General features: G+C 43.8%; 2 protein-coding genes and 1 long non-coding RNA gene across 9 annotated transcripts; 1 reads left to right on the forward strand and 2 right to left on the reverse strand.

The window, feature by feature from the left end:
- Positions 1 to 228: 228 nt before the first annotated feature.
- Positions 229 to 27,649, reverse strand: Lins1 (lines homolog 1). 3 transcript variants are annotated; one of them, XM_029480183.2, is made up of 8 exons: positions 27,526 to 27,649; positions 21,065 to 21,194; positions 7,577 to 8,090; positions 7,402 to 7,491; positions 6,739 to 6,880; positions 5,416 to 6,003; positions 4,131 to 4,302; positions 229 to 2,380 (listed from the first exon to the last, which is right to left on the reverse strand). In XM_029480183.2, the coding sequence occupies exons 3-8, from the start codon at positions 8,009 to 8,011 to the stop codon at positions 1,516 to 1,518; spliced, it is 2,292 nt and encodes a 763-aa protein (XP_029336043.1). In that variant the 5' UTR covers positions 8,012 to 8,090; positions 21,065 to 21,194; positions 27,526 to 27,649; the 3' UTR covers positions 229 to 1,515. The 3 variants fall into 3 exon arrangements, with proteins under 3 accessions (XP_029336043.1, XP_029336044.1, XP_029336045.1); XM_029480184.2 differs by lacking the exon at positions 7,402 to 7,491; XM_029480185.2 differs by lacking the exons at positions 7,402 to 7,491; positions 7,577 to 8,090; positions 21,065 to 21,194; positions 27,526 to 27,649 and having other exon boundaries at positions 5,416 to 5,932; positions 6,739 to 6,871.
- A 282-nt stretch (positions 27,650 to 27,931) lies between these two features.
- Positions 27,932 to 73,705, forward strand: Asb7 (ankyrin repeat and SOCS box containing 7). Of its 5 annotated transcripts, XM_029479628.2 has the most exons (7): positions 27,932 to 28,443; positions 28,631 to 28,726; positions 29,590 to 29,664; positions 35,705 to 35,822; positions 38,298 to 38,559; positions 57,890 to 58,495; positions 70,297 to 73,705. In XM_029479628.2, exons 5-7 carry the CDS (start codon positions 38,349 to 38,351, stop codon positions 70,434 to 70,436), a joined length of 957 nt encoding a protein of 318 aa, XP_029335488.1. In that variant the 5' UTR covers positions 27,932 to 28,443; positions 28,631 to 28,726; positions 29,590 to 29,664; positions 35,705 to 35,822; positions 38,298 to 38,348; the 3' UTR covers positions 70,437 to 73,705. The 5 variants fall into 5 exon arrangements, with proteins under 5 accessions (XP_029335488.1, XP_021024551.1, XP_021024553.1 ...); XM_021168892.3 differs by lacking the exon at positions 29,590 to 29,664; XM_021168894.3 differs by lacking the exons at positions 29,590 to 29,664; positions 70,297 to 73,705 and adding an exon at positions 63,128 to 63,248.
- Positions 63,287 to 73,984, reverse strand: LOC110299244 (uncharacterized). Its single transcript, XR_002378441.2, has 3 exons — positions 73,921 to 73,984; positions 67,962 to 68,058; positions 63,287 to 63,346 (listed from the first exon to the last, which is right to left on the reverse strand). It is a non-coding gene; the product is annotated as an uncharacterized LOC110299244 (long non-coding RNA).
- Positions 73,985 to 144,179: the final 70,195 nt, after the last annotated feature.

The raw sequence follows: 144,179 nt of genomic DNA on the forward strand, positions 1-144,179 counted from the left end.
CATTCTGGTGAGGATGTGGAGCAAGGGAAACACTTCCCTATTGCTGGTGAGAGTGCAAACTTGTACAACCACTTTGGAAATCACTTGGCGCTTTCTTTCTTTCTTTTTTTTTTTTTTTTAGAATTATTATTTTTTTTTTAGGTATTTTCCTCATTTACATTTCCGATGCTATCCAAAAAGTCCCCAATACACTCCCCCCCACCAATCCCCTACCCACCCACTCCCACTTTTTGGCCCTGGCGTTCCCCTGTACAGTGCAACCAGAACTTATCTTGTGTGAGTGTAAGTGAATCTAGGTGGATGTATGTAGGCTGTATGAAGACCGCATGCTGTTTTATAAAGAGACTGTCAATGGATTTTGGTTTCATGGTAGGGGTAGCGATGGGTCCTGGAAGCCATGCCTTTGGATACCAAAAGGTAATCACATGTATAAGTACACGAGGATGTAAATGTCTCTGCTCCTGCCCAATACTTTTCTTAAACAAATGGAAGCCCAGTATTTTCTTTTCGGTTTTGGGTGGAGAAGTTTCATATCCACAGCATGGACACAATGCATTCTTCTTTACAGGTCTGTAATAGTCCAGTGAAATGTCTAGTCTTGTCTTTTACAACGTACACTCCTTGTTTTACATTTTTATTTATTTCTATCTCAGTACATTGGTGTTTTACCTGCATGAATATCTGTAAAGGTGTCAACTCCCCAGAGGCATTACAGATAGTAGTGAGCTGCCAAGGGGAAGCTGAGGCAAGAGGGCTGCACACAGGAGTTTGAGAACAAGCCAACGGAAAAGAGAAAGGAAGCAGGAACGGCTACCAAGCCCTGCAGTCCAAAGCTTTCCTCGACATTGCAAGGCCTGTGACTAAGACAAATCAAGTTTAAAAATTCAAGTACACACTGCGAACACACAGCCTCACCAACATGTCTCCCTAACCGTTTTGACATCCACACTTCTATTTGACTAGGCTTTTCTGCCTTAAGACAGGGTTTCTTCCTCAACTTGAAACTGGATCTTTGGACAAGGATGAGTCTCAGGTGTCTCCGATCAGGGCAGGGCAAATCAAAGCTACAACGAGACAATGTTACTCCAGCTGGAAAGCTATGCTCAAAACAAAAGAGAAAATAACCATGGTAGCAAACGATGCATCATGGAGAGATGGAGATGCATCATGGATAAGATGTGCAGTGTCCCAGGACATTACACTGCACATCTTGATTTTAAGCTTCTGGCCTCTTGAGCTCAGAAGATAAATCTTACTTAGTTTGGGCTACAGACTATGCAGTCATTTGTCATGGCGAATTCCGTGTAGTTTGAGCTAGCATAAGCTCTCGGCTGTAGCAAGCTGGGCCAGTTGACCTGCCCCGGGACAGTCCTTTCTCAAACAGTACTCTGCTCCGTAAGGCAAAGATGCAGACACCCATGTCTGCAGTTCCTGCTTGTTTTTATTTATCTTAGATACATGCCTTCTATCAAGGAGAACAAAGCCGCGGACAGATGCTGCTGTGCTACCCAGGGCTCACATGTTAACACACTTGGCCTCCACACCTTTCAACAACTTCAGAAGTGCCGCTGGGTTATATGGAAAGAGATTTTTCTCCTGCAAACGGTAAATTGCTCCGTGTAGCTCCTCAAGGCATTTCACTGTACGAAGAAACAATCCCACTTCCCAGACAGTCCCGTCTGGAGCAACTCCACCCTTGGCAGAGAAGGGAGAACTGGACTCTGCAGAGAGCAAAGGCCTCGACTGAGGCTCCAGGCTATGTTCCTTTTGCTCCCTCCATGTCCTAGGCAGGCCCTGGATCTCCTCAGACCTTTCTTGACATAAAGATGTCTGCTTGCTGTTTGCTAAATGCTCACTTGTGGTTTCCTCCTCAGAAGCTTCAGAGCTGTCATAATCTACCAGACTCTGTGGTGTCCGGGAAGGTGGGCCATTAGCTGGCCCTGGGTGAGTTTCCTTGGGCATCATGACCTGGCTCTGGGATTCGGAGGAGGCATCAGAAGCCCAGGGGAGCCAGGGGCAAGTGTTCTCTCCAATTGGAGAAGCTGGAGCATGAGGCACTGTGTGGCTGGTGCTTCTGCCACGGGCAGGTGAGGGGACAGGATCATGAACAAGCACTCCACATTGTGATTCCACTGCAGCAAAGAACTTGCAGATGGACAGAAAGTGGTCCCAGTCTTTCTGTAGCAGTTTTAAATATTTAACAAAATATTCAAGGAAACAGGTTTCTGAGGATATCAAGAAGTCGAGAAGAACGGTAGAATCGAACGCTACATTTTTTAAGAAGAATAAGAAAACACAGTGAGGGTTACAGCCGTGTCCATGTGTGGAGCGGATCCACGCTTCCTTTTCTTGGGTCAGACTTGCAGAAGCATCCCACTCTCTGAAAATGCAGACAAGGGAGGGCTCAGGCTTACAGGTCTTTACAAACATGTTTGCACACTTATTTGCATATCGCTTTAAAAGGAAACAAATCAAAGCTGAATCTGCTCACCACTGACCAGTTTTAGTTTCTGTCTGCACAAAAGCCTTCTGTCCTTTCTTCTACATCAGAAGCCCCTCTCCAGGACGACTTAGTCCATGTTTAAAATGCAACACCAAACTATCTCATCAGGGGTAGACATGTGACCCTAGAGTGACCAATCAGAGCATGGCCTCGAGATCCACAGTTAATCAGATCCTCCCAGAGATATCTTTGCAGCTAAGAAACATGACAACTCTAAGACTGATAAAAAGGAAGCCTGAAGCTGCCGGTGGCCAGGCCCGAGGAGTAGTCAGGCTGTGAGATCATAATCGGGAAAAATAATGGCTAGCATGATTTCTCTCTCTCTCTCTCTCTCTCTCTCACACACACACACACACACACACACACACACACACACAGCCACACATATATAGACACCCAACCACATACAGAGAGACACAGACAGACACAAGAGACAGACAGATGTGCACACACACATGCGGACACACATACATACACAGTTTTACCTGATGCCAATTTGATGCCCTTAGAGCTCTCAACCAGGCCTCAAAAAAAAAAAATTCTATTTTTGTTTAAAACAATTTGAATTGGTCTCTGTCATTTACAAACAAGAAAACCTTAGCATGGTGACATTTTTCATACCCAAGGCATGGAAATCTCCCTCTCTCCACACTGTGAACAGAAGCGAAAGCAGTGAGACTCACATAAACCAGAGGAGGAGTAAAAGGGCAGTGCCGAGTGCAATCAAGATCCACTCTTGAACTTTCCATCAGGACTTCTGTTTCTTGAGTAGAACCTTTGAAACACTTTGAGCATTGCACTTGAGTGACACCTTTGAAACTGGCCCCAAACACTCACAGATGGAAAGCAGTATTGCTGCCCTCAGCAAATTAATCATACACACACACACACACACACACACACTCTACACCCACACATACAAACACTCACCACACACACACACACACTACACACACACACACACACACACACTACACACACATATATACTACACACATACACACACACACAGACAAAGACAGGACACACAGAGAGAGAAAGAAATAGAGAGCCATTGCCAGCTGGTTCTAATGTAGCAAGAGCAGGCTGCATTGCCAATCATTAGTGTGAAAGCCCTCTCCCAGGCCAAGGGAGAGGGAAATGAAGCAGGGCTGAAATAATGGAAAGGATCAGCACTGTCAGCTTCAGAAGCAATTCTCACACTGCTGCAAGGATAGAGCAGAAACACAATTGGGTGGCAGTGTCCCAGCAATGTGCCTCCAGGGGGAACAGCCCAGGTGTCAGTGTATGAAATGGCAGTTTGGAAAAGCTCCTTTGATTCTTTATATTTGCAGTCACTTTGACAAGGCAAAACACAGCAGGTAGAAGCTTAACTCAGACAAGTAGTCTTGGAGGTTTAAAAACAATGTTAACCACCAGCTGAGGTTCAGAGCTGGTACTGGCTTCCCCTGATCACACAGGCAATGCCAGAGTATAATGCAAATCGCATCCATTTTCATGCAAGGCAGAGCTGAAGCAGGAGGAAATCACAAGAGAGTCTACCCCAGTAGGGAAAAGAAGAATGCATCAGAAAGAAACCCACTTTCTGATGTGTGTTTCTAGCCCAAGTTACTAGAAATACACAAACCTGGTCAGCTGGAGGTAGATGCTCAGGGAGGCTTTGGCAGCCTCCAGCATGTCATCGTCCTGCTCTATGAAGACCCTGGACAGCCACTCGCATGGGTTGTGTGGCTGCAGAGAGGGCTGGAGGTGAGGCTTTAAGAAGTCCAGTAGCTCGGACATGAACGTCTGCAAGGCAACTTCAAATGACAGAAATTTTGAAGTTCAGGGAATGCTTATAAACACACAAATACCATCTTGTCCATATGCAAATTTGTGTATGCATTACTGTAATCCACACTCTCAGAAAGCCCCAGACGAGGTATTATCTGATTCACAAACGAAGAACTAAGGACAGCAAAGGTGACTTATGGAAGGACACAAGTTTAAAAGGTATGGTCTGGGCATCTACCTGCCAAAATCTAGTCACTGTCTAAGAGATAACTATGTGATCTCACGATGACAGCAGGTTATAAAACTGAGTGGGCAAAGGCCTCTTCCTTGGTGACCACAGCTTTCTGCTAACTATAGACTGCTAAGTCATAAAAAGAAATAGCTTCAAAATGACAGAAAAATCTTCCTTCCTTTTGTTTGTTTAAGAACCAAAGGAAAGTACAAGTATGGCAAAAATCTAGACTTCTGGGAGTTTAACTGCAACTCAAACCTCTGAATTATGTAACAGATGCCACCTAGTGTTATAAACTGTAATCGTGCTAATTAAAACATCCTAGGATCCCTAGATCATCCTGAGAGGTCACCAGAGCTGAAGAATGACATGCTCTCCTAGTAACCGCAGGCAGCCTGCCTGGAGACCTGCACTGTTCATTTTCCCGGTGCCATGGAAGACAGGTCCTCTTCAACACCACACTGAAAATTACTCTTCCCGGCACTCTCAACCCGGACTGTCACTTTCAAGTAATGTGCGACAATTCCTTTATCAACAGAACTTCCCAATAGTGTCAACATAACTTCTGATTATCAGTAATCAATATGAAGAGTCTGAGTGCTTTTATGAATAATGTAATTAAATATGAGCTGACTTCCATTTGCTTAGTAGTGATTCAAATAGCAACTATTTTTGTACTCATTATCCAAGGCATATTAATTGTATAAAAAAGCTCACATGCTTCTTGAAATTCCAGTCCCTTACAACACCCTTTACCTTTAAAAAAGTATTGCCTAAGTTTAGCCAGGAAAACACAGCTAAATCACTGAGATGACACTAGCCTTAGTACTCAATAGTCATGAGTCCCTCTTCGTAAGTGAAAACTGAATTGTATAGAATTTTGAATAAAAAGGAGCCTAGAGAATACCTTTCATCTCAGCTGCTGAGGTACAATTCTGGGACTTGATTTCTAAGGACTTCACTGTAATTAAGCTTGCTGCTCTCAGGGTCACGTGATCAGGACCAGTCCTGAGTCTGCATCCAGGTTGAACTTCATCCCCTCCAAAGCAGGAAGGCTTTCCAGAAACAGCCAGTGCCTTCCACAATCCCACATGTATAGCGTGCAGAAGTGCGTCAGCTAAAGTGAGCATGTCACTGTCCAGAAGATGATCTGGTGACATCAGGGAGGGTGCAGGTTCCCGGCAGAGGTCTTCGCCCACTTTACAGAGAAGGCACTTTTTGATGAGTATAACCAACTTCCTTTTTATAAAAGCTGGAATAGGGCAGGCAAGAATATCTAGAGCATGGGGTTTCAAAAATAGCATCCTCTGGCTCCTGAAGTGCAGTTTCAGGTGGATTCTGGAGGCTACGAGAAGCTCAAGCAGCTCCAGAAAGCACATCAGGCTGCTGGCTATGTTAGAGGGGCTCTGGAAGTCTCCAAAATGCTGAGAAAATAAGGAATTGTAGAACACTTCAAAAGTAATGTCAAAAGGAGTCAAGAGCTGCTTTAGACTTTCTGTAATTATAAAACAGGAGTTATAAGCAACAGGAGAAACAACAGCTTTCTTAAAACAAAAGTTTACAATTTAACTTGTGTGTATGTGTGTGTAAATAACTTTGTAAGATTAAAAAAATAGGTTTAAGAATAGTTGCCTCTAATAAGACCAACGGAGAATACACAGATTAACAGCTAATTAGTAAAACTTAATGCATGCTTTATGAATATGGGCAGACTTTACAAGAGATGGCTGATGATTAAGTTTTCATTTCTTTTTTAAAAGGTTACCTCCAGTGCTCGAGAGATAGTTCATCTGGTAAAGTGTTTGCTGCATCAGCCTGAAGTACTGAGTTAGGATGGCTAGCAGCCATGGCAAAGCCAGATACGGTGGCACACAACTGTAACACTCGCGCTGGGAGGTAGTGCTGGAGCTCACTGGCAGCCATCCTGGCTCAGCGAATGAGCTCTGGGCTCACTGAGAGATCTTAGCTCAATAAATATATGGGAAAAACATCGAGGAAGACACCCAAGATTGACTTCTAGCCTCTACAAGCACACACATATCCATATGCATATGTTCATACACCCAATACATACACCACACACCACTCCAAGGTTATATTCAATAAAAAAATCAGGGGCAAGAGTGTAGATTTTTCATACTTCAAGAGAGATGAATATAACATGAGTTTTACTCTTCATTATAAATGCCCAGTCCCTGAGGTGGTGATCCTGTGTGGACAGGCTCTCTACCTGCTCTCTGTGAATGTGTGTCTTTAAGGATCTCCTTTATCACAGCTGTAAGGATCCAGAGGCAACGCACTGCTTCGCCACTCTCAGAGGACTCGGAGAGATGCTTCTGGCAGAAAGTGACCCAGGAATTATTTAACATTTTCTACATATGAGGGAAAAAAAGGGTAGTTATTATTTTGTTTGTAATAAGAAACTATCACACAACATACAAAATGTTGTTTACTTGTTTGCTTGAAAAAAGTATGCTTTGACAAAACAAAGAAGGAAAATATTCTAATACTCTTTATGGCAGGAAAGGCAACACAGGATAGAAGTGAAGGATAAAAAGAACTATGAAAATATTCACATGTCATTTAGTAATGATACACAATGTCTTTCTTTTCTTTATTCTTCATTCTACTATCTAAATATTCTACCATAAACATCTTGCATATTCAAAGTGTTATTTTAAGAAAGAAGCAATTAGAGCAGGAAGACAATAGATGCTGGATCTGCCTCAGGTGGCCTCTGCAAGCAGTTTCTTCTTTATTCTTGGGGGTAGAATCTTATTTCATTCCTACATTTTTGGATTTGCACGTTACTGTGCGTGAAAGTATCTTATTAACTCAAATATGTGAACTTTAAAACACTAAGAGAAATAACAAACGTGCTGGCTTCTCTGACCTTCTCTCTCAGCTGGAAATACAGTAGTGAGGCGAGGCACTTCGCAGCCATGTGGGACAACAACTTGTCAGAATTCTGGAGCATGCACATCTACAGCAAAACAAACACCGTTTGCCACACTGCTGAAGCCTTAACAACTTTACTTAGTATCTTAGTCTTTTTAAAAATGGCTCACCAATTTGGAATCAAGTTCAACAGACTGCAAAAGGACTTCAGTTATCTCTCTGTACCCCTCCTTTGCATGGGTCTCCGTTTCATCAGACAGTGCCCGGCTCAGCATCATGTCAATCACTGTTAACTGAAGGAGCTTCACCTCCCAGGCCCCGTCCATCTGAAGCTGTGTCTTAGGACACTCCTGTGCTCCAGAAAGGATGGCCACCTCATGGGAGGATGGCCCATGCTGGCCTGCCATGCCATCCAGCACACCACTGGCATTAGACTGAGCTACAGGGAAGGTTGGACAGCCATCTTGTTCTGAGAGATCTGGGTTGAGATAGAAGACGTAACCATGGACGTCATCTTCAAGAGTGGTTCCAAGAAGTACTTTCCTGTATAATTGATCCAAAATTTCTTGAACCACTTCCATTTTGATATCCAAAATGTATCTCATAAGAGAGTCAACAGCCACAGGAGTAAATATTGAAGACTTAGAATTACAATGGATCTCTAAGATGTTTCCTCAGTGAAGCCTGAAACAGAAAAGGTAATTTATAATCATGGGTGTTAAAGCTGTATTACAAGTGAAACAAGACCATGTTCACTTCGGAAGTCTCAAGTTAGAGATAACAGTAGTTGTTGGACTCCTCAAATGAAATTATTCTAACACTTTAAAATCACAATGACGAAATGCACCCTTTACATGTAAATATCAGAACATAAAACTCTTTATAGTGTTGTTTCAATTTTGTTTGGGTATGTGTGTGCAAAAGGGTGTGAGTACATTTGTGCTTGTGCATGAGTGTGCTTATGCATGCTAGGCTTCTGAGCTTCATCCCTAGACTTGTCTTTTAATTTTTGTTTGGAGGTGGGAACTCTGTAAGCTGCCTGCAGTAGTAGGCAGGCCTTGATCTTACTCTGTAGCTCAGGAAGCCTTGAACTTATGATCCTCTTGCATCAGACACCCAGGTATCTGAGATCATGGGCTGGTATCACCAGGCCCAGGTGAAAAACACCAGCTTTCCTGTAACACTTCATGATGGCTGCCTCATTCTCGATCTCGGTACTGTTGAAAGGGGAGCCAGACTCCTTTATACGGGGAGCTGCAAGCACACTCCAGACTGGTAAGCAACCCCTGCCCTCACCCAATCTTTCTCAAACCTCTGCCATCTCCCAGCCAAAACACCACAGCATCAGGCACCAGATTCCGGCGACTAGAAATGTCTGCAGACATTGTTAGATGCCCCAGTTTAAATCCACTGGGGTAAATCAAAATTTTTACCTAGGATAGCAAAAACTATTCTCAACAATAAATGAACCTATGATGGAATCATCATCCCTGACCTCAAGCTATACAATTGTGAGCAATTGTGATAAAAACTGCATGGTACTGGTACCGTGACAGACAGGTAGATCAATGGAATAGAATTGAAGACCCAGAAATGAACCCACACACCTATGGTCAACTTGATCTTTCATGAAGGAGCTAAAACCATCCAGTGGAAAAAAAGAGCATTTTCAACAAATGGTGCTGGCTCAACTGGTGGTTAGCATGTAGAAGAATGTGAATTGATCCATTCTTATCTCCTTGTACAAAGCTCAAGTCTAAGTGGATCAAGGAACTCCACATAAAACCAAAGACACTGAAACTTATAGAGGAGAAAGTGGGGAAGAGCCTCGAAGATAAAGGCACAGGGGAAAAATTTCTGAACAGAACACCAATGGCTTGTGCTGTAAGATCAAGAATTAACAAATGGGACCTCATAAAATTGCAAACCTTCTGTAAGGCAAAGGACACAGTCAATAAGACAAAACAGCAACCCTGCACATGTTTAATTCCCCTTCTTGGAGGAAAGGTTATGAGGCTAGCACTCACACTGGGCCACCCTTCTACAGTGTAGCTCATTTATGGGTCCTGACTTTGTCAATCTCTTTAAAATTTATGTGAATGGGTGTTTTGCTTTCATGTATGCTTGTGGACCATAAGCATACCTTTCTTACTCTCTTGTTAGTTTGATTGTTTTTGTTTTGTTTTTTAGTTTGCTTGATCCATTGTTCTGCAGCAGAGTCCCACTATGTAGACCAGCTGGTCTCAAACTCACAGAGACATACCTCCACTTCCAATTTATATATTAAAACCTGAAGTTACATATTTTTCCAGTTACATGTCAGAAATTGGCCTTCATATTATATTTCAAAGTCCAAATCCCTTTTCATAATTCTTTTTTTCTTAGTAGTACTGATACTTAGAATATTTTAGACTTTAACTATTATCATATGCTCATCTCTTAAGATTAAAAACTTCAACAACAAATGCACTTTCATTTCAATGTCATATATAGCAATAGAAATACTTTCAACACTTTTGCTATTAGCTCACACTTGACTAAGTGAGAATGAAATCTCTCCTTGTTCCTTGGTCATTCTTCACAACCATCCTCTCGGCGAGCAGGCGAGCAGGTTAAAGTCATTACCAATGACTATCAGAACGGGGACGGGGTAAGGCAGCCAATTGTCTTCTCACGGTACGACCCAGCCTCTGTAGTAGGAATGATTCTAAGAAGTCAGACTAAGTTTGTGCAGTTTAAATGAAGCATTTAAGCATCTGTTAGAATGGTGGGCACACTCATTCAAAGCACTGTTGTCATTTGTCACAGTTGTCTACTGCTAAGCCTCATGGTAGAATTCAGTTCCTGGGTCCTCCAGGTAGAAAGAGAGAACGGACACCCACAAGATGTTCTCTAATATCCATATGTAGTATGAATGTACATGAACACATACAAACACATACAGACAACAACAATACACATTTGGTTGGAAAATGGAGCTCAGGAGTGAAACATTTACTCTATATGAATGAAGGCTTCCTATTACAGACAGAAAATAGAAAAACAAAAGGAAGAGAGAACAAGTACCCAGGGCCCAGCAGAAAAGAACGGACTGAGGGACAGTGAGTGCTGGGGTGCTTCTGCTGGGGCCTCGCATAAAACTTCAATTGCACCTCAGACATGATTCATTGTGATCAAAACAAACAAATGAACAAAAATTACAGCATTGAAATTGAAAACTACTGAAGGAAAAATGCTTGTCTTGCCCCAGAAAAAGTGCTGCATTAAAGGAAAAGAAAACCTAAAAAAGCAGACTACGGAATCAACTAGCCACACTGTGTCACTTCAGTGGTTGCCCGTGGGTTGCAAACTGAAATGCTACGCAGCTCTGGAGAGAGATGCCCATGCCAAAGGCACGCCGGTCAAAACGTGGTCAAAGCTAGCTGTCTGGTATGGGAACCTCTGTATGTGAGGCTGTAAAACAACACCTCTATGGAGCACACAAGGGAGGACACCCACTCTGGAAAAAGAATATTGGAGATGTCTAATTAGGACATGGACATAAAATCTGAAATTAATCCTTACATGATGTGCACTGACTCTGTTACATTTTTCTGATGTAAAAAATTATCCTTTTAGAAAAAAAAAAAGCAATACAAAGCCTTGACCTCTTGTCAAAGAATACACAGTACACAAAACATCTTTCAACAACCTCTTCCAGAAACATGGTACATAAAGCAGATTTTGAAGCGCTAGACTCAAACAAAATTAAAATATTTGCTTTCTAAAAAATCCTATGAAGCTGAGACTATTGCTCAGTGGTTGAGTCCATGATCAATATGTGTAAGGTTCTAGATTCAATCCCTGGTAGAGGGAGAAAGAAAGAAAGAAAATAAGCAAAGGTACTTGTCTTAGTTAGAGTTTCATTGCTGTGAAGAGACACCATGACCAAGGCAACTCTTATACGGGACATCTATTTTGGGGCTGGCTTACAAATTCAAAGATTCAGTCCATTATCATCATGGTGGGAAGCATGGCAGCATCCAGGCAGGCATGGTGCTGGAGGACCCTTATGTTCTACATCTTGATCTGTGGGCAGCCAGAAGAAGACTGACTTCCAGGCAGCTAAAAGGAGAGGCTCAAAGCCTACCCCTACAGTGACACACTTCCTGAAACAAGGTCACACCTCCTAATAGTGTCACTCCCTGAGCCAAGCATATTCAAGCACAGGTACAAAGAGTTAGTACCGTAAAAACACAAAAATCAGAACTGATTCTAATTCTATAATACTGTACTTGGAATGTCCATTCTTCTAATGCAACCACATGGCTCTGTTGAGCCAAGAACTGACTTTCTGAAGTCAGTTCATAACTAACAGTCCTCAAAGAAACTGCCATTGGGTGTTACCAGTTATTCAGAAACAGAAGGGGTCCCTAGCAGCCTTACCTCCCCCCAGCAAATGGGAATCAGAAATTTGATGGAGCTCACCTATCTTGGAATCTGCAGAGGCCAGAGGGATAAGTCAGTTTAGATTCAGAGGGATAAGTCAGTTTAGATTCAGCCCCGCATGGGGGCTGCTGCCCGTGGTCCCCAAGGTGTCACCTAGTTATGAGTGTAGAGCTGGGAATTGCTGCATGAAGAACACTGTGGACTGCAGTGTCTGTCTGTCTGTCTGCCCTCAGCAGCCACTTGCTTCCTCAATCCCCTCACTTATTCACCAGTGCTGAGCTCTCTCTGAAGAACAGAGGGGAAAAATGCAGTTGTGATGCAGAAGAGAAGAGCCAGGCAGAAGCTGATTTTGAAGCGGAAGACAATCCTGAGGAATCCCATGCATACTGCAAAGAGACTTGTTTTGCACATTTACAAACCGAGGATTATCTCTGAGCAAAAAGCTTCAGGAAGCACTGGAGAAGCCTTCCTGGAGGACCACAGTGCCCACCAACACCTCTTTCTGGGCCAGCATGGCTATCACCCCTGTCAGTATTTTACCTGACCTTTTAACCTGAGTCACTGAAAGTGTTCACTAAAGAGATCATCCACCTGCCCCTAGGTCAGCAATTACAGAAAAATGCCATCCAAGGCGAGAGTATTCCAAAAAAGCCGAGGTCTCTATAACCCAGGGCTATCATTTTAAAGTGTCCTCCGTACTAGCTGCCATTGGCAAGTGACTATTCTCCTACCACAACAGGAAACAAAAATAACTAAAAAGAATACCATTCTTAGAATAGCTGCAATAACAAGAGGCAGCTGATGCTGGCAAAGATGTATAGAAACTAAATCCTGCTATAACAGCTATTCTGTAAATTAATCTGGAAGTTTCTTCAAAAGCTGAACATCTAGTTACCAGATGACCCAGCAACTGGGAAGTTGGCATTCATGCCAGAAAAATAAAGTCATGCACACAAAAGCTTGCACAAGATGCCCTTCACTGGGTGTGTGGAAACAAAGCGGTGGAGCCACACCATGAAATAACTTTTCATCATCAACAAAACCCTATTACTACCTGAGCGGCCTTAGATGGCTCTCACAGGGATTATGTGGGGGAAAGGGGCAATCATAGAAGCTGTGTATTATTTCTATTCCTGAAGAGCAAATGGGCAATGTAATACAGATGGAAGTCAGTCTCCGGCTGAGGGCTCCACCTCCTTAGAGGGTGGGGCTATGAAGGATAACAGGAGGCATGCCAGGGCTAACAAAAATCACACACAGCTAGGCAAACCTTCAAATATATGCGCACAGATAAAGAGGGAAATTGGAGGGAGGCAGGTAGGTTGTATCAATTAAGATTCTGTTGTGTTGAGCAAGATGATGCCCTTGGGAAAAAATCAGGAAAAAGCTACATAGGGTCTTGCTGCATCTTTCTTCAAACTGCTCATGACTCTACAATGACCTCAAAGAAAACGTATATATTAAAAGAAACCAGAAATTTTAGCTGAATAAAACAGCACATGCCTATAATCTCATACTCAGAACAAGGCCTCTCTGGGAAACTTAGGGTGGCCCTGCATCAAAAGCAGGAGGGAGGGAAGACTGGAGATGAAGCGCAATAGTAGAATGCTTGCCTGGTATCAACTTTCAGAACTATAAAAATAATCAAACAAAATACCTTAATTTTGTGAAGGGTTATAGTCACTTTGTAGCCTAGGACAGCCTCGAACTCATGGTTCTCTTGTTAAAGCTCCTGAATGCTGGGGTATAAGATTAAGTTACCATGCCCAATTATACTAAGACCCTGACTCTTAAAGTCTCTACACCAAAAACTGGACAGGACTGTACTAGAAAGTACATTTAAAATATTTCTAGAAACTAGCTGGGCATAGTGGTCCACACTTTTATTCCTAGAATCTGGGAGGCAGAAGCAGGAAGATCTCTTGTGAGTTTGAGACCTGCCTGGTCTGTCCACACAGTGAGTTTCAGACCAGCCAGGGCTACATAGTGAGACCCTCTCTCAAAAACGAATAAATCAATAAGTAAAATAATCAACAATATGAGCACGGTAGTTCATGTATATACCTCAGCTCTTGGGGCCTGGTGGAGGCATAGACGGACATGGGGGTAGAGGAGTCCTAACATCCTTGGGGCCAGTGAGATGGCTCAGCTAATCAAGGCCCAATGACCTGAGTCTGACCCCTGGAGCCCACATGGTGAAAAAGAACCAACGCCTACGAGTTTCCTTCAATTTGCACGTGTGCAAGAGTGTACACACAATCAAATGAATTTGTAAAAAGTGGTTTAAGGTCAGCCTGGGTTTTTTATACAGCCAAACCTTGTCTCTACATAAATATTGTAATAATACTAACAATGACACAAAGATCAACTTTGGTACACTGTGAGTTTGAGGTCAACCTTGGTTATAGACGACTCTGATGCAAAAACCCCAAGTTTCCTAGGACATGATAGAACTCTGAAGCCTTCGTTAGAAAATGTGATCACTAAAGAACTGCCCATGTCTATCTGTATAGCCAATGCTATTAAAAATAAAAGATCGACTTTATACAAATTGGCGGCTAGAGTTTGCCAAGAGATTCAGGAGTGAGCCTCAGCTTAAGTCAACAATGGTTCGACTTTAGTTTCAGCCCAAGCAGTTACATAGCTCAGATGCTGTCTATGATACTCAATGCAGAACCTGAAGCACTCCAAACAAAGGTTGTCCTCCAAGATTCTGGTTCCTAACCCATTGAGACATCATAAGCTGTGGGAAATAAGCAAGGATTAGTGGTTTACCAAATTAGGCAGGCTGAACATCGACCAATCACAACTGCCTTCATTGCATACCACAGTCCACCACCCTGCTGCAGCCAGTTCTGTTCTTGCCCAGCCCACTGCTCCCTTGAAGTGTTTTTCCTCTTTTCTACTCTGATATTAAGTGGTGAATTCTTTTCACCACCAATGAATCTGACTCATATCGCATCTGTCGGCATGGACTCTGGGGTACATCAACTACAGCTTCCATCTCTAGGGACCCTCCGTATGCTAAATATGGAAGAGCTTGGAGACATCTGAAAGCCTCTCCTCGGGACAACTTCCCAGTAGGGCCAGGTTTCCTCCCTTCAGGGCATTCTCACCACTGTCCTTGGGGGTGAGAGGCTACAGTTCCTCTGGGAGTTCTGTCTCTGCCCCAGGGCCTTTGTAGTACTCCACTGAAGAATGAGGACAGCTAAAGATTCCTGGCTGAAACCAGTTCCTTGTGGAACAAAGGCCTCTCTTCTCTCAAACTCCATAGCCCTACGGTAGTGGGGAACCAGAGCTATGTTACACCTCTAAACAGAAGGACTTCCCTAACTAACAGGCACCAACTAAAGACAACTCTGGTGGGATCTGAGGCCTTCTGCTTAGTTTCTAAGGAAGAAAGGACTGTTTCCTGCCTCTCTTCATGCCCAGTTCTTCCCACCATTGTGGTGACTACCTCTCAAGGCCCTGTTGTTTCTCGTTCCATCTTTTCTGACTGCCCTCCCCCTGAGGATGACTGTAGATTCTGGTTCATGTACTCAGTGTCCCTCACTGTAACTGTTGGTTCCAGTGCCAAGATGTCCTTTAAGTAAGTTAAATGTTCTCTCTGACATCTGAACCTCAGGTCTCTTGAGGACACTAAGTGTTTCTGCCTGTATGGAAGTGTATCCTGGGACTCGGAAGCCCAGGAACCATCAGCTCAGAGGGGAGAAGGTGTCCCAGTGAAGGGACTCCCGAGACACAGGAGCCCAGGAACCACATAGCTCTGAGGGAGGCCTCCTCAGCAGAAATGTTACAGCTCCCAGGGGAGTGTGTCCCCAGCTGAGCTGAGGAGCTCAGGGGCCTCAGTTCTACTCCTCCTCTTCTCCTTATCATGTCTCTTCTTGCCTTCTTCCAATGAGTCACCCAGGCAGGAAATCTCATCAAAGTTTTATTGGAAGGTCCAGGATGTGTAGGGATGAATCCAGGGATGGCTACCCCTCTGCTCCCAGGAGCAGACACCAGGGAGTCCAAAGGGGCAGTGCTTATATAGGAATTCTCAGTGGGTGGAGCTTCTCAGGGCAGAGGTTTCTAGAGTATGATTGGTGGGATTTGAAGTCCTGACCTTGGGGAAGCTTAAGGATTGGTGGGGTTTTGTGAGAAGCTGAGAGATTGGTGGGTTTTCCTGCTCAGGGATTGGTGGCTTTTCTTCACCCACTTTTCCCTGCATTGGGCCCATGGGTTAAGGTGGGAAGTCCTTCCTGGCTGCAGCCAGCTTTTGCAGAGGAGCCATCTCTGTGGGGCTGTTGGGGGTAGGGAAAGGAGAAAGATTCTGCAGAGGAGGTGCTGCCACTGTGGACAGCTTCTATGGGACAGCAATGGTGTCTCATGAAAGCTGTAAGCTAAGGCAGGAAAGGTGTGGTAGGTGTTGACACCATGGACAGCCCTTGAGGGGCTGGAAAGGCTGTGCACCACCTTGGACAAGACCTGTGAGGGGTGCAGGCTGAGGAGATTTTGTGGTGCAGCCATTTTTGATAGGAGTCACCATTTTGAACAGCTCTGTAGGACATTTTACTGTGGTAGTCAAAGACTGGGGTGGGAAGGAGGAGCCTTCTGCTGCTTTCATGGCTTTTGTGGTCACCATCTCTCAGCAGGTCCTTTAGTAAGGTACGCTATTCCTTTTGAAAGTTACACATCAAATGCCTTGAACCTAGGGCCCTTTGTCCCCTAGAAAGATGTCTGTTAGAGACTAGGGAATTGATCTCCAGTCTCAATATGAGACAGTCACCTCCTTTCCCTTCAGACTTACCCTTATAGGGGTGGTGGTAGGGTAAGGTTCATTTGAAAAAAGCTGGAGAAAATTTTGATCCCTAGACTCTGAAAACATCTGTGTTCTTTTGTCTCATGGCTTGGTCCTGAGATGGAGAGGCAAACAAAGCCTCTAACCAGAACCATCAACTGCAGCACTGTTCTCTATTTGCCCTGCTCTCTCACAGCCTACGGAGATGATTTCATGTCCCCATGTCCAGCTCCCCCTCTCCAACTGCAAATATGGCCAGGTTTTGGGGTCCTCAGAAGACCAGGAGATGTCCTACCTAACCCTACTGATCACTCTCCAAACCCACCTTCCCAAGAGACTCTCCCTATAGCCTTAGTCACCCCCACCCACACACACACATCTCCCAGGAATACCTTTAGGAAATCAATCTCTCCCACTGGACAGAGAAGGCCTAGATCCTTTCTGCAAGGTAGCCAACATAGAACTGAGAACCATCAGAGTCCATGGTCCCTTTCCCATGCCTGACCTTACCCACATAGAAAGTGAACAGCTCATTTAATCAAGACCTCCCTACTTCACTAAAGAATTCCAGATAATCGATAAACTGCCTTCTATACATGAGGAATTTGCTCATGGCCAAGAAATGGGTCAGTGAGGCACATGCCTATAACCCTTGCACTAGTTAGATTTTCTGCCAACTCAGCATAGGCTAGAGTCATGGGGGAAAAGGGAGTTTCAATTAAGAAACTACTTCTATAGGGATGGCCTGCAGGCAAGTCTGTGGAGTGCTATCCTGATTGACTGATGGAGGAGAGAGCTCAGAATGGGCGAGGCCACCATGGGCAGGTGGTCCTGGAGTGTAAAAGAAAGCAGGTTGGCCGGGCAGTGGTGGCACATGCCTGTAATTTCAGCACTTGGGAGGCAAGAGACAGGTAGATCTCTGAGTTTGAGGTCAGCCTGGTCTACAGAGTGAGTTCTAGGACAGCCAGGTCTGCACAGAGAAACCCTATTTCCCCCCCCCCCCCCAAAAAAAAGCAAGTTGAGCTACCCATGGAAAGCAAGGCAGGAAGCAGCATTCCTTTGTGGTCTCTGCTTTAATTCCTACCTGACTTCCCGTCATGATAGACTGTCATGATAAGAGTGAAAGAAACCCTTTCCTCCCCAAGTTGCTTTTGGTCACGGTGCTTATCACAGCAATAGAAACCAAACTAAGACACTATGGAAGCCATTCCCAGGGAAGATGCAGTGTCCAAACAGACCCTAATTGAACTTATCAAGATAAGGATCTAGACAGAGGAGTCATAATTACCTGTGTCCATGCTTAATAGAAGGTATGAAAAGGCTGGCCGCAAGAAGGCCTACTAATTACACCAAGTTGAAAGAAGCAAAACAGGCCCACTGAGAACTCGGCCTTGCTTCATTCCAGATTGGCCATGAGTACCTTGGATGGAGGGAGTCTCAAAGGCTTTGCCATTCTCAAAGTCCATTTTGCCAGCCAAGCTTCCCTGAATATATGACAAAGACTCCTCTTGTCTCACCTTACTAGGTACAGGCTTTCCTTTAAGATATTTATAGTTAGGATGAGGCCTCAGGGACCAAGGAAGAAACGATGTGACAAACAGGCCCAGGCCATGAGAGCAATCATAGACCATGCCTATGTCAGGGTGGCCCCAGGACCCTCCTGTCACAGTCAGATCCTGCATGCTAAAGCCTATATTCATTACACCGGGCTGTTACAACTGCTGCCGAATAGAACACATCATTCAAAACTGTCAAAATCCATGTGCCAACCACACTGCCTATAATGGGATGCTGAAAATGGAACTACTGCTCTCTGGCTCAAGAAGAGGCGGGGTCATCTCAACAACAGAAGTCTGGGCTGTAGAGATGGCTCAGTGGGTAAGAGCACTGACTGTTCTTCTGAAGGTCCTGAAGTTCAAATGCCAGCAACCACATGGTGGCTCCCAACCATCTGTAACGAGATGTGACACCCTCTTCTGGTGTGTCTATAGACAGCTGCAGTGGACTTACATATAATAATAAATAAATCTTAAAAACAACAACAACAACAACAAAACCCCAACAGAAGTCCATAGGTAGTACGGTCAGGGGGCCACTGTGGAAAGGAGCCATCTCGAGCTGGACTGACAGGACCAGGAGGCTATACTGACTCCCAGTCAGTCCCTATGAAAGAGCCCTGAATGGCAGTTTGGTTGTCAGGAGCTGGAGTCAGGAGGCCTGCAGCATTTACTACAGATGTGAACTTTCCAGGATAGCTGCTGTTAGACCGCTCCAAAGCCAAACTTTTCTTATGCACCACACAGATTTAGAATGGGCATTAGAACAGGTTTTGAACTAGAATATAGCTCAGAGGTAGAGGATTTGTCTGGCACATGTGAGATCCTGAGTTGTAACCCCATGTGAGGTCCTGGGTTCCAGCCCCAGGACCACCCCTCATTTTAGTACCAGAAGAATCTTGAATATGATCTAGACAATGTTCTCAGATTCCAGCATCAGAATTCCCTGGAAGGCTTGCTAGAATGTGGGCAACATGCTCACTCCTCCTCCCCAGATTCTGATTCTGTGCATCTGGGAAGAGCTAAGAATTGGATCAAAGATGACACTAAAACTTTCTGCACAATCTATTTGATTTTACTGGTGAGAAAGCTGAGTTCTCTGGCTTCATATCACATTGAGCTAAGCATTTTCTAGAAGTGGAACATTTTATAAATATTAAAAGTGTCAGTCTTCTACTCTTAATTGCTGAAGTGATTAAGCAGTCCTTCAGGAATCAAGCTTAATGGGAAAGATTCATTGCTCTTTAACACCACATGTCCTGTGAGTGTCCCTTACCTCAGCATCCTGTTCGCTGGGCCAGTGAGACCAGGATCTACAATGCGGCTTCTCCACTTATCCCTATCCCTCTTTCTGCCGGCTGGACTACAGCTACGAGGGTGTCACTGAGAGCATCTGTGTCTAATGTGGCCCAATTCATCATTCCCAGGTCCCTACACAGTCCTATCCAGAACAGCGCCTTTCATCACCCAGAGCACAAGCTAGTATTTCCTCTACTATCAACTGCTTTAGAGGCCAAGTATGGCTTACAGAGCAGTGGTCATACAGGGAAGACACCACAAATTACTAGGAAAAATTCCCAAGACCTAGATTCTATAGAGACCAACCAAATCATAGTTGCTACGTTTCGGGTTGGAACTTCCTTCCTCCAGTGAGTTATTAAGATTTATTTGTATATTTAGCCATTGAAAACAAACAAACAAAAACCCATGTTGCTTTATAAGACCCATGTTTTAATGAGTAAACCAAACAGTATGCGCACACACACACAGATTTGTGTGTGCACATGCATCTGCCACATGTGTTCACCAGGAGCCTGTAGAGGTCAGAAGAGAATATCAGCTCTCATGGAGTTGACATCAGAGGCAGTTGTGAACCACTTAATGTGAGTGCAAGGGACTCAACTTGGGTCCTTTAAGGAACACTGTGTGTAGTTGAGGAGAAAGCTGGGGTAGGGGCAGGGGTTGGGGTAAGGATGGGGTTGTATATGCTTGTAACCCCAGGGGAAACAAAGATAGGATTTCTGAGGTACACTGGCCAGCCAGCCTAGCCTAACTGGTGAGTTTCAAGCCAATGAAGGATCCTGACTCAAATGAGAATGATGTTGTTTCTGAAACCCAAGGTTGTCCTATGGCCTTCATCCACATGAGCACATGGTATAAACCCACACATGTATAATCACATATACATGTATGTACACACACACACACACACACACCCCAAACTGACTTCTGCAGGCCACCTGACTGAAAGATTACACAAGGATAGTCAAATAAAGCTGTTGGTTCCTGTAGCCACTGTTTCAAAGTCAGAAAGCCAAATTATCATGGTGAGGTTTCTCACGAAGTTTCTCAGGACCAAGAAACAACAGCCCAGGTTTTGTTCAGCAGGAACTGGAGGTCAGTGCAGTGGACTTGTGGCTTATCTGCTGAAGGAAGATTCTGGGGTTGCCTCCCTACTTCAGCTAACAGTCTGCAGGGAGAACAACATGCCTGACTTGGCTGCTGTGTAGACATGCTGTCCCCAGTGAAGTCATCGCTTAAAAACAAATTTTAAAATATGTAATCTTGCCGGGCAGGGGTGGCGTATGCCTTTAATCCCATCACTTGGGAGGCAGAGGCAGGCGGATTTCTGAGTTCGAGGCCAGCCTGGTCTACAGAGTGAATTCCAGGACAATCAGAGCTACACAGAGAAACCCTGTCTTGGGGAGAAAAAAAAAAAAAAAAAAAGACAGCTACAGTGTACTTACATGTAATAATAAATAAATCTTTAAAATATGTAATCTTGTTTAAATTGGCTTTGAATAATAAAAGACAGGTGGTGGTCTGAACAATCACAGAAACAAGATTTTAAAGCAACAACTTCATGGGCTACAGAAACAGGAAAGCCAGCTTACCGGTAACACAGCCAAGGGTTAGGAGCTTCTTCAGCACATCTGCATCAGGAGACACCACCTACTGAAGAGCACTGTGTTCCTCCCACATCCCTGGACTGTCCGGTTCCCAAAAGAAAGTTACTTCTGAAAACTGTGAATGATGGAAAGGAGCAAAAATGAGTCCTCTTACTAACGCCATTTCATAGTCCAGGCTGGAGAAAAGACACAGAGGTTAAGCATGCTTGATGTTCTTGAGAGGAACCTAAATTCAGTACCCATGTGCTGGTTCACAGCACTCTAACTCCAGTTCCCGGGTATCTGGCACCTTCCTCTGGCCTCCTCAGGCACCAGCACAGACATACATGCAGACAAACACTTATTCCCACAAGACAGAAACAGATCTTAGAAGAAAAAATACTATTCTGAAACCCTACCTACTTTCTCCATCAAAGTAAGAAAACATCTCAAAGCACGGCTGGCTTTCACATCAGTGAGATAAAGTGCTCCAGGAAGGCTGTCTGTCTTCGCTGCATGTGGGACCCATTCAGCTATTTAAAAACTGGGCCTAATACGATCCTGTGTAAGAATACTACTTAGACTAAAAAATAAGACAGGGCTTACTTACTATTAGGAACTAGAAAGACCAATTATTACTTATTTTTCAAATAAAACTTAAATATATGCAGCTATTTTATGTTTTAAAAAATCTTGAAAGTTTAAAACACAGTAAATAATCAACATTAAAATATTTTGCCCACAGTATAAAATATAGTGTTGCAATAAGCCAATGTGTGATAATACCACATATAATCTTTTATATTAAAAAGTAAAGTTAAAATGGGCTGGCAAGACAGCTCAGTGGGTAAAGGTCTTTCCTCCAAAGATTAGCTGCCTGAGTTTATCCCTGAGGCCTGCCAGGCGGAGAGACAACCAACTGTCAAAGGTTATCCTCTGACCTCCGTACGCATGAGTACATACACAAAATAAATAAATAAATAAATATTTTTAAAAAGCATTTTTTAAACTAAAAACCAACAATGTGTGTGTGTATGGTAAGATAAAACAATCATGAAATTAAATCAATGTTTTTAAATTTTGAAATTATTTGTAGTCTGATTTTTGGGGTCAGAATCTTTGTATTGCATTTGCACGCAAATACTGCCCTTATTCTCATATATACAAAATGGTTAAAAAAGAAAAAAAAAAAAGGTTATTTGTGTAAATGCTTAACTGAGAATATGCATGGCACTGGCTAATTTAAATTCACTCTTTGTCATAGAGTGCTAATACTTTTCACTCTTGTAACATTTAGCCTTTGGTCATTTGAGCAAAATTTTAAAATATTTCTTAAATAAATAAATAATATTCTTCAGTCCAAGGCTGGGGTGTAGCTCGGTGATGGGTTTGATCCCCAATGCAACAAAAGCAGACCAAAGACAAACAACCTCCAACCACTCCAAAGCCCCACACTCTAAACTGCCTTTCAAGTCAAAGAATTCCAATGTAAGAATTAAAATCTGATAGCCAAAGTCAATAAAGCAAGTCAGGGCTCTCTAGTTAGCACACTCTGTGAAACTCTGGCTATCTGATGTTCCTCCTGTTATCTCTGCATTGCTTGAAAAACTCAGATGTGGAGTTCTAACTGGAAGATGGCTGAGCTGGCCATGCGGAGAGAGCACAGTGGCCCTCACACAGGTGCGGCCAGATCTCCCAGTCTCAGAGGCAGAGGCAGCATCGGGCCAGAGCTGTGTGTGCTCCGAAGCTGTGCTCTCCCTCCAATAGCCACGGAGTCCTTTCTTCCTCTCTCTCCTTCCTTTCCTTCTTAAGATTTTATTTATTTATTTATTTATTCATTATATGTAAGTACACTGTTGCTGTCTTCAGACACTCCAGAAGAGGGAGTCAGATTTCGTTACAGATGGTTGTGAGCCACCATGTGGTTGCTGGGATTTGAACTCTGGACCTTTGGAAGAGCAGTCGGGTGCTCTTACCCACTGAGCCATCTCACCAGCCCCCTTCCTTTCCTTCTTTGTGAACTTTGAAACTGCCTGGTTTTATCCTTAGCAAATGTTCTAAAACTAACTTGTAAATTACATCTGAATGGTTAAAAGAAAAAAACTTTAATGTATGTAAAGATCTAAAATATCTTTTTAACCAATGGCTCATATATTAGGTAACATATCTTTTAATTCTGTTTTCCCTTTTTCTTTTTCCTATAGTGCACAGGATTAAGTTCAATGTGTTGCACATGCTAAGGCAAGTACTCTACCCTTGAGCCAAACTTCAGACATCACATAAAGATATAAAGAAGATACTAAGGAGTTGGGTAGTGTGTGCTATAGGCAGAACAACCAAAGCAGAGTATAAAAGGATGCTCGCTTCCGACTCAGTGTCTTTCCAGGAATGACAGGACATCCTTCCATGCTGGCTCAAGCACAGTGGCCCTGATGTAGTTCAACTTGATTACTGATTCTTAGTATAACTGGCTGCTCTGGTTTAGCTGGGTTGGTCGGATGGGCCTGGTAGAAAGTAAAGGCCTTTGGCACGGGACTCAAGTGTTCCTCTTCATTTTCAAATCCTCAGACCCCGAGAGCACAGGAGACCTTGTGCAAGACTTTATGGAAAACTACTTCAGTTAGAGTCACTTTAGGCAAAAATCCCAGACTAATCCCAGACTAACTTATAAGTGTGCTGTTGGTGTTTTCAAAGCACTGAAAGGCAAGGTGCTCTGTCCTGCAAGCAGTCTGGGACAATCCTTTGCTTTTACCGTAAATCACTGTAGAGTGAAAAGATCAAAAGTTACCAAAACATACGTCCCTGGCATAGCTGGGTTCTAATTGTAAGTCAGGAATCCATCTTAAAGAGACATGTCAAGATTTGAATTCATAAAAGGATAACTGGTAGGAAGTACTGAGGATGACATTGATGATTTAAAAGCTTTGGAAAATATGTGGAATCCTTCCAAATTGTTTGTTGCAAGGTTTTTTTGTTTGCTTGTTGTTAGATTCTGAACCTGCTTGCAGAGTCACACCTATTCCTCTGAATATGCAGTTATATAGTGCTAGGTTCTACATATATTTGATCTAAATTAATAGCCAGAAGTGTTTGAAAACTTCTTGTAGAACAACCTGCTTCTTAGGGAAACTAAACTTACATATTTTCTTTTTTTTTTTTTTTTTTTTTTTTTTTTTGGTTTTTCGAGACAGGGTTTCTCTGTGTAGCCCTGGCCGTCCTGGCACTCACTTTGTAGACCAGGCTGGCCTCGAACTCAGAAATCCGCCTGCCTCTGCCTCCCGAGTGCTGGGATTAAAGGCGTGCGCCACCACGCCCGGCTCTCATATTTTCTAATCTAAGTAAACAGTTATTAAAGATGTTCTCCTGGCTGACAAGGTGGCTCAGTGGCTAAAGGAGCCTGCTGCCAAGCCTGGCAGCCTGAGTTCAATCCCTGGAACCCACATAGTGGAAGGAGAGAACAGCCTGCAAGCTGTCTTCTGACCTTCACATGTGCACAATGGTGATGCACATCCCCGCACATACACATTAAATACATAAGTGTAAACATTTAAAGATGTTCTAAGAACTTCTATTTTCTGAAAAGGTTATATTGAACAGAGGGAGAGAAACCTGTGGGGCTCACTAGAGACAATGGTAACTTAATCATTTACCTACATTGGTCACACGCCTTCATGCCAGGGGTGCACATGTTAAAACAAACCTTCTCTTCTCTACAAGTTTCATTCTTTCTTTCTGCTTAAAATTTTATTGCTCCTGGCCAAAGGGACAGATTCTCTAAAGAAAATGTAGGCCTAATTCATATAGGTAATAACTGCAGTTTTTCCATTTTAAAAATACCTGCCTTTTCTAAAAGCACACACAAGGCTTCTCCATGTCCAGAGAGGCCTTCTTCATCACCCTCTCTGGATCTACTTTCTCTCCTGGGCTCTCACTGTCAGGACTTTTCAGAGTTCAGCCCTCCCCACTTCCCCTTGCAGAATAATTCCATGAACTTTTATGTCCTCAATTTGACTTTTGCAAGTTAGGGTTTAGTTCTTTTCTGGGCTCTGTATAGATACTCATTGACTTATCATGGGGCTACGTTCCCATAAGCACACCATAAGCAGCAAAGCTACTTATTGTAGCCTAATTTACTGACCATGTATATAGCACTCACATTAGCTTACGGGTGGGCAAAGTTCATACAAACCTATTGTATAAAAATACAGAATCTCTCGTGTCCATTATTAAATGCTGTGAGAAACCATAGCTGTATGTGTAGAGGAGACATAGTGAGGCCTTCTATAGACATGAGGGGATGTAAAAACACAATATACCAACAAATCCTGGATAGTTTGTCCTGATAGTGCAGCTGCTTGCCAGCGGTGGCTGGCTGCCACTGCCCAGCATCGTGAGAAAGAGGCTGTCTTAGTCAGGGTTTCTATTTTTGCACAAACATCATGACCAAGAAGCAAGTTGGAGAGGAAAGGGTTTATTCAGCTTACACTTCCACATTGCTGTTCATCACTAAAGGAAGTAAGGACTGGAACCCAAGCAGGTCAGGATACAGGAGCTGATGCAGAGGCCATGGAGGCAATGTTACTTACTTGCTTGCTTCCCCTCTTGCTCTCTCATAGAACCCAAGACTACCAGCCCAGGGATGCCACCACCCACAATGAGCCCTCCACCCCTTGAACACCAACTGAGAAAATGCCCCACAGCTGGATCTCATGGAGGCACTTCCCCAACTGAAGCTCCTTTCTTTGTGATAACTCCAGCCTGTGTCAAGTTGACACACAAAACCAGTCAGTACAGAGGGAAAAAAAAATTACATTTCAAAATGTAGTGTTTGGCTTCCACTGAATACTAACAGTGAGTCTGTAAGGAAGAACCCACATGCCTCCTACAGAACTCCGCCTGGAGAGCGAAGACCCACAAACATTTATCCCTGAACATCAACTCAACTCATTCCATGCCAATGGTTACAGTGAACCATTTCTATCTACCCTTGACATGGACAGATCCCTTCCTAAGTAGTTGTATCTTGGCTTACAATACACCCATCCACATTCTGAAAAACCTTTCTATTTTTCTTAGGATGATGTCCCAAACTCCAAAAACACATGGCCTTGCAGGACATTTAAGATCTGCCTTTTGGGGTCTCTTTACTTCTGTGCCCACAAGCTAATAATCTGTATGCTTTCTCTGAGGCCCCCAAAGACTTCTTCAATTAGAAGATAACCTGGGCTTTCACTAACCCCTTTTCTGAGGATATCATATTCAGTTGTCTTTCATTTACTCTTGTATATATTCAAGTCAGGAATAGACAGCCCAGCCCAAAACTCCCTGTCAAAGCCATAGTATTATAGTCTTCAAGATATTTCAGTTTTGGTACCACATCAAACCCCTATTCTTACTTATGACCTTCTCTAGGAATAAGCGAAGTTAGTCTGTCCACATAAGAGGTTACTCCCATGAAAGACACCAAAGGAATACTTTTTATCCGAGTAACAGCCTAGAAAAAAAGACCCTGAGGCAAATCGAACACTGACTCCCACCTGCAACAAAATATCGCAATAGGTTACATCATCCCCAGGAATCCAATCCCCCATAACAGCTTTCTCTATTAAGTGATCAATGCAAAACATAGAAACGGTAATCATTCTGGCATGACCTATACATTCCTGCAAAATCTGCAGCCTGCCCACACCCCCTAATCTCATTTCCATCTTTCTTCCCCTTACTCAGTCACAGTTCCCCTAAACTTATTCCAGTACCAAAGGCTTTGCACTTCAGATTAACTGCTTGTAAAGGCCTTCCCTCAGATCTTTGTTGGATAGTTTTTTTGTTTTTTTTTGTTTTGTTTTGTTTTTTTGTTTTTTTGTCATTCACAGAGCATAAATGTCATTCTCTGAGAGACCTGGCTAACAATCCAAAGAGTCCAGCGCATCCTAGTCAAACTGTATTCCATTACTTTGTGGGTTTTTTTTTTTTTTCCTAATCATTTTGCAGTTTCATCTTCTCTTGTTAAGATAAAAGAAAAAAAAAAAAAGAAACAAAGAAAGGAAAGTTCACAAAGTCTCCCCAACAACTAGAGTAGTGTCAACCCAGTAGACACTTGCTAAAAGAATCAATGCATTTAAACAATGTATCAATGTGCCCACTCTGCGTCCCCCCCCCCCCCCCCAGCTCTTTTCATTCACAAGAAACCGCGAGGGTCGCTATCCTCGCAGGCAAGCCCTTGAACCCGCCTCGCGATCCCAAAGAGCGTGCTCTCTCGCAGGCTGGGCGAGGCAGCCTGGAAGCTAACCGGGTCTCAGAGACCGACAGATGCACCAAACATCGCCACTCGCTTCCAAGAAGCACCGCAGAGCGACGGCGAGTAGGGGCCCTCCTCGCCTGCTCTCGGCCCTGTCGCCTCGCCTGTCGCTCAGCCTGCCACGCACGTGTCGCTCCAGCCACCCAGCTCAACCTGGGCTCCTGCTTACCTGGCTGCCATCCGGCCGGGCCACGCAGCCATCGCCCGGCCACTCGTGCCCACAGCTGCCCACTCCAGGCCACCGTACTCCACGGAAGGCCTCGCCGGCCCCTCCCTCAGCAGGCGGAGAAGCCCCATTCGTAGTACAGTGTCTCTTAGCAACCGCTTAGAGTCTCCAGGCTGGGGGTGGAGCCTGGAGAACCGCCGCGGGGAAGCGGAGTGGGGACGAAGGGAGAGCGACCAATCGGAGACAAGTCCCAGCCTCTATTAGCCCGCCTCCTCTAACTGTCGCGAATCCGCGGGCAGCTTTACGACAGCCAGGGGGTGGGGGCCTCTGGGTGAGGAGAAGGAAGCAACCAACCAACCAAGTCGCCCCCACCCCCTACCCCAACCCCCACCCACCGCGGATCTGGTTTACGGCTTGGAGCGCAGGCTCCAGTGCGGCAGCTGATTGGCTGTCGAAGGCTTGGTCCCATCCCAGTGACCCCAAAGTGCTGGAAGGAGGGGGCGGGGGTGGCCCAGTGCAAAGTGCATCCCGAAAGCCCCCTGTCGGGACACCCTGCTGCTGACACTTCGGACCTGGTACGACTTAGGGTCTCTCTGTCCCCAGACCTCTTGAGTCCCTCGGTAGCTGAAAGCCTCCGGCCCGGCGCGCGGCAGACCCTTGGTCTGAGCCCCTGGACCGGGACTGCCCCCCCCCCCAGCCGGCACTTCCTCCCAGCGCCCCTTCCCGGAGGCTGCTCCGAGGCCAAGATCGCCACCCCCAGCCGGATCGACTATCTGGATGCTCTCTGGGTTGGGGCCGTGAAGCACCCAGGAGGATCAGGAACACGGTGTCCGGCCCTGCCTGGGGTGTTTCTTCAATGGAGAAGTTGGTGAATGTGCAGGAGGCTGAAAGGAGAGAGAGGAGCTGCAACTGAGGACACAGGTAAAGTCAGTTTCTTCCTCCCTTGAGGGGAGGGGGCTGGCTGGGTGGCTGGGTGGGGGTTGGGGGAGAAGCCCTGCTCCAGCCTGCCTGCCCTTGCCACCCTCCAGCCTTTGCTAGGCTCCCCCATCCTCAGACCCCTCTCCTCGCCCCTGGATCACTGCACCACTGATCGGTTTCTGTTTTCCAGGGTTGAGCTTGCTGGAGGACACTCGCGAGTAGAAGGGGTCTGGCCACCCACCAGAGGAGCAATAAACAGTGCTTTGGACCAGCATCCTCTTGAAAGGTAAAGAGGCAGACCTCCCTTCCCCCATTGTTTACTCCTGGCCCCTACCTCATTAAGTAACGCTTTATTTCCAGGGTGGTTGCCTGGGAATGCAAGCTTTCTTAGATCCTAGTTTCCTAGCAAAACCAGAAGCACTGCCCATGCCTGGTCCTTAACACTCCAGTAACTTCTCTAGCCCAGAAACTGGGACCCGGTCAGAGCGTTTCCGTGTTTTGCATTATCTTTTGGTATACCGTGTCATGTACTCTGCTCGGAGGCTTGGAGACCTTTTTGTAGTTCCCCGCCTTCCATACTCTCATAGGAATTCTTCAATTCCATGTTAATTGCTTGTTAATTCTGAATGATTCTGCTTTTAATTAAACCACAGTTTACTGTTTTGCCCATGTACATTTTTTTTTTTTTTTCTCTATGCCTCCATCAGGAAAGCTTCAGGGTTACCTAACTGATAATGGCTTAGTAGCAGAAGGTGAACAGGAGGACTGAAACTTACAGGTTTTGAAGAAAATAATTGGATTTGGCTTTCCTGGAAAAAGTGAATGTGTGTAGCTTAAGAATGGGAACAGTATAAGAACTGTATAAGAGCACTATTAGACCCCGAAACAAAGTATATAGTTTACTATGGTGTTCTTTTGTGTTTGTGTGAGAAAAGTGGATGGAGACCCGGAGCTGTTATGAAGTGATACATAGTATTTGTTACATCTCTGGTGTTCTAGGTGAACTTCTAAAAATTTACAATGTATCTCCTTGACAATAGTGGCACAGTCAGGAATTTTGAAACAAAGTATTGTTTTGGTATGTTTAGCTATCTGCTGCTTGGTTTTGGCAGTGGTCATTCTTGTTTTCTCATTTTAAAACCCTTACAGAGAATTTACTAGATTGAAATATAAGCACCTAGGTCATGTGCTCAGATTTCTGCTGCCTCCGAAAATGCCCTAAAGGTAAGTTTAGAACATTACTATAAAGAGAGAATGTATACAAATAAACCATAGGGAGAGATTATACAAAGGACAACCTAGAGACTACCTAATGATTAACTATAATATTTGTTATCACGTATAAAAAGTGACTCATTTATTTTAATATCTCAAATGTTTTTTGAAATTTTCAGTACAAAGAAGTATTCAAAATGGTAGGCTTTTTATTCCTTTAGATTTTCCGTCTTATCTGCCAGTGTGTGTGTGTGTGTGTGTGCAAGCACACACACACACACACACACACACACAAATAATATGTTTTGATTCTACTGATATTTAAGACATAAGGATAATTTTAAGGGGCTCTGGTGGCTTGCACATTTTTAAGACTTGAAACTACACGCCAAAGAAAGTATGTCCTGAATAAAATTTAAAAATACTATATATCAGCTCTCTGTTCTCACTGTAATTGCTGTATCCTCCTCCTCTTCCTCCTCCTCCTCCTCCTTTTCTTCTTTTTAATTTCTGGTGCTTTGAGACAGGGCTTCTCTGTGTAGTTTTGGCTGTCCAGAAACTCCCTGTAGATCAGGATAGCCTTGAACTCAGGTGTGCCTGACTCTGCCTCCTGAGTGCTGGGATCAAAGGCTTGTACCTGACTGTAATTGCTGTTCTTTCCAGGCTGAGGAATGGGAATCCTGAGGCAGGAGGATGGAGAATTTAAAGCCAACCTGGGCCAGCTACAGAGTGAAACAGGGTTTTAAAGAACCAAATGAAAGAAAGAGAAAAAAAAAATTCACCAGTGACTGTACTATGGAGAAAATTTAGGGTAGTGTTCATATATATGTGTGTGTGTAAAAATTTAGGGTAGCATTCATATATATATGTGCGTGTGTGTGTGTATGTGTGTGTGTGTGTGTGTATGAATCAAGGCAGAGTCTCAAGTTGAGGGGTGGCTGCTATTAAAATACAGAGCTCAGGGCTGGAGAGGTGGCTCAGCGGTTAAATATGGATCAGCACTATGATACTTCAGAGTACTGTATAACTTAAAAAAAATGGTAATAATATATTTGGAGTGTATTTCAGAGATAAAATGCAGTATGTATTTTGTGCCTAGCCTTCTCAGTGGGATGGAGGGTATTTTTCTGCTTTAGAGTTAACCAGATTTGCTAGGGCTCCTGAGTGAGGGTTCTTTTCACCTGAGATGATAAATGAGGATCACTGGTCAGATTTGTAAAGACAGAACATTATCCTGGTTCCCAGCCAGGTCATTATTGCTGCTTAAGTCAGAGTACAAGGATTTGCTCAGCTGGCAGTGGGTTTCCTAAGATTGAGACAAGAGATGTATAAACACACACACACACACACACACACACACACACACACACACACACAGAGGGCTGTGGGAAGGTTGTAATAATTAGCATAATTGAGAATGTTTCGTCTAGATAGTTTAACATTTAACACTTTATTTAGTTTGGACATTCACTGAACAACATGACGAGCTCAATAGTTTCTATTTCTGTATCTGACAGTTAACTTAGTATTAATTCTGTTGTAAGTGACATGGGAGAATACTTACCTGATTATTTGGTAACCAAAAACAAATTCATATCACAAAGGGAGATTATTTGGGGTTACTCAGTGCTAGGTCTTTAGCATATTATGACCACTTCTGTCCTTTATGCCTAAAATGATGTGATTCACAGTTGATTCTGTTATACATTATATATAAGTAAAATATATAATGTCTTATTTTGTTTCTGTGGGTTTATGTGAGAGCACAGACTTGAGTATATATGTGCAGTCTTTAGGGTGTCAACATTTAGCCTTAGTGATACCATTCCGGAAGTGGGTAAATAAAGTCAGATTCAGTTTGTCTAGCTGAAACCTGACCTTCTGTCTTTTCATTTTCATCCCAGTGCACTCCCTTGGTGCAATGATCTTGCAAATTTCTGAGGCACTAGCCTGAGGCTGCTAACTTTGACTTGGCATGCCTGTGTTAATAGAACACTATTGACAACGCATTTCTAATACCTGTGGGTTTAAGCTTTGAGTTGGGTCTGCATAAATAATTCTAAACTTTCCTCAGTCAGTTCACCTCATCCACATTTTGTGAAAATCATTGGGTTTTCTTCTAGAATCTATGTGATTCATAGTTCTACTTGATAAGAAATCTTTGTGTCACGTAGAGGTCCAGTCATTTGGAGGAAATACAATATCCTTCTTTAGGGACATAATCACTATGGTATGTTGCGTGGTACTAAAATACTACCTGCCTTATTTTTGGTGTCAGGCTCTTGATAGTGTAAGTGGAGCCCAGCAGCAGGCCTGTTGGCCATGTCCTATACTGTGATTGGGCACAGTAGGTTTCCGTATATATATATTTTTTTCCCTTTCGAGACAGGGTTTCTCTGTGTAACCCTGGCTGTCCTGGAACTCACTTTGTAGACCAGGCTGGCTTCGAACTCAGAAATCCGCCTGCCTCTGCCTCCCAAGTGCTGGGATTAAAGGTGTGCGCCACCATGCCTGGCTCGTATATGGTTTTGGTCTGGGAGATGTGAGCCATCGGTGGATTTTTAGATTTTGTCTTCAGAGGCAGTATCTTCAAAGTTGCAATTTTCTTTTCCTATCCTGGACTGCTCTACAAATAAAGCCTTTGTTTCTTGTGAAGCCATTACCTTCTTTCTTGTTGGTTTGAGACCAGGAAACAGTTCTCATTTATATTTCTGCCAGAAAAATGCAGAATCAGGTAGCAGGCCTGCAATCTTAACACTTGGGAGGCTGAGGCAGGAAGATCCCTGGTTGCTGGTTAGCTTGCACTTCACCAAAGGTCTGGGATCTCAACTCAACAAAACTAAACAAGAACTACATGGAAGAAAGTAATACGAAAAGTCATTTATATCTAGTTTTGTGCTAAAGGAAATTGTAGCGATGTTAGACTTCAGGCTTGTTGAAGACTGTGTATTCTTGGGCAAATTTCAAGCATCCCTTGACTTATGGGTACCTTCTGCTTCAGTCTGTTATCTCAATGTAGATTTTCTCTTAACTGTATAATGGAAATCTGGGGCTTAACTGAATGGATTTTAGTTGAAAAGAAATTAGGCAGTACTATCCAATGTGGTCAACTGTATAAAAGCTCAGAGACCTAGTTATTATCTTTGACTTCAGTACAGTGGAGAAAATAATTTGGCAAGCTGTAAGCATAGTATTAGCATTAAGATCTAACACCACTTAAGAGAATGAGACAAAACTGTGAAATGAGTCCTTCTTATACCTCTAAAGTCTTCCATATGTGTTTATTAGTTACTTTTTTTTCTGACAAAAACCCAGAATGTAATTTCTCATGGGTCTGGTATCAGTAGTTGCTGGAGTCTCCAACCATCATTAATTTAAGAGAACCTCCTGTTGATTGTGTATTGTTTAAGAAATGTCTCCTTTGTCAAGAGTCCCGTTTTATAGGTGATTTCTGAGAGCCGTCAGTTTTGAACTTGCATTCCCTGCAGGAAGCTAGGCCTTTTTCATTCCCATCTGTGGCTTTTCCTGATTTTTTTTAAAAAATAGTTTCTTTGTTGCTGAGGTTGTATTTGTTCTCCAGGACCATGGTGCCTTTTTTTTTTTTTTTTTTTTTCTCTTTATTTTATATGTACCTGAGTAACACCAAGAGAAGATTCACTGCTGGTCTGATGCCTTGGACTTTGGGGCTACTTTAATCATCGCCTGTCTAATTGATAGTGGTGCAGACAGCAGAGGTGATGTGTACAGGTTCACACACATGTGTTTCCCCTATGATGCCATGGAGCACATGCATGCAAGGAGTGACTTTTTACTTTAAAAGATCTATAAGTCCTTGGTATTATCAGAAGAGGAAAAATTATCCTAAAATATCTTATATCCTTAAAAGTGTCATTTTAAGAGGCTGTCAGAGAAACGTCTTTCTCTTGTTAGAGGACCTAGTTCAGTTCTCAGCACTCCCAGGGTTACACACAACTGCTTGAAAGGTTCCAGAGGATCTGAAATCATCTTCTGGTCTCCTCTAGCACCAGGCATGCATGTGGTGGGCCTGCCTACATGTAGGCACGCAGATATAAACAAAAAGAAAATTCTTTTAAAAATTAAAAATACTTTTAAATGTCATTTTAAATGTACAGGACTGTATTTTAGGAAGCTGTGAGCTGTGCTGAGCACACATTAGGCACTTAGGGGCTGTCTCCTTGTCCCATTTAAGTCACTTACAGGGAATTGTGACATTATTACCTTTCTTACAGGGAGAAATAATTTGATCCTTTTATCTCTTAACACTCTGCCTTTTCCTTATATTAGTGAATACTATTTCATGCTTTCTCCATCTCCCACCCCTCACATCTCTGCCATGCCCAGCTGTCTCTGTGGAAGTGCTGATGGGCGTTTGGGAATCTGCAAGGAATCTTAAAGGCTTTGAAGCCACATTGGGACATTTTCTTAAAGGCTTGAAGTCACATTGGGACGTTGTCATGACCCTAGGGAGGCAGAAAATTCTGAAGACACACTTAGAAGTAAGGTGTTTGATTTTGGTTTTCATTTTTAGAAATTAAGTTTGTTTTTTGACAATTTCATACCCGTACATTTTCTGTTTAACTCTCATCGCCCACCCTGGTCCTGCCTGCTAGTTTCTTCCCCCACAATGATTTTAACCAGGATTGTCTGTGTGACCCCAGCCTGGCACCTGGTGGGCTTAGAGCTGGGTACCACACGATGCTGTTTACTCTTGACATGTAGATGCCATCGTGGTAAGAAGTGACTAGTGGTCTCTGATCCTTGAGAGCCGAGCTGTGAAGTCAGCTCCTTTCTTTGTCCCTGTGGCTGTGGCTTTCTTTGAGCACTTCCTTGCCTTCGGGCACTTAAGATGCTCCAGGTTCACACTGTAGACTTCCTCCTCAGTCTTAATTTCTGCAAGGATTCTTCTGTGGTATTTACACTTGGCTTTGAAGGAGTTGTTCTGACTATGTCTTCTCCATTTATTTGGAAATAATAGGCACAGTTTGCACTCAGACTTCAGCTCCATGTGCAGGCCAACATTTTTGCCTGTCTTAAAGGCTTCAGACAAGGAAAAATAAGACATGAAGAGCATAAAAGGCAGACAGGGATCATTCTAATGTCCCCTTGCACAGTCAGCAAGCCCCGCTGCCACTCTTCACCTGTGCAGCTCAGCTTGGCAGATGGCCTGTCCATTTCCTTGCCTGAACTTTTAAGTTCTAAAGGCTCAGCCCCCACCTCCAGAAAGGGGCTCTTCTGATAGGTTAATTGCTAGAAGATTTCCATGTAATATTGTAGGGGAGTCTCTTATGCCCTTACTCTGAATGGGATGTATATATCAGGGACTCAGGTGGAAAGAGGAAAGAGGTTTTTGTTTGTTTGTTCTTTTTTTTTTTTTTTTTTTAATTGTAGAGAGGAAAAGAGGTTGGGTTTTTATTGTTTTGTTCTTTAAGAATTCACGCAGAGAAGGTAGTAAAATCTCTGCCTAGTTAATGTTTTAACTGGCTTGTTGTGTGTATGAAAATGTTATTACTGGGTGCCTTTAAGACATGGGAAGAGGTACATTCAAAGGCATGAGCCCATTTACTTATCACGCTTTACACTTGGCCCTGGGCAGCTGCTGTATTGAATACACACACATTTTTTTTTCTTCTTCTTCTTTTGGTTCTCTTTAAAAAGAGCAGGTGACTGATGGTATCCTTAAAAAGTAAAGGAAGCAGGCCTGAAGAGACAGTCTCAGCAGAAAGAATAAGATTCTTAGCTTGTAACCAAATTCCAAATGTGAGATTTGTTATTTTCTTTATTTACTGTTTTTCAAGAAGCTGGGGGTGGGGGTAAAGGGCATAGAATGTCAAAAATAAATCATATTTGATTACATCTTGGAGATTGTTGTAAAGCAACAAGATCATTTTCTCCAAAGCCTTCTCTGAGTTCTCTCTGTTGACTTGTCATAAACTCCTGAAACATAAAGTCATCAGAAAGTAGACTGCAGTCAGCTGGGCTGCTCTGTTCTTTCAGGAAAGTCCCTTGATGTGCTTGGGTTTGTTCATAGGTGAAGAAGACTACTCCTCTGAGGCCGGCGCACACTGGGAGCCCTTCCCGCCATGCTGCATGCACGCCATGGTTATTAGACAAGCTGTCTACCGAGAGAAGAGACATTCTTCTGTAAGGTGAGATGACCCAGGGTCTGTAGCTCAGTAATAGTGTACGCAACTAGCAGGCTTCAGCTCTGGGTCCAGTCCCTAGCATGAATAGAATAGAGTTGCACAGAAATGAATGGGCAAAATAGTGATTTAAAGAATAAACTAATGTAGTGTGCACTGAAAGATAAAAACCTAAGTTTATTTTGACGTTTCAGTCTTTTTCCTATAGAAGAGACCTCTTTCAAGTACCAAGATAATTTCCTATTTAAACACACCCCGTGGGGCCTGGGCAGAGGCTTAGCGGGTAGACTGCTTCAGCACAGGCACGAAGATTGAGTTTAGAGACCCATCTGCTCATGGGAAAGCCAGGGATGGACTCTGCCCTGGGGTTCCTTTGGATGCACACTTGTAACCCCAGCACCAGATTGCAGAGACAAGGAAGATCATGAAGGCTAGATAGACAGCCAGTCTGGCAGAAGTGGTAAAGCCAAGGTTCAGTGAGGGACCCTCTCTAAAACGGTAAGGTGAGAGAGAGCTGCAGAGGACACCTCAGTGTATCTGAACATCACTTCAGAACTCACTCTGAGCCAACATGGTGATACATACCCGTGACCTCAACACTTGGGAGCTAGAGAAGCGAGGACCAAGAGCTTAAGGCCAGCCTGGGCTACGCAGCAAGTTGGGAGGCCAGGTAGAGCTAAATAAGACTGACTCAAAAAGAACAGTAAAATAGTAAAATAAAATAAAGTTTCAAAGGTGTTCTTCTAAAGATGGTGGTCTGAGTGCACAGGAAGGGGTTCCATTGACGTATGCTGATAAGTTTTGATATTGTCTCTCATAGCACTGAAACTAACATGAAACCCATTCTGAAAGGTATTTTTATGTCAGATTTCTAAGCCAAGATACTGAGTTTCAAGGAAGTAATTAAGTGAAGAATCAAGGAAACTTGCTTATTAAGAACAGATTATCAAGAAATTTCTCATTTCCCATTTTCTCTGAGGAAACAGCTATTTGAGGTAATAGCTTGATATTTTTACATTATATCACTGAGTGGAATTGCCGAGACTATAATGATGTCATTATTATATGGAAAAAAGCACACCAGATGTTTGTGTTCCTAGCCTGTTTGGGCTCCACCAAGCTGGGCTTACTTTTCTTGTGTGTAATAATGAGAAATTTTGCAAGAAGAATTATTGGTCACAAAATTATCCTGAGATGTCTAACCTACATATGAGAACAGAATGTCTTCAAAGGGCTTTAGCACATTTTTTTTCTTTCAAGAAAATTTACTTATAGAACTGGAGGTTACAAACCAGGAGATTAGTCTAATTGCTTCTTACAAAGCAGCGCAATTGGAATGTCTTCCTAAGATCTTGTCAGTCTGGGTTTCTGTGTTTATCTCAAATGCTTCAAAGCATGAAGACAGGCTTGTAGCCCCACATGAGAAGTAGCCGTTCGCCTTTGGGCTTTGCTATGTGCACGGACAAGCTCACTGTCTCCTGGGTTTGAGGACACACGTACGTCTCCATGACTACAGAGCGTGTGGCATCCTCAGCACCATTGTTCATTGAAGTAATTTCTTCATGTGGTTAATCAACAGGTGATTTATATATCTAGCATGCTACTTCAAGTATTTATGAAGTAAAACTTCTAGTACCGAAATTAGAAAAAAAAAGTTTTAAAAGAATATGACAGCAAAAGAGAAGACAAACATCATGATCAGATAGCCCAAGGTAGTAGGACAGAGCAAAAGAAACACACACACACTCACACACACACATACAAACTCACACACACACATACACACTCACACACACACACACACTCACACACACACTCACACACACTCATACACACTCACAGTCACACTCATACACACACACACACACACTCACATGTGTAAACACAATCTATTCTATCCACTTTCTTCGCTCAGCCTGCTACCCCTATGCTTTGTTGCCTTGCATTAAAAATAAGATGCTGATGTGGATTAGGTCAGAGAGTTGGCCTTTCAGTTCCTCCTCCAGGCTTTAGTGGGCTCTTTTCTGGTACTCCATATTTATTGACTCAGACTATGATAAAGTCCTAGAGCAGTTTGTGACTTCTGCCTCCGTAGTGACTAGGAAATAATATAAATCAGACTTCCCAAGACTGGTACTACTGCAACCCCTCTGCAGCAGCCATCTTAGCTTCCTGATGCCACCTCCCATTTTACCTAAAATACAGTTGTTATGATCAAACATAGTTTCAAGTTTTCAAAAGGTCACAGAAAAGATTTTTCTGTTGGGGGGGAGGGTTCTGCCTGGCTTTCTCTTTCAGTTAATATATAGCCTTAATGCAGCTATTGGAAGTCCAGGGCTGAGCAGATGCCTGTTGGCCAGTCTTGTTGAGCTGCTGTCTGTTACTGTCCTGACTTAGGAAGTGAAGAGCTGCGTGGTGGTCAGTGAGCACAGAGTGCAGAGCCACACATTCTAAACTGCATATGTTCTCCCTTCCCGAAAGGCTGCCTCCCGTGACCTAATGTCTGGTTGGTGAAAAGTAGAGTCCGCTAGGATGTTACACCACCACTGCCGGAGGAACCCTGAGCTTCAGGAAGAGTTGCAGATTCAGGCTGCAGTGGCAGCCGGGGATGTTCACACAGTACGAAAGATGTTGGAACAAGGCTATTCCCCAAATGGCCGAGATGCCAATGGCTGGACCTTGCTCCATTTCTCTGCAGCAAGAGGAAAGGAGAGGTGTGTTCGAGTGTTTCTGGAACACGGAGGTGAGTTCACTGGATGCAGGGAGAAAGCTGGGATGGCGTTTGTGGAAAATGCACTTGTGCACGTTTGCATGTGGATTTCAATGCTTCGCTTGCATTGCTGTCCAGTGTCTTATCTTCTCTTCACAAAGATATTTGTCAACAGAACACAGAGTGTTATTCCAAACCAGACTGTTGAGGGGGCTTTATTTACCCTGGCACATGTAATTTCTGCAGACAGTCAGGCCACCCCAGGTTACTTTAGCCAAGAGCCCTTATTGGGGCAGGTTACCACTTTGGTGTCGGAAGCAGAAGTGGTTGTGGTGTTCCCCATGGGAGTTGCCCAGGTTGTCCCCTTTGGAAATTGCTCAAACAGAGGAGCCTAGCACAGGTCCCTTTAAACATCTAGCCCCTTCCTATCTTTCATGCCTTCCTTAGCCTCTTGGATGGTTTCCCCTTCTTGTTGTTTTTTTGGATGTCCTGACTTTTCCAGAACTTACAGGGTGTCTACATATGCGAGAAGACTGCTTAGCTGAGATCTGATTCTGTAGACAGACTTGGCTGGTGACCGCATTTGCCATTTTATAGATCTGCTTCAGAAAGCTGGCCATTTCTATAAGATTTTGACACTAATCCTCTCAATTGACTCCTCTCGCCAGTGAATTTCAACTTCATTCTTTTCCGGAAGATATGGGGAGGGGGGTTGTGTGCATTCATGTGTGAGGGGTGTGTGTATGTGTGTGTGTGTGTGTGTGTGTGTGTGTGTATAAATAACGCTTCTGTGTACATTATATTAGGGTGTAGAACCCCTTGTCTGGGCCACTGTAGGCCTGGATTGCTCATCAGCAGTTATTTGTTTCATTCTAGGAGTATACTTTGTTAAAAGACTGGCCAGACTTGCTTGCCTTCTAAAGTACAGAAGATGATAGACGTTCCACAGCTCTCAGACAGGCCATGTGAGTTATGGGACTGTATGAATGCTAAGGCTGCCACCATAATCTGACCATGATAAGGCTAAATCCAAGCCTAAGGGTGTGTGTCAGTGGCCTAAAATGGGATGTATGTGTCCCAAGTCACTGCCTATGTACAGAGTCCAGACGGTCACTGGCCTATGCTCACTCATGGTGTTCTTCCATGTCATTTCACCTTTTAACTTAAAGACCTTGGCTCTGCAGTTAATGAGGGATGTAAGTGGAATGCCCATCATTTTACCTGGCAAATTAAGACTGAGATCACTAGGATTTGCTTATTTCGCCGAGTCCTGTTGCCGTCCAGTTCTGTCATCCTCTCTTGAAGAAGAATACACTCATATAGTTAATGCATGAGTATTATCTCCTTAAGACAGAGCGCATCTTCAGATATGTTTCAGGCAGACATCAAATCCCGCTGGACCTGCCCAGCTCTTGCCCAGCTCTTGCCTGCCACTACTCAGAAGGGTCTGTGTGTGTGAGGGAGTCTGGGTGCTTAGCCCTCTGACTACTTCTAGCACACGTGTCGAAAGCGTGCTCTACGTAGTTTTTAGTCTGCATATGACACAACTGCTCTACCACAGTTGTTTACTTCACTCAATTTTATGACACTTTTTTTTTTTTTGGGGGGGGGGGCTTGAATCTAAAGAGCTTTTATTTATTTATTTATTTATTTATTTATTTATTTATTTATTTTGGTTTTTCGAGACAGGGTTTCTCTGTGTAGCCCTGGCTGTCCTGGCACTCACTTTGTAGACCAGGCTGGCCTCCAACTCAGAAATCCGCCTCTTATGACACATTTTTGTCCTATCAGTTGTGGTGAGTGAGCAGACATAGAAAACATGTCACAGCTGTGGCTGTGCTCTAGTCAGACTTGTGTGTATACATCAGTGAGTGATAAGGGAGAGGAGGACAATCCATGGCAGAGCTGCACCACTCCCCCCACCCCTGGGATGATCGTTTCCAGGGCTGAAGGGGACTGTGTGCTAGAGTGTGTCTAACCCACATGAAGCCTAGGGTTCAAGCCTTTTCAAGCCTTAACACTTTTCAGAAAGGTGTACACACACACACACACACACACACACACACACACACGTGCATGTATGCACATGTGCTCAGCGAACTCTGCCATTCCTGAATCCACACTGCACAGTGCAATTTAGTGCATTTATAGAGTTACCCAACTACAGAAAGAAATCTCAGTGAGTTTTGTTACTAATATGTTCAGTCTTACCTACTGTTATCTTCAGTAGAGTAGTCACTCAAATAAATATACTACTATTTGGCTATTCTTTCAACTTTGTTCATCTTAGTGCTTTAGAAAGCGTAACATTTTCTCAGCAGACTTTTGAGAAGGTAGTGTATAATCTACCTGATTAAAACCCAGAGTCAGTGGTCTATTGACAGTGCCCGTAGGTGGCCACTAGCTGTTCTTCAGTACCAGACTCTGCTTCCAGAAACTAGCTTTTGTTGGCTTCTTCTGCAGCTGCCTACATGGTTTCCAGCCTCTTCCTTCTAGCCCACTCCTCTGTTTAATGTTACATTCCGTGTCTTGACTTGCGTCACGTAACAGCTTTGTCAAGATAATTCCTTATCAGGATGTAGTTAAGCCTCAGATTCCACTGTTTGGGTGCAATTGATTTGCACTTAGCTCAGTGTGGGGCATTTGAAATTGTTGGCATTTTTTTTTTGCTAGGGCCAGGGAGTGTCCTTGACTGGTCTTTTTTCTTTTTTTCATTTTTTTAAACTTTTGTCAGAGTTTCTCCCTTAATTCCTAGAAGTACTTGCCAAGTCAAACAGCATTTTATGGATGCTGACACATTTTCTTCCAAAGAGCCTGCAGTTGCTTCTTGTGGCCTCCTGGGACTGGGTGGGACAGTGCCCTCCCCCCACTTCTCTCAGCAGCATATTGCCAGGTGGCTGGCTCTTCCTTGTGTGATGTGCTTGCCCCTCCCAAGGTGACATATGAATATCAAACTGTAGCAAGACTGAGTTCGTCTTTCTTCTCCTCAATTGTAGGATTGTTCCGGTGCCCACCTTTGTTAGCTCCGGGTAGAAACCTTTCTCCTAGCTTGTATCATTTTCACGTTCCTATTGCTCTCACCATAAACTGGGCACATTCTATTTTGCTCCAGCCTTCTGGTTTGCGTGTGTTTGGTCTCAGTTAATAAGCACTTCATACTGCACGGTCATTATTTATCTGCATTTTCTTCTCCAGATTTTGTGGTACTTGGGTCACCAGTCTGCCCAGAATTGGTGTTTGTGTGTGAGAATACACAATGTCATTGCTCTTCCCCACAAAGGTTGCCTAACCTTCCCTTCTTTCCTCATGGCTGGGCATTGTTGGGTCACACACACAGCTTTTACCTTGTGCTTCCACTTCTGAGATCTCATTTAGTGCTCCAGGATCAGGGTAATGCTGTTTGTGTTGTTCTGTGAGAACGTTACCCAACTGAAAAGAGATTTGGAGAATGCACCTCTTCATCCCCCTCACGGCAGATTGGAAAACACATTTGAAAAGGTTAGGTAAGAAGGAAACTTGTAGCCTCTCACCCCTGCCATGGTCTCTCATGAGGCTTCAGTGCATAGTGCGTCCTCTACGTCATGTCCAGGCACACCTGTGAGTGGCCTGCAGTCTAGGAGTGCCGTGTGGGAATCTCCGGACCGTGCGTGCTACCTACCCACTTCTGTCCTCACCTGGGATGGGACCACAGCTTGAGCTTCTGGATTCTTCTTCTCCTGCTAGCTGGCTGTCTCTTCTCCTCTTCTTTTCACGGAGCCCCAGCCCACTCCTTAGGGAGGAAACCTCTATCCTCAACAAGTCTGGAGTGATCGTCTTCACATTGTATTGCCCGGTTTCCACCCAGTCCCCAAATAATGTGACATTTCTAAGCAGAAATGGAAATTAAATCCAGCAGGGACTTCTTAGTTCTCTGCACAGAATATCCTCAGTCCGTCATGGACTCAGCCTAGCAGTGGGCCTCTGAGCCCTGCAGCCCCACTCTATGCAGCGCTACCATCTTGGTTGGGCTCTCCGAGCTTAGAGGTTTAGCCACAGAGGCCATCGTAAGCTCCCTCCTCCTTGGTTCACTCTGCCTTGCACAGGCTTGCTTCCCTTTTAAGTCTTTAGCACTTTCTCAGAGACACCACCTGCCTCAGTAAGACCAGGTCAGGTGAGAACTTTATTTTTGTCCCTGTTAGATGCTGAGCCCTGTATGATGGATGCTCTCTCCCCTGTGTAATATTGCTCCCTGGACCTTATTGCAGCACCAATCATAAGCATGGTGAAGGATCCTAGCGTCCTGTTGAGCATCTGTAGTTCTTCTTCACATGAAATTCCCTGAAGGAAGAACCACATCCACGTTTGCTCCCAGTGAGCAAGAGAACAAACCCCAGTGACACGATAGTTTCTTGACCTCATGAGACAAGACTCAGTGCTCCTTTAAAAAAAAAAAAAAATTAAAAAGTTGGGTTAGGATTAGACCTAAATTCATGATAGCTTCTTTTCCAAATCATCAAATAGGGGAGCTAAGGGAAAGAATTAGAAGAAAGGGCTTCGTTCACTTTGCACTCTGTACTCCTTCTATGTAAATGTCAGGACTCCAAGGTATATAAGGTGGCCATTGGGTTCCTGATAAAGCACTCACTCATATTCAGGAAATGCTGCCAAGCCGTAATGTATGCCAGGCCCTGCTTTCAGTGCAGCTGCAGGTAGTGAAGGACTCCAGCAGGTGGCTGGGTCAACTGCAACATTTCCTGATAACTGAGAGTGTACCTTGCTTCACAGCTCTTAAGAGGGTGACATTTCATTTTCCCCTTGGAAAACAAGCCATAGAAGCAAATGTAATTCAAATACCCCAAGTCTTTAACTGTGATGAGCATGGACCTGGGCTCCAATCCATCTACCAAACTCTGATTCTCTGTATATTGCCTAGAAAAGAAGAACGGTATTCCCAAGAGAGCCAGGTGCTCTGCACAGCAAGGCCTCCTTTGTGTGTGAGGTGTGGTGAGTGTGTCCAAATCTCCCCAGAGTGCAGGACTGGAGTAGAGTTCTTGAAAGTTGTGAAGCAGGAAGGAGCTGGAAACATGGTGTGGGATAGTCTACTTGTGTGGGACGCTAGCACTGGGACTGGAACAGTTGAGTATGATTGAGCTTGCCCAGCGGTATGTTCTAGGGATGTTGGGGCTTGGTGGGGAAGACAGAAAAGAGCAGACTGGGCTGTAGGACGTTCTCTGGTTACAGAGATCATCAGAAGGGCCCAAGATACAAGGCTGTACTTCGAGAAAAAGCAAAAGCAACTAAAGCTTTAGGTCTGATAGCAAGGGAGAACTTATCACTGTATGAAATGGCACAGCTATGCCAGGGAGCAGGCAAAAGGGGGGTATCCAGGTGGCATATAAGAAAGAAGATGTCGAAACCTAAGACACCGACACAACCAGAAATTGTTTATTTAAATATTCATACATGAAAAGACATAGTTAAAAGAAAATACAGTTTTATCTATCAGATCCACATAGCCATGCAGCAATACCAACCAACAGTGATGACACAGCTAGTAAACTCAGGACCAAGATGTTCACGTGCATGACAGAGAGTCAAGGGAGTGATGTCACTCTGGGAGGAAACCTGCTAGACCCCCGAGAGGGAATCCAAGTTTGCTTAAAATAACAAAACTTGTATAACACACAAGCGGGGGTAGGGTGAGACCCACTGGCTAGTTTAACTAAGCCTGTGCTATGTGTAGTATGTGAGGCTGTTGCATTTCAATGAAAGGAGACAGATTTCATCCTTAGTTTTAAGAACTGGCCATGGCTTAAGGCTTAGTAGTCACAGGTGCAGAGTGTCACCTCATGGGTAAGTGACATTGTGTTCAATTATTTTGACTGCTTCAAAATAATGAAAACTTGGGGTTTTCAAAAGTGTAAAAACTTGAAAATTTTAACACAAATGGCTGTATATTATCATACCAGTGAACAGATCCTGGTAGTTGGGCCAGTGAGGTTGCTCAGCAGTGAAGGCCCTTGCCGTGTTTATCCTTCAGATCTGTGTAAGGATCTGTGGGAGGGGAGAAGTAGCTCACAGAGTTGTCCTCTCACCCTGTGTGGTGGGGATGTGTACATGGCCACACTAACAATCAGTCCAAAATTGTGGCACTCTGTCAGATATTAGGAGGGAACTCATGGATTAAGAGTGTCTTGAAAAGGCAGATGTTATAAGAAACCCTTTATCACACTTTTCATATCCTATTGAATGTTTCTACAAGTTACAAGACTGTGTTGCACATTTCAGAAAGTACGATGAAGAAACTGTCATTGTGCGTTTGCTCATCCTTAGGTACAGTGAGTTTGTGAGCTGATGTGGAGGCCTTGGACTGAAGTAATAGAAGTTAAGTATCTAGAGGACACTGCCAGGCCCCCGTGATAGACACATGGAAATAAGTGAGAGAGGAGTCATATTCTAAGACACCCAGGGTGCATTGGGAAGAGCTGTGTGTAGCTGTAGAAGTGAAAGGTTTTCAAACAGTCCCGGTGTAGTTAAAATACACATGTGATTGGATTAGCAGGGACAGTTATGTTATGGAAAGCAGCTTGGTAGTGTGTGTTAAGCCCTCAAAAGTGGGAGATGGTTTTGCCCAGTAGACCTTTTAGTTTAAACTTGATTGTCTAATGACTAACTTTTATTAGTTTATTCCATGGATAGAGTTTTAAAAGCAGGAAATATTTTCTACATAAAAATGCTATACCTCTCTTCCACTTTGTGTGTGTGTGTTGTGTGTGTGTGTGTGTGTGTGTTGTGTGTATGTGTGTGTGTTGTTTGTTTTCCTTCTTTTGCTCATTTCATTATTGGCAATGGCATAAAACAAGATGTTTGAAACTATTATTTGTCTTTAGAGAGAGAGGTAGAGAATGTGTGTGTGTGTCCATCTGTGTGTGTTTGTGTGTCTGACAGCACAGCACATGGGAAGGAATTTATATTAAAATAGTTTTTAAGCTATTAGAATTGAAGCCAGAGTGACAGTAGGGATGAAAACACAAACCAAACCAAACCCCAGAATCTCTCCACCCAGCCATATCCTTCTCCAGAGTCTAGGCTGGAAAGTCTCCCTGACCTTCCCATCATGCCACCTTCCCATCGTGCCACTGTCCCATCATGCCACCTTCCATCGTGCCACCGTCCCATCATCCCACCTTCCCATCATGCCACCTTCCCATTCATGCCATCATGTCCCCAACCATCAGATCTAGCTTGTGTCCTTCATCTACTGCCACAGCCTACTCTGGCTATCCTTGTCTGTGCCATAAGCAATCGCTAGTCATCTGCCAGGACTTACCTAACCACCAGCACACAGGCCACTTCCACACCATGTCTAACCTCTTCACCCAGCCAGATCTACCCCCACACTCCAGGAGGTCCATCCTGAACACCACCTCAGTCCCTTCTGTTCTCTACTTTTCACCCAAGGCTCTAGGCCCAGCCTGCCTGTTCATCTTCTCTTCTTCCCCAGCTTGTCCTATCAAACTTAGAACTCTATATGCCAAGACTCATCTCAAAAATACCAACAATGAAAAGCCAAGCCAGTATTTTCTCTCCTAAACCCAACAGTCCAATGGAAATGTTTGGCAATAACAACACCAGGACCCAGAATTTAAGAGTTTTACACTTTGTCAGAGAATTCAAGGATTTTAAGAAGCCATAAACAACGCAGTGAAATTGAGGAGAAAAGAAAAAAAACAGCTTAAGGAAAATATATCTGAGTGATGCCCAAAGAAACCACCACAGAAGGCTGATGGGATGACCAGTGCAACCCAGGGCTTGAGAACAGACTTCACTAAGGAAACAGAGACTGCACACTCGGAGGATGTCAGATGAATCAAGCAGAGGTCACCATATCATGACGAGCAAAACCCAGAAAAGCAACCTACAGGAAATGTGGGACACCATGAAAAACCCAAGCCTTTGAAATATAGGCCTAGATGAGGGAGAAAAACCTTCAACAAGATCATAAAAGAAAACGTCCCCAAACTAAGGAAAAGACACAGCCATACCAATACAAGAAGCAAACAGAAGACCAAATAGACAAGACCAGAGAAGAAAATCCCCACAGCTTATCATAGTTAAAACACCAACTAAGCATACATAACAGAGAAAGTGTACTGAAAGCTTCAAGAGGAAATTCAAGTCACGTATAAAGGAAAACTCAAAATAACAGCTGATCCTCAATGGAAACTTCAAAAGCCCAAAGATCCTGGAGAACACAATACAAGGCCTTCAAGACTATGTCTGCCAGCCTAGACTGATAGACAGCAGATACCCACCGTAAATGAGGGAGGAAGACAAACTTTATACACTATAAAAATTTATATCCAACAAGCCAAACCTAAAGAAAAATAGGAAACTATTAAGATGGACGAGAGGAATGAACATAGTGAAGAAATGCAATGCCATCATTGTGCAGTACAAAACCCACAAGCTACCACTGAGAACAGAATGCCAAAAGTAATAACACCATGGCCACAATTAACAGGCATTTTAATAATAGCTTTAAATATGAATGGCCTCAAGTCTCCAATCAAAAGACACAGGCTTACTAAATGCATCAAAAAACAAACCCATCAATTTACTCTCTACAAAACCCACATCTTAGCTTTGAAGAGAAGCATCACCTTATAGTAAGAGGATGGACAAAAGGACTCTGGTCAGGTAAGACCAGGAGGCAAATGGAGTGTTATCCTAATAACAAAATAGACTTCAGACTAAAACAGGTCAGAAGAGATAAAGAGGGATGCTTCATTCTAACCAAGACGACAGTATTATCCTAAACATACATGCATCGAACTCTAGTGCACCCAGTTTCATTTTTTTAAAATATACTACTAGATTTAAAGACAAACATTTAAAAATTAGCATGAACCCACTACTTGTAAGTGATTTTAATGTCATTTCTTCAATAAGTGGGAAGGTTATCTGAACCAAAAATAAGCAGAAACATCAGAGTTTATTGACATACATCAAAAGAGCTTAGCAGATACCCACAGGGCATTCCACCTAAACACCAAAGAGTGCACATTTTACTCAGCAACACATGGAAACTTCCCTAAAATAGACCCCATCCTGGAACACAAAACAAATCTTTACAAATTCAAAAAGATTGAAATAGCTCCTTGTATTTCATCTGATGGCATTACAATAAGACTTGAAGTTGACAGCAAGCAAATCTCTTGTAAATGTACACACTCATCGATGTTAAACCACTTACTACTGAATGATGGTCGTGCCAAAGAAGAGATCAAGAAGAACAGTTAAAAAGTATCTGGAACTGCATGAAAGCACAGCACAGCCACACTCAGGCACATTCCAAGTAGTCCTCTGAGGGAAGTGTATACGTCTGTAAAGCTGCCCTCCAAGGGAAGTGCCCACATCAAAATAGTCTCAGCCCAAGGAAATGATTAATCCAACTCAATTTGGGGAAACAATAATTACCAAATCCAAACCCAGTTAATGGTAAGAAATAATAATTCATGCAAGAGAAATAGCCACCTTATGTAAGAGTTGATTCCTAGAGAAGATAAGTGAGATTAACAGACCCTTGGCCCAGCTAACCTATATCAACAGAATCAGAAATGAACAGGGAGACAGTATAACATATATGAAAAGAGATTTAAAATATTACCAGAGAATATTTTTAAAAACCTGTATTCCATAAGTTGGAAAATCTATAAGAAATGGATGGATTTCTAGATTCAACCAAACCACCAAAATTAGACCAAGAAGACAAAGCAGTAACAAACGAGGGGATTGAAATGCAAGAGAACGCCTTCCAGCTTTAAAAAGAAAATAAATCTGGAGCCAAATGGATTTATAGCAGAATTCTGGCAGACATTCAAAGGTCTACAGCCAATCCTTTTTAAACTATTTAAAATAATAGAAAGAAGGGGCACTCCAAATGCCAGAATCATTCTAACACCAAAACCAGGTAAAGATGCACCAAACACAACTAGAGACCCATGTCCTTGATGAGCATAGACTCAATAAAACTCAATAACGTCCTTGAAAACAGTACAGAGACATCCAGGCTGGCTTTATCCTGAAATGCAGGAAGGCTCGTCATAAGCCAGGTTAATAAGTATAATAAACTACATAAAACAGACTTAAAGACAATTCACATGAGCATTTCAATAGACACAGAAATGCCTTTGACAAAATCTAACATGCTTTTTTGATTAAAGCTCTAGAGGATTCTGGGATAGAGGGAACACTGCTTAACATAATATATCTATATATGAGAAATCCAGAGAAAACCAGCATCCTAAGTTGAGAAAAGCTTGAAGCAATCCCATTGAAGGCGGGAATGAGACATGGAGGCCCCCTGCCCTCACTCATATTCAGCATCATGCTTTAAGTACTAGCTGGAGCAGAGAGGCAAGCAAAGGGAGTTACAGGGATACAAGGAGGGGAGAAAGTCAAACCATCCCTATTTGCATTTGACATGATCATGGACACACAAGTCTCAAAGAAAATAAAATATCCAAGGAAGCGAAGGACCTCTAACATTGAAAACTTTACAGCTCTAAAGAGATTGACTGGAAAATGAAAGTTATTCCGTGCTCATGGGTTAGTAAAATTAATATTGTGATTCAGATGGAAGCGATCCCTATCAAAACACCCATTTCATTTTTCACAGAAAGTGAAAATACTGCCTTAAACTTCATATGGAACCACAGTTCCAAAACAATCCTGGGGGAAAGCAAGTACAAGTGATTGCTGTGCCAGGCCGTAAGACTATGTTACAGAGCTACAGTAATAACAGCATGGCACTAGCACAAAAGTAGACATGTAGACCAATGGAACAAAATCATACCTTCAGCCATTTAATATTTGAAAAAAATGTCAAAACATAAACTGGAGAAAAAATCTTGAACAATTGGTTTTGGAGAAACTGGATGTCCACATGCAGAAGAATTCAGTTAGACCTGCAACAAATAAAACTCCCAGTGGCACAAAGACCCTGCCACTGAATGAAAACAGGCCATACCCTGCGTGGTAGAGGGGTGGGAAAGGGTTTTCTGAATAGGAGTCCATTTCCCAAGGATGAAGGCCAATATTGGCACGCAGTTTTATAAAGCGAAAACGTTCTGCACAGCTAAAGAAACAATCAGCTGTCCAGGTGGCGCTGGTGCATGTCTTCAACCCAACACTCGGCGGGTAGAGGCAGGTGGATCTCTGTGAGTTTGAGGCCAGCTCCATCTACAGAACCAGTTCTAGCACAGCCAGGCCTAACTGACAGACCCTGTCTTGAAAAACCAAAATGAAGAGGTGAACAGGAAACCTGCAGAATGGAAAAGAATCTTTGCCAGCTACACATCTGACAGAGGATTACTACCCAGAATATACAAAGAATTCACACACACACACACAAAAAAAAAATCAAATGGCTTATTTTAAAATGTGCCCGAGGCTAGAACAGAGAATTCTCAAAGGAAGAAACAAAAATAACTAAGAAATATCTCCAAAAATGTTCACCGCCCCTAGCAATTAGGGAAATGTCCAAATGACATTGAGGGTTCATCTTACCCCAGTCAGAGTGGCAAAAATCAACAGAACAATAGACAGCAGATGCTGGAGGGGACACAGGGGAAACAGTCCCCATTTACCACTTTGCAAACTGGGGCAGCGATTATGGGAATCAGTGTGGAGAATTCTTACAAGCTAGAAGGAAATCTACCTTACGACCTAGCCATTCCATTCCTTGGTGTATGCCCTAAAAACGTGACTGTATTTAGAGGGACTTGTGCAGTCAAGCTCATTACTGCTTTATTCACAAAGATAGGAAGTGCAAACAGACTAAGTCGTCTTCAGCCCATGAATGGAGAATGGCGTATGGTAGTAGATATACCCTACCTAACGTCATTCGTATGCAAAGAAAGTTGCAGCCGTGAACATTGCAAGTAAATGAAACTAACTATAAAACATCATTTTGAGTGAGGTAGCCCAGACTCAGACAGGGAAATGTTACATGTTCTCTCTCATTGGAGGCTCCTCCCTCTAACTCTTCATATATGCATATGTATCCTGCAATAAATGCAGAAACCAAGAAAGTAAGAGGGGACCATTCCTGGGGAGTTGGGGTGGATGAGAATTAGGGGAATAGCAGGGTACAATGATTTAAATAGGGAAAGGTGGGGCTCTAATTAGGAGCAGGTACAAATGATTTGCATATTGAGGGAGACTGTAATTAGGAGCAGGGTACAAATGGTTTAAGTAGGGAAAGGGGCTGTAATTAGGAAGAAGAGGGAATAAGGAGAGAGGAAGTTACAAGGACAGATGTCTGTAAAAGTCATAATGAAACATGCTACTAACTATCTAAAACAATAATATATACAGATAGATATATATACAGATATATATGTATGTATTAATGTTCATAGATATTTTGAATGCAGTTCTCTCTTCTGAGCTGACAGTACTGCTTCCAAGAGCTAATCTACAAAATTCCTGATACCAGGCATGAGAAATGTCTCGAGTCGATTTTCAGGGTTGTCCAGAAGACTCCCCAAACATCATAAGCTGTTGCTCTTACTCTTGGTTGCTCCTCAGAGGTAGAAGGTAAGTCTTACTGCTGAAGACACCAGGACCCAGAAGCCCTGATCTGGAACTTAGCCACAAACCTCCTCCTCCCTGAGAACTAGCTCTCGTGGTATAAGGTGTCATTCAAGCCTCTAAAGAAAGGAAGCACCCAGCAGTCCTACCCAGCTCTGATGCCTGTGAACCACATTGCCCAGCATGGCTTGATAACCCTCAGGTGCACTAGTGGCAGGCACACCTTGGTGGTAACCAACAGCTCTCTAATTGGGCTTAAAGGCCACTCAACAGGAGGGTACTGGAAACCTAGCAACTAGCCCTAGTGAAGGTATGGATCTCAGAGGAGAACCTATAACTGCCACTTTCCTAGACCAGCGCAGTCCTTGACTACGTTCAAGCACTTGTTCTCATACCTGCAGATAAGTATACGTATGGTCCTCCCTCACCCTCATCAAGGAAACCTCCCTTTGCAACAGACAGGTTGTAGGCCCCACTCCCAGTGCATACATCTCCAGGATGACTTCCCCATCCATGGTTCAGTAAGTCTCGAGGAAGAGCAGCTGAAAAGATTGTAAAAGTCAAAGGATCAGGAGTTTGCTGTAAGACTGTGTCTCCTACTATTATCAGAAGCCCCATCCTTAAGATCTCACTAACATGACTCTAAACATGAGCTTAAGAACAACAACAGACATACCAAAGTAGACGGAAAACCGGAGGCCTCAACCCTACACAAAGAACTACAGGCAACCAAGGAGTGCTGAGATCAGGAGAGAGCCTTTCGCAGGAGGAGCACACCAGCTGGTTATCTAATGCCAAGTGGGCAGCCCTGAGTACATACACACAGTATACAGACTGAGCAGGTTAGACGTAGGAATATACATGTGTGTAGCAACCAGTAATAAAAAGAGAGGCCGTAAGTTTGAAGGAGACCAAGGAGGGTGTATGAAGAGTTTAGAGGGAGGGGAAATGACAAAAATTGATAATCTTAAAAATAAGGGAAAACCAAAAATGAGTCTAATTGAAAGGGAACAAAATTGATGAAGATAAAAGAAAAAAACATAATTCTTTGAGAAGGTCAATAAAATTGAAAACCCTGTGGCCAGGCTGATAATGAGAAAAGCCATAACCAATGTCAGTGCTGGGAACAGACTCTGATCCAGATGCTATAGATGTTTAAAAACAGACAAGGAATGTGGCGAGCTTCACATCATGGGGAAGAATTCCATTCCTTGGAAGACACAAATTGCCAACATTTCTATGTGACCCATTAAAAAAAGAATGACTTAGTCACTGTCTGGACAGTTGAAAATTTGAGTTCCTCATTAAGATGCCTACCAAGAAAGCTACAGGCCCGGTTGGCTTCGCTCGTTCTGTGCGTTGCTGGGACAAACAGTAATCCTGCATACATTCTTCAGAGGAAAGTGGGCTTCCTAATTCACTGTGCAGTATGAAGTCCTGCTGCTAAACCAAAGCCACGGGCAGAAAACAAACTTCAGAGCAACAGCCTCATGACAGCGGACACAGGTTCTAGGTAGATACTAACTGTACGCAATGCCAGTAGCATTCTGAAGGCGTGTTACAGCGTGGCTATGTAGCATCTATCTCAGAAATTCAAGGTTTGTTTAATATCCACAGCCCTTGGGATAGCTGTTTGCTAAGTTAATAGAATCAAAGATAAGTGCCAAAGGGTCACTTCCCAGCCTGTGACAGTACTACCCATTCAAGATGACAGCAAGTAAGACTGAAGCTCAGAAGGGACCCAGGAAGAGCTGTAGCTAGCTTCTTACTCCGTGTTGAACGGTGTGTGTGCTTTGACTATGTTTATGTAATGTGCTCTTGCATTGTTGCCAGTGGAGTAAAAGGACAATAAACCAGTTACAACAGAACAAGTAAGAGCATTACAGGCCAGCGAGGTGGCTCAGTGGGCAAAAGCACTTGCTGTGCAAGCCTGGTGCCCTGCATGTGATCCTTGGAAGGAAAGAACTGACTCCTGCAGTTGGCCTCCATAGGCAACTCCTTGGCATATGTGTCTCCCCAATGTCACACATTAGATAATAGCAAATCAAATATGTAAGTAAGCTGTCTTAATATACATACATACATATATTATGTATGTATATATGATTATGTATATACATATGTGTGCATATATATATATATACGTTTATACATACATAATGTACGAAAGCTAAAAAAAATGAATTGAACTAGATTGTAGACAAAACACAAGTTCTGCCAGCAGTTATCATCTGGAGGATGAAGTAGCAGCTCATAGTAGCAACAATTTAAGGGTTTTAATAGTAATTTTAATTAAATAAATATACAGTCTATACTGAAACATTGGTGGGGTGGATTGAAAAAGTCCTAAATAAATAGAGAATTCTTCATGTTCCTTACATGGGAAAATGAGTATTATTTAGATCATGTGGGGGACTTTGCCATCAGTAAAGTCGGTGGAATTAGAACAGTAAAACGTAGGCCAGGCTTGTATGAAGAAACTAACAATGTCCTTTGAAAATGTGTTAGGAAATACGTTTTAGAAAGGTTGGAGGAGTTAGCAGTACCTAATATCAAACACGCTACAAAGCTAAAAGAGTTAAAACCGTCTGGGATTTGCATATGTCAACACTCTTGTCTTGTTTAATTGCATCTTTTTCTGTGTGTATGCTGGATAGGACTGGACTAAAGGCTGTGCGGATGCTGGATAAGCCTGATGCCACTGAGCATCCTGGAGCGTGATTGACATAGGGTTTGATGTGTAACTTATTCTACCCTTAAACCTGTTCCCAGGATGGTCTCAAACTCACCGTCCTGCTGCCACCACCTTTGATTTTGTGCTACCCTACCCAACGGAACTATTTTTAGATAAACGGAATAGTTCAGAAATAAACTACACATAGATGATAAAATGAATTTCAGCAAAGGCAGAATAAATCATTGAGAAAAAAATATTTCTTTGTGTTTGTATAAGCAGAGGGGATTGTGTGTGTGTGTGTGTGTGTGTGTGTGTGTGTGTGTGTAGGTGTGCATGTGATCAGAATACACCTTAGTTCCTTAGGTGTCTGTGTTCTTCTTTCTCAGTGAGATCCAGGCTAGAGCTCAGGTCGTCGGGTTCTCTTGGCAAGCACCTTTACCTGCCCCCCCCCACCACCACCACCATTTTGTAAAGAAAGCATTTTTAACAAATGGTGCCAAAACAAGTAGATAGCCACATGGCAAATGATGAACCTTGATCTTACTGTATACCATACGTAAATGTTAACTAGCAGTAGATCATTGACCTACGTAAGGGTTTACAGTGCAGAATACCTAGAGGAACAGGAAACATGTCACGTTGTGTTGGGCCGAGTTTTCTTCAGCAGAGCAGTGTTTAGGAAATGCTTTAAAAAAGAAAGTGCAGCCGAGTGTAGATCAGTGGTAGGCGCTTGTCTATGTTCAGCCTTCAGCATTGCAAAAACCAATCAGTGAGTAAGCACACTCTGGCCCATATGCAGAATATGCAAAGAGCCTCTATAACTCCATAATAGGACACCCCAACGGAATTGAGTGAACACCAACAGATAATCCATAAGAAAGCATACAGGGAAGCCAGCTCTCTAGGATCCTGTAATGTGAATTAACAGGGCAGAAATCATCAGTTAGCCTTTTAATGGGCAAATTTAAAAGTGGTTCTGATGCCGTGGAGCATCACTGGCAAGGACAGAAGGCAGGGTAGAAGGCACACACGCACACACGCACACTGCAGGCTGCACAGTAGCTTCTCACACAGTGTCTGCAGTCCTCCTCCGTTACAAAGAGAAACAGAAACAGACATGGGTGTGATAGCATCGCTCCCAGAGCCTCCCATTGCAGATAAGCCAGTCCTGCTCAGAAGCACCTGCTAAGTGAAGTTAGTCAGCCAACTTCTGCAGCTGACCCTTCCTAGTGAAAGCCTGCAAAAGCAAAGCTGTGTCCTCCATCTGCTTGGTTCCCAGAATCTAGGTAGAATGTTGGCTGTGAAAGGCAGGAGGAACTTTGGGCGAACAAACATGTTGTGGATGTTGAGTGCTTTTTAGTTAATGCGACTGTGAATTCTTGGAGCTTATGTGTACTTGATAAACAAATCACACTTCCACTTGATAAAGCCTTTAGTAAACAGACCTCACGCAGCACGGCGATGTGTCTTTGTTTTATAAAGGTATTGTGTTTCCATATGTTATGCTACTGTTTGTTTAAACTGGGTCTCACCGGTGGGTAGATAGATACCTAGTAAGGAAGCAGAGAAGCTCGGTGGGGTTGGCACTTTCGGCAGAGCACTCAGAAATCTCACTGATGCAGAGAAGCTGCAGGTACCTCTGAAGAAGCCTAAGGAAATCCAGTCAGGTGGGTTTTGCTATGTGCTACACATTTCTCACTAAGCTTGACAGTGTCCTGCAGTTTTTATTGGAGCTGCAAGTGAGCTCTTACCACATCGCACTGACTAATTTGCACCCTCACAGGCCCTGTTTCATGTCATCACCTTTTCCTGGGGACAATGGCTTAGTTTTTATGCATTATTATCCTCTAGTTCTTGCTTCTGTCCTTTGCTTGCAGGAAGTGGTTGGTTAGTTTACTTGAATGATTTGTGCTGAGATGAGTTAGGCCACTGCTCTGTGTTAATCTGTGTTTTCTTAGTTCAGTGTAGCACTAGAATGTAAGTGGAGCCTTACATAGGCATTCAGTGAGAACCAGACACGCAGGTGTAACTTCCTTACGGTATTGTAGCTTGACTTGTCAGCTAGCATGACTGTAGGGTGTGCTTAAGAGGACTGCACCTTCAAAGGTGGGAGGAGCGGAGGGAAGGGCTCCCAAGATCCACTAAAGGATCAAGAGGGATCATCTGGAAAGAAGTGGCCAGGTATAGCTTAAAGACACCTTTTGTCATTGTGTGGTAGCGCGCGCGCGCGCGCGTGTGTGTGTGTGTGTGTGTGTGTGTGTGTGTGTGTATGTGTGTGTGTGTGTATGTGTGTGAGAGAGAGGGAGGAAGAGAGAGAGAGAGGGAGAGAGAGAGAGAGGGAGAGAGAGAGGGAGGGAGGGAGGGAGGGAGGGAGGGAGGGAGGGAGGGAGGGAGGGAGGGAGGGAGGGAGAAAATGAATGAATGAATGAATGAATATGGATTTATGTTTATTCATGTAGTCCCTGCTAAGACCAGAAGAGGGCGTAGGTTCCCCTGAAGCTGAAGAAGCAGGTGGTTATGAGCTGCCTGATACCTGTGTCGGGAACTGAATCCAGGTTCTCTGAAAGAGCAGTAAGAGCTTTTAGCCACGGAGCCATCTCTCCAGCCATCACTTAATCTATTTTAAATCAGTTTGGTCTGAGAGCTCAGTCACCTGTAGTGAAAGATGAATGAGTAGTGCATGACCAGGCTCTTCCAGTAGGTGGCAGCAGAGTGCTTTGCATCAGGTTTCTGGCTTGCCTGTTGCATCGTCCTAGATACTGAATATTCTTTTAGTTAAGGCCATTGCTGAGGCCTTCTTTTTTGTTATTGTTGTTATCTGTCACATTATGTCAGATATTACGAGGAGCTAAAGTAATAGTTTACTTTGTACAGGTTCTATTTGCTAACAACTCTTTAACTGCAGTTTTCACCTGCTATGGTATTATTAATATTTCAACATACCATTTCCTGCCTCACAGCCTCTTGTAAGAGACTCCAGCTGTTGTAGTCTGGAACTAAATAAGATCTTATTAAACAATACATAAGTATTTAATCACATAGCTTTGGAGGCATTTTGTGACTGTGAAAAACATTCTTTTTTTTTTTTTTTTTTGTACATAACAGCTGAGTTGTGTAGGAGCATTGTAGTGCTTGTCACTAGGCCCACCCGGGCACTCTTCCTTGGCTGGTTTACTTGCTGCCAGGAAGCCAGGTCCACCACGTGGGGGAGGTCATTCTTGTCTCTGTCCCAGGGACGCAGGGACGCCAGTAAGATGTGAGCCACAACTTGCTGACCTTTGGCGCCACGGGAAGGCCAGCATAGGTGGCGAAGGTCTGTAGCTCAGAGAGTCACTGAGTAGATGATTCTTGGGAAGTTTTCTTCCCAGGGATCTGTTGATTTAGGAGGCTTTAAAACAGTTGTTTGAAAAGCAATATTTATACAGTGCTGAGGTTTCTCCGTCTTTGCAATATAAGCACTTGCTGATGCGCTCGCAGGACCGTCTGTAGCTGAACTCGAGGTCCTGTCTCAGTCCTGTCACAGACTGTATCATGCTGTGCCATTCAGCACAGGTCTCACCTGCTTCTTTCATGGAACGTAGCAGCAGCACCTTGGTTCTTTGCCTCCCCCTACACACACACACACACACACACACACACCCTACTAAATTTTAAAACAAGTCTGGCTGACTGTAGGATGCTGTAATTCAGAGCAGCAGTGTTGCTGTGCATGCTTCTCTTTAGGCCAAGAAGTAGCACAAGGAAAAAACACAAAAATAGCTGGAGACAGGGGAGAAGTGTGATTCAGGCTGCGATCGATTGGAGGCTGAAAGTCTCAGGTTGACCAGCAGGAGGGGCGAGGTGCTGCGGGTCTGCTGGCAGGGCCTATCTTTAAACAGTGTTGCTCTTCCCCCTCCTCCTTCCGTTGGCTTGGGCTTGATAGCTTGCTTCTAGAATGTGCCTTCCACTGAGACACTTAACACTGTGTTAAGCCTGGGCAAGTCCTCAGCATCATCCATTGCATTGAACCCTTCACAGTCCAGGATAACCGGCTGGTCCCTGATAACTCTGCCCTGATAGACTTGCTCTGTCTCAGCAGCCACTGACCTTTTCATTTTGGTTTAACCCTAGCTGATCCCACGGTTAAGGATTTAATCGGAGGCTTCACTGCTCTGCATTACGCTGCCATGCACGGCCGGGCCCGGATTGCACGCCTGATGTTAGAGTCTGAGTACAGGAGTGACATTATTAATGCAAAAAGCAATGATGGCTGGACTCCCCTCCACGTGGCTGCCCACTACGGTAGGGACTCATTTGTCCGGCTCCTCCTGGAGTTCAAGGCTGAGGTTGACCCGCTCAGTGATAAAGGTACAACGCCACTTCAGCTTGCCATCATCCGAGAGCGGTCAAGCTGTGTGAAGATCCTTCTGGACCACAACGCCAACATCGACATCCAGAACGGATTCCTGCTGCGCTATGCTGTGATCAAAAGCAATCACTCTTACTGCCGCATGTTTCTTCAGAGAGGAGCAGACACAAACTTAGGGCGTCTAGAAGACGGACAGACTCCTTTGCACTTGTCTGCCCTCCGTGATGACGTGCTCTGTGCACGGATGCTGTATAACTATGGAGCGGACACGAACACAAGGAACTATGAAGGTCAGACTCCACTGGCCGTTTCCATAAGTATTTCAGGAAGTAGTCGGCCGTGTTTGGATTTCTTACAAGACGTCACAAGTATGTAATACAATTACTACTATTATTGCATCTTTTCCTCTTAATCCGAACCTTCTGAATTGCTTGAGATATTTCTGTAATCTGAGCTGACTAGGAGCTAACCATTCTTATAAGTCCTGCTTGGTAAGTAGTACCCATTTACCCAAAATCCCATTGTGTTAATAAAAGGGGACAGTAAAGTTTAGTGTCAAGGACAGACACTTTTCAAAATGGATGGAGCTGAAAGTTAGAATAGGGTGGTTCCCCTGCTCCGAGTGATAGCCGGGCTGGGCCTGTGCAGGTTCAGATGGAAGAACTAGAAAGGAGGGTGGATCTTAGATTGCTTAGCGATGGGGGCGGTTTTGTACTTTCTTACTAAGTTCCACATGAGAGGAAGGCCACTCTGGATTATTTAGACACCCCAGTAATAGAGGCTAAGGAAGATCTGTGAAAACACTAGGTTTCTAGGCCACACGGCTTCCATCAGTGTCTGCTCAGCTTCTGAGAGACACTTCATATACACCTTCAAGTGTCTGACTCATCTCACTTGGACTTATCTCGATGGCCATGCTGTCCTCTGAGTGCAGCAGTTAGTGTGCATGGACTTTGTTACCTTCTCTTGTCGGCTTCCCTACCACCTAAGTGATGTAGCACAGGGTAACGTGTGATCCAGGAGGCTGAGGTCTATAAGCACCTTAGATTAACCCGGTTGTGCTGTTTCATGGCTCGATGCCTTTCCCCACGTGATCCTGATTACAGAAGGAAGGCTGGCTGCTGATTATGATTTATAAGAGACCAGTTTTAGTTTTGAGTTTTTAAAAAGCCAGGGAGTGGAGCAAGTAAACAGAGAGGACAGTAGACCTGGAGGACATGGAGCTGTGTGGAGGGACCAGGTGGCATGGCAGTGAAGACACACATCTGCAGGCCTGAGATGAACGGCCCTTCCCCTAGGCCTGGCTAGAGCAAGGGAGAGTGGAGCAGCTTGTCCGAGTGCCCACTGGACATAATTGTGGAGCCTCGAGGGTCTGAGGTGTTTGGGCCTTTGGGGCTGCATTACAGCTGAGGGGGAAAGCAAATTATGAAAATGCTTTCCTAAACCAAAAGAGGAACTTATTTATACAAAAAGGGGGGAAGCAGAAGAAATATTATTGAAAGAGTACAATTGTGTAACTCTGTGAAAATATTCAAGTATAGCATAACCCGAGGATCTGGTTAACTAAAAATGGACCCCACCAGAGGAACTGGTTACAATTTAGCTGAGATTTTTGTTCTCAGCATCTTCCTTCACCACAGTATAAAGTTGTGTAGTTAATCGATAAGTACAGACTAGAGAGTTATTAGAATGTGGAATATTTTTTAGAAGGTATTTATTTTTACTCAGTGTGTTCTGGTGTTTTGCCTGCCCATATCCCTGTGTCCCATGTGTATATAGTATTCAGAACAGCCAGCAGGTACTGGGTCCTGTGGAACTAGAGTTCTATGATTTGATATCTGCCATGAGGATACTGGGACCTGAACCCAGGTCTTCTGTAAAGTCAGAGCTGCCAAGCTGAACCCCAGAATAGAAAATCTCCCCAGAAAGACAGAGAAATTTTATGACAGGGCATAACCTTGGGTTACCACCCAGCTAACAAGAACTTGGATGTTAAGAAGATGAGATTTGTATGAATTCACGCCTGGAATTGTATTCACAGAGAAACTGTCGTTTGGGACAATGCACGTCTAGCAATGCTCAAGCTTGGATTATAGACGAGATGACTGGGTAGAGCAGTCTCTGTCTGCCCAGTCACTTCTGTAGGGAAAGGGACAGAAAGACTGGACAGGGCTGTTAGCTGAGTGTGGCGGGACACACCTCAGGAGGCTGAGACAAGAGGATGTAGGGTTGGAGGCCAGGCAGGCTGTATAGGAATAGGCTACAATCACAAGACCCTGTCTCCAAAATACACAGTAAACAGAGTCGGTGAGCTGCAGTTGCCTGTGTTTACGGTGCGGAAATGAGCTAGAGCACAGCGCCTGAGAGGGTCCTTCCTGCCTCTGCGTAAGTTCGGTTGGTGAGGTTGCATCCTGGAGGAGCCTCGGACCTTGGAGTTCTTTCCATGCAAATGTTTCCCCTTAGGAGGAGAGGGGCTCGCTCAGAAGACAGAGTCAAAGTTGGGTGCAGGCAGGTAGAGTCAGGCTCTTCTTGGTCATCTGTGTCTCTGCTCCTCATTTGGCCAGAGTCCTCCATATGTGCACGATCTGTGGCCCCTTCCTACCTCAGAACCGCTGCTTTATTAGGCAGGGCTTCCCTCACTCTAAGGTTTTCCGTAGGTTTAAATGAATAGCCGTGGCTACTCTAGGTTCTCAGGCTTATAGTAATTGCAACATGTGTGTCACACCTAAGCCTGCTTCTGACACTAGCTTTATCTCTTTGGCTGTCTTTCTTTTTCTCTTACCTAGCATGGTATGGTTTTTTTGTTTTGTTTTGGTTTTTTTGTTTTGGTTTGTTTTAAGCTGAAGCTAGCCATAATGTGAAGAGCAGCAAGAACTCAGATAAATAGCACACATGTGCGTGTGCACACACACGCACCCCCTTTTTTTTTTCTTCTATTTTGGTTCTTTTGAGATGGCCTTGGCTCTCTGGAGACTTGCAGCCAATCTCTCTGGCTGTGCTTCCCTGGTGCTGGGATTATAGGTTTGAGCCACCATACCCTTGCCTCTAACAGCCTGCATGGAAGGCTTCCCTGTCTTCTGGCATGGGGCTGTGTTTTATGTGACTGCAGATGGCTGCGTGAGCCAAGTTCTCCAGTGTCTGTGTTTCTCCCCCTCCTCCAGCCTCACCCTCATCCCCTTGACTCTTTTTCAGGTCTAACCCACCACTACTACATTGAAGGGCAGTTAGTATAGTTATAGGTGTGACAGTGCCCCACAACCCCATGATCTTCTAATTGACTTCCAGCCTTGTAAGTGGGCCTGTGTCCCAGGCTGGATTGGCCATCCGTGCTTTCTCCCTCCAGTTCTGTAAGGTGAGCTAGGAAGGCTGAGAGGGCGGAACCTGAGACATGTCCATTCTCTGTGAGAGTCTCTGCCTTTGGAGGGCAGCCTTAACTTCTAGAGAGGTTTGGGGTGCTGGGTGCACACACCCACCCCTGTCAGAGCCATCAGGGGCTTTCTCGGCCTCACTTTGAGGACCTGGCAGAACTTCCTTTGACTGGCTCCTGATTTCCTGTCCATCCACAGCCTCCAGTGTTTCTGTGTATGGGCCCCGTGGCTTTTGCTCAGATGAGCATGCCTCATGAGCATGCCTCAGTCATGGCACGCTGGCCTAATAATCATAATCTCCAGAGCTTTCGAAGAAGGTGTGCTGCCTGCAGCTTCTTCAGTCTTTTTGCTTGCTCCAAGATCAGTTTTAGTTTTTAAAGTTGAGCAATTTTTCTTCCTTTTGCACTTGGGAGTGATGATGTCCAAGCTCTATGAGAGTTAGAATGGATTGTCCATCTGGTGTTGCCTTTTTTTTTTTTGAAGTGTGAAAGCATCCTTGCTTTGGTTCTTTGAGCTGGTGAGTTCTTTGCACACTGGATCAGAAGGTTCCTGTCTCTCCATCATCACAGGGTCTCAGCGGTGCCCATTATCACAGATGCCATCAAACCAGCAAAATGGGGTGCTGCAGAGTGCCACAAACAGCGTGCCTAGTAACCTCAAGCAAGCTCTTCAGCCCCCAGACTCACCCCTCAGAGCTTGGTGCCCTCCTTGAAAAACTGAGGGAGCTGAACCAAATTCTTTCCAACAGCTACTTTTAAAGGCAGTGGTTTTCTATTACTAGAGAGGAAGGCAGGAAGGAAAGAAGGAAGGAGAGAATGGGGTAGGGAGAGAGAGAGAGCACACACCATAGAGCCCTGGGTTTTGTTTGTTGTATTTTCCAGAGGATGGGCTTCTAGGAGGCTTCAGGGGGTGTAAGGTCCAGACGCGGTACATAGCCACAGTTTTCACTAGGTGACCTTTGTGCTTCCAGGTTAGAGTGACAGTCTGGCTGGTGTGGGACTGGTAATCACTGTTTTCCTCGCTGCCAGGCAGCCTCAGTCATGGGTACTGCAGCCCATTTACAAACGCGTTGGACAAAGCGGTAACCGTAACTGAGCCGAGTCTTGTCCCTTTGTGCACAGACCTTGTCAGCGTGCTGTGGGTGAAGACGGCCAAGTCGGGAAGTGGCAGGTCTGTCTGAGCTGGACCAGCAGCTTTTTCATGGAGAACCATTTCTCCTTGAAAGATTGACTGACAGCCAAACTGTACCATTTAATCATGGGCACTTAGCAGGCATTTTCTTAGAAACGAGCAAAGTTCACTTGTCACATCAAGGAAAATGACCACAGTATTGATGACCAGTCAGACTTGAGCTTTGAAAAGAGGGGTTTCAAAAACTTGTATTTATAATTGTGAGAGTCCTTCTATGTAATGGTTTTCTGAGATCAGTGGAAATATTAAGAAAAGTGATTTCTTTTGCTATCATATGTTGAAATTGGCTAACAATTTGAAGGCATGCATAACCTAGTATGCCATGTGTTCCCGATGACAAGTTTATGTTACTGTGTGCATGGGTAAAAGATCCACTAGAAGTTTAAGATACACCAATGGACTATAATCTAAACGTACAGAAAGTTCATCAATGTATTTCAGATTCTGTGTCACCGTTGGGACTGGGGAGACGGCTGAGCTGGTAGTGTTTGCCAAGCAAGCATGGAGACATCAGTTTGGATAAGCAGCACCCAGATAACAAGCTGGCCATGGTAGCAATGCTTTTGTAACCCAGCAGCAGGCGAGTGAAGACAGGAGGATCCCTGGGGCTTCCGGGCCAGCTCCCAGCCAGTCGCTGACATCCAGCTTTAGTGAGAGACCCTGCCTCAAAAAATAAGGTGAAGGAGCAGTTGAGGAAGACAGTATTTACTACTGGCCTCTGCACACACATGCACTTCATATGTATGCAACACATACACACACACACACACACACACACACACATCAAATTGAAAAAGAAAAAAGCTCCTTGTCTCATTTTACGACAGGTTCATAGAGGATCCAAGGTTAGCTGGAAAAGGCTGTTCTAAGTACTCCTTGCTTTCCTAGCAACATATTTGAGTGAAGCTAGCCTCAGGGCTAGCACACTGCATCAGGCTAGCACAGTGCGCCAGGCTAGCACTCTGAAGTTCAGAGCAGACGGAAGGCAGACATTTTCAGGAAAGGAGCAACAGCCCTCTCTTCGCAGCCACCTTGTTCTGAAAGTGACTCTAGTTTTTATTTATTTTCATAAAAATTACGTCAGCTGATGAACTGATCATTGTTATTTTTAAGCAAGTCAAAATGTTTCTGAAATTTGTAGTTTTTTGAGTATGGTAACTATAGAGCAGTATAATCAGCAGAAGCAAAAGTTCTCTGAGAGTTTCCCATTGCAAACGTACAGAGGCATCCTCCAGCTAAGCAAGGGGACTGAATTTCCACATTTTCAGTGCTAAAGATCAACGCCAGGGCAGTGGGCATACTCAGGAATTGGTCCACGGTTACCATCACCATGCTACATGCCAGCCCTACAGTCAGGGGTTTTAAAGGTATCCTCTCAGCCTTGTGTTTGAGAATTTGAAGAATCGTTAATGTATTTTTGATTAAAGTAAAAATCTGGGTACACTGAAAGCTTGCCTCACACGTATGGCTTTGGCTCTGGAGAGACCCCTCCTTCCTGACTGGCATTTATAAAATTGTGGCTTTGCTGACTCAGGATTAGTGATTCCTATCAGTTGGGAATTTTGGTATCTTGGATCCTGAAGGCAGTTTTCAGAGACTAGTCATGCACAGAACATGTCACACATACCAGGTCCCCGAGTAAATGAATCCATCACCTTGCTGGCGTGGCCTTCTTGCAATGTACAACAGCCTCCTGTTCCACGGCTGGTCTGGACGTCCGTGGGTTCACTAAGTTGATTCAGTTTATGTTTAATATCCTGAGACATTGACTTGAGGCAGTTACCTGTGTCTCAGAAGCATTATGCAAAAACTAGAGTCACTGTCAGCACACTTTCAGTGCTGTGTAAAAGGCAGGCCCGGGGGATTTGGATTTGTGTGTCTTAAGGAATTAAATAGCTCAGAATGCTGAAAGGGAAAACTGAAGTGGCTGGGAATTGAGCTGTGTAAACTGTTTCACAGGAGACTTAATCTGTCAAGTACTTAGGATAGTTGCTTGCCGGAACATTAATCACAGATGTTTAAAAATATTGTTTTATAAATATCGAAGTAACCAGAAATATTTTTTTGTTTAGATTTCAGTAGTAGTCAAGTACTATGTTATTAAAACACACACACAAAGTACTATGTTTACAGAAATAAGACTTGAGACTAAAAGTAAAAATGAAGAAAAAAAGAGAAAAAAGCCTTTGGGGCCTGGGGGCTGGGGGAGACTTGGTTTGTGAAGCTCTGTAGTAGAGTATGTGTTTAGTATGCAGGGGGCCCTGGTTCAATCCCTGGCACCACCAACACAGACACACATACATACACACACACCTCACGTCATACGTACAGACTCACATGCACACACAACACACACACACACACACACACACACACACACCTTTAAAAAATACAGGCTAACAAAAGGCATGACCTCTCAGTGTTTTAAAATTTAAGGAAGTCAAACAGGCTGTGGCTTTCTGAGCTAAATCCAGCCCAGAGTAGTATGTCGTGGCTTTACCCCACACACAGCCTAGATGACAACTGCCCTGACCTACTATGCTCGTTCCTAGGGCTTCTATTGTTATTTTATGGGATGACCTATTATGAGTATACTCTCTATGTGGAGAAATTCATGTGACTCGTTTTAACCTAGGGTCTTCACATTTTTTTTCCTAGTGAATTGGAAACTTTTGCCAGATCATCTACGTTAGAGCCTTACAGGAGTTTCTGCTGTTGACATATTAAAAATGAACACTGGTCATTTAGGTAACACCACATCTTAGGTTCTTTGACACAGAGACCATCCTTTTAAATAAATCCTTCTATTCTCACTGACCTGAAAGGCTCTTCTTCCAGACCTTCTTGAGGTGTTTATATCCCTACTATCAGGGTTGGCACCTACAGATGCCTTGACATTTGAGAGAAAGCCATGGATCATTTTTACCTGACTCTGTTACTTCCCTGTCACTGTGATAAAGCACCATGACCAGGGCATATCTAGAAGAGAGGATGAGAGGCTGAAGGGCAGAGCAAAGGCGTGGCGGCAGGAACAGGAAGCAGCAGCCACAAGCACCAGGCAGCGTGAACTAGCGAAAGGAATGGCTCTAAACTCCCAAAGCCCACCTCCAGTGACATACTTCCTCCAGCAAGGCCACACCTCCTAAGGCACCCCAAAGAGTGCCACCCACTGGAGACCAAGCATTTCTGTGCCCAAGATTATGGAGGGCGTCTCATTCAGACCACCAGTGCTCAGCCACCTGAGGAAAATGTAACCAATAAATTTATGTCAGAAAGCTGATACTGTATGTTTGAACTGTAAGTCAATACTGCCATTTTTATTTTAAGGGACCTAGAACCAGCCATTGGACCTACAAAGCAAGAATTGTTTACCCCACTTTATACTTAGTCCCAGTGAGAGGACTTTAGAAGCAAGAGCAAAAAGAATACTGTGTCATTGGCCAGATGTGGCAGGGCATGCCTTTAACCCAGCACACAGAAGGCAAAGGCAAGTGGATCTCTGTGAATTGTAGGCCAACCTGGTACAATAAGTTCCAGGTCAGTTGGGGCGACATAATGAGACCTTGTCTCACCAAAAAAAAAAAAGGTCAAATTTTAAAATGGGAGCTGGAATTAAACAGAAATATTAGGAGACCATCCTGGATGCTGGCGGAGATGGAGAGGCCCTCTAGGGAATGACAGACCCTGAAGCAGTCTGGAGGAGGGCAGCAAGCGCCCTCCATTTCTTGGCCTACTCCCCTCTGTATCACTGTCCCCCTCTACAGCAAAGCCTAGGACTTCATATTCTGTGTGGTTACCCTTGACTATTTCAGATGTTTGGTGTTCGTCTACCTTTATGAGTAATTAGTATGCTTTAAAGATTTATTTTTAATTATGGATGGGTGTCTGTGTACATGAGTGCAGGAGTCTACAAAGCCCGGAGGCATTAGATCCTCTGGAGCTGGAGTGATCAAGAGTGGTGAGCAGCCGGCATGGGTGCTGGAAATTGGAAGACCACCTCACACCCTTTTAGCAGCTGAGTCATCTTTCTAGTCTAGATATCTTTATCCTAAGAAATCAGTTAGGCCTCCCTCACAAAAGCAACAAGGTGTATGTAGAGGTGGGGAGGCCTTTGGGACAGGTACTTCTCTAAGTTATCCCCTGACCAGGCTTCCTCTGGATTCTAAACTGGGATGGTCAGCAGCAGATTTCCTATTTTGTGCCAGCCTGGTTATTAATAATGATAGGCTTCTCCACACTAGGAAAGATTAACTCTTTGAACTATTGTGTAATCCCATTGGCATTCATTAGTCTGAAGACCTTGTAGTTCCTGCTGCATCCTCCAGTGTTTATGAGTCCATAAATTACAGTCTGTGGGGATCTGGCCTCAGCCTCCCTGTTACAGCCCACTGTGGAGCAGCACTTCCTCGCTGCCTGCGATGCCTAGTGGGTGGGTGGTGTGTGCGGGTCTGCTGATTGTCCCTCCTCTTGTCTTCTGTGTCCTTTTCTTCTCTGCTCCTCCTTCCTTCTCTTCTTTGTAAGAAGAGAAGCATGGTAAGCATGCAGTGGATGCTCAGGCAATGCTTTTCTGTGGTCCGTTGACAAGAAATAAATATTAATCTTGTAATCATGATCTCCTAGTCCCAAGATGCTGTCCCTGCAGAAGGATTCCTGAGATGTGTGTGGAGGCACAGTAGCCCCGAGCCACCCTCACTGCCCTTTGCCAATAGCCTGCTATTGACTCCGCATGCTGACAAGCCAACCGAGTTCACTTCTTGGTGTGCGCAGGGAGGTAGTTACACCCACTCCCTGCCTAGTTACACCCACTCCCTGCCACCGTGTATCCTTTTACACAGTAAAAGTCTTCATATTCAGCCCTTTGAAGTCATAACAGTGGCTTCCGGCAGTTTGCCGACTGTTCCCGGCTAGTGGGTGCTACTTGCCCCTTTCCAGCCTTGCTTTCTTACCATCGTTCCACCAGAAGATGAAGACCACTTTCCAAGGATGGCCCTGTTTCCTGAAAATGAGAAGAACTATCCCTATAAGTGTTTAGCAGCTAATCTTTTTAGAATTTGCTTTCTGGTTATTTCCGGTTTGCCTTACACTGTTCTTACCACTTTGCCACAGTGAATGTTTTTACTTCTTATACAACCTTTGAGGTTGGTGCTGTTATGAAGAAACTAAGGCACCAGGCTAAACACCTTGGCGAGGACCATGTGGGTTGTGAGTGGCTAGGAGCCAAGCATGTGTCCTGATTCCAGGATTGTTGAGTTTAACCACTCCATTATGCCCTTACCATTCAAGGCAGCTCTGCAGTCAGGAGTTGCATGTGGAAGAGCTTTAAAAGGCCACATTCTTCCAAAATATTAAAGGATGTCATGCATGGCATGTCGCTAAAGGAGAAACAAAGGAAAAATTACAAACTGGGAAACACATTCCAATATGCTTTGGCCTAGGACCTCCACTGAACAGAGCATTCCAGAACATGTAGGCTCCCAGTGGCCACAGCACTACCTCACCAGCCCCTGGGTGAGTGAACTATTTTGCAAGAGAATCCCCAGTCAAGCCTCCCCTGAAACACTGCAAACAAATAAGGAACGTAATGGAACGTTGTCTTAAATGCTTCGGTGCTGGGTAAACTCAGTTAAGCACTAATGGTGCAGGCATCTCTGACAGTGTGTGATGGAGAGAGAGCCTGAGCTCCTGTCCTGAGGCTCAGGATACCATGGGTGAGGTACTGATGGAGAGAGAGCCTGAGCCCCTGCCCTGAGGCTCCGGATACCATGGGTGCGGTACTGATGGAGAGCAGCGGTCTCACCCAGGCCTTCCAGAGTGTTTTCTTTTTCCTTCCTATTTGGGAGTTGAATCTGATGAGGCCTTGCACTTACTAGGGAAGTGCCCCTCTGCGAAGCGTCATTACTAGATCAGGAGTTCTAAGTCTTACGGAGTTCTTTCCACTTAGGAAAAATTACTTGATTTTGCATTATCACTATTAAAACAGTGCAAACAAGAGATGAGGTCCTCAGAAGAGTGGTGCTTCTCCAAGGACAGCCTGGGACCCTCCCAGGGAGGTTATGAGGTTGGCGTGAGCTCATAGCAGCAGTATGGTGTTATCTGCCCATCTTCATGTTCCTGCTCTCCGGAGACTATGTGGTGTGGTTTTTATTTCAACAGACTGAATGCAAATGTACACAAGAAAGCTTAGCTATTCTCTGGAAAGCCATGTGTTACAAAGCATGGCAAACAGGGTTGGGGGGGGGGGGAATCACACCCCTTTGACTGTTTTGTAAAACAGTTTTTATCATGTTGTTCATTTCAATATGCAGTTGGTTTGTTTTAATTACTTTTAAATGAATTTACAGGTATTTATAAAATTTCTGTTGTAACTTGTGATGTGGTCATCACCATAGATGTGGCCCACATCAAAGTTCTTTCATATCCTCAGTAATTGTGAAAGACATAATGGGATTTGACACTAAAAGATTGCTGGCTTCTGAAATACGCTATCTCCTTGGGTTTGGAAGCACGTTGCTTAATGTCTCTGAGACTACCAGTAAAATGGAGTGGAGCTACGCATGCCTCACTTGTAAAACGGTCAAAGGACTCTAGGCATGTCACACCCTTCTGTTGGGCAAGAAGCAGCAAGTATTCAATATGGGGTAGCCTTGTCATACCGTTATGTCCTGTGTGACTCCAGACACCTACTGAACCATTACTGAACACGTTTTCCTTACGTGGATAATATTCAGTACTGTTGAGAGAAGAGACTTTGGATTTTACTGCTTCTCTTTTGGATTCAGTGACAACCATGGTTGTGAGCTAGCGATTCAGACTAGCTTAAGGTGGCTTTCAAACTCCCTAGACGCTGACAATGAACAGGCAAGCAGGATGTCATTTGCAAAGAGCTCTGTAGAGAAACTGCTATATCAGGGCTCCAGTGTCCTAGCCTCAGAGTCAAAACAGGCCACCCCAGGGAGCAGCTCAACCAGGCCATGTTTTGTTGTGGAGAAACTGAGGCATAGAGAAACCACCTGCTCATGGAAGCTCCCCTTTGTATTAGAATCTCATTGGGACAGACCCACAGTTCTTTGATTTGTAAAAAGAATGCCAGGCTTGGAATCATAAAGACTATCCTTAGTCTCATTCTAAACTACAATTGGTTATCTGACAGCTGCCAGTATCCTTAAATCTCTCACCCTCAGGACCATATATATAAAGGCAGAGATGGAGGCATCTGCCTGTTAGAGAAGAGGAAACAGAAAATGATCCAGGAATAATGATCAACTCCCAATGCTCTACTCTCGTTGACTTCTGGCCTCTAGCTATGTCCCACCTCCTGGAGATTCCACAGCACTCACCAAGGCCATCATTCAGGCATGGAATATTCTAATCATGTGCCTGACAGGACCATTGCATACTCAGACCATAACATTACCGCCTTGTAAAGAGTTTTAGAAAAGACCAAGTGGGTGAGACACCACAGGAAGGGACAGATGACACGTGAGAGTCTCGGTCAGTCCTTTGACTGTAAGATCCACAGTAGACCCTTCCTCAGTCAGAGCTTTCCCTCACATCCCTCCCTCTCCAACACTTTGTACCTCTGTAACGTTCTCTTTTCTCTGTCATTTTAGGACAGCCCAGAACCCTGCAGGACCTGTGCCGAATTAAAATTCGACAGTGTATAGGCCTTCAAAACCTGAAGCTGCTTGATGAACTACCAATTGCCAAGGTCATGAAAGACTACTTAAAACACAAATTTGATGATATCTGATACACCTGGACTGTGAACAAGATTACGAGTTATTCCAGATACTTAAAAGGCTTCAGGCCTTGCACAAAGTATATCCTATGCAATTTCTGATTTGCGGTCAAGTCAGAAAGCAGGTATACACACTTTTAGGTTTATGTTTGTTTGGATTTCATTTGGAGGAGGGATCTTTGTGTGTGTGTGTGCGTGTGTGCGCGCACGTGTGTGTGTGTGTGTGTGTGTGTGTGTGTGTGTATGTGTGTATGTATGAATGTGTGTGTGTGTGTGTATGTACACTCACACATACACACACATACACACCCCACGCTTGAAGGTCTTAATTTGGTTTCTTGGTCCAAGTCGATGAGGTCCAAGCCTTTCTATACAATACTGCATTTAGAAAATTTGTTTTTCCTAAGTGCACAATATAGAGAGGTTTGAAGCAGAGAATTTCCCCTTTCGCTGCTCTGGTTTCATTGGTGAACATGGTACTAAGAGCCAGTAGACGGAATGCTTCTTAAAGTTTGGAGGTCTCAGGCTCACCTCCTGTGATCCTGGGTGACGCTGGAAAATTCTCTGTGAAGAAACTTACAGTAATGCTGTCGCCTCATTCATTTTTAATGAGTACAGATGAGCTGTTTAAAAATCCTTTTTCCCTTCTAATTAATGTAGCTTTCCGATGAAAAAACCAACCCAGGACCTCGGCTTCCTTTGGTGTGCGCTTTTTTTTTAAATTATTTTTTTTTAACAACTGTAAGACACTACCCTGAAACATTGGGTTTCAACTCCCCCACCCCCTCTCTTATTGAATTGTGCTTTTAAAACAAAATCAATGGGGAAAGGAATTAACTTTTTAAAGCCAGTGTATTCTGTTTTTTAAAAAAACAAAAAATGGTGCCTCTTGTGCAACTCTCTTGGTGTCGTCTCTGGATGGTTTGCTCTTCCTGTTCTTCAGTTGGCTTCCTTGTGCCCCTCGGAGCCGTCATCACCACCTCCATCCCACAGCAGGCCACCAGGATCACCTCAGTTTCCACCTTAAACTTTGTGTTTTATTTTACCTTAAAGAACAAATTTCTTATCCTGGTGATGACAGGGGTCCCTAGAAATAGCCCACATTCTTGCTAAACCATTCTACTTTAATGACTAAATATTTCAGGGTGGTTTCATGGTGGATTTTTTTTTTTTTTTGCCTTCCTGGTAATATGTATACATATATATTTTAAGGGGAAAGTCTCTAATGGGCACCCTTTTGTAAGCCTGGCAAATTGCTGATACGCTAATTAAATATTTCTTGTCTATTTTGAAGGTGGGTACAGTAAAGCTCTTCAAGACAAATATTTTAATTTTCTCGGTTGGTTGGACAAGTATGTGCAAGAAAGACCCAGATGTAGTAAAGTGTTAGTAGCAAGGGAGAGGGCCCAGAGGTCCTAGGCATCATGGGTGTTCCTGGGGACACACGCTCACTGCTTCATTTGACGTTATGTTAGTTTGAGGACACCCCTTTTAAGTTCCCCATGCCATTCTTAGTGCTGTGACAAATTTTTTAAAAATTTATAAACTGTTAATAAATTTGCTATCAAAAGGTTGCAAGATAAGGGCTTCTCCCTTCTTGTCAGAATTGCCAGTTGAAGGCATAGAGGGCAAAGTCTTCCCCTCATAATGTAATTAAGCAGAATTAGGTTTCCCTGAGTTCAGGCTAGCAGTGCTGTTCACTCAAGCCCAAAGCTTGCTGTCTTGGCCAGAGTAGCTGTGACAGCAGAACATTGGGTCTGCGTGTGCCTAGGTGGCACAGGGATTCCTGAACAGGCAAAAGGATGCTTCAAGGACTTGGTGATGTGGCCCATAGCCTCCTTCAGGGGGAGCATGTGGCCAGAGTGATAGCTGGGACCCAGGAAGATAGGGACGGCTGTGGTGACCCTGGCTGAAAGGTTACCTCCATGGAGAGTCCCCTTGTAAGGCACCTGCAAAGGTGTGCTCTCAGTCTTTATTCAGGCCCCAGGTCAGGGCTGGAGACACACTACCAGCCTTAGGGACACAACGTGACCAGAAATTAGTTGAGTGTAACTTGTGTTAGAGCCCCAGCCCAGCATGGAAAGTGGTGGGAGGAGAGCTGAGAGTCTGGACTCTGAGCTGCCATGTTAGTGTCCAGTTGCACAGGAATCACACGTGAAAATTAATTTATTTTGTAAGTTAAAAGTGACATTCACTTTCCAGCCATTCAGAGGGTTCTGAACTAAGCCACTGAAATCGAATTGAATCAGGGAATCCCAAGTAAAAAGATCATAGTAAGGCAAATTCTTTGTGCTGTTTACTGCTGTGACTTCAGAAAAACAAAAACAATTCTGAGTGCTCTCCCAGGAATTGAAAATTCTATTTAATGAAGAAGTGTATAATTCCATTCTTTATTGTTTGTGGTCTGATTGATCTGGAAGCTTGAGAGGATGTCCTTTGTTTATTACTAGACCCCAGTCCTGTGCTGTATTCCATGGTCACGGAAGGGCTGTCCAGTTGCTGATGTGGTTGTGGTGACCATGCAGGTCTGACCCTGAATTTGCTATCAGAGAAGCAGTCTGTGGCCCTAGGAGAGAAAACAGCCCCCTCACAAACTCAGCCCGTTGACTCAAAATTCACCACCGAGTCCTTTGCGCTTCTTTTGAATTTTATTATTTAAGTCTATTACTAAAACTTTATAAAATGCATTTGGCGAATACACCAAAGAAACCAGCTCATAAAATATGATCATTAACGAACTGCAAACCTCATCTTTTAAAAACAAGGGTGTTTCTTTGTAAATATTTGTGTTTATAAATGTACAGCAGAGTTAAGAGTGTTTTTTTAGATTATTTAATTCCCATATTTCTAAACTATTTACTACAGAATAACCCCTGCTCATTAGTTTGGGTGACTTGATTGTTTGGTTTTTTTTTAATTCATTACCAGTCATGCTTGGAGCGATGATTCTGCCGGAGAGGCCAGCACTCTGGCCGTGGCTGGAGTCGCTTGTGAAGCACGGGGGAGACTAGCATGACCTGTCAGACTCCCCCCTCGTAAGACACCAGGAAAGCGTAGCTTATTGACCAGAGTGGACCATGCGAAAGAGTTTCTAACTTCCCTACTGAATCACCCGTTAGCCCAGGGTGGGATTGGGACAAGGCTGTTTGCCCACAAATTTAGCTTTCATGTAACTCCCAGTGTGTTGTATCATAATATATTCTGTTCTTTCTTTGTAACGTAAGTTTTGCTTTGGGTCGATTTGAATTAAAAAAAAAAACTTAAATCTGGTTTAAAAAAAATACTGAATTTGTGTTTTCTTTCTCTTCTATCTTAACTTTTTCACAACCCCAGGTGTTTGGTAAAGTGGAATAAAGCTGTATTTTTCATCAGCACATTAGGTCACTGGTGACTGGGTGAGAAAATGATTCAAAAACAATCCACATTTCAAGACATTTCTTTAACTCTCTTATTTACTTACTTTTTAGTGTTTTATTACATTTGTTTATTTACCTACCTGCTTTGTGGAGCTGAGAGGACAGCCTGCAGGAGTCTATTCTCTGCCGCTCTGTGCCCCGCCCACTGTGGGATTCAAGTCCTTCATGTGCTGAGCCCGCCACCCCCACCCCCACCCCGCACCTCCTCCCTATAGAGTGCATTCTGTGATCACAAGCCAGACAAGGGCGTGGTCCTGAGTGTGTCACTCCAGCACAAAGGCTTCAGGAGCCAGATTTGTTATCTGCCACATCTCGGCAAAGGAGACAGGGGCTCAGCTGCCTTTCCCTTGCTGTGATGAAACACTATGACCAGGACAACTTACAGGAGGAAGGGTTTATTTAAGCTTACAGCTCCATAGGGATAAGTCCACCATGGAGAGCGAACAGCAGGTATGGTGCCTGGAACAACGAGCTGAGAACTCACATCTGGACCCACCAGCAGGAAACAGAGAGTACTGGGAGCAGGTCAAGTCCTTCCAGCGCTCAGAGCTCACTTCCAGTGACACTTCCTCCAACAAGGCCACACTTCACCTCCCAAGCTTCCCCTAACAGTGCCACTACCTGGGAAGTAAGAATTGATAAACTGTGGAGGAAGTCTTCATTCAAACTACTGGCATGGGTACAGACCACAGCACACAAAGCAGAGTAGCAAATGCAGGCGCAGCAGAGCTGGGTAGTGTGTCAGCCTGCAGGAGAGCAGCGTTGCCTAGATCCGAATGTCCTCTGTAGTGTAAGTACAGCTGGGTCTGAGAGAAACCTTCAGCTCCTAAGAATGATGGCGTCCTAAAGGAAAGGACAGATGGACTGTTGAAGTGCCTCATGTGGGACGGTGATATGCCAGAATTAACTGCTTTGCTGGCTCGTCCTGGGTTTGCTGCAAATCAAGGCCACGGGTGGGACATTTGAAATCATTTATAATAGATAACAGAGGGATTTAGATTTGTAAACTAGCTCTGTTGCCTAGAAATCTTGGAGTCATTCCTTTTCTGATATGATTGATGTAAGGCGTGTATTGTTTTCCCAGCTGAAAGACAGATCATGAAAGTGGCTTACTAGCTATCGATGGAACATATCTGCTCGAAAAAAGAAATACCTCCATACCCCATGTAGTTGGGTGCCCAAGACAAAAGGAAGGCTTTGTGTCACCTCCCCCTGGTTCTGTAACTTAACACAAGAAGGAATGACACTTATACACTTGGATGTTTTTGAGACAGCCTCACTGTGTGGCCAAGGATCTAACTCTTCATCCTCCTGCCGTAGCCTGCCGAGTGCCGGGTTAAAGTGAGCTTCCTCTTCCTTAAAAACCAATGGGGATGTTAAGCGTCCTCTCCTGATCCTGGGGTTACAGGGCAGCTGACGGAGACACCTACCGGACACCCTGGGGCTTCTTTACTATTATGGTCTGCTGCCACTCCCCATCTGCCTGGTAGTCAGTAGTAGTCAGTGTAGTTAAGTGTTAGCAGAGGGTGTCAACTGGATCAAACCAGTTTCTGTATATCTCTGGTTCCCTGTTGAAGGCCACACCACAGCTGCTTCTCTGCTGAAGAGGTTCCAGAAGAGTTCTCATTCTCTACGGACAAGTTGTGGTCTTCACAGAGCGCAGCACATTTGGAAAACCTGAGGCTGGTCATGAGTGCCTTACCAGAGAATGTCAGTGGCATGGTAAACTCCTGATCCCCAATACCTCAGAGGAATGTTCGTTCTCTTAAGTGTGGTTCTTTCACTAAATGCCTACATGTCATTTATTCAAGTGTTCCTGTGTGTTTGTTTTGTGGGGGAAGGTTTTTTTTTTTTTCTGTATGCATCTTCAAGCAAAACCAATTTTCAATCCTGAAGACATTTAATACATTAGAAGTAAAAAATGTGATTAAAATTGGGGACCAGAGAAAGGGCTCAGCAGTTAAGAGGACTTCTTGGTGAAGAGAACCTGGCTGCAGTCCCCAGAACCCACATGGTACTTTGCAGTCATCCGTCACTCCAGTTCTGAGGAGATGCGATACCGTCTCTTGACCTTCCGTACCAAGCTTTCATTTGGTGCACATACGGGCACGCACTTATGAAATACATATTTTTAATCCTTAAAGCAATAAACGTTTTCTGTTGTAAGTCTTGACCTTTAAAACAAGTAGGTGTCTGTGGTTGTTTTCTTTTTGTTGAAAGTGTTTGTTTAGTTTTTGGGGTTGGGGGTTGTTTTGTTGTTGTTGATGATGATGTTTGAGACAGTTTCGCTGTGTCACTCTGGCTGTCCTGGAACTTACTCTGTAGATCAGGCTGGCCTTAAACTAAGATTTGTCTGCCTCCGCTTCCAGAGTGCTGGGATTAAAGGTGTGTGCCACCACCACGAGGCTATGATTTTTTTCCCCCATAATATCTCTGAATAATGGTTCCCTCTCCCTCTTACTCCAGTTCCTCCCCAGTTCCCATCCCATCTGAATCTACCTTCTTTCAGTCTCTCAAAAAACAAATGGGCTTCTAAGGGATAGTGAAATAGAACATAAACGAATGCATTGGTATTGGACAAAACAGGGAAAAGAGCCCAAGGACAGGCACGAGAAGCAGAAATTCACTCACTTTCATACTCTAGAATCCCATAAAAACACCAACCGGGAAGCCTCCTGAAGACCCTGTGTGCTTTGACTGTGTTCATTTAGAACTCTTTGTTTTCTTCATGCCCTTGAACCTTCCTGCCTCTTACCCTCTTTCTGCAGGGTTCCCTGAGCCCTGAGGGGAAGGATTTAATGGAGACACCTCTTTTAGGGCTGACTGTTCAGAAGTTGCTCATTCTCTGTATAATGTCTGGCTGTGGGTCTCTCTCTGTGTCTCTCTGTCTGTCTCTGTCTCGCTGTCTCTTTTTTCCTTCAGCTGCAGGAGGAAGCTTCTCTGATGATGACTGAGCAAGGCGCTGCTGTGTAAATGTAGAAGGATGTTATTCAGAGGCATTTTATTGCTATGTGGGTTTTTTTTTAATCCATCAGGGAAATGCAAATCAAAGATACTCTTGAGATTTTTATCTTACACCCACTAATCAATAAAACAAGTGGCAGCTTATGCTGACAAGGATGTGAAGTAAACACTCATCCATTACTGGTGGGAGTGCAAACTTGCACATCCATTACAGAAATCAGTGGGGCAGTTAGTTCCTCAGGAAGATGGGAATCGGATCTCCCTCAAGATCCTGATGTACCACTGCTGGGCATACACCCAAAGGATGCTTTATCCAACCACAGCGCCACTTGCTCAACCATGTTCACTGTTGCTCTATTCATATTAGCCAGAAACTGGAAACAACCGAGATGTCCCTCAACAAAGGAACGGGTAAAGAATATATGGTACAACTACACAATGGAGTATTACTGAGCCATTTTTTAAAAAATGAAATGATGAAATTCACAGGTGGATGGATGGAACTAGGAAAAAAAAAAAAAAAACCTCATCCTGACTGAGGTATATTAGAAAGAGAGCCATAGTATGTACTTGCTTGTAAGAGGATGTTAACTGTTAAGTCAATGATAGCCAAGCTACAATCCATAGAACCACAGAGGGAAGATATAGACTGAGGGACTAAGGGGTGCAGTTAGCTCTCCCTGGGAAAGGCAAATAGGATTTTGTGGATATGGGGGAGGGCATATGAAAGAGGAGGATCATGTGGGGAGGGGAAGGAAAGGGGAGGATGAAGGAAGGAATACAGGGAGAGAGCTAAAATCAAGGGCCATTTTAGAGTAGTATAATACAGTAGACCCTTCCTAAAATATATACATATATAAAGGCTATTTAACTGAAATTACCAAAACCAAATAATTCTGGAAACAGAGCTCCAACTGGGCCATCTCTTGTCACCAAATTAAGATTCTAGTAGCTACACTGGGTTACATCTAATTGAATTGTTGGCTGAAGGGGCCCCAGGGAATTCTAAAACAACCCAGGCTGTGGCCAAGACTATAGGTTGCTCGCCACAATTGTAGACAGCGAGGCCCTATTGGTGAAGACAGCACACACACACACACACCACTGATTGAATATGACAAAATTGAGCTGGAGCCTAGGTAGAGCGTTCACCTCTACATTATAGCATCTCTATTACAGGAAAGAACTCTGCATGCTACCAAAAGATTAACATAAACACCACACTAGCCATAAATCCTTGGATCAGGAATGGTGTTCTGCCTGTGAGATACACCAGTGCAATGGTGGCACAAAGTCTGTGGAAGTATCCAGTGAATATCTGACATCTTAAGGCCCACTCAATGAAATGAAGCCCATCCCCAACACTGTGTAGATGACCAAGAACCCGAGACTAGATAGCCCAGGGATTCTGGTAAAACCAAATACTACTATTCAATTTAAAAGGAGGAGGAGGAAGAGGAGGAGGAGGGGGAGGAGGAGGAGGAAGAGGAGGAGGAAGAGAAGGGAGAAAGGAGAAGAGGAGGAGGGAGAGGAGAAAGGTGAAGAAGAGGAAGAAAAGAAAACGTCATTTGTAATTATGAGTAATATAAAATCTTGGCTTGTTCTAGGATTTTTAAAATCTCATTTGGTGATTGTGTGTGTAGTATGTGCAAGTGTGTATGCAGATATGATTGTGTGTGTGTGTGTGTGTGTGTGTGTACAAGTGTGTATGCAGCTATGCTCATCCATGCAGGCCAGCGATTAGCCCTGGGATGTCCTCTATCACGGCCCACCTTATGTATTGAGGCAGGATCTCTCAGAGAGGCCTTGAGTTTGAAGTTTTGGCTAGCCTGGTGGTTCAGCAAACTCCTGGGAGCCACTTGTCTGCCTCTCCGGGTCCCCGGTTTCAGATGCAAGCCATCACCTCTGCTCTCAATCTCTTATTCATATTCTCTCCCTCTCTCTCTCTCTCTCTCTCTCTCTCTCTCTCTCTCTCTCTCTCTCTCTCTCTCTCTCTCTCTCTCTCTCCCTTAGGGATTGTTTTTTATTTTTTTTTTTGGTTTTTCGAGACAGGGTTTCTCTGTATAGCCCTGGCTGTCTGGAACTCACTCTGTAGACCAGGCTGGCCTCGAACTCAGAAACCCGCCTGCCTCTGCCTCCCGAGTGCTGCCTTGGGGAACTTTGAAATTAGTATAATTGTAGTCTAAGTCACATTGAGAACAGTGAAGTGACTGATTCACTTCTTGGTGGAATCATCTCTCACAGGTCAGGTGCAGTGGCTGCATGTGGCCTCCGCTTAGGTGGAGACACTAGGTTATGCCATGAGTAGACTAAACCTCCGACTGACAGTTGGGATCCATCTGGAGATGTCCTATTGTTTCTGGCAAACTGAATGTTCTTTGTCCCAGAGCACAGCTCTGCCCTGGTGTTGCTTTCCTTCCGCTGGTAGTTCTGAGTCAGGGTTTCCTTGGTTTGCTTTTTCTTTCCCAGACTAAAGAGGGCTTGGAGACTATGGACCTTCTGAGTGTGGCTCTTACCTACATCTTCTCTAGAGCAGTATTTCTCATACTGCAGATCTCAACCCCTTTGGCAAACTCTTATTGCCCAAAATATTTCCATGAAGGCTCATAACAGTAGCAGAATTGGAGTTACAAAGTAGCAACAAAAGTAATTTTTATGGCTGGGGGTCACCACCACCTGACAAACTGTCTTAAAGGATGGCGGCTTTAGGAAAGTTGAGATCCACTGTTTTGGAACCCTTCAAGGCTTCCTTCTCAGTCCCAGTAACTGAACACCTAGGTGAGTTATGTGCTGACCACAAGGGATGGATTCACCCTCAGAAAACTGCAGTGGAGTGTTGGTTGTGAAGTCCTAACCTGCTTGGCTCCCTCCCTCCCCAAAATAAAGATGCAGCTCAGTGTCATTTGGAAAGAGTGATTAATAACTGGTCATTAGGCTGGGGCTGCAGCCATCTTCTCTCTTAGGTAGTACAGGAGGAGAACAGATACCATGCCTTCTTGGTTGACTATTGATGCTCATAAGAAACCATTTTCTCGGAGTCACTGATCAAAGAGCTTCTTGGCACTCAGTGCCCTGGGTCTTTGCCTGTTTTTCCATTTTCCAGTACTGTGTTCAGCTGTGGTGGTCATTCACTGCTTCCTGGACTGTGCCTATTCTTCAGTTCGACAAAACAGGACCAGGTAGATAACAGCATCCACAGTCTTTTCATCAAATCTCACGTGTATTTAGTCCTCACTCCTATCAATGTTGGCTTTGTTCCTCCTGGCTCCTACCCTCCCACCCCTTTTTTTTCTCTGTCATAGTTCCAGGCAGTAGGCTTCCTGGTGGCTGTGAACTTCTGTAGAATCCACTGGACCCTGGCTTTGGTGAGTTGTATTGCATATCTCCCTCTCTGAGCTTCCATAGCCCTTTTGGTCTCTGATGCATGCAGGGTACAAGCTTTTAACTGTCCAGCTCTGAGTGTCCCTCTGGGCTCTCAGCTTGGCTGGGATGTCCTTATGGGTTTGAGTTGTCAAGGCACTGGAATGACAACTTCAGTGGAGCCCTCTCTGTCTCCATCTCTTGAGTTCTTTCCATAGTTCTGTTTATTGCATAGATGGGATGTGGTGTGTGTGTGTGTGTGTGTGTGTGTGTGTGTGTGTGTGTGTGTGTGTAGACGATCTGGCTTGTCCTTTACCATATTTACCATAGAATGAAGCATCTGGAAGCCAGACCTCCCAGCCTTTTATTAATCAATTTTCTACAAATTACTGGGCTCTGATTTTGCCTGTGTCAGGTATTTGCCATGGAATAGGGACCAAGCCACTGTTCAGAGAGGAATAATAGAATGGCATATGTGTTAGCAAGAGTTTATAGAGTGTAAGGTCTCATTAGTACACTTCTTTGATTAAGGCCCATAAAAAATGTCTATTCTGACAGTCTTGGCCTTTGCCATAGCTATCTTTAATTTTTTATTTATTTATTTTAGCCAGGTGTTGTGGTACACATCTTTAGCCCCAGTAATTGAGACAGGCAGATCTCTGTGATTTCAAGGTCAGCCAAATCTATATTCTAAGATATAGGCCAAGTATAGCTACATAATAAGGTCCTATCTCAAAAAAAAATTTTTTTTTAATTTACATTTTTTGAGATGGAGTCTTATACATCCCTAGTGCTGTGCTAACAAGTGCCACCATCGCTTTCAGCAGAAAGGAGAAACCTCTAGGGTTGCTGAGAAGAAACAACTGTGCATTTCCCTGCCCGGGCGCCTGACAGTGGGAATCACCTACTGCCATTGGATAGTCCGTTGTAGAGCATTCACTATGTGGCTTGGATAATAGAATCTAGGAGCTTGCGCCAACAGGCCCATGCCATGCAGTCTGCCTTTGGTTTTTTGGTTGGTTTTGGTTTTCTGTTGGCTTTCATGGCAGCTAAGAAGTTGATGTCCCCCCAGCCTTTTGACTGTTGCCATCTGAAGGTGTGCAGGTTTGTAGTTATTTGGGCTCAGACATTCCTAGAAAAGGGAGACAGAGGAGATGGTAGAGGGGACTGACACTTGGTTCATGAGGATCTTGCTAGTTCTTTGTCCTCATCCTGCTTACACGGGAGTGGGGGGGGGGGGCTACCCAAGATGGCAACCAGGGGACCCTGGGCCATCTCTCCAAGGCCTTCCTGCTTTAATCAGACCACACTTGGCCTTCAGCATCCCATGCCTTAGCCTAAGCTGTGGCTTTGGTAAAGGGCTGGCTGGAAGGGTTGCTCTGAAGTTCTTTCTAAATAGGAAACCGATTTGTTTTGTCTCTACCTACCATCTAGATGTTTCTAGAAGGCAAAATCTATTCAGCTGTGGGCCTTGCTACCCAACAATTTGAAACAACCCTGATCATTGTCACTGGCAAAAAGTACTGATACCAATCCTGGCACCTGTCAAGAGCCAAAGGGAACCAGAACTTGACTGGGCCCAGGACCTGCTCCTCCCCTCCTCCCTGTAAAGGAGGCTTCACATTCTCTGGGCTTCTCACCGACTCCTTGGTGAGATAGTTTTATCATCTCCACAGAAGAGGCCAAGGCAAGACCCCTGCCCCACCCCACAACTGCCGTCTTACCAGAAAGGCTTCAGTAAGCTGCTGAGCTGGCCTTGCTTCTACAGATATGCACCAGGCCACATGGCCCCACTACCTGGTGCTTATGTGTGCTTGTGTTCCTCAGGGACTCTGATGAAAGTGGGCTGCACACCAACTCCTGCCACTGGGTCCTCCGTGTCCCTGTCTGGCTGACACTCAGACTTGGTGTTACACAAAGCATCCTTGCTTCCCATCTCCCAGGGGACTGCGTAAGCTTTCCCTGTGACAATTGACTCATAAATTTTAAAACATACATATATCCTTTGGGCTCAGGTTGTACAGGTTCTAGTCCCTGATTGGTTGATCCTGTTGTTATAAGCCTATGGCAAAGTACACCATGGTGGAAGCAAAGCTCACCCCTGCGTGGGAATCAGAGTAGAGAAGTAGAGACCAAGGCCTTTTGACTCCCTTTGAAGATGCTTTCCCAGTGTCTAAAGGACCTCCCACTAGGCTCCACCTCCTTCAGGCAACCTACCTCCCTAGAGCATGCCATGCTGGGGGCGGATGGGAACTGCTTCAGACTAGAACTGTAACACTTGGCCAACTTTCTTCTCATCTCCCGAGTTAATTTTCCCCACGAGTCCCATCTTAGACACAAAGGTCTTAGGGAACGGAAAGAGTATATAAACTCAAAGAGGCCTCAAAGAGTCTTGCAGTGCAGTCTAATAGGGAGGAGACGACCTTGAGACCGGAAGAGGCTAGAGGCTTGTCCACATGCCCTGGCAGGGTCTGGTGGTGACACCTGGACCGATTCTGCTGTCCAATAAGGCCATCTGTCTCCTGTACCCTAGCCTTTCTCAGTCCTGTTTTCTTGCACTCCTGTGTGAAGCAGTCATCCTCTGCAGAGGGCTTTCAAGCTCTGAGGAGATGCAATAGCATGGCAAAGTATCTTGGATGGTGAGCTGAAGCTGTTGTTTGAGGGACTGACCAGTTGGGGCATCGAGTAGCTGGTGTGGCGCTTCTGTGGCCCATGGATAGGCAAGGTGGGAATGTTGACACCGAGATCACACGTTCAGCTGGTTGCCACATCCCTGAGCCAGGCTGGCTCCCCGGGGTGATTAATTCCCCGTTGCATCCTCTTCTGGATACCTTTATGCATTAAGATAAAAGGGTTAGTATATAGGCTCCGGTATGGAACATCTAAACCCTATATTATACAAGGGTCCTCGTGATTCCTTTGAGAATTCATAGAAACAGCCCGAGAGCCTATAATTAAGTAACTTTGGCTGGCTTCATGAAAACTCTTGATGGTTAGGAAGCTATTAGGGTGCTTAAAAAGAGAACAAGCTCTACCCTGAGATTAACTGATACCATTGCTTCCTGCTCCATTTAATAATTGTTTTAAATTAAAAAGGGCTTTAATCGCCTTCTGTTTTAACGGGAAGTAATAAAAGGCTTGCTGAGCAGAATCCTGTCTTTGTGGGATTCATAGGTTCACACTTTACTCAAATCAGAATCTATCCCCTGGAAACGAGAGAATCAGGACCCTCAGGGGAGTCCCTGGTGCACTTAGAGGGTGAATGAGAGATTGTGTTTTCTCCCAACGGTGCTCACCAGATTCTTCGAGGATGCGGAAATGGTCCAGCTTGGTTGCACACTCAGTACCTAGTTTCTGAGTGACTGTGCTAAAGGACGGAACAGGGACAGCATTTAGATGGACTTAACTAATGAGCAAGAAAAGAGCTGTGTTGGCTAGGTAGAATGGGACGCAGCCAAGGGATGTCTGTCTTCCAAGTTCCTGGTGTATTCCTAGTACACGGGAATACAGGTGAGCCAATGGCAGACCATGGAGCCTTTGGCAAAATATTAAAATATTGCTGGTGGCTACCGCTAGACTTTCAGCAGGCCTCGGGTCAAGTCCAATAATCAGTCTTTGTTGATTTGAGTTGTGTTTTCTTTTGTCAATGCCAGGGATCAAACCTGGTACCGTGTGCTAGCTAGGCAAGTGTTCCAGCACTGAACTATGGCCCAGTACATATTTCAATTGGGCTCTCAGGGTGATGTAGGTACCAGTGGTCCAGGTGTCATACTTAGAATACATTAGAATATCTAGGCTCTTACAGAGTACAGAAGGAAAAAAAAACAAAACAAAAATAAGTCAGGTCCAGACATCTCTAAGAGACTTAGAGAAACTCTCTACTTGGTTTCCCAAGAGGTGTGATCTACATGCTTGCCCATAAGGTGTGATCTACATGCTTGCCCATGAAGTGCAATTTACATGCTTGCCCGTGAGGTGTGGACAATGGGACTTCCAGGGATTCCCAGAACCCACATGTAAAATAGGCCAAGCTGGAATAGCTCTCTGTGTTAACAAAGACTACAGATCTCTGCTGCCACATTACAAGCTGACTCCGCGTCTAGACTTTTATGTCTCCAATTATTTTTTGCAACTACTTAATGAGTTGGGCACAGGCAAAACCAGTAGCATGCAGTTCTGTTATCCTATTATTATTGTTCTTTAGCCTAGTTTAGTCATTTGTAAATAAATATGTGTGCCAAACAATAATGACAGCCCTAGTCTAGTTCGGGGCGGGGTGGTGGTGGTGGTGGTGGTGGTAGGGAAACTCTTGCTGCTTCCGCCAGCATGTGCCCTGGCTCCTCCCAGGGAAGCAGGCTGCCAGTGGCGTGTCCCTAAGAGGCAAACATTGCCAGTGTTGTTCCCAGTGCTGGCAGCAGATGGAAAACATGGTGCTGCATTCACCTGACTAAAGGCAGTGCAGTCAGAAGGAACCATAGCATCTGACATCCTGGCCCACCCCGTGGATACAGCCTGGGCTTCTTGGGGACTAGATTAGAATTTCCTGCTTTAAAGCACAGGACAGCTACATGATGTGGATAGCCTGGTGTACAGCCACTGGTTCTTGAGGAAGCCTTTCTTGAGAACCACCGATACAGAAGAAAGAACCTTTGCATGAAATCTGCCTGTTAAAAATGAAGAAACTTTCCTTATTTCCTTATTGAGATGTAACCTCTGTGTTAAAAAAAAAAAAAAAGTCACGATGCATTGTTTCCTGGGCCATCTGCCCTATCCCCTCTGTGCTCCATCTCCTGGTCCACACCTGCAATGCCAGAGGCCTTCAGCCGTCAGGAACCACCAACAGTATAGCACAACTGTCCTCTGAGAGGCTCCACATGGCAGCCAATGGAAACAGATGCAGAGACCCTTAGCCAAACATTAGACAGAACTTGGGGAGTCTTGTGGAAGAGTTGGGGGAAGGATTGAAGAACCTGACGGGACTCCTCAAAAAAGACTAACAGAGTCAACTAACCTGGACCCTTGGGAGTTCCCAGAGACTGAACCACCAACCAACAAGTAGGCAGGGGCTAGACCAGGCCACCCACCCTGCACGTATATAGCGGCTGTGCACCTTGGTCGTCATGCAGGTCCCACAACAACCAGAGCAGTGGCTCTTCTTGACTCTGTTGCCGCCTGTGGATTCTATCACCCTAACTTGACTGTCTTGTCTGGCCCCAGTAGGAGAGGATGAGCCTAGTCCTGCTATCACTGTGCCAGGGTGAGTTAATACCCAGGGTGGGAGGCTCCCCCTTCTCAGAGAAGAAGGGGAAGTGGAGGTGGGGGGAGGACTTGGGGAGGGGGCTGGAAGGATGGGGGCTGTGATCGGGATGTAAAATGAATAGATAAATAAATGAAAAAAAATCATGTGTGCAAGTTGATGAGTTGATCATTCTTACTTGAAAGTGAAAATTTTGAATGAAAGAAGATGTCCAAAGTCTCTCTGAAATCCAGTACATACAATTCCGGGTCTAGACCCAGCTGGAGCTTTGTTCCTTCTGGCCCACCAGATCCAGCTCCTCCCATACATCAGCTGGAAAAAAAGAGTATATCTATATCTATTCATTCTTGCATATATATTCTTCTCATGCATATATATCTCCTAATGTGCACAATGGGACAATTTCCTAAAGAGGAACATAGTCAAGTCCCTGCCCTGCTAGTTAGGCATCACAGACAGTTACTGGCCAGTTACACTGTTGAGTGTATGTGGGAATTAAAGTCGCGGCTGTGTGTGCTCTGCTGTGAGCGTCCATCTTTACATTACCCACTGCTCCCCTATTCAACTTCTGATGCAGGGATAAACATGGCCAAAGCGACTCAGGGAGGAGAGGGCTTGTTTCAGTTGACTCTGTACAGTCCATCTCTGAAGGATGCAAGGCAAGAACTTGAAGCAGAAACCAGAGAGGTGTGATGCTTCCTGGCCTTCTCTCCGTGGCTCGCCAAGCTTGCTTTCTTACTCAGTTCAGGACCCACAGTGGACAGGCTCCTCCCACCTGCCCAGAGGTGGAACCACCCACAGTGGGCAGGCTCCTCCCACATCAGTCATTAATCCGGAAAATGGCCCAAAAACATACCCACAGGCCAATCTGATGGAAACAAATTCTTTAATTGAGGTACCTCTTCCCAGGTGACTTTAGTTTGTGTCAAGCTGACAAAAACCGAATCAGAATATCCTCAAAAGAAAAATTATGTGGCTGTGATAAAATACCCAAATGAACAGTAAAAATATAAAATAAAATTTAAAAAAGCAGAGGAATTATGTATTTTGCTCATGGTTTCAAAGATTGCCCATTGTGATGGAGTAGGTGTGGCAGAGACAGCTGTTGGTCTCATGACAGACAGGAAGCAGAGACTGGAGTATCGGACAAAATACAGACCCCAAGGATGGGAGCAACCTACTTCCTTCAATTAGGTCCCACCCCCTATTGCTTCCAGGTGTGCTGTCATTTAGAAACCCTGCTCTGAACACATTAGCCCTGGGGATACGCTGTACGCTCACCAGCGTGGTCATCTTACCTACTTGGTTGTACTTGTGTGGACAAGGTGGATTTTCCCTTCAGTTTTCAGTCCCGACACAGAGCACAGTGTGTCGCAAATATCTAGGCCTCACTAGAATGTTTCCTTGGCTATGGTCAAAGAAAAGAAGCTCTGGTTTGTGGGCTGCTTAATTACCTGAGAGACTCCTCTCTCCACACACTTGTAGCCCATGTTCCACAGCTGATCCCGGAAGAGGCCTGCGATCAGGAGCCAGCCTTCCGAGTGTCAAACCCTGGGAGCCAAGAAGAGAATTGGAAAGAACCGGTTCCAGGGAGGCTGCAGCTAAAGGGCTGCCGCCACACCCTCCCAGAGCCTTGCTGTTCTCTGATTCCTTTGCTGGAGACAGAAAGGGTCCAGGACATAGGTATCTAGGTCTGGGGCTAAAATCCAGCTGTGCTGACGACCGGTAATCAGAAGGAGACGCTAAGGACTCTGAAATTAACCTTGTACTATATGATTCTAACATTTCCGAGAAGTCAGATGGCAGTCGAACAGGCCCCCAGGACAAGAGTGCAAGCTTCGAGCATCTGGCCAGCCATGTCTGTTAACATGCATACCCCCACACCATGCGCTCACCCTATTACAATGGCTTATTAGAGGTGGTTTGGGCAAACCCTGGAATCCATGCTCCGGGGCCCCCGTGGCTCTGACAGGGTTTAGCACCAGGAGCCTCACTTTGTTGAAGTGCAGCAGCTGTGATAAATCGGCTTAAGCCTTGGAAAGCACCTCTTCACTTTCACCAATTACCTTGGGCTGCTTTGTGACAGGAGTTAGCGCTGAGGATGGATTTCCAAGGAGCCTCATTTTCCTTGTCTAATTAAATTAAATACTTGAAAGGTGATTCTCGCACTGATCCCTCCCAGCCCCCCGTTTAGTCACCTGAAAATTACAGGGCCTTTTAGGAGTTCAAGTCACCTGACTTGCCCCACTTGGCCTCTGGGGTCAGAGCCGTCATCCACGACGCTCTGGCCAGCATCCCACCCACCAGCTTTTGTGTGCAACCTTCCTTAGAGGGGGTTCCTAGATGAACGCCACCCAGGAACCCTTAGTCTGTTCAGTATGTCTTTGTTTCCAGCTTCAAAAAACTTACAGAATTTTGATGCCCATTGACTTAAAAATTTTTAAAAGCTGACATGAATATTTTGGAAGTTCCATGTTTGGATATATACCTACATGCAAGCATGCACAATAAATCTATTACCAATCCAAACCAGGGCTAGCATATTTATCTTCTCAGACACTTAGTATTTCTTTATGACGAAATCGTTCAAAGATCCTCTAGCTGTTTTGAAATATACAGGACATGCTTGTTATCTGTAGTCCCTTACATGCCTTCCTGTTCCATTCTAGATACAGCCAAGTGCCCTGTTATTGGGTAGCTCCCACATTCAGCAGGTGTTTGTATCCCTAGTGAGAAGCCCAAGGGCTGGCCAGATCCCATCCCTTTATTTCTATTGGACAGAGTTCACAGAGTTCATTAGGGCAGTATTCACAAGGCACTATCAGCCATCCTCCTATGGTTCTGACCTGGTTTATTCAATGGCTGCACAATGCTATCAGGTCCTTGCTGTGGTGATGCCAACAGGATGCTGAGGCTAGAAACTTGGAGTTCTTTATTTTCTCTTCTGCCTTCTGCCCTGTGCTTCTTAAATGGAGATGCATTAGAATCTGCTGTGGTTGGCCCTGCTCTCTCCTTGGAGGCAGGAGGCTTCAGGAACATCTGGGAGGCTGGATGATAGCAGTGTGTAATGAGCTGGCCACCCCTGGACGCTCGAGGTGTCATCTACAAAGTGACTTTGTCGTGGGCAGCATTCATGACCAGTGTTCCCTTTTCTCTCCTAATGATGGAAGGCTTTTCTTTTCTCAGGATGAAGTTTGCCTGCTATGTCTATTCACTCACCATTCATCTGCATTAAAATAGAAACCGCAAGGATCTTTGGCATTGCCTAGTCTCTTTACTGATGGATCCCCAGCATTAAGACGCTATTTGCCCACACCAGCAGCTCAAAACCCGGCTATTTCTCCAGGCAGCTATGGTGGCACACACCTAGATCCTAGGACTCTGGGGCTAAAGCAGGACAGTTGCAAGTTCACAAGCAACTTCTAAACAACAGAGCAAGATTGTGTCCTTTTAAAGTAAATAAATAGAAGCAAGACAATAAGAGGTTTTTTTTTAAAAGTGAACAGAAATGCTTTTACTGGGCTGCAGATGGCTCAGCCTTGACGTGCACACGTCATTCTTGAAGAGGGTTTTGATTCCCAGCATATCTGTGGCAGCTCACGACCATATAACTCCATTCACGTAACTCCAGTTCCAAGTGATCTGACATCCTCTTTTGACCTTGGCAGGCATCGTGCATCCATGTGGGCAAAACCCTCATACACATAACAGTTTTTAAAACTTTAAGAAACCACACAATAATGCTGTTTATTTTTTCATGCATAGCTAAGAGGACAGACGAATTGATAGGTGGAATGGGTGGTTGGAAAGGTGAGGAGTGGGTGGGTGGAACTGTGATGAATGGGTGAAGGGATGCCTTCCACGGATGAAAGCAGCTGGAGAAGATGTAGAATTCCTCACTGATAGCCTTGGCTGTGTATCTTTAAACTCCCATCTCATCCTGAACTGCTTTGGCAATTCAGTGGAAGCATGACTTACTCTTGTGGTCATTGTATACTGATACAGTTTCATCTATCCCTAAGTTTACAGTATGGACTTCTTCCCCAAGGAAGTCTGTCATGTCCTGAGCCTTCCAGCGCCCCTTCCAGCTCAGCCCCAGCCTCCTGGCCTTCAGAGACCATACTTAAACTGGGGTTGGGCTCCTCTTTCACCCCAGGTGTCTCCCAGAACCAGCACCAGTTCTGTCTGGTCCAACCTTTGTCTCACAAGTTGCTCAGCGTTTAGAACATAGACTGTCCTTCATGGGTATGATCATGTTCTGATCCACTCTTCAAAAGAACTATTCAGCTTTCACATTAAAAACACCACTCCACTCAAAACTCACCGATTGCTTCTGACCCACCCAGTATGTTGATGTTGTTGTAAAAACTCTTTCTGAGCCATAGCATGTTAGGAGAGTGCTCTGAGCTCATGAGTTCCCACAGACTCAGCGCACCCCTTCCCTGAAACCTCTGTACATGCTGTTTCTCTGCTAGAGCACATAGCCTGTGCATAATAATTCACCCTTGCCTAGTTGTTCAGGCTCAGCCCTAAGACCACCCTCCCAGAGAGCTTGTCCCCTGTCCCACTGGCCTAAAATCGGACTCTGTGCTTCCAGCTCTCTTATTCTTTACATATTTTCCCACAATATTTGATTGTGTGTGTCTGTGTGTCTGTGTGTCTGTGTGTCCTGGAGTGTAGCAGACCTTTTAATCTATAACTGTGTGGGCTAGTTCTGTGTCAATTTGACACAAGGGTCATCTGGGAAGAAGGAATCTTAATTGAGAGAACACTTTTATCAGATTGCCTGTGGGCTAGTTTGTATGGCATGTTTTTGATTCATGATTAATCTGGGAGGGCCCAACTCACTCTAGGTACTCCTATGTGCTATAGGAAAGCAGACTGAGCAAGCCACGGAGAGCAATCCGGTCAGCAGCACCCCTCCCTGGTCTCTGTTTCAGTTCCTCCCTCTAGGTTCCTGCCTTGAGTTCCTGTCCTGACTTCCTGTCATGAGGACAGTGGTAGGAAACTATAGGCTTGACATAAGCCTTTTCCTCCCCAAGTTGCTTTCAGTCATGGTGTTTTATTGCAGAAATAGAAACCTGTAAGACAGAAATCGGTACCAGGTTTGTGGGGGTATTGATGTGAAGGACATGACCTTAGGTTTTCAGGAGGATGGTGATGGCATTTGACCTCTGGGCTGGAAGTGCCCAGAGCTTAGTGAGTTGCTACAGAAGCTAAGGAGATCATGCTGACAGCAGTACAGGTGATAGAGGCCTGGCTTGTGAAGTTCTTAGGGAAATTCAAGAGTCCCTTAAAGACTCTATGGGAGGGCACCCTAAACTTTGAATTTTTAATCTGTGGTTCTGGTCAGTTGGGGCTAAAGAGTCATCTGTGATGAAGAGGAGACCAGAACCACTAAAGCAGAACACTTGTTTTCCTGGGGAAAGCATTGCTGATCATTTAAAAGGGAGCAACATCACTGAGTGGAAATCTTCTGGCAAGTATTTCCTCAGAGTCAGCGCAGAGAGCTGTGGTCCAGAGGGGGCCGAGGCTGCCACTCATGTTGGCAGCTGAACTCAGTAATATGCAAGTGTCATTCCTGCGGTCCTGGTTTCAAAGGCATGAAGGGGTCATGGAGCAACTGATGCTTGGCCCTGTGAAAGTTCACAGGAGTAGATGGGCAAATGTGCAATCTCGGCTAAAGTTCAAGCTCATGGGGAGAAGTTGAGGCTTGACGCCATGTGACAGGGTTAGAGTCCCTGAAGAGAGCCTGGGAAAGGTTATTGGTGAAGGTGCAGGCCAGTTGCAGCAGAGGCTCTAGCATTTCAGAGATGCCAGTACCGTGTACAGTCACTATGAGCAGCAGCAGCAGCTGTGGAAAGAAGCCAGCCTGAGCCTATGGTGTCTACCCTCTGGCGAGTCCCGGGGAGCTTGACAAATCCCAGTCCCAGAAGCTCCGAACTGAGCTTTCTAGTGTTGGAGTTGGGGTTCGCTCTGAGGTGACTGTGCCTTCGTCTTTTCTATGGCATAAGAAAGCATCTAACTTAATTTTAATTTTTCAGAAACCCACAATTAAGAGAGTTTGGAAGTTTAGAGAAACTTTTGGGTATTTTAAAGAGACTTTAGAGTATTAAAGAAAATTTGGTGTATTTGAGTTATTTTTGGATGTTTTAAAGGGGCTGAACTTCTAAAGAATTTGAGTCTTTGAAGTTCAGAATATGTTGTATATTGTGATACTGATATTAGTAGGACATCCTAGGGATAGCAAGATAAGAAAGGTTATGATTTAACGTTGATGGGTTTGACACCTTGCCCACAACTAGGCAAGGGGTCAATTGTGCTGGCTACTTTTCTGTCAATTTGACACAGGCTAGGATCGTCTGGGGGAAAGGCATCTTAAAGAAGAAAATGATTTTATTTGCCTGTAGGCAAATATGTGCGGGAGTTTTCTTTATTGGTGATTGGTGCTGGAGGGCTCAGCTAACTATGATATCATCCCTGAGCTGGTGGTTCTGGCCACTGTAAGAAAGGAGGATGAGCTAGCTGTGAAGAGCCAAGCCAGTAAACAGCACAGCACTCCCCCATGGTCTCTGCTTCAGTTCCTGCCTCCAGGTTCCTGCCTTGAGTTCCTGCCCTGACATCCTTTGAAGATGATGAACTGTGATATGGAACTATAAGCTTGAAATTAAGTTTTTTGGGTGCTGGAGAGACAGCTCAGCAATTATGAGCACTGATTGCTCTTCCAGAGGTCCTGAGTTCAATTCCCAGCAACCGCATGGTGGCTCACAACCATCTGTAATGGAATCCAATGCTCTCTTCTGGCGTGTCTGAAGACAGCTACCGTGTACACACATACATAAAATAAACAAATCTTTTAAATAGGAAAGAAAGAAAGTTTTTCCTCCCCTAGTTACTTTTGGTCATGGTGTTTTATCACAGAAATAGAAACTCTGAATAAGACAATAACATGTATGTATGTTACCTATACATCTAAAGAACATCTCTTATATATCCAGATAGCTATAATTGCCCTTCTGTGTCCAGCAAATATATTTATATGAAGATAAATATGTCTCTTTGTTATCTCTCTTCTACCTATCTATTATATGTTTATAAATCACCTTTCATCTGTATCTACTCTCAGTCATTCATCAGTACCTATGATCTATTTTTTCTATCTGAATTTGTTGTCTGGCTACCTGTTTATCTATATTGTTGTCTTAGTTGAGTTTCTACTGCTGTGATAAAATACCATGACCAAAATGAATTTGGGGAAGAAAGTGTTTACCTCCTCTTACAACTCTCAGGTCACTCTTTATTACAGAGGGAAGACTGGGCATAAACTCCAATCAAGAACTGAAGCAGGGGCTGGAGAGATGGCTCAGCCGTTAAAGGCTAGGCTCACAGCCAAAACTATAAGAACTGAAGCAGAAGCCATGGAGAGATGCTGCTTAGTGGTGTGCACCTCGTAGCTTTCTCGGCTCGCTTTCTTATGCCATCCAGGACCGCCTTCCCAGTGTGACAATGCTCTCAGTGAGCTGGACCTTCCCACATTAATCATTAATCAAGAAAATGCATCACAGATATAGGCAAAGCTTATGGAGGCATTTTCTCAATTGAAATGTCCCCTTCCCAAATGACTCTACCTTATGTCAGATTGACATAAAGCTAAGCCACAACTGTCTATTCTGTTTCTGTCTGAATCTACCTCCTACTTCCCCATGTGGATCTGTTCACATCCCTCTCTATTTTATATGCCTAAACGGTAGCAGGCCCCCAGTAAGTAGATGTGGAATGAATAGATGGGTGAATGGAAACAATGAAGTCAGTTCTTTCCTCCAGCACCCACAGGGCTGCAGACCGATATGGGAGTCTGTCGTGTCACCACAGAAACACTTAGGAATAGGCACTCTTATCTTACTTGTGAGTCCACCTCAGCAGTCCATACATGGCTCTCTTCAGCTTTGCTTTTTCATTCATTAATTATTCTTTATACACATGAAGCTTCCACCAGCCCCCAAGGTGGAATACGGAGAGTGCCTCCCACTGACCCTTCTGCTCCTCTCCTGCTCCAGAGATGCCACACTGTGTGTCTTTACCTTTACCACACTCTTGTTCTCTTTCCCTTCCCAGGTCGTGCTGGTGGCCTTTCCTCCATTGTGCCATGAAGTGAATGGCCTCTAATTAAAAAAAAAAAAAAAAACAAAAAACAAAAAACAACTTTCCCCAGATTCAGATGTGTGACTTTTAGTTAAGAGACAAATCTTTCACTTTATTTTTTTGTTTTTCTTTTCCCTGATTTTAAATTCATGCACAGTGAACATCTTCGTGCAGTTCTAATGACTTAAGATTTTTCACATCACTGCTCCATCTCCATATGCACACAAATGAACCTTTCCAGAGCAACTTTGTTTGTTTCCAGTGCTGGGGATGTGGGGATTAAACTCTGGCCTTGCATTTTCTAGGCAAGCACTCCACCACTGAACTGCATCCCCAGCTTTCCTGTGTTATTTTAAAAGTCATGGATAGCATGGTACGTCAATCAGAGAACAAAGACATTCTTTGATCTAGCAAATGCACCAGTGTTGGTCCTAAGAAAATGATGATAATTTCACAATCAAATTTCTCCATGTTCAAATTTCTCCAGCTGGCTTAAAACTATTTCTTTTTTGTTTTGATGGTATTAATCCTGTTTTGATGTTATTAATCTATTAATCAAACCAGGTTCTAGTTTCAATGTATACATTCATTGTGCGTAGCCTTTGTCCTACAACAAGATCTCCTTACTCCCCTCCCCCCAAAAGGAGAGGGAGAGAGACTTAGAATGAGCAGATCTATTGAAGAGTCCAGAAGAGTTGTCTTGGAGAATGTCCCCCATGCTGGGTTTGTGTTTATTCTTGGGCTATCGAGCTTGCTTATCCTCCTTTGGTATTTCCTGTGAACCAGAGGTTAGTGGCAGCAAGGCTGGTTGGGTGAAACATTCTTGGCAAGTGTGCTTCCTAGCTGATGAGCACATATTAACAAGAGCACATATTGAAAGTTCTGTCTCTAAAGGCAATTGAAGTCAAACAACGCCAGGCTTCCAAGACGATTACTAGTTTAATTGAGCACTAAACAGCAAGGATCATTTCTGCCCCAGGAAGGCCCTAATGGGGAAAACATCTGGCCCACTTGCAGCAGCTGGGAAATGCTTTGTCCTTTCCTGGAACTAAGGGCGGGACAACACACAGTGACACTTTATCTGACTCAACTTTTCCTGCTTTGATATGGACTTCACTTGAAGTAAGGGGAAATCCTTGGCACCTCCAGAAGAGCCCAAAGAATAAAAGATTTTGTTCGTTTCCTTCTCTCTCCTTCCCTCCTTCCCTCCCTCCTTCTGTCTCTTCTCCCTCTTACCCTCTCTCCCCTCAGGTCAACAACTTAATAATGAAGTAAATAGGTGGCCCACGTTGGCTGGTTGACCAAATGGAAGCTGAGAAGACACACTTGAAACTCCCTTCCCCTCGCTCTCACTTGCCTGCGACACAGCTTTGGTTATTTTAAGCAAATGTACATGTGTGCACATGCACACACACACACACATACACTCCTCACAGAGGATGGAACATGGAGGATTGATGATCAGTTTGGCTCTTGTGTTTTCCCCTTAACCTACACGGTTATTTCCAGATGCCATTTTTTTTTACATTACTATTTATTTATTTATTTTTTTTTAATATTTTTATTACATATTTTCCTCAATTACATTTCCAATACTATCCCAAAAGTCCCCCATAGCGCCCCCCACTTCCCTACCCACCCATTCCCATTCTTTTGGCCCTGGCATTCCCCTATATTGGGGCATATAAAGTTTGCAAGTCCAATGGGCCTCTCTTTCCATTGATGGCCGACTAGGCCATCTTTCGATACATATGCAGCTAGAGACAAGAGCTCCAGGGTTCTGGTTAGTACATCATGTTGTTCCAACAATAGGGTTGCAGATCCCATTAGCTCCTTGGGTACTTTCTCTAGCTTCTCCATTGGGAGCCCTGTGATACATCCAATAGCTGACTGTGAACATCCACTCCTGTGTTTGCTAGGCCCCGGCATCGTCTCACAAGAGACAGCTATATTTGGGTCCTTTCAGCAAAATCTTGCTAGGGTATGCAATGGTGTCAGCGTTTAGAAGCTGATTATGGGACGGATCCCTGGATACAGCAGTCTCTAAATGGTCCATCCTTTCATCACAGCTACGAACTTTGTCTCTGTAACTCCTTCCCTGGGTGTTTTGTTCCCAATTCTAAGAAGGTGCACAGTGTCCACACTTTGGTCTTCATTCTTCTTGAGTTTCATGCGTTTATCAAATTGTATCTTATATCTTGGGTATCCTAAGTTTTGGGCTAATATCCACTTATCAATGAATACATATTGTGTGAGTTCTTTTGTGATTGTGTTACTTCACTCAAGATGATGCCCTCCAGGTCCATCCATTTGGCTAGGAATTTCATAAATTCATTCTTTTTAATAGCTGAGTAGTACTCCATTGTGTAAATGTACCATAATTTCTGTATCCATTCCTCTGTTGAGGGACATCTGGGTTCTTTCCAGCTTCTGGCTATTATAAATAGGGCTGCTATGAACATAGTGGAGCATGTGTCCTTTTTACCGGTTGGGACATCTTCTGGATATATGCCCAGGAGAGGTATTGCTGGATCCTCCGGTAGTACTATGTCCAATTTTCTGAGGAACCGCCAGACTGATTTCCAGAGTGGTTGTACAAGCTTGCAATCCCACCAACAATGGAGGAGTGTTCCTCTTTCTCCACATCCTCGCCAGCATCTGCTGTCACCTGAATTTTTGATCTTAGCCATTCTGACTGGTGTGAGGTGGAATCTCAGGGTTGTTTTGATTTGCATTTCCCTGATGATTAAGGATGTTGAACATTTTTTCAGGTGCTTCTCTGCCATTCGGTATTCCTCAGGTGAGAATTCTTTGTTCAGTTCTGAGCCCCATTTTTAATGGGGTTATTTGACTTTCTGGAGTCCACCTTCTTGAGTTCTTTATATATATTGGATATTACTCCCTTATCTGATTTAGGATAGGTAAAGATCCTTTCCCAATCTGTTGGTGGTTTTTTTGTCTTATTGATGGTGTCTTTAGCCTTGCAGAAGCTTTGCAGTTTCATGAGGTCCCACTTGTCAATTCTCGATCTTACAGCACAAGCCATTACTGTTCTATTCATGAATTTTTCCCCTGTGCCCATATCTTCAAGGCTTTTCCCCACTTTCTCCTCTATAAGTTTCAGTGTCTCTGGTTTTATGTGAAGTTCCTTGATCCACTTAGACTTGACCTTAGTACAAGGAGATAGGAATGGATCGATTCGCATTCTTCTACATGTTAACAACCAGTTGTGCCAGCACCATTTGTTGAAAATGCTGTCTTTCTTCCACTGGATGTTTTTAGCTCCCTTGTCGAAGATCAAGTGACCATAGGTGTGTGGGTTCATTTCTGGGTCTTCAATTCTATTCCATTGGTCTATTTGTCTGTCACTATACCAGTACCATGCAGTTTTTATCACAATTGCTCTGTAGTAGAGCTTTAGGTCCGGCATGGTGATTCCACCAGAGGTTCTTTTATCCTTGAGAAGAGTTTTTGCTATCCTAGGTTTTTTGTTATTCCAGATGAATTTGCAGATTGCACTTTCTAATTCGTTGAAGAATTGATTTGGATTTTTGATGGGGATTGCATTGAATCTGTAGATTGCTTTTGGCAAGATAGCCATTTTTACAATGTTGATCCTGCCAATCCATGAGCATGGGAGATCTTTCCATCTTCTGAGATCTTCTATAATTTCTTTCTTCAGAGACTTGAAGTTTTTATTATACAGATCTTTCACTTCCTTAGTTAGAGTCACGCCAAGATATTTTATATTATTTGTGACTATTGAGAAGGGTGTTTTTTCCCTAATTTCTTTCTCAGCCTGTTTATTCTTTGTGTAGAGAAAGGCCATTGATTTGTTTGAGTTAATTTTATATCCAGCTACTTCACCGAAGCTGTTTATCAGGCTTAGGAGTTCTCTGGTGGAATTTTTAGGGTCACTTATATATACTATCATATCATCTGCAAAGAGTGATATTTTGACTTCATCTTTTCCAATTTGTATCCCTTTGATCTCCTTTTGTTGTCGAATTGCTCTGGCTAGGACTTCAAGTACAATGTTGAATAGGTATGGAGAAAGTGGACAGCCTTGTCTAGTCCCTGATTTTAGAGGGATTGCTTCAAGCTTCTGACCATTTACTTTGATGTTGGCTACTGGTTTGCTGTAGATTGCTTTTATCATGTTTAGGTATGGGCCTTGAATTCCTGATCTTTCCAAGACTTTTATCATGAATGGGTGTTGGATCTTGTCAAATGCTTTTTCCGCATCTAACGAGATGACCATGTGGTTTTTGTCTTTGAGTTTGTTTATATAGTGGATTACGTTGATGGATTTCCGTATATTGAACCATCCCTGCATCCCTGGGATGAAACCTACTTGGTCAGGATGGATGATTGTTTTGATGTGTTCTTGGATTCGGTTAGCAAGAACTTTATTGAGGATTTTTGCATCAATATTCATAAGGGATATTGGTCTGAAGTTTTCTATCTTTGTTGGGTCTTTTTGTGGTTTAGGTATCAGAGTAATTGTGGCTTCATAGAATGAGTTGGGTAGAGTACCTTCTGTTTCTATTTTGTGGAATAGTTTGTGAAGAACTGGGATTAGATCTTCTTTGAAGGTCTGATAGAACTCTGCACTAAACCCATCTGGTCCTGGGCTTTTTTTAGTTGGGAGACTATTAATGACTGCTTCTATTTCTTTGGGGGATATAGGGCTGTTTAGATCATTAACCTGATCTTGATTCAACTTTGGTACCTGGTATCTGTCTAGGAACTTCTCCATTTCATCCAGGTTCTCCAGTTTTGTTGAGTATAGCCTTTGGTAGAAGGATCTGATGGTGTTTTGGATGTCTTCAGGATCTGTTGTTATGTCTCCTTTTTCATTTCTGATTTTGTTAATTAGGATGCTTTCCCTGTGCCCTCTAGTGAGTCTGGCTAAGGGTTTATCTATCTTGTTGATTTTCTCAAAGAACCAGCTCCTTGATTGGTTGATTCTTTGAATAGTTTTTCTTGTTTCCACTTGGTTGATTTCACCCCTGAGTTTGATTATTTCCTGCCGTCTACTCCTCTTGGGTGAATTTGCTTCTTTTTGTTCTAGTGCTTTTAGGTGTGTTGTCAAGCTGCTAATGTGTGCTCTCTCTAGTTTCCTTTTGGAGGCACTCAGAGCTATGAGTTTTCCTCTTAGAAATGCTTTCATTGTGTCCCATAAGTTTGGGTATGTTGTGGCTTCATTTTCATTGAACTCTAAAAAGTCCTTAATTTCTTTCTTTATTCCTTCCTTGACCAAGGTATCATTGAGAAGAGTGTTGTTCAGTTTCCACGTGAAGGTTGGCTTTCTATTATTTATTTTGTTATTGAAGATCAGCCTTAGTCCATGGTGATCTGATAGGATGCATGGGACAATTTCAATATTTTTATATCTGTTGAGGCCTGCTTTGTGACCAATTATGTGGTCAATTTTGGAGAAGGTACCATGAGGTGCTGAGAAGAAGGTATATCCTTTTGTTTTAGGATAGAATGTTCTGTAGATATCTGCCAGATCCATTTGATTCATAATTTCTCTTAGTTTCACTGTGTCCCTGTTTAGTTTCTGTTTCCATGATCTGTCCATTGGTGAAAGTGGTGTGTTGAAGTCTCCCACTATTATTGTATGAGGTGCAATGTGTGCTTTGAGCTTTACTAAAGTTTCTTTAATGAATGTGGCTGCCTTTGTATTTGGAGCATAGATATTCAGGATTGATAGTTCCTCTTGGAGGATTTTACCTTTGATGAGTATGAAGTGTCCCTCCCTGTCTTTTTTAATGACTTTGGGTTGGAAGTCAATCTTATCAGATATTAGAATGGCTACTCCAGCTTGTTTCTTCATGCCATTTGCTTGGAAAATTGTTTTCCAGCCTTTCATTCTGAGGTAGTGTCTATCCTTTTCCTGTAAGCAGCAAAATGTTGGGTCTTGTTTGTGTAGCCAGTTTGTTAGTCTATGTCTTTTTATCGGGGAGTTGAGTCCATTGATATTAAGAGATATTAAGGAAAAGTAATTGTTGTTTCCTGTTATTTTTGTTGTTAAAGTTGGCATTTTGTTCTTGTGGCTGTCTTCTTTTAGGTTTGTTGAGGGATTACCTTCTTGTTGTTTCTAGGGCGTGGTTCCTGTCCTTGTATTGGTTTTTTTCTGTTATTATCCTTTGAAGGGCTGGATTCGTGGAGAGATAATGTGTGAATTTGGTTTTGTCGTGGAATACTTTGGTTTCTCCATCTATGTTAATTGAGAGTTTGGCTGGGTATAGTAGCCTGGGCTGGAATTTGTGTTCTTTTAGTGTCTGTATAACATCCGTCCAAGATCTTCTGGCTTTCATAGTCTCTGGTGAAAAATCTGGTGTAATTCTGATAGGCTTGCCTTTATATGTTACTTGGCCTTTTTCTCTTACTGCTTTTAGTATTCTATCTTTATTTAGAGCATTTGTTGCTCTGATTATTATGTGTTGGGAGGTATTTCTTTTCTGGTCCAGTCTATTTGGAGTTCTGTAGGCTTCTTGTATGTTCATGGGCATCTCTTTCTTTAGATTTGGGAAGTTTTCTTCTATAATTTTGTTGAAGATGTTTGCTGGTCCTTTGAGTTGAAAATCTTCATTCTCATCCACGCCTATTATCCGTAGGTTTGGTCTTCTCATTGTGTCCTGTATTTCTTGGATGTTTTGAGTTAGGATCTTTTTGCATTTTACATTTTCCTTGATTGTTGTGCCAATGTTCTCTATGGAATCTTCTGCACCTGAGATTCTCTCTTCCATCTCTTGTATTCTGTTGCTGATGCTCGTATCTATGGTTCCAGATTTCTTTCCTAGGGTTTCTATCTCCAGTGTTGCCTCATTTTGGGTTTTCTTTATTGTGTCTACTTCCCTTTTTAGGTCTAGTATGGTTTTGTTCATTTCCATCATCTGTTTGGATGTGTTTTCCTGTTTTTCTGTAAGGACTTCTACCTGTTTGATTATGTTATCCTGTTTTTCTTTAAGGATTTGTAACTCTTTAGCAGTGTTCTCCTGCAATTCTTTAAGGGATTTTTGTGCTTCCTCTTTATTGTCTTCTGCCTGTTTAGCAGTGTTCTCCTGCATTTCTTTAAGTGTGTTATTAAAGTCCTTCTTGAAGTCCTCTACCATCATCATGAGATATGCTTTTAAATCCGTGTCTAGCTTTTCCGGTGTGTTGGGGTGCCCTGGACTGGGCGAAGTAGGGGTGCTGGGTTCTGATGATGGTGAGTGGTCTTGGTTTCTGTTAGTAAGATTATTACGTTTACCTTTCGCCATCTGGTAATCTCTGGGGTTAGTTGTTATCGTTGTCACTGTTTAAAGATTGGAGCAGAAGCTGTGTTCCACTCACCAGCAGTCTCTAAATCCTGCGGCGGGGGTCGTGGGTAGCTGATGGTACCCCGGTGCTGGTCCAGCCAGAAGAGGCCTGTGGTCCTACTCAGTCCGTTTTTCTGCTTCCCTAACTAATGCAGTCTCTGGTCCCGCGTGCAATTGGATTGGAGCAGAAGCTGTGTTCCACTCTCCAGAAGTCTTAAGATCCTGTGGTGGGTGTTGTGGGTAGCTGGTGAGTGTCAGCGGACCCTGCGCCCCAGCTGCCCCGGTGCTTTTCTGACCGGAAGAGGGTTGTGGCCCTATGTAGGCCGGATTTCTCTCTCCCCAACCAGAGCAGTCTCAGGTTCCGCGTGATTGGACTGGAGCAGAAGCTGTGTTCCACTCACTAGCAGTCCCAAAATCCTGCGGCGGGGGTCGTGGGTAGCTGGCGGGTGTCAGGCAACCCTGCGCTCCCGCTACCCCGGTGCTGATCCGGCCGGATGAGCTCCAGATGCCATTTTAACATTGTTTCCTTCCTGTAGAGCCATGGTTCTCAACCTATGTGGGTCACCACCTCTTTGGGGGGGGCTGCATATCAGATATTTACATTGCAATTCATAACAGTATTTCAATAGTAAAATTACAGTTACAAAGTAGCAAGGAAATAATTTTATGATTGGTGGTCACCACAACACGAGGAACTATGTTAAAGGGTCGCATCATTAGGAAGGTTTAGAACTACTGCTGTAGTCTCCAAGGCTATAGGAAAACTTTTTCCCCAAAGTTTGGAGTTGTTGGGATCTGAAAGAAAACCATGGGAATGGAGCCCTGCCCGTGGGGATGGAGCCCCACCCATGGGATGAGCCCTGCCCATGGGGATGAGCCCCGCCCAGAGGTCTCTTGGGAGTGGTGAGGCCTGAGGACTACTTTTAGCTCTGCCCCTCTCTTAGCAGGGAGGTCATTGTCTCCTTGTCTGATCCTAAACAACTGATCATGGAGACCAGCAGTGCTGCGCAGCCCAGCCGCACTGACCATGAACGTGCTCATTATAGGCTCACTGTTACTCATCTAACCCTAAAAAGGAAACTGAGTGCCTTAGTGGGTTTCATGTGAAGGGACACCATGACCAAGGCAGTTCTTATAAAGGAAAACATTTCATTGGGGCTGGCTTACAGTTTCAGAGGTTCAGCCCATTATCATCATGGTGGGAAGCATGGCGGCCTGCAGGCAGAGATGGCACTGGAGGTGCCGAGGGTTCTACATGTTGATCCTCATGCAGCAGAAGGGGACTATCTTCTGCAGGCAGTCAGGAGGAGACAGGAATTCCATACCAGGCAGAGCTTAAGCACTAGAAGACCTCAAAGCCCACCCCCACAGTGGCACAGTTCCTCTAACAAGGCCATACCCACTCCATTAGGGTCACACCTCCTAATAGTGCCACTTTCTGTGGTCCAAACATTCAAACACATGAATCTATGGAGGCCAAACCTATTCAAGCCACTGGACTGAGGCACACAGAGGTTCCAAGTCACACCGGAAGCAGTGGAAGTGCAATGGTGGCTCGTGCCCATCTGTCCTAGCTACTCTCAGGGACTGACTCTTCTGAAGAAGGAACAGTGTCTCAGGTCTCTGGACATCACTAAGCTGTTCATCCCTGGCCCAGGTGTGGGCTTTGAGGTGCTGACCATCCTGGTTTGGCTTCTAGGGAAGTAAGCTGTCTCTGCTTACAGACGTCTGACCAACTCTGGCACCACTGCCAGTGCTGTGGGAGGTGTTTGGATCACTGCCAGCGGTGCCAAAGAAGAGTCAGGTAGTGGCTGGAAAGCTAACTTGCAGCAACACAGGCCAAGGAAACAAACCGAGCTCTTCTTCCTTGATAATCCTGACTGAAGCCAGGAGGCCATGTCAAAGCTTCCTGGATGAACCCATCCGCCTCCTTTTGTCACCTCAGAAAATACTAGACATTTGATCCAGTGGCATCCAATAGCATCCAACAGGGTTGAGACATGTCCAAGCAGCCATACAACCCCAGGTTGGGTAGCTTTAGGGCATGTTATGTTTGAGGACTCCCTCCAGGATTCCTAATGACTGATACTGTGTTAATTCAAGAACCTGAGATCTTTGAGAAATAACTAGTACTGGGGCTTCACTCTCATACATAGGTCAGGGCATCTCCTGGAACATGGAGATTGCTGTAAAGTTGCTGCTTGAACGTTCTCTCACATGGTGTTCTCCACCTGGGGGTCCTTACCAGAAACCAGTGCCCAGTTATTGGGCTTCTCAGCCTTCAGATCTGTGAACAAGAAACTACTTTTTAAAACAAATTACCTACTCCATGGAATTTTGTTACAGTAGCAAAATGGACTAAGTCTGGATGCATTCAGTATAACGCCCCATCTGGGATTTGACACATGGGGCCCACATTGAAAGAAGGGATGACTTTGCTTATTAGAGAGGGATCTCTGTCCTTGCAAGACATCTTGAGAGCCCCCAGGTGAGCAGGGCAGGAGGGTGTCATGTCAATCTGGACTGCGCTATTTTAGTATTCTTTCAATGGTAATTTGGGGGGTGGAGATCTATCAGAAACTCTGAGCCTGCCAGCTAGTACTCTGAAAGAGGGTATTCTCAGCAGAGTTGGTCCCCAGATAGAAAGCCAGTTTCATGGCTCCTCCCTCTCATTTCCAATAACTGTTTTAAAAGCAGAGTGCTCCTGGGACAGGGAAGTGAATTCCCCCATGATGGCTTCTACTGGGAAGAACTTCCAGGAAGGCTGGTGTGTCTGCTGGATTGTGATCCGGGGATGCCATTCATGCTCTTCTCTGGGGATCTGTGCTTTTAAATGCATCTGCATTCAGTTTTTATGGTCATGTCATTTGGCCATGCGTAAGTCCTCTAACTTCCCGGTTCCCAGTTTCCACAGTTTGACTATGGTCACAGGTCTCCTGTGATAATGACAGAAATGAGACACGTCAACAGGCACCATCAAATGACAGCTGGTGAGCCTAGTGAATGGCAGCTATCAAAGTGTGAGCCTCTGCTCTTTGGGGCCATCCTTGCCTCCCCTGCAGCATCTGTACTCTATTGAATTACATAAAAGAGAAGTTTTGTGTGTGTGTGTGTGTGTGTGTGTGTATGTAAAATGAGTTATGGTCACAAGAGTATATGGATTACTGGATTACTGACTATCCAAGAGTCTACAGTTCAATGGTGAAATGGTGTCAGGGTACCATGATCCAATTCCTAGCTTTTCAAGAGGAAAATTTGCCACAACGTTGAATACATACATCGTGATGACTAAACTTGGTTGTCAACTTGACTACATCTGGAATTAACTAAAACCCAAGCTGCCACGTAATCCTGTGAGAAATTTTCTTGATCAGATTATTTAAATCAAGAAAACCCAAACTAAATCGGGGCCACACCTTCTGGTGGCAGCCTACACAAAAGGACATGGATGAAGGAAGTTTTGCCCTCACTCTAGCTGGCAAGTCCATCTATCCTGTGCTAATGTATGGTATTAAATCTAACTTCTTCAGGATTTCATTGTACACTGAAGACCAGCAGACCTTCGGGAGTCTTCTAGGACTCCATGCCAGATCTGGTCTGCTAACACATCAACCTCATGGCTCGAAAAACTACCAGATTCCCAACCTTTCCATTGTGAGACAGCCATTGTTGGACTACCTGGACTACAACCTATAAGTCACTCTAATAAATCTCATATATATATATATATATGTGTGTGTGTGTGTGTGTATAATGTATACATATATATAATCTATCTACCTATCTATTGAACTCCCATATACATATATACAGATAGATATAGAAATATATTCATTCTAGCAGTTCTTTCTATTCCTTTACAAAACTCTGACTTTATACATCTGTGGAAAATATGGGGGTAGGGGAAGGAGGGGGGAGGGAAAGAGCCCACATCTAGCCAGAGTTCCTCCTATGCTCTGGGCAGGCAGAGATGGGAGGGCTGCCAGACTTTTTCCACTCAGCCCCAGGTGGGCATCTAAGCCACTGACCCCACTTGGCAGGGGGTGGACAAGGGGCAGCCCCCTGATACCAGGGGCCCTGGGGCGACACCTTCTGCCCCGGGGTTCTGGGAGAGAGGGCAGAGGGAGAGAGGTTCCCACACAGGCTAGAGTCCTTAGTCCGGGCCTTGACTGGAGCACGGCTCATTAGGAGAAAGCCTATCCCATCGTCCAAGCACAGCGGGCCTTAATGAACAGAGACAATCTATGGTTTTAGAGCTTTATTGTAGAAAGGCAGGGGGAAAGAGAGAAGGTAAAAGAGAGAGACGGGCCATGGCCAAGAGGAGAGAAGGGAGAAAAGGACAGAGAGAGAAGAAAGGCTAGAGATTAAGAAACAGAGTAAGAGAGAGAAAGAGAGTGAGAGGAAAGTAAGAGAGAACAAGGAAAGCATGAGGAGAGAGAGTAAGAGGAGACAGAGAGGAGGGAGAGAGGGAGGGAGAAGGAGAGAGAGAGAGAGAGAGAGAGAGAGAGAGAGAGAGAGAGAGAGGGCCAAGCAGCCCCTCTTATGGTGGGCTGTTTCTTGTTGTTGCTAGGTAACTGGGAGGAGTCTAGCCTGAAGGTCAGAAGCCTGGGACATTGTCTACATGACTACTAGCCACAGCTTCTCCTGTGGAGGTTGTGGGGGCAGTAACTTCGATAGGAGCCAGGGTTCCAGAAGACATGAGGGAACGCCTACCATGTGTACCATGTAGGTGAATTATCATCGCTGGGTTTCTCCAGGGTTCAGACCTCAGCTGGACTGGAGACCAGCCTGTCTGTGTATAGCCCAATGCCCCACATACATCCTCTGTCAGAGACATGTTAGCAGACCTCTGATAGTTTGGGGATTACTGCTGCATTGAAGGTTATAAAGACAGCTGTGTGTTTGGGGGGAGGCAGCTCATAAGTTTAAGTGTCCCCTGTCCTAGAGATAATACAACTGCCCCTTTCAATCCCATGTCCTATTTAAAGAATGCTTATCTGGATTTTTTTAAGTTTGTATTTTAATTATAAATTAAATTATAGCTGTGTATCATTATTGGTACAAAATATTATAACACACAAGCACAGCATAGAATAATTAAATCAAACCAATTATTATCCTTCATCACCATCCCCCCCACCATGTACCACTTGTTCTCCTTCAAATCCATGGCCTCTTTCTAATTGTTACATACATGTTTCTAAATACTATCAAGCTAAGAATGTGTCATCTTTTATCATCTTTTATTTTTATCATCTTTCTTTTCCTGGCTTCCTTCATCCATAATAGTCTCTAGTTCCATGCTTATTTTTATGAATGGAAAATTTTCTCTAAAAGGCTAAGTACTATGCCATTGTGTATATACCTTTTATCCAGTCCTCTGTTGATGGACACCTAGGCTTAGCTTTGTGAACAGCACTGCAGGCAGAAAGCACTGATGGGTAGATATCTCTGTGATGTGTTCACTTGGAGTCCATTGAGTGAATATGACAGAGTAGTATAGTTGCCTCATATGGTAGATGTAGTTTTCATCTTTGTAAGACTCATTCACATTGATTTCCATAATGGCTGCACTACTTTACATCAGCAGTAAATAAGGAGTTCATTTTGACCTGAATTCTGATCAACTATTTGTCTTTATCCGTTTCATTCTGACTGGAATGAGGTGGGCCCTCAATGCATTTTTGAAATGCAATTCTACAGGGGTATGGGAGGTTGAGGATTCTTTCATATGTTTGTTGACTATTTGTGTTTCATATTTTGAGAATTGTCTGTTTATTTCATGAGTCCAGCTATTGCCTGGGTTGATTTATTATTTAGTTTCTAAATTTTTTTGTCTGTTGTAGTGCTGTACAGGATTATCCTCCAAGCCAAACTGCTCCCATCTTCATCACATCAGCCCAGCTGCTTTCCAAGAGGTCACTCTAGCTGGGCTTGTTGGCATCCCCAAGAGGAGAGTGGGGAAGACCATTGGACTCTCCCCTTAGTGTCCACATGTCCCTCCTAGCCAGCTATGTATAATTCTTCCCCATTTGCACAGGCCTTAGTGTCACCAGAAGAAGTTACATAGTCTAGATAAGACTAAAAGGACAGGGTTCCATTCCCAAAGCCATGGGGAAGTGAAATGGAAACAAGGGTTCTTTGGAAAGTCAGTTGGATGGTGTTTTGCTGGGCAAACACTTTGAAGGAATGTTTAGCTGAAGCAGACACAAGTAAAAGGAGGCTCTGCTAAAGTGAACACGTGAAAGGACATGTGATGAGGGATTCTTCTCTAATGACACGCATATATTAGTCTGCCTTGCATTGTGTAGTTGAGCGCCATTTGTTGTGACTCCATAGAGAGAAATGCACCGAAAAACTTTTGGTGGTGTGCTGCAGTTCTTGCCATTTCCTCCAACTTGGGCTGACCGGCAGAGTGATGTCAGCTGAGGCAGACTCATGTGCTAAGGCAAGACCCATGGAGGACACGTGATGTTTGGAGGGAGTATAAAAAGGACTTGACAGACCATGATGGGGGCTGAGCTTGGCTTACTTATAGAGCTAGCTATATTAACACTTGTTGGTCTGGTGTCTTTGCTGATCTTTGTTTTTCTGAGAGAGGTACAGTTGAGAACTTTTCCTGGTGGTCCTCCCTGGTCCCTCCTGCTGACTTGTGCCAAGGCTGAGGCCTGGCTGACTCTGCTAGATCATGCTACCACTGCTGATTCACGTTTGCTAACCCAACTCTACCAAACTGGGCTGCTGGTGTATCCATGAAGTGTTTACGAGTTGACCAAACTGCTGCTGTTGACCTGTGACCTGAACTACTAATTTCCAGACAACACAGATGGGAGTTGCTTCAAAGAACCTTTCTAATCAGATCTACTCCCCCCATATCCTTTCTTCTCTACTACCTCTGGTGATTAGTATGTTAAAAGGGAGGTTACAAGGTTTAAGAGCTGTCATTAAAAAAATAGGCATTGAAAAAAATGAAAGTCACAGGGAAGTTATCCTTGACGGATACAGTCTTACCAGGGTGGCTTGCTTTAGATCCACCCGTGCTCCTGGCAGTCAGCCCTTAGCTAGGCTTGTAAGGGAGACTAACAACTCATTAGCTCCCCAGGAGGGAACTCGGTGAAACTGAACCTTGGTTTGTCACTGGGACCTAGGCTTGAAGTGTAGGCTTAGATATTTTTTTAAACCTACTTTTTGCTACATGTAGTTTTTAAATGCTACTGCCTCTAGAGGCCCAGGATCGGCCTTAGCCCCTCCTGGCTCCCCTTTCTACCTGCTTTAGCTCCAGCAGGTGACCACGCTACCAGCCCCCACCTGAGATCCTTGAATCCTTGGATAAAAGACATACACACACAGTTAACTCCATTATTATTTGCCTTCTTGGAACAATTGGTGGGTGTTACTATCTCCTGCCTGGAAAAGTGTGCCATTACTAACTTATTATCTCCATCTCTCCATCTGTCCTAAACTTAGTGGCTAGTCCCACCTAGACCCTGCCAAACATCCTTGGCCACCCACCTGTAGTGGAGGCCACAGGTCCAAGCTCCCCACTCTGCCCCCAAGACCTTATATGATTGTTTTATTCTCCTTCCTCCAAAGCCTGGCAGAAAAGCACTCTCTCTATCTTTCCTGTTTCTCCTTCTACTCCTGAGACCCAGAAGTCCCATCTGTACCTTCTGTCCAGCAATTGACTTCTAACTTTCTTTTTTTGTTGTTTGTTTGTTTGTTTTTTAATTTTTAATATTTTTATTACATATTTTCCTCAGTTACATTTCCAATGCTATCCCAAAAGTCCCCCATAGCGCCCCCCACTTCCCTACCCACCCATTCCCATTCTTTTGGCCCTGGCATTCCCCTTTATTGGGGCATATAAAGTTTGCAAGTCCAATGGGCCTCTCTTTCCAATGATGGCCGACTAGGCCATCTTTCGATACATATGCAGCTAGAGACAAGAGCTCCAGGGTTCTGGTTAGTACATCATGTTGTTCCTACAATAGGGTTGCAGATCCCATTAGCTCCTTGGGTACTTTCTCTAGCTTCAGCATAGGGAGCCCTGTGATACATCCAATAGCTGACTGTGAACATCCACTCCTGTGTTTGCTAGGCCCCAGCATCGTCTCACAAGAGACAGCTATATTTGGGTCCTTTCAGCAAAATCTTGCTAGTGTATGCAATGGTGTCAGCGTTTAGAAGCTGCTTATGGGAAGGATCCCTGGATACGGCAGTCTCTAAATGGTCCATCCTTTCATCACAGCTACGAACTTTGTCTCTGTAACTCCTTCCCTGGGTGTTTTGTTCCCAATTCTAAGAAGGGGCACAGTGTCCACACTTTGGTCTTCATTCTTCTTGAGTTTCATGCGCTTAGTAAATTGTATCTTATATTTTGGGTATCCTAAGTTTTGGGCTAATATCCACTTATCAGTGAATACATATTGTGTGAGTTCTTTTGTGATTGTGTTACTTCACTCAAGATGATGCCCTCCAGGTCCATCCATTTGGCTATGAATTTCATAAATTCATTCTTTTTAATAGCTGAGTAGTACTCCATTGTGTAAATGTACCATAATTTCTGTATCCATTCCTCTGTTGAGGGACATCTGGGTTCTTTCCAGCTTCTGGCTATTATAAATAGGGCTGCTATGAACATAGTGGAGCATGTGTCCTTTTTACCGGTTGGGACATCTTCTGGATATATGCCCAGGAGAGGTATTGCTGGATCCTCCGGTAGTACTATGTCCAATTTGCTGAGGAACCGCCAGACTGATTTCCAGAGTGGTTGTACAAGCTTGCAATCCCACCAACAATGGAGGAGTGTTCCTCTTTCTCCACATCCTCGTCAGCATCTGCTGTCACCTGAATTTTTGATCTTAGTCATTCTGACTGGTGTGAGGTGGAATCTCAGGGATGTTTTGATTTGCATTTCCCTGATGATTAAGGATGTTGAACATTTTTTCAGGTGCTTCTCTGCCATTCGGTATTCCTCAGGTGAGAATTCTTTGTTCAGTTCTGAGCCCCATTTTTTAATGGGGTTATTTGACTTTCTGGAGTCCACCTTCTTGAGTTCTTTATATATATTGGATATTAGTCCCTTATCTGATTTAGGATAGGTGAAGATCCTTTCCCAATCTGTTGGTGGTTTTTTTGTCTTATTGATGGTGTCTTTAGCCTTGCAGAAGCTTTGCAGTTTCATGAGGTACCACTTGTCAATTCTCGATCTTACAGCACAAGCCATTACTGTTCTATTCAAGTATTTTTCCCCTGTGCCCATATCTTCAAGGCTTTTCCCCACTTTCTCCTCTATAAGTTTCAGTGTCTCTGGTTTTATGTGAAGTTTCTTGATCCACTTAGACTTGACCTTAGTACAAGGAGATAGGAATGGATCGATTCTCATTCTTCTACATGTTAACAACCAGTTGTGCCAGCACCATTTGTTGAAAATGCTGTCTTTCTTCCACTGGATGTTTTTAGCTCCCTTGTCGAAGATCAAGTGACCGTAGGTGTGTGGGTTCATTTCTGGGTCTTCAATTCTATTCCATTGGTCTATTTGTCTGTCACTATACCAGTACCATGCAGTTTTTATCACAATTGCTCTGTAGTAAAGCTTTAGGTCCGGCATGGTGATTCCACCAGAGGTTCTTTTATCCTTGAGAAGAGTTTTTGCTATCCTAGGTTTTTTGTTATTCCAGATGAATTTGCAGATTGCACTTTCTAATTCGTTGAAGAATTGAGTTGGAATTTTGATGGGGATTGCATTGAATCTGTAGATTGCTTTTGGCAAGATAGCCATTTTTACAATGTTGATCCTGCCAATCCATGAGCATGGGAGATCTTTCCATCTTCTGAGATCTTCTATAATTTCTTTCTTCAGAGACTTGAAGTTTTTATTATACAGATCTTTCACTTCCTTAGTTAGAGTCACACCAAGATATTTTATATTATTTGTGACTATTGAGAAGGGTGTTGTTTCCCTAATTTCTTTCTCAGCCTGTTTATTCTTTGTGTAGAGAAAGGCCATTGATTTGTTTGAGTTAATTTTATATCCAGCTACTTCACCGAAGCTGTTTATCAGGCTTAGGAGTTCTCTGGTGGAATTTTTAGGGTCACTTATATATACTATCATATCATCTGCAAAGAGTGATATTTTGACTTCATCTTTTCCAATTTGTATCCCTTTGATCTCCTTTTGTTGTCGAATTGCTCTGGCTAGGACTTCAAGTACAATGTTGAATAGGTATGGAGAAAGTGGACAGCCTTGTCTAGTCCCTGATTTTAGAGGGATTGCTTCAAGCTTCTCACCATTTACTTTGATGTTGGCTACTGGTTTGCTGTAGATTGCTTTTATAATGTTTAGGTATGGGCCTTGAATTCCTGATCTTTCCAAGACTTTTATCATGAATGGGTGTTGGATCTTGTCAAATGCTTTTTCCGCATCTAACGAGATGACCATGTGGTTTTTGTCTTTGAGTTTGTTTATATAGTGGATTACGTTGATGGATTTCCGTATATTGAACCATCCCTGCATCCCTGGGATGAAACCTACTTGGTCAGGATGGATGATTGTTTTGATGTGTTCTTGGATTCGGTTAGCAAGAACTTTATTGAGGATTTTTGCATCAATATTCATAAGGGATATTGGTCTGAAGTTTTCTATCTTTGTTGGGTCTTTTTGTGGTTTAGGTATCAGAGTAATTGTGGCTTCATAGAATGAGTTGGGTAGAGTACCTTCTGTTTCTATTTTGTGGAATAATTTGTGAAGAACTGGGATTAGATCTTCTTTGAAGGTCTGATAGAACTCTGCACTAAACCCGTCTGGTCCTGGGCTTTTTTTAGTTGGGAGACTATCAATGACTGCTTCTATTTCTTTGGGGGATATAGGGCTGTTTAGATCATTAACCTGATCTTGATTCAACTTTGGTACCTGGTATCTGTCTAGGAACTTCTCCATTTCATCCAGGTTCTCCAGTTTTGTTGAGTATAGCCTTTGGTAGAAGGATCTGATGGTGTTTTGGATGTCTTCAGGATCTGTTGTTATGTCTCCTTTTTCATTTCTCATTTTGTTAATTAGGATGCTTTCCCTGTGCCCTCTAGTGAGTCTGGCTAAGGGTTTATCTATCTTGTTGATTTTCTCAAAGAACCAGCTCCTTGATTGGTTGATTCTTTGAATAGTTTTTCTTGTTTCCACTTGGTTGATTTCACCCCTGAGTTTGATTATTTCCTGCCGTCTACTCCTCTTGGGTGAATTTGCTTCCTTTTGTTCTAGTGCTTTTAGGTGTGTTGTCAAGCTGCTAATGTGTGCTCTCTCTAGTTTCCTTTTGGAGGCACTCAGAGCTATGAGTTTTCCTCTTAGAAATGCTTTCATTGCGTCCCATAAGATTGGGTATGTTGTGGCTTCATTTTCATTGAACTCTAAAAAGTCCTTAATTTCTTTCTTTATTCCTTCCTTGACCAAGGTATCATTGAGAAGAGTGTTTTCAGTTTCCACGTGAAGGTTGGCTTTCTATTATTTATTTTGTTATTGAAGATCAGCCTTAGTCCATGGTGATCTGATAGGATGCATGGGACAATTTCAATATTTTTGTATCTGTTGAGGCCTGTTTTGTGACCAATTATGTGGTCAATTTTGGAGAAGGTACCATGAGGTGCTGAGAAAAAGGTATATCCTTTTGTTTTAGGATAGAATGTTCTGTAGATATCTGCCAGATCCATTTGATTCATAACTTCTCTTAGTTTCACTGTGTCCCTGTTTAGTTTCTGTTTCCACGATCTGTCCATTGGTGAAAGTGGTGTGTTGAAGTCTCCCACTATTATTGTATGAGGTGCAATGTGTGCTTTGAGATTTACTAAAGTTTCTTTAATGAATGTGGCTGCCTTTGTATTTGGAGCATAGATATTCAGGATTGATAGTTCCTCTTGGAGGATTTTACCTTTGATGAGTATGAAGTGTCCCTCCCTGTCTTTTTTAATGACTTTGGGTTGGAAGTCAATCTTATCAGATATTAGAATGGCTACTCCAGCTTGTTTCTTCATACCATTTGCTTGGAAAATTGTTTTCCAGCCTTTCATTCTGAGGTAGTGTCTATCTTTTTCTCTGAGATGAGTTTCCTGTAAGCAGCAAAATGTTGGGTCTTGTTTGTGTAGCCAGTTTGTTAGTCTATGTCTTTTTATCGGGGAGTTGAGTCCATTGATATTAAGAGATATTAAGGAAAAGTAATTGTTGTTTCCTGTTATTTTTGTTGTTAAAGTTGGCATTTTGTTCTTGTGGCTGTCTTCTTTTAGGTTTGTTGAGGGATTACCTTCTTGTTGTTTCTAGGGCGTGGTTCCTGTCCTTGTATTGGTTTTTTTCTGTTATTATCCTTTGAAGGGCTGGATTCGTGGAGAGATAATGTGTGAATTTGGTTTTGTCGTGGAATACTTTGGTTTCTCCATCTATGTTAATTGAGAGTTTGGCTGGGTATAGTAGCCTGGGCTGGAGTTTGTGTTCTTTTAGTGTCTGTATAACATCTGTCCAGGATCTTCTGGCTTTCATAGTCTCTGGTGAGAAATCTGGTGTAATTCTGATAGGCTTGCCTTTATATGTTACTTGGCCTTTTTCTCTTACTGCTTTTAGTATTCTGTCTTTATTTAGAGCATTTGTTGTTCTGATTATTATGTGTTGGGAGGTATTTCTTTTCTGGTCCAGTCTATTTGGAGTTCTGTAGGCTTCTTGTATGTTCATGGGCATCTCTTTCTTTAGATTTGGGAAGTTTTCTTCTATAATTTTGTTGAAGATGTTTGCTGGTCCTTTGAGTTGAAAATCTTCATTCTCATCCACTCCTATTATCCGTAGGTTTGGTCTTCTCATTGTGTCCTGTATTTCTTGGATGTTTTGAGTTAGGATCTTTTTGCATTTTACATTTTCCTTGATTGTTGTGCCGATGTTCTCTATGGAATCTTCTGCACCTGAGATTCTCTCTTCCATCTCTTGTATTCTGTTGCTGATGCTCGTATCTATGGTTCCAGATTTCTTTCCTAGGGTTTCTATCTCCAGTGTTGCCTCATTTTGGGTTTTCTTTATTGTGTCTACTTCCCTTTTTAGGTCTAGTATGGTTTTGTTCAATTCCATCATCTGTTTGGATGTGTTTTCCTGTTTTTCTTTAAGGACTTCTACCCGTTTGATTATGTTATCCTGTTTTTCTTTAAGGATTTGTAACTCTTTAGCAGTGTTCTCCTGCAATTCTTTAAGGGATTTTTGTGCTTCCTCTTTAATGTCTTCTACCTGTTTAGCAGTGTTCTCCTGTATTTCTTTAAGTGTGTTATTAAAGTCCTTCTTGAAGTCCTCTACCATCATCATGAGATATGCTTTTAGATCCGTGTCTAGCTTTTCCGGTGTGTTGGGGTGCCCTGGACTGGGCAAAGTGGGAGTGCTGGGTTCTGATGATGGTGAGTGGTCTTGGTTTGTGTTAGTAAGATTATTACGTTTACCTTTCGCTATCTGGTAATCTCTGGGGTTAGTTGTTGTCTTTGTCACTGTTTAAAGATTGGAGCAGAAGCTGTGTTCCACTCACCAGCAGTCTCAAAATCCTGTGGCGGGGGTCGTGGGTAGCTGGCGGGTGTCAGCCGACCCTGCGCTCTAGCTACCCCGGTGCTGGTCCGGCCGGAAGTGGCCTGTGGTCCTACTCAGGCCGTTTTTCTGCTTCCCTAACTAATGCAGTCTCAGGTCCCGCGCGCAATTGGATTGGAGCAGAAGCTGTGTTCCACTCACCAGAAGTCTTAAGATCCTGTGGCGGGTGTTGTGGGTACCTGGCGAGTGTCAGCTGACCCTGCGCCCTAGCTACCCCGGCGCTTTTCTGACCGGAGAGGCTTGTGGCCCTACTGAGGCCGGATTTCTGCCTCCCCAACCAAAGCAGTCTCAGGTCCCGCGTAATTGGACTGGAGCAGAAGCTGTGTTCCACTCACCAGCAGTCTCAAAATCCTGTGGCGGGGGTCCTGGTTAGCTGGCGGGTGTCAGCCGACCCTGCGCTCTAGCTACCCTGGTGCTGGTCCGGCCGGAAGTGCGACTTCCAACTTTCTTTACTGATAAATCAAGAACTAACTGGGGAATAAGACCTTACTATCAGAACTGCCCCCTTCAACTTTTGATAAAGGTTCTCAAAGGCTTTGACCCTGCTTCTCGCCCACCATTCAAAGGTAGGGGAGAAAAGATGATAAATAGGACAAGGGGATGTGGACCTGTTTAGAAGTAGTTCTTTGGGGGCAATTCCAATATCTGCCAGCAGTCCAGTTCAGTAGTGTCAGGATAGCAAACAGCATTGTTTGCATGATCTAACAGAAACCACCAAGCCTCCTCCAAATCGGCACCAATCAGCTTGGATCCCAGAAGAAGTTCTCTGCCCTCCCTCTCTCAATGAAGCAAAGCCACAAGACCAACAAAGCATTACAAAGCTAGCTATGCAAGCATGCCATCACTGTCCATTGAGTCCTGTTTACATCACATATCCTCCCACGGGTCGGGTCTTGCCTCAACAACAAAAAAATCACATGAGTCTGTATCACATGACATGCCAGAAACTTCCACTCCAGTGAATAGCAGAGATGTTGCTTTGTCACCCCCTTCCAAGACAAAAATTCTCACAACAGCTATATATTAATCCCCTGTCAGATATAGAGCTGGCCAAGAGTTTCTTCTATTCTATAGGCTGTCTCTTCACTCCATTGCTTCCTTTTCTTCTGTACAGAAGCTTTTGAAGTGTATGATGTCCCATTTGCCACCTGTAGGCTTATTTCTGAGCCACTAGAGTCTTGTTCAGATAGTCTTTGTCTATGCCTGTACATTGAAGTGTATTTCTTACATTCTTCTTTGCCAGCTTCAAAGTTGCAGATCTTACATTAAGATCTTAATCCATTTAGGGTTGAGTTTTGTACAAGATGAGAGATGGGGATTTGGTTAGTTCTTCCACAGATGAATATTTGCATTACCAGTGCCATTTTAAGAGGCTATCTTTTCTCCTGTGTGTGTGTGTGTGTGTGTGTGTGTGTGTGTGTTAGTGTTATGTTTGAATAATAATCAAGTGGCTGTGGTTGTGTGGGTTTATAGCAAAGTCTTCTATTCTAATGAGATAATGGCTGTTCTTGTGCTGATAAATTCTGGTTTGTTACTATGGTTATGAAGTAAAACTAAACCATCATGTATGGTGATATTACTAGCAGTATTCTTTTTGGTCATTCTAATTTGCCTACTCTGGGTCTTTTACACTTCTATATGAATTGTAAGATTGTCTGCCCCCTGGATGTGAAGAGTTAGCGTTGACTTTTAATGGAGATTACATCGAATCTATAGATTGCTTTTGGTAGTATAGCGTTTTGTAGCATTAATTCATTAAATCCGTGAACATGGAAATTCTTTCCATCTTCTCATGTCTTCTTCAACTTCTTTACCAGTGTTTTTTGTTTGTTTAAGAAATTGACAGACTGACATTTTAACGGTCAAGGTTCTCTAGACGAACAAAACTGTCATAGTAAAGGGGGATTTATTAGAGTGACTTACAGGCTATAAGTAGTTCAACAATGGGTGTCACCTGATGGATGTTTCCTGGTGCGAAGGCCAAAGATCCAGCAGTTTAGTTTACAAGATTGAATGTCTCAGCAATCTCGGGGAAGTTCTAGAGGGCTGCTGGTCTTCAGTCTATTTTCAAATACCTAAGAAATAGGTTAGAAAGTCAGCAAGAGAATGTCTCAGCAACAGTGTGGGTGAGCTTGCCAGTGAGGATGAGGGCATTCAGGCAAAAAGCAAAAGCTTCCTTCTTCTATGGCCTTTTATGTGGGTCCTTTTTTTTTGTCATCAGAATTTTTAACTCATATTTGGGTTAGGTGTTCCTCTTCAAATGATCTAGATTTAGGAAGGGTCTTTCCTCCTCAAACAGCCCACTCATGGGAATGCCTAGAGACTTGGGTTTTAGTTTAGATTTCAAGATTAGACATCACACATATAACATATTTTGATCAAGTCCATCCTCTCATTTTCTTCTCTACAATGCTTCTCCCATCACCACTTTCCCCTCCCAGCTTCATGAGTTCTGTTTTTGAGTCCACCAGTCCACTTAGTGCTGCACATCTGTGCATTGGTGCAAGTTCATCTACTGGAGTCTCAGGGACCACATTCATGTAGAGATCTGACTCTCCACAGTGGCCATCAATCATTAGTAGTAACTCCTCATCCAGGGATGGGACTTCATGAGCCCTCCTCTGCCCATACTGGGACTGTGGTTGGCTCGATATAGTGAAAGTCTTGTGCACACAATCCTAGGGCTATGGGATCATGTGTGCAATGGCTCTGTCATGTCTGGAAAACAGTTTTGCTGCAGGTGCCCTCTACCTCTGTCTCTCACAACCCAACCCCCTTTCTTGATGTTTCTAAGTGTTTGGGGTGAGGATATGATATGATGTCACATTTAGAGCTAAGGACCCCATCAACCTATGGGTATAAGAAGGGTTAGTGTTTAGAATATACAAAGAACTTAAAAACTAAACACCGCCAGGCAGTGGTGGCACACACCTTTAATCCCAGCACTTGGGAGGTAGAGGCAGTTGGATTTCTGAGTTCAAGGCCAACCTGGTCTACAGAGTGAGTTCCAGGACAGCCAGGGCTACACAGAGAAACCCTGTCTCGAAAAACCAAAAGAAAAGAAAAAGAAAAAGAAAAATTAAACACCAAGAAAACAAATAGCCCAATTAAAAATCAGGGCAAAGAACTAAACAGAATTATTGAAAGAAAAAATAGAAATGGATGAGGAATATTTCTTAAGGTGCTCGACATCTAGGCTAGAGAGATGTCTCAGTGATGAATAGTACTTGCAGCTTTACAAGGGGACCCAGGTTTGGTTCCCAGCACCCACATGGCATCTTTCAATCACCTATAACTCCAGTTCCATGTACCCCAACACCCTCTTCTGACCTCCACAGACACCAGGCATGCACACAATTTACTCAGATATATGCAAGCAGAACACCCATATACCTGAATAATCATTAATAAGATGTTCATAACTCTTGCCCATCAAGAAAATGCAACTTTGAAACTTCATCTTACCCTAGTCAGAATGACAAAGAGGAGAACAACTGTCAAATGACCGTGTATATGTGAAGAAAGGGAAACATTTAAAACTGATGGTGGGTCAGCAAACTGGTACAGCTAATATGGAAATCTATGTGCAGGTTCCCCAAAAAGCTAAAAGTGGATCTTTCTGTACCACTCTTGGGCATATACCCCAATGACTCTATATTCTACTATATAAAGACCTGCTCCGCCATGCTCACTGCCACTCTATCAACAATAAGCAGGAAAAGGCAATACCTTAGATGTTCATCAACTGATGATGGATAATGAAAATGTGGTACATATATACAGTAGAATATTACTTAGCTGTGAAGAAAGAATGAAAAGATGGAACTGGACACAATAATTCTGAGTGAAGTAGCATAGACCTAGAAAGACAAACACTGTGTGTTTCCTGTAGATGCCAGCTTTGAATCTTTAAGTGTGTGTGCTTAAGTAGGACTACTCACAGACGTTAGGGAGTGAGTCATAGGAAATTGGGGGATTTCTTCTTCGGTATTTTAATCGTTTTCATCACGTGGTCCTCTCACTTCCTTGATTAGGTTTGTTCTTAGGTATTTTTCAGGCAATTATGAATGGACTTGTTTTCTCATTTTTCTCTCGATGTTTTTGTCATTGGCACATAAGAAGACTATCGATATTGCAGATTAAATTTTCACTTGGCCTTCTTGCCAAAAGTGTTTTCCGTATCTGAAAGTTTTTGTGGTGAAGTCTTTAGGTTTTCCTATGTTTAGAGCCATATCACCTGTAAATAGGGCACTTTCACCTCTTCTCCTGTATGTATCTCTCTCATTTTCTTTTCTTAGTGTTTTAGCTAAGACTTCAATCCTATATTGAATAAGACGAGAAAGTAGACACTCTTGTCTTGTTCACGGTCCCAGTGAGTCTCCTGCATTTTGTATAATGTTGGCTATCGGTTTGTGATGTTGAGGCATGTTCTTTCCTTACTTCTTCATAACGTTTATAATGGGGGGAGGGATGCTAGATTTTGTCAAAGCCTTTTCTGCATCTGTTTAGGTGGCCATTTTAATTCTGTCCTATGCGTTATGTTTGCACTCGTTGACTTGCATTTGTTAAGCCATCCCAGCATCTCTGTAATGAAATGATGGACAGTCTTTTTGATGTGCTCTTAAATTCAGTTTCCAAGTATTTTACTGAGAATTTTTGCATCTATGTTCATCACGAAGATTACTCTAAGTATATGGGGAAAGTGCTGGTTTTTTATGTTAAATTTGTATCTTGACAGTTTTCTGAAAATATTTATCAGATCTAAGAGTTTTCTGGTGATGGTTTTAGATTTCATACATAGATTTTTATTTTCTCCTTCCTTTCTTCCTTCTTCCCTCCCTCTCTTCCTTCCTCCCTTCATTTTTTCTTTCTTCTTATTTTGTGTTCCATGTTCTCAATGACTTTCATACCTATATTGGTATCTCATAATCTAAATTCAGAATAGTTCTACTTTGATTTTATTGAAAATGTTTTCTATGCCTTTGGCATAAAAAATTATCTTTTATGCCCATTATTTGTGTGTGTGTGTGTGTGTGTGTGTGTGTGTCCGCAGAGATCTCAAATGTTCTATTGGTATCCTCTTATTAATTTACTTTTGCTGTAGTTTGTGTGTTCCAATTGTTCTATCTTATGTTCCTAATATTCTATCTTCTCCATAGTCCACTCTTTGACAAGTCCTTCCGCAGAATTTTGTATTTGACTTGTTGAATTTTTCATTTCCAGTATTTCAGTTCATTTGTTTTAGAGTTTCTTTCTCTTTACTGAAGCCTGCTTCCATATCCCTGTTTCATTTAGCTCCTTGTATTCTTTTGTAATTCATTCACAATAATATTTGTGTACCCTCTGATTTCTTTGTATGTAATTAATAATTGCTCTCTTGAATTCTTTGTCTGGGATTTCATCCAGTTCTCTATCACTGCAAGACATTACTGTGGGGTTAATGATTTGGGAGGAATCATCTTGATCCTGTGTTTTGTGTCACTTGTTTTTACACCGGGACTTGCACATTTGTGGTCTGATGTTGGTTGGGTTTTTTAAAATAGCCTTTATTCTTTTAGTGCAAGTGTTTTCAGCATTTAAGAAGGATGAGTTTGCAGGAAAAATAATCAGTAGTTTTATTTGCTGGACTGTGGCCAGGGTATCAGGCTCAGTCCCCATTATGTCCCTGAAGGTAGAAATGGCACACAACCAACCTTAAACTCCACCATGGGGGGGGATAAAATACACAATTGTAAGTGTATGCTAAGATATTAGTTACTGTGAATATGCGTGAAAAAATCAGAGTAAGATAGGTGATTTGTATTGGGTTGACAGAGAAAAAGTAGGGAGAGGAAAGCAATTGGAAGTGGGGAAGTAGGGACAAGGATAGAGATGAGGCCATTTTGGATGAAAGTCGAATGAAATGAGGGAGGTAAAGAAATACAGTCAGATCATCTAAACAGACACAGCTCACAGGAAACGAGCCACAGAGACCCTACACACCAGACAAACCTAGTTTCTTTGGGAAAGCCTTCTAAAATAAAGTAAAAGGTAAGGAATAGAGGGAAATAAAAGAGAAAGAGAGAAAGGATGAGAACATAACAAGACCCAGGTTGTTCACTCAATTGACATTGTGTCTTACATAAAGGAGGAATAACTAGGAAAGGAGAGAGCTGGATGCAGGTATAGTGTCTGAATGGTCTTGCCTGATCACTGGCTCCAGTTTCAACTCTCGGAGTTGCTGCCCATCCCCCAGATGCCTGTCACACTCTGGATGTCCTTTTCCAAGGTCAGGTCACAGATGCTGCTCCTATCCATGGGTAGTCCTTCATGTATTGGTTCACACTGATTCTTGTGAGTCCTCTTGGTGGGTCTGCAGAGGTTGGTCTGTGAATGCCTTTTGTACCTCTGGGCTATCCTTTGCAAGGTTGAGGTCAGCTGGTTTGATCACTGAGTGGTCTTTCAGAGATTCAGTCCTCCAGAATCCATTTGCAAATGATGTTCCTACCCATGGGTGATGGTTTCAGATGTTAGGAATGCCCCTAGGAATTTGTGTCTGTATTATAGCGATAATGCTGTCTAACCAGGTTTCCACTTGGCTGAATGCTGTGGGGTTCTGATGCAAAGTGTCTTTAGAGGAACCCTGCTGGTTAGGTTTTAGAGTATGGTGCTGTGACACTTGTTTTGGGTCCATCAAAGGTTTGAGGCTACCCCTCTACTGACTCATCAGATGTCTTTTTAAGCCACAGGCTCCTCAACAGTAGTTCCATGAGTCCTCTCCTGTAGACAGCAATCCCGTGAGCCAGTGAATCCTGGATTTGGTGGGACATAGATCCATCTGTGAGTCTTCCGGTGTGGCTGTCACTGTTGCTATATTGTCTTCCTTCCATAGTAGCTTGAACAGATCCTCTAAGCAAAGGCAGCTCCTGTGGAGTGGGGGAAGATGAGAAACGAAGTGGAATGATGAGACTTTGGGAACACAGATTTGTGAGTTAGATGTCAATCCATCCTTGTATTTCAGGAGTAAAGCCGATGGCTGACATTTTGAAGAACAGGGGGTTAATCTTTCTGAGATTCATTCAGCTCCTTGGATGTGCAAAAAGACATGTCAGATTACTCCTTAAAGAAGAACTATCTAAACTCAAGAGAAAAGTGTGGCAGCAGGGGAAAGATGACATGGCAGGAACGGGGGGGGGGGGGGGGACTCCTTCAGAAAACTGGTTTCAAAACAGGAATATTTACTTAATGTTATGGATAGCCCTATGGATGCCTTCGTCCCAGGGAGAAAAGTTTACATTTAAGTACACAGTATGATTTCTTAAACAGAAAAAAAAAAAGGCATTTTTACCTTTACATACACAGAGGGGAGGGGGAGAGCCAAAAATAATATAGTATGTAAGGCTGAAAATCTGAGTGGGAGAGAAACTTAGTAACGATAGTTAAGTGGGCAAACATGTGCTCTGCCAAAAGTTTAGCAACGCTCTAATCTCCCGGGTGAGTTTCTCAGGCAGACCCAGTGCTGAGCTCCGTAGTTCGTAAGAAATAAAATACACATTTCGCTGGGGCCAGGGAGCCAGACACGGTGGGACAGAGTGACTGGGCGATGGGAAGGGAGAACCGGAAGTGCCTCCACTGGGACAGCTAAAGAAATCATGAGCTGACACAGTGGGCAGGGAGGCTCATGCCACGAGACCTAGGTTTCAAGAGCAGGAAGAGGGAATTGCAGGAGAGGCATCTTGCCCGGCCTACTACCTCACTGTTCTCAGTGAAGAAAATAGTCCAACTCCCAACAGAGAGTTCCAGCTCTCCCCACAAACCAGGATGCCCATCTACCATGGCTGACTCTGTCCAGCCGATTTCCCACCAGCAATGAGGAAGAATATGTAGGAGAGATGGGAGATATCAGAGAAGCTAGGGAGATACCTAGGGTATGAGGAGCTGGGGCCTTCTCAAGTTATTGTACTCCCAGAAAAATGGAACAGATTACAGAAGAGAGACAAAGAATATGACCAGCGGGATAGCCCTGACCCAAGCCCTTCTTAGTGGCTTAGTACTATAGGACCCTTCGTGGGTCCAAGCCCTAACTCAGCTATTGCTATGAGCACAAGCTGTAGCTCAGATAAAGAAGGGACAGACCTTCCTATGCCCCCTGAACAGTTCCCACTTGGCTCTTTGGCTCCGAGTCTGAGGCCTGAGCAGGCCCGAGCCCAACAACCCTAGCATCGTCCAGCTAAGGAACTGTGTCAGGATGTGAGTTCTACGTCTGAAACCAGGAGACCTCAGCAAATCTCCTTCGCGGCTCCCAGCCAGACTCTATGGCAGTGACCTTCCCAGTGCTGTGACCCTTTAGCACAGTTCCTCATGCTGTGGTGACTCCCAACCACAAAAAATTATTTTTGTTGCTAGTTCATAAATGTAATGTTGCTACTGTTATGAATTGTAATGTAAATATCTGATATGCAGGATGTCTGATATGAGGTCCCTGTGGAAAGGTTGTTTGATCCCAAGGAGTAGCGACCCACAGGTTGAGAACCACTGGTTCCTGTTTTGGGGCTACAGGAAAAGTGAATGGAGCCTCCTGTACAGGGGACTCCTGTAGGGAGAGGGGCCCTGCTGGGAGACACTGCAGCCAGAGCTGTTTGGGAGCAGCTGAAATGCTTTGTCTGTGTGCCTCAGTGATACTGGGGCCATGGAAACCTGAGTGGGTCAGGAGGCTGAGGGTAATTACCCAGTCAGAGATCAGATGAAAATCCACCTGCCACTGCTAGCATCGGATGAGGCTTTGTAGTGAATGTAGGAACCTCAGGGGTGAGATGGGACGTGATGCCCTTGTGGAGGTGGTCCTCGGGATGCAGGCAGTGCCCTGTGGTCTCCAAATGCACTGCAAAAGGGAGGAATGGACTCATTTCTCGCACCTTCTCTTTTCCCCTGTTCTATTCTGACTGTGGCCTATAGAAAGATACTGCGTACCACAGACCTAGACTGAAGTCTTGCCGTAGCCATTTCTAGATCTGTGGCCTTCAGCCTAGCATTGAAGGGTCATAATCTCAGACCCACATCAGCGACATGTGGACAAGAGTTCCCTACACCTTAATTCTCTGCTCTTTTGGTCAAATACCAGGTTGCATTTTCCTACCCTCTTAATTACGGCACTAGGGCTGTTAAGAGGCAGAGTCATTGGGCAGAGCACATGGACCACTGCTGCAGGAAGTCATGTCTGTTGGTTGGGTGTTTTTGTTTTTGTTTTTGTTTTTGTTTTGTTTGCCCCCAGCCTCCCAATTCACTTGAACAAATGGTGGAATCTAAAGATCTGGTTCAGGTAGACCTAGAGATTCCCCATCCCACAAGTATATGCTTACAGACATAAGCAGCAGGGATAGGATGGAACCTAAGCTCTGCACCACTGGGTTGCCCTAACTGGTCATGTCAGTGAATATGATAGAACGTCCATGTTGAGAGAGTGAATGCAGGGTATGTTTCATATGTTTCATATACTATATGTTTCAATATAGTACACAGGTTTGCCTGAAACCTGAGATTTTCCTGCCTCAACCTCCCATGTCCTGGAAATATGCTCCACCAATGCCTGAATGCCCCTGAGAGAGTTGGCCCTGTCTCCACAAAACAGATGTTTCACCCAGGAAAACCCAGGAGCCATGAAGGTGTCCTTTCCCGACAATTAGACTCTTCCCATCAATCCTTTTAGTGGATGGGCCCCTGGAATCAGGATGTGGACCTGAGCCCACTCAGTGTATGTACTACACGGAGCAAGCCTGCACCATCACAGACCATCCCAAGCCAGGGTCTGTGGCTTGGCTTCAGCTCCTTTCAAATGCATTGTAAACTGTGTGCCTGCAGGAGATTTTAGCGGAACGGGGTATAATGCTTACTTCCCTCAAAAACCTCCAGATTTTTAAGAGCAAGTAGATGAGGAGTTAATGAATTCTGGGGAAGATGGAGTTTGGTCAACAGTGCTTAAAAACAGAAAAATAATCTTTGCCAGTTGTCTCTGTGACAGCCTGTGGGAAACCACTTCTAGTCACTCGATTAACATTACCGTTTCTTTCCCTGGAGTGCCTGGCCGCAAATCCCCCCTCGTTACCGCTTTCCCTGGCCAACTGGTGTTTTCTTCCAAATGTCTTCAGGTGCCACTCAGATTCGGGAAGGTAGTCAGAGCCAGGATTTGGGATTATACACGCCAGCTCCAAGCCTCCAAAGGGTCGTCCTGGAAGGGTAACCTAAGTCTCCATACTTCCCCCTCCCTGTGTCCTTTGGTAGAGTTTTTGCTGAATTCTGTTCATATTTTATTTTATCTGATACCACAGTTCTAAAGAGGATTTGAAATATCTGGGTTTGGGCCAGGAAGCAGGGTCATGAATACTTTGTGTGAGGTACAAATGTCACTTCGCTAAAATGGTCAAGCAAGGCCCAAGATGCTCAAGAACTGGTTAGAATTGAGTCATCTCATTTACTTGAGTGAATCCAGAGACCAAAATGAGACATGTTCCCAGTTACTTCATCGATAGCAGCCCTCGGCAGGCAAGTGTGTCTGTTCTCTGCCTGGAAAACAGTGTTCCTCTCCAGCATTGACACTTTGCTTGGACAATTGGCATGATGCCTTTGGGAATTAGTGGCCCTAGGGCCACCATCTTAAGGTTGCTTTTTTTTTTTTTTTTTTTTTTTTTTTTTGTCAATGGTGAACTCTAGGTCATATTGATTAGGGGGTGGTAGGGACGATTGTATGACTGTGATACATTAAATTCCTAATTCACTTTTTGTCTATTTACTGGTTTGTTAAGATTTTTGTGCTGGAGTAAAACCTCTGAGGGGAGATGCCAGAGAAGAGGACTTGCAGAGAGTGTACAGCTGATCCCGGCAGGGATGCCTGTCTACTTGGGCTGGGCGTAGCTAGAGAAGGGCATGTGGTTTTCTTCACAGAAGCCTGCCTTCTCCAGCTTCTAGGGTCATAAGCCAGTGCTGGCTTTGGGAGGGACATCCCTGCCAACCCTTTTCTCTGGATGTGACAGTGTTCACAAGCTTTGTTTAGGGCTCTCTCTGAGATCCTGCTTTGTGAGGTGTGCCACCCATTGTAGGCTCACATCCAGGTCTGCTCAAAACCTCCCTGTGACTCTTAGGCTTAAGGCCATTGCAGTTACAGCCCCCACCACCACTACCCCTCCGAGAGAAGAGGAACTCCAGGTGGCCCTGGTCAATCTCACTCTCATTCTATGTCTGAATAGCAGGCATTACCTAGACCGGCAGTTTTCAACCTTCAGTCTTGCCTAAGACTGTCAGAAAACACAGCTATTTTCATTATGATTTATAACTAGCAAAATTACAATTATGAAGTAGCAATGAAAATAATTTTATGGTTGAGGATTATCACAACATGAGGAACTGTATTAAAGGGGTGCAGCACTAGGAAAGTTGAGCACCATTAACCTAGAGGAACAAGAGAAGCAAACATTGCGGCCAACATGAGGCTGGCTTTTGGAAAGAAGCACCTCTGACCCACACTTCTGATGGAGCTACTCCTGCCCTGGGCTTGGGAGCTGAGCCAGAGGAGATGCTAAAGAGTCAGGAGGAGGGCTTAGAGCCTAGGGCCAGGGTGTAAGCAACATCTGAGCAGATGGAAGCCCTCAGTGCATCTGGGGTAAGCCTGGAGTGCTAGATATCCTCAAGAGGACTTTGTGGATGGTGGATGTGGATGGTGGGTGAAAAAAAAAACTCTTCCCTAGAAAGGGCTAGCAGACAAACCTAACAGCATGAACATCATAAATACCTATCAGTTCATTGAGTAAAACTGTTGACTTTCTAACTGGATCATTGTACTCATTGAATTAGCTCTTATTGACCATTAGTCAATGGAGAAGCAAGAAGATAGAGGACAAGAGCAACTGTGTGAGAGACTTAGAATCCCCTGGCCTCGCAGGGCCAGAACCAGAGCTGGACCCAAGATGATTTCTCATGTTTGTTTCTTGTTCCTTCAACCTGAATGGTTTGGGCTACTCTGCCCATTCATTGTCCTGGTTCTGGTTGTATCAGTTCTTTATCTCCAAATACTGAAAATTCTCTTTACTTCAATTAATTAATTAATTTACTTTACATCCCAATCAAAGCTCCCTCTCTCTCCTTTCCTTCCAATTCTTTCCTCTCACCTCCCCTCTCTCTATGCCCCCCTTTCTTCTCAGAGAAGGGGAGACCTCCCATGCATAACAAACTATCAAGTTGTAGTTGGAATGGACAAATATTCTTCTATTGAGGCTAGACAAGGCCATCCAGTTAGGGGAAAGAGATCCAAGGGTAGACAATTGAGTCAGAGACAGCCCCTTGCTCCTGCTGTTAGAGGTTCCACGTGGTTCACTGTCTGTGAGGCCCTATGTGTCCAGGTTAGTTGATTCTGTAAGTTTTCTTGAAACAAAGAAAATTCAATGCCTTGAATGTAAATTATTTCTCTAGGGCATTTAGAATACCAGTATCTTTATTTTCAGTTGCTATAACAGAATACTACAGACTGGGTGATTTATAAAGAAAATAAACTTGTTTCTGCAGCCCTAGAAATTAGGAAGTCCAAGATCAAGGCACCAGCATCTGGTGAGGAATTTCTTGCTACCTCATTTCATGGCAGAAGGTACAATATGGTGGAAAATTAAAATAACAATGCACTCCACTAATAACCAGCTCTGTTATAACAACAGCTGTGCTCCAGCCGAAGAGCTTCATGACCTGAACACTTCCTGTTGTGGTCACAGGGGCTGGTCCATTTCAACTGGAGTTTTAGAGGAGGATGTCTTCTCTACAGACCTCCCTTTAGACTTTGGAGATCTCATAAAGAAGGGTTCACTGGGCCCCCTTCCTTACTGTATCATTCTTGGTCACCTCTTACTGGGGATTTCCTCAACTTTCATCATTAAGGATTGCTGAGAAAGTCACACCCTTAGCTTTCATCAGTCATCTCCTCAATATGGGCTAAGAGCCAGCTCAAAGAAAATAGAGACTTAGGTTGTGGCCAGTAAGCCCAGACCAGTCAGTCCCAAACACTCACATACATCCTTCCATATCTGTGACCCTGCATGGCCTTGGAGACATGCCGTGAAGCCATTCCTTGTTGAGCAGACAACAGCCTTTCTGAAAACCATGGAGAACAGCCATGTGTTACTCAACAGAATTCCATTAGTGCCGAAGCAGAGAAGGAAGAAAAAGACACTGGAAGGGACTCGGCAGGAACGGTCCATGCCAGGACGTGGCATCTCACATTTAGCATCCATCAGGCACCGTTCCTCAGAGGGAGTCTCTGCCCTCAAGGAGATGTAGAGAGCCACCTTTCTACTCTTTGGTCTCCTTGGAGCTGTGCACCTGTGGAGCATAACCAAGCGTGATCTCCAGGCACCTTGACAGGAAGGATTCCAGGGGCCAGGCAGAAGGGGACCACTCCTCTTTTGTAGTTTCTCAGTAGCTTATATCTGATGGTAGCTTTTGTGGATGAATTTTAAAAAGAATCCAAAATAACAAGAACAAGAACAACAACAGAAATAACTCTTTCTGTGCAGTCCTTGTCTAGAATAAAGAAACTTCGAGAGCCGGGCATGGTGGCACACGCCTTTAATCCCAGCACTCGGGAGGCAGAGGCAGGCGGATTTCTGAGTTCGAGGCCAGCCTGGTCTACAAACTGAGTGCCAGGACAGCCAGGGCTACACAGAGAAACCCTGTCTCGAAAAAACCAAAAAAAAAAAAAAAAAAAAAGAAACTTCGAAGTCTTAGTAGGGTAAACAGCAACTCTGTGGGGGTTTATTGAGTATGAACCTCATTTGAAAGGAGTCTTTTAAATAATGGCTTCACTGGAGTTCTGACCACATGCTAGGTAATGCTAAGCACTTTAGCTGACCTTGTAATGTTCAACTCTCATGGATCCTTCTCACATGGTGGCAGGAACTGTCACCATGGCTGTTTTAGAGGTGAGGGTTGGCTGGAGGAAGTGGCTCTCTCCCTGGGTAACATGGGTAAAATGGTAGCGTGAGACTCACACATGGGTTTGTATGAGTCCAACATCCATACCTTTCAGGTCTGCCCACTAGTCTCTCATGCCGACAGTGCCTTGAGGCCTGAAGGAGATGGTGGTTTCAGATGGACATCCAGCAAGCAGATCTTCACAACTGGTAGAACACAAAGAAATGGGGGTGGGATGGTAACAAGAAGTGGATGTAATGGGCTTGATGGGTGGGAAGTGACCAGGACTGGCCAGTATCAAGCAGCATTCCTCAGCAGGAATCATGGATGGCAATCAGTGTGTGGGATTGTCTTGGGCCCCAGAGGGCAACTCTCACACCTGGACCCTGCCACCCAGTGCCAGTTGCCACCTCCACCCTTGTATCAACTCAATGCTTGCACGCATTTCCAAACACTCTTTCGGGCTCCCCAGGCTCAGAACCGGAAGAGAAAATGAACTTTGAGAGTCCAGTTAGACTGTGATCGGGATTAGATGAAGAAAGGCCTTGAAAACTAGACCAACTGAGTCTGGTCCTGAGACTGGAAATAATGAGAAGCCACTGAAGCCACTTGATGAGCAAGGAAGAGTGTGTGGTGGAGAGGGCAAGAACAGGGGAGAGCCCAGACACTGTAGACAGCAGACTCTCAAGGTGGCTGGCAATCCCTGTGAGTCATAGACTGTTTATCTGCTGTGGTCAGTCTTGTCTTCATGGGAGAAATAACCCAATATCACCAGCAGAAGAACTGGTAATAAAACTGAAGGGGTGGAGCTCCCCTACCATGCTCTAAAGGAGCCAGGGCCTCTGCTCAGGTCATAGAATTAGTCCTTTTTTTTGTTGCTGTAGTAAATACACTTGAGTCCAGGTGGTATATAAAGCCATGTTTATTTGGTTCATTTTGAATGATGAATGTCCAAACAGCTTAGGTTCGGTTCTGGTCAGGGCCTGTCTGGCTATATTGTAACAGGACAGATGACATCATGGTGGGAGCTCAATGGAGAGGGAGAGGACACATGGCAACATAAATGAATAGATAATAGATAGATAGATAGATAGATAGATAGATAGATAGATAGATAGATAGATAGATAGATAAAAAGGAAGTCAGTTCTAGAGACTGAGAAGGAATTGAGGCTACAGGGTAACCACATTAACCCTTCCCCAAAGCATGCTTTCAAAGTGCTAAGACCTTCCTGCTAGACCCCAAGTTTGAATTGTCTACTGATCTGTTAACATCCTCATACTGAGGAGAATCAAGCTCTCAGCATATGTGCCCCTGGGGCACACACCTAAACCATATGCCCACCTTAGCAGTGGGACGTTGAGACCACCTATGGGAAAGGTTGAATCCCCTGGCTATCCCTAACAGGAAGGAAGCGGGTGGGGAAGCAGGGGTGAAGATGACTCAGAGCCTTGCCAACAATGATTTCCTTTGTTTTTCAGTCCCGTTTGTTTAAGCTGTCCCTGAGCCTCCTTCTCTTTATTCAAGAGGTCATTAAACTTTGTCTTGTAAACTTCATTGCAGGGCTAACTTGCAAACTGGGAACAGACCGTACTGGTCCTTGAGCCAGGCGTCTCAGGAGCTCCGTCCCTACTCATAGCTCTGTGAAGCCTTAGCTGTGTTGTTGTGATATGTTTAGGCAAAGAGAAGTACAGTCTTGTGGGGCTGGAGAAGGAGGACTTCTGAGTACCACCCCGAAAAGGTCTGGGACAGACTAGAGAAGTCTGTGTCTGTATGGGCCTTCGATGAGGAGAGCTCTACTGGGGACAACTTGGGCATCACTCTTCGGCCTGAAAAAAAAAAAATTGCTGCAACTGCCTGCATCCCAGTGACCAGACAGCCTCAAGAATGATATGTAGCTTTGTTTATAAGGAAGAAAAGCCAACCCTTGAGAAAATTCCCAGAACAATGATTGTAATTCATGACAAGACAGAGTATGTGAGGTTTTTCTGGCGCCTTAGCTCGTGTTGTTGATATAGGACCGTGTGGGATTTTCTTTCTCATGCTCTGAGGAAATTACACATTTTTACCAAAATACTGACTTGAAAGACAGGAAGAAAGAGAAAAAGAAAGAGAGGGGGGAGGGAAGGAGGGAGGGAAGGAGATAGATAGATAGATAGAGAGAGAGAGACAGAGAGAGAGACAGAGAGAGAGACAGAGAGAGAGAGAGAGAGAGAGAGAGAGAGAGAGAGAGAGAGAATTCATGCCTCTTTGGGGAAGATTGAAAAGATTCTAATTCAAGAACACCCTCCACGCCCTGTCGTCGGCTGGGCTTCAGGTTATTGTCTTCACCCCCCTCCCCCGTCCCTGAGTGGGGCTTATCCTGAAGTGCCTTATCACATTGGCATTGGATTTACACTCCAGGGAGGGGTGGGGTAGATCTTGTTTAATATAATTTTTAAATTTCTTATGTCTTTCGAACACCCACAATGATATGACAGCCAAAGAAATCTTGTTATGGATTTATTAAGGAGCGCCGTCCCTGGATGTATTCCAAGCTTTTGCCAGTTCTGAAAAGGTTTGGCCAAAAATATTTGGCCTTCAAGTATTGACATTGTCACATTCTGTCCCCCCTTCCTCTGACTCTTACTAACACATGCTGGACTTTTCTGTCTAAACTCTGTCCTCCATAGCTCCATAGTTCTGTTACCCTGGATTATTTTTTAAGGACATTTATTTGCTTGGGTGACAGATGAGGAGACTTCAAGGTTTTCACTGGCAGCCATCCCCCCTTTTAGATTCATTTACTTTTATATGAGTACATAGTTGCTGTATTCAAACACACCAGTAGAGGGCATGAGATCCTATTACAGATGGCTGTGAGCCACCATGTGGTTGCTGAGAATTGAACTCAGGACCTCTGGAAGAGCCACCAGTGCTCTTAACCACTGAGCCATTTCTCCACCCCTGTTTTATTTTGTTTCATTTTGTTTTTTATCTCTGCTCCATTCTATATGATTTCTATGGACCCATCTTTCCATTCCCCAACTTTTTCTTTGACTTCGTCTTGCCTTTTGTAAAACTTGTTGACTGAGTTACAAAGTTTGATCATGGTGCTTATTTCCTGGCAGTTCCATTTGGTTCTATCAAGTTTCCCATGGCGCTTTAATAGTTTACTATTCTTTTTTAAAAGCTTCAAATACCATTCCGTATTTTGGGTGGGAACGTGGTTCAATGGTATAGCTCTTCTCCACAGAGCTCTGCTGAAGCAGTTTCTGTTAAGTTCCTGATTTGGGTGGGAGATGACGACTACTTACTCACTCAGACACTGAAGGCATCACTCCCTAGGCTTGCGTTAGTCACTCAGTCATCACTGTAGGGGTGAAAAAGTATCGGAGTGAACAACTGAAGGGGTGAAGGCTTTATTTGTGCTCATAGTTTCAGAGATTACAGTCTAGTTGGTTGGCTCCATTTTTTTTTCTGGGACTTGCTCACTTCATGGCTGCCAAGAGAGAGTTGAGGCAGTGAGGAAATGAATGCTACATCCAGAATTATTCAACAACCCACAGATGAATCAATCCACAGATTAGATCAGAGTTCTTTCGTTCCACTTACCTCTCAACTGTTGGAAGCTGAGGACCAAGTCTTCACAGCATGAACCTTCTTGAAGAGAGTTTATATCCAAACTTTAACAAGACTCACAATGTGAGGTTAGACAGTCACTTGTTAAATATCGCACTTTGAACTTTTGCTCACTCTCTTCCTATCAGAGACCAAAATGCAAATCTATTGGATGATCAAGTGCCCTCAAAAGCAACATGAGTGCTGATCTGACCTCTCAGGTGAGGTGGGTGGGTTTCTTCTTTTTCCTGCATTTTTGGCTTACTGGATCCTGGAGTTAAATTATTATTGATGGGCTGGTCTTTTGAGGCCTTCTTGTACATTTGTTTTTGTTTTCTATCTTAAGACAAATCTAATAACTCCAATCTTCAGACAGCCTTGGGTACCTTCTGTCTTAGATGTTGTTGTTAATTGTCTGTAAACCAAGAGTTACCCCATATGATATATCTGCTAAAATCCAGAGACAGTCTGTCCTTAGCTTTCCCTGCTGCTCATGACATCATCTTGGGTGACCACAGTCTCTATCTTTTGCTCTCTGGGGATAATCATTTGTGTTTCTCTTTTCACGGGAATACCTTTCCAATAAATGCGGAGAATAGCCTTCTCTTCTCACCATTTCATTTACTGACTGCAACAGGAATAAACCAGGAAAAAGAAAGGCTATGAGGGGTAGGAACTAAGTAAACAAGCAAACACAACCCAGGGGCACAGGGATGTTTCTAACGATTCCCATGAACAGAAAGAAGCACAGGATAACAGCCCTGTTGCCTCCCAGAATAGCAGGTCCCATTTGGAGTGAGAAGATACATGGCCACAGGAAAGGGACCTCCAAAAACAAAACAAAACAAAACAACAAAACAAAACAAAACAAAACAAAACAAAAGCAAAAGCAAACAACAACAACCCCCCCCAAGAAAAAAACAAAACAAAGAAAATCGATAGTTGATAACCCGTGCTTAAACTCTTTGAGCATGGGCTATCCTCAGAGATACTGATGCATAAGCAAACAACACAATAAATAACATTGACATATATTTACCCACAGATAGAACGAGGCAAACAAAAAGATTACAGCCTTTCTCAATTCCAGCAAGAAGAATATCTACATAGTGAATGAAAGACGATTAGTCATCGTGCAGATGATTTGGCTACAGATACTGGTGACAACACAGGCATGACTAAGTGATTATAAAAATTGTTTTAACATGATAAAACCATGTTAAGGGAAATAGAATATGCACAAGGGTGAGGGACAATGTAAGAGAACTAAATTCTTATTGTAGGAGGTCAGTGCATAATGTTTAAACTTAAAATTAGAAAGAGTCAGTCTAAGCTTGTAACACAGGCATTGAGTGTTGGGGGGCTGGAGGCATAGCTCAGTGCTTAGAATACCTGCTTCCCAACCCTGAGGATGTGAGATACAACAATGTGGGTGTGACCCGCACACCTGTAAGTCCGGTGCTGCTGGGAGTGGAGACAGGAGGGTGGCCAGAACTTGCTGGTCACCAACCCCACTGAAAAACATGAGCTCTAAGATCAGGGACAGATTACTTCAAAGGAGTAAGTTGGAGAGTCATAGCAGAGAACACCTGCCATCCTCCTCGGGCCTCTGCATGCACACATAGGAAAGTATACATGCACACTCACACACATGTGCATACACCACACACATACACCACACACTCTCTCATATGCAGATAAAAAGTATAGCATCGTAAAATAAATGGTCAAAAGAAATAGTCAAATAGAGGTCAAAGTGGCTACAGCTGAGGATGCTACATCAAAAGTGAATGTGGCAAAAATCAGGGTGTCTGGCTGGAGGGTAGCTCAGAGCTCAGTGGCAGAGCACTTGCCTTGCAAGTACAGGCTCTGAGCTCAGTCCTCAGTTAAAAACAAGTGACTAGCAAAGATCTGCTGTTATCAATTATGTCTTTTTAGTATTGTTTGTTTTAAAAAGCTTTGCTTTTATTATTAAGATAAAAATTAAACTTAAAAATAGAAAATACCTGAAATGAACACAAAATTATCTTGTTATTCAGTTGTCATGGTTGATTGCATATCTTTAAAGCTCCCAAAACTGAATGCTAATTGGTATTGGTCAAGAAATCTTAGCAAGCTTGCTAGACACAAGGTAAGTATACAAAAAAAATGAAATGCTTTTCTTTTTACTAACAAAATGTAGAAATGGGAACAGAAAGGTTCTACTCGTGTCATTGAAGATAATTCTACAATATTTATTTGCATAAACCCAGAAAAATATATATAGTGCTCATCAGAGAAAATTAAATAAGATTATTAAAAGAAATTAAACTGAAGAGACGTATAAAAACAAATCTGTGGGCTTGAGAGATGGACTTATTTAATATATATATTAAAATTGTATAAAGACAAAAGTGAAGTCCATTCTTAATGTAATTCCAATGCCCTATGTTGAACCAAATATCTTTTAATGGTAATATAAAATAATAAAGTCTTTAGCTAGCCCAGAGCACTTGGGGAAATAATGATGTTAGGGGAGTCGTTTGCCCCAGTCAATATTCCAAGCTTCTTGAAGATGGTTTTACCAAAACATCTGCACAGAAAAATGGCGTTGACATAGAAACCTTCCCAGGTCAGTGCCACCAAGTGGTCAGAAGTGCTAATATTTCCTTTGTCACCTCTGGCTTGACTCACTTGTCATGAATGTGTATTACTTCATAATTAAAAAAAAAAAACTAATAAAAACAACCGACAGTCTAGTGAAGTATTCTAATTTGTATGTATTTAAACATCTTAAAACACTTTTTGTCGTTGTTGTTCAGTCATGTACTCTTTCTTGTGTATGATTTTCTTCCATTTTAAACAGGAAGGTACACTGTGAAGTATCCAGAACCAAGCCTGCTTCCAGGACCCAGAGAACACTCAGAATAGATCCCCCCACTGCTGGTTGAACTTTCAGCTCCTGGCTTCAGATTACAGGATCCTTTTTATGACCTCCCACTTCAGGGCAAAGGAAAGAGTATATGCATTTAAGAATTGGCCTTCGAAAAAGTTTTAAGTGGAGTTATCTCCACCTATTGCTTTCCAGCTTGAACATTTTTAATTGGAGTTTCTTAAAGTCAAAGACAACACAAATAACAAGAATGTAAAGTTCTCCCTTTAAGATTACATCTCCCTGCCGCACCTATGAGCTCATTTCTCCTACAAGAACACTAGTTTGCTGAAGGTCATTCAGATTTCTGTTTTGTGATGCGTGGTTTCCGGCACCTGCAAGAGTGAGTTGTAATGGGTGCGCTTCTCTGAGGCTCTGTTTCCCAGCTCCCCCGCCCCAAGCCTAAGTCTGTTTCCAGCAGAGAGCCACACACTACATAGTAGGCACACTTCGCCCCCCGACGTTTAACTTACGGATTTTATCCTAACAAGCACATTTGCCCAGCTGATCTCTGACTAGCAAAGACAAAGAGAAGGTGGCAGTCCGCAGAACCGTGAGCATGTGAGGGGATTTGGTCCAGCCACATTGCGAACCATGAGATGGATCCAGAACAGGCCCGTGTCCAATGCTCCCTGCATTGCAGTAGGAAGGGTCCCTTTCCCCACATCCTAACCCACATGGGGTCTTCTCAACTGTTTTTAACTTTTCCCAATCGAACAGCTTTTAAAACGCCGTCTTATTATTGGAATGCGCACTTCTATGTGTGACACTCAGTATTCTGTGAATTGCCTCAAAATACCTTTTGCTTAGTAATTCTAAGTTGTCTTTTGCTATTTTTATAATTATATTATAATTTGCGACTTGGAATTGCCCTTTCTACTCATTACTAATGCTTTTCTCCCTAAGTATTGCTCATTATAAAATTTTACAAATAATATCAAATATGTCAAATTATCGAATATGATATCAAACCTGTGTTGTTTCATGGCTCCTTCATTCGGCATCTTCCCTAGAAAGGCTCTGCATATAAAGTGTGAAGCTATGTCCTACATAGTTTACTGTATTTTCATAATTTGTTTGTCTAAATGTGATTGTTTCATTCATTTGCAGTTTACTTCCTGCATATAGGAATGCATTAGAGATCTAAATCTGTTTTTTAATACTTGTTAAGAGCCCAACCCACAGTTCTTGATCACCTGAGTCTCTCTGAGCCACTGTCTGCCATACGCTGGATTCAGGAGTAATCATGACTCCTTAAAGGTTTGCTGTGCTTCCCCCAGCCCCAACTGTCTGTTCTGGTGTCAATAGCACCCTACTTTGATTATCACATCTTTATAAAATATTGGATACTAAGTCAACAGTCTTGCATTTTCAAACACGTCTCATATTACATCAGACACATTTTAAAGAGAGTCCATTTCAGATCCTGTAGGAATTCTTAAGAACTCAGCCTGGCTTTCCATTAAATTGTACATTGTTTGGGAAAGAGGAGGCCTCATTGTAATAATAGATGTTTTGATTCAGAAACATAGAGGTTTTCCGGCTTTATAGAACAGCCTCTACCGGGGCTGGAGAGATGGCTCAGTGGTTAAGAATACTTGCTGCTCTTGCACAAGACCCAGTGTATGTTCCTAGGGGCTCACCACTGTCAATGATTCCAGTCTCAGAGGTTTCCACAGCCTCTGCTGGCTTCCTTGACCAGTGTGTCCACATGGCGGATAAACATAAATTCAGGCAAATAAAAATAGATATACACAGCAAATAGAAATAAACATTTTTTTTTGTTTTTCAAGACAAGGTTTTTCTGTGTAGCCCTGGCTGGCCCCAGAACTCACTCTGTAAACCAGGCTGGCCTTGAACTCTGCCTCAAAGATCTACCTGCCTCTGCCTCCTGAGTGCTGGGATTAAAAGCATGCACCACCACTGCCCAGCTTAAACAATTAAAAAGAACAGACTCTAAATACATTTTATTTTTCATCAAGAATTAAAATTTTTATTCCTATATGAACTGTTACATTTATTACTTTGTTTCTTTGAACAGTATTTCATTATTTATTATTATTATTATTATTATTATTATTATTATTGCTTTAGAGACATACTTTGTTTATTGTGTACATGTAAGAATGCCTGCATGAGCTATGTGCACCATGCTCAGGTCACCCAGAGGCCAGAGAACATCAGATCCCTGAACCTCGAGTGCTAGAATCTGAACCCTGGAACTCTGCAAGAGCGGTAAGTGCTCTTAATTCTGAGCCATCTCTCCAGCTCCCATAGCAGTTCTAAATGGGAATTGCTAATTTAAAGGAAGTCCCTGTCTCTCAGTTTGGTTGGATAGGGAGGTTGAGGAAATGGTATACTAAGAATTATTTCATCACTGTTTTATGTAAGTCGTAGACCTCATCTACATCACAGTGCTTTTACAAAACAGGGTGAGTCATTTTAAAAGCCTCGGGTTTTCCTTATTGTTTTATTGTTCACAGATTAATTCAGTGACTCATAACTGGGGATTGGCTGAATATGCCTTCCTGGGAAGGATATCAACATACTTTAGAGACTTTAATGTAACGAGAGGTATTTAATACATGCAAAAATATGTACACTGTTAGACAATGCATTGTTTTTATAGAATAAGGAAGAATACAAGGGCTCATATCTACCCACAGCTCAGCTTAATAAATTGAACATTATTAAATATTTGAGGACAATTAGAGGCCTTTTTGACCTTTTTTTCCTCTTTCTCTTGCAGAACTAAGTTATAGGTAGAACTGCTTATCATCATTTGTACAAAAAGTTGACAATCTACCTACTTATGGAGCATACAGTCACATATCTTGCATCTCCATTTCCATCTCAAGCCTTTTTTACCATAAGCAGCCACAGTTACCCTGGGAATGTGTGGAGTACCCTGGAGTTTATGGGCTTGAGGTGTGTGTGTGTGTGTGTGTGTGTGTGTGTGTGTATGCGTGTGTGTGTAGAGGGCCATTTTCTTTATCCTTGCATCTACAGCTTGGTACCTAATCTGTTCCCATATCTTAGCTATTGTGAATAGTGCCAGGGTCTCTCATGTTTGTTTTGAAAGCTTTTCTGAAGATACCCATCCGAAAATGTTAATGGAATCAACAAGGGTCAAATGGAAATAAAAGATCTTTCAAACTGTAAAGTAACATAAAAATGTTACACATTCTTCTTCATGAGTTAGATGGATTCCCAAACCATGGACATTTGTAATTGTCATTGGTGTCTGTGGCTGGATGCAGTGGTAGTGTACAAGCTTATTTTTGGGCACACAGGTTTAATGAGAGGTGGCCATAGTTCTTCTCAACCTGGAACTTCATGGATCCAGGTTCAATCCATTTTTCCCTGATTCACTATCGTGGGTAAAAAAGGATGGAGGAGGTTCACTGCCTTTTATTGCTTGTTGTGGAAATGACTGCATTCCTGACACAATCCATTGGTCAAAATTGGTCACATGACTTGGCATAACAGAAAAACAGGTTGGAAAACCTCCAAGGTTTCAAGAGGGGTGTCACTTAGTTTTTCATTGCTGTGTCCAAATACCTAGTTGAAATCTCCTTGAAGAAAGAAAGATAGACTTGGGTTTCAGAGGATATGATCCATGGTTTGCTGGCTCCATTGTTTTTAGGTCTGTGGCAAGACATAAATATTATGGTAGAAAGGTGTAACCCAGGAGAGCTGCTTCCCCTCAGAGTGGCCAGGAGGGCTCCAGGGGAAAGACACTTCAGAGGTGTGCTCTCAGTGCCCTGCTTCTCCAACCAGATTCTTCCTCTCTGTAGCCCATAATGCTACAAACTCATTGATGAATGAATTAACCAATCATCCAACCATCCTCAAAAAGTGCCACCAGCTGAAGACTGAGTCTTCAACACCCGAGCTCTTTTGGAGAGACACTTTGTATTCTACCCTTAAGGAGTGTGTAGGTAGGTGAGCATTGTTGCCAACACACCTGTGCAGTCTTTCTGACTGATGCGTGTGGTCCAATGCTTTCCCTGAGAAGTTTCAGCCACAGAGGACCAGGCTTGCAGCTGCTAAGGAAGTGTGGGAAAGAGCACTGAACCCAAACACGCTCCTGGGTCTACGATGGATTTCCTGGGTTTCTCCTTCACACCCATTGTTCTTTCTGACTCTGCCTTCCGTGTGTAAACAGTCAACTCATTGGAACCTTTGACTTAGTCATCAATGCTGAATCCTCGTGGGGCAGTGGTTTCTGAGGAAGAGTCTTACCAGGTTCTCGGTGCAGTGGAAAGTCAGGCTGGGAGAGGCCACGTTGAGCTGGGGAGAGCAAAGACCAGGGTCAGGACTCTGTCAGCTGTCAGGGGTGGAAATCCACTTGTTTAACTTCTCTCTTGAGGTGCGTTGATTCTGTGTTGGTTTCTGAAGTGGCTCTGGAGTTGCCTCTCAGCTTTGCTGCTCTCAGCTGTCTCAGAGCAACTCCAGTTCCCATCAGAACTGTAAAAGCAGCTGCTCTTTATCTGTGGTTACCAATCCATCTCAACAATAACCAGAAGGGAACATGGTAAACCTGTAGACAGTGAAATAAGGTAGACCAGAAAGCCAGTTGTCTCGTGTCTATGTTCCCATAAAGAAATGTTTCTTCTGAGACCCAGGGAACTCTCTTAATTGTACTTCTCTGTGGTTGCTAGTTTTCTGTCAACTTGTCACAAGCTAGAGTTATCTGAATGGAGCAAACCTCAGTTGAAAAAAAATGCCTCCATAAGATCTAGCTATAAGGCATTTTTTTAAATTAGTAATTAATTAGGGATAGGGAGGGCCTAACCTGTTGTGGGTGATGCCATCTTTGGGCTAGTGGTCCTGAAATCTATAAGAAAGCAGGCTGAGCAAGCCAGTAAGCAGCACCGCTCCACACCTCTGTGTTGCCTACTGCCTTTAGGTTCCTGCTGTGTTTGAGTTCCTGTCCTGGCTTCCTTCAGTAACGGGCTACAATGTGGAAATGTAAGCCAAATAAACCCTTACCTCCCCAACTTGCTTTTTAGTCATGGTGTTTCATCTTAGTAATAGAAAACCTAACTAAGACACCTCTATACAATCAAAAAAGCAGATTACACACTTTCCACATGCAGTGGCACAGGATATACATTACCATTCCAAAAGGAAGGAAGAATAGTGAAGAATTCCTGAGCCAAAGTAAAACCCAATGAACCATCAGGGAGAACTCTATCTTGTCAGAGGATCTCTCTCTCTCTCTCTCTCTCTCTCTCTCTAAAACTTTCCTCGCCAGCAGTCTTATGGTTTTGGCACAGACACATCTTGGTGTCTCCAACACAGTCCAGGCTTCACTTTCACAGCTTCACCAAGTGGTCTCTTAGGGCTCCGTGGAGGGATTGCCCTGCCTCATTGTCTTAGTCAGGGTTTCTATTCCTGCACAAACATCATGACCAAGAAGCAAGTTGGGGAGAAAAGGATTTATTTGGCCTACACTTCCATACTGCTGTTTATCACCAAGCAAGTCAGGACTAGAACTCAAGAAGATTAGGAAGCAGGAGCTGATGCAGAGACCATGGAGGGATGTTCTTTACTCGCTTGCCTCCTCTGGCTTGCTCAGCCTGCTCTCTTATAGAACCAAGACTACCAGCCCAGAGATGGTCCCACCCACAAGAGGACCTCCCCACTTGATCACTAATTGAAAAAATGCCTAATCGTTGGATCTCATGGAGGCATTTCCTCAACTGAAGCTCCTTTCTCTATGATAACTCCAGCTGTGTCAAGTTGACACAAAACTAGCCAGTACACTTATACATGGCTTCAGATGCTCTTCTTAGACAAATATTAAGAACATTCCACAATCCCTTTACTTGTGTACTCTTCATGATTCTAAATCCAGAATCGTATGGATGACACTGATAAGTTTGACTACCAACTCAGGGTGAACCCTGGCAACCTGGAGTCACATGCATAGCAGCTTTGATTTGCTGTTGCTGTTTAGAAACAGAAATTTCCTTGGGTCATTTCTTTCACAAGTTGGAAGTTTATCTGGGTGAGGTCTTGTCCTGATGGCACCCCTTCCTTTTTTCTATTTCAGACCAAGCCTTTTTTTTTTTTTTTAATCATTTTATCTCGTTGAGCACAAGCCTGAGCTTTAACACTAAATTTCCTGGTGTTATTTTTCTCTTCAAATTGTACATTTTCAAAATTTCTTTTTGTCCCATTTATTCTTTTTTCATTCTATACCTATATAAGAGTGATTGCTAATAATCATATGACAGAGTCAATATTAGGCTGTCTTGAAATCTCCTCTACCAGGGAAATTAATCCATTAGTTTTTCAATTTATCCTCAAGAAGTTTCTTAGGATATGAGCAGGAAGTAGCCACATTCTTTGCCAAAATATTACACAAATGGCCTCTAGCTCAGTTAATAATATTGTCCCCTTCTATAACCTCATGAGTTGGGTCTTCACAATCCACATGACCTTCACAACCCATATTACTTTAATCATTTGTCTTTTACGCTCCTGTTAGGATGGCCCATTGTCTTTGTTGGGGTTTCCATTGCTGCAAAGAGACACCATGATGAAGGCAACTCTTGTGAAGGACAACATTTAATTGGGGCTGGCTAGCTTACAGATTCAGAGATTCAGTCCAGTATTATCATGGCGGGAGGATGTCAGCATCCAGGCAAGCATGGCACGGAAGAAGTTCTACATCTTGATCTGAAGGCTGCTAAGAGAAGACTGAATTTCTCAGGTAATTAAGAGGAGGGTCTCAAAGCCCACTCCCACACTGACACACTTCATCCAATAAGGCCATACCTACTTCAACAAGGCCACACTTCTTAAAATTGCCACTCATTCCATGAGCCAAGAATATTTAAACAACCACATTCATTATGCCACACTGATAGCATTCAACTACTTTTCTAGTCCAAAGTTCCAGAATCTTCCACATTCTTCCAAAATATAGCATGTTTCAATCTGTCACAGCGATACCCCACTTCTGATATTACTTAAGTCTTAGTTTCTTTTCTATTGCTCTGGTAAGACACTATGACTAAGGCAGCTTATAGAAGGAAGAATTTACTTGGGGCTTATAGTTCCAGAGGCTTAGAGTCCATGACCATCATGGTGGGGATCATGGCAGCAGGTGGGCAGGCATTGCTCTGGAGCAGTATCTGAGACCTTACAACTTAGGACTCAGCTAGGAGGCCAGCTGTGAATTGTGTGGATTTTTGAAACCTCAGAGCCTGCCTCCAGTAGCACACATCCTTCAATAAGGCCACACCTCCAGATCTTTCTAAACAGTTCTACCAACTAGGGACCAAGTATTGAAACGTCTGAGCCTAAGGGGCCATTCTCATTCAAACCACATCCTATGACAAAAAACACTTTAGGGAGGAACGAGTTTATTTTATATTTCACTTCCAGGAAACAGTCTTCACTGAGGGAATTCAGGACAAGAACTCAAGCAGAGGAGGAACCTGGAGGCAGGAGGAATGCTTATTTACTGGTTTGTTCTTCAAGGCTTGCTCAATCTGCTTTCTTATACAACTCAGGACTGACCAGGAATAACATCACCCACAGTGGATTGAATCCTCCTGAACCAATCATTGGTTTATATGATATAGACTTTACTTGTTTACTCTCCTGGGAGAAATGCCTCTCTCTGCACACTCAAGGAATGTTGGAGGAAAAATGTTTCCTTTCCTTAGCTTAACACATTCAACGCATTGACTCATTCCAGCCTGAGACTTTCTGCCCCCTGAGCATATCTGGTGGAGGTGTTGAGAACTACTTTGTATGTTTATCATTTTTTGTCTACCCCTGCTTGAACCATGAACTGTTGTGGAATAAAAACTTCATTAAAAATACAGTAAAGGACTCTTGAGCAATATCATCTAGGGTCTCCTGGTTCTGTCAAATCTTGAATTCAGATTCAATCCCTCCTCACTGTTCACTAGTGGGTCACAATGATTCATTAATCAGGAAAGTGCCCACAGGCTTTCCCACCAATCCTTTGTGTGGAGGCATTTTCTCTATTAAGGTTCCCTGCTCTTTGATTATGCCAGCTTATTTCCAGTTAACATAGACACTAGTCAGCACTCCTCTCTTCCTTCCCTCTTGCGATTCTTCTTTCACCTGCTGCACAGATGTGACCTGAGCAGCCTTTGCTCTCTTCCTTCTGCCCCCTCCTCTCATCTCTAATTTTCCACCTCACATTGCACACACACTGTCCCACGAAGCTTTGGAACTCTGCATAGAGCATGGCTAACTGACACCACAAAACATACTGACAAGTGCAACAGCGTATGTCTATCCTGTTTGCTTTCAGAGGAGAGATGCAGTAGGGTGGCTTAGGCTGGTGCTACAGGGCCTGCTGTTGAATTGAGGCTTGCAGGATGAACAGGAGTTCATGGGCTGAAGAACAGGAGGAAGAGAGTTCCATAAGTGGGAACAGCATGCAGAAAGGCATTGTTCAGGGAGAAGCCCAGCCTGGTACAAGGAGTGGTTTGATGTACTGGTTCAGAAACACGGGGCACGCATATGATGTTTGGGACATGATGGAGGCATCGAGAGAAGAATGCTATAAACACATGGATTCAGGCTCTTGAACTGACCTGTAGTTCAAAGGGTGGAAGAGGGGTAAGGATGGATGAAGAGAGAGAGCAGCAGCAAGTACCATGTTGGGTAAAAATAAATAAATAAATAAATAAATAAATAAATAAATAAATAAATAAATGTTGTCTCTGATAGGAGGCCGAGTGAATGGAGAGGTTGGGGTCACCAAGAGAGTAGGTGGGAGGCTCATGCCAAAGGCTGACAGAAGTAGATGTGGGCAGACTCTGAGTGGAGTCTGGCTTCTCTCAGACACGGCTGAGTATCTGTGGTACTGTTACCCTGGCACTGAACAACACTGGCAGCTTGGAAGACAAGACAGATAAAGACAGCTCTACTTTGGGGAGGTGAGGGGGATGGAGATACCAGCGGGAAATATACCGAGCACTCCTGTTGTGGCCTCCTACTGCTGAGGGTGATGCAGGCTGTAGAAAAACTGGAAGAGTTGCCCTTGAAGATCCCCCTTGGGTTCTTCAGTTCTCCTGTGTCACCCTCCAGTGCACTCAGCCCTCCTGGGGTGGAGTCTGTAATTTTGAAGCATGTCCCAAAGAACATCAGAGCCATGAAAATACTATCTTGCTGGTTCTGGGAAGGCCCTGGCTAGCTCCCTGTTCTTAGTAACAGAGAGGAGGGGGAAGGCCTGTGCCTTTCTCCTTGACAGATAAGTGTATTGTGGAAGCCATAGC

The sequence above is a fragment of the Mus caroli genome, unplaced genomic scaffold (assembly GCF_978045245.1).
Source record: "Mus caroli unplaced genomic scaffold, Mus_caroli_1 scaffold_8, whole genome shotgun sequence".
NCBI classification, from domain to species: Eukaryota; Metazoa; Chordata; class Mammalia; order Rodentia; family Muridae; genus Mus; species Mus caroli.

Bases quoted from the DNA above. Each gene is read 5' to 3' on its own strand.
- Lins1 (XM_029480183.2), bottom strand. From the start codon at position 8,011: ATGAGATACATTTTGGATATCAAAATGGAAGTGGTTCAAGAAATTTTG. The intron at 6,881-7,401 runs GTCAGAGAAGCC...CCTCATATGTAG, and splicing joins ATTTCCAGCTGAGAGAGAAG to AAAATGTTAAATAATTCCTG. The intron at 2,381-4,130 runs GTTTGTGTATTT...CTGCATTTTCAG, and splicing joins ATCTACCTCCAGCTGACCAG to AGAGTGGGATGCTTCTGCAA.
- Asb7 (XM_029479628.2), top strand. From the start codon at position 38,349: ATGTTACACCACCACTGCCGGAGGAACCCTGAGCTTCAGGAAGAGTTG. The intron at 38,560-57,889 runs GTGAGTTCACTG...GTTTAACCCTAG, and splicing joins AGTGTTTCTGGAACACGGAG to CTGATCCCACGGTTAAGGAT. The intron at 58,496-70,296 runs GTATGTAATACA...CTGTCATTTTAG, and splicing joins TTTCTTACAAGACGTCACAA to GACAGCCCAGAACCCTGCAG.